Here is a 144179-nt window from a genome sequence, read left to right as displayed (position 1 = left end):
GAATCAAGCACAGACAAGCCTTCTTTCTCATTTTATATATGACAAGGTAAGTAGTGGACAAAGAGATTCCTGGGGGAAACTGGGATGCAAACTATATTAAGAAAATTATGTCCAGAAGTGTTTCCAGTCTTTAGATATCTCTTAAGAAGAAACCGAGAAGAAATGCTTCTCCCTTTGCTGGCATAAGAAGTGGCTCTTGGGCTACCAAGGCTGGTATTAACAAGGGAGCAGAGGAAGACGTCAAGTATTTAGGCTATGAGAAATGGCATCCAAAACCAAAATAAGCCACAGAGAGGGCCTGAAGAGGAGATAAGCAGTAAAGTTTCTTGTTTAGTGAGAGAAAAAAAAATGCATATGATTCTTTACTATTGACAGGAGTTAATGTGAAGGAAGGTCTGAGTCTGGAAACAAGCAAATGGGTCACAGGCCAGAATGGGTAGTAATACTCATTTATTTACTATGTTTCAATTGGTTCACATGAATGTTAAATCAACAAAAAACAAACTCATCCTCACAATACCCCCACTCCCAACCCATCAAGAGGATTTTAATGGCAAAGAGATACTTTTATATCACTTCTATTTGGCTGAAGCATCACTTAAAGTCTATAGGAAGTTTAGACAATTTTCTAGAGCCAAGCTACGTGAAGGTAGCTTCAGTAGGTGGGCCAGCAATGTCCTATGATGAAGAGCACACAATGCTGAAGAGAGGTCTCAGAGAACAAGTGTTGACCTAGGACCATGGACAGCCAGGGACCAAGATCACTGCTGCTGCATCTGCTCAGAATTTGATCTGAAAACAGGCTAGAATATATCTGAGCCAGTAACAGTGGTCAGGAGCAAATATTGACAAAATATTGGACAAAAATTTTGGAAGACAGCGAAATATTCATACCTACAGGAAGAGGAAAAAAGACTACTCTATTCAGTGGGCCACTCAATGGTCCTCAGCTCCTTTAGATGCAGTCATCTAAAATTTGGATGTCCTGTGTATATAAAACATCTATATCCCTCTCTCTTGTTAATGGAAAGAAATAGGCAGCTCCACAGGCAGGCTGACCATCCTATGACACAAACCTGTCCTGTGCTGGGATGAGTCACCTTCTCCAGGGATGGGGAATTGGGTTGGACTGGATGCGTAACTTTTAATCCAATTTATGTAGGGAATAAAATCCCACCAATTGCACTTCTTAATTAGCAAGAGGTACCACACTTGCGTGTTATCAGTCTTCTTCTAGATAAAGCTTTAGAATACCACCCATATGAGGAACATCCCAGTCTCTAGACCACCTGGAACATGTAAAAGACCAACCACCATCTTTAAATCTGAATTTCCCACTTTTCCATTAGTTCACCTAAACTACATCCTTTTAAGAGGCACTTTTAGCACACAGACAGAAGCAGTTGAGTTTATTCCTGCATAATGAGAGATTAGCAGCATCAGACTAATATCTGTGCACAAAACCTATCATCTGAAAGATGCAACGGCAGAAAACTGTGACAGGAGCTGGATTATGCAGTCATAAAAACTCCAGAGATTTGTCAAGGGAATGTAGAAAGCCAAAGTTGTTCCTATTTCTGTTCAATTTAATTTCTTAAGTATGCCTGTTTTTCTTGCTAACATACTATTTTGTCTCATTAAGAAAATATGGAAAGAAGTATGTTATTTTTTCTCTCTCCCCATATGCATATTAATATACAAACACTGTAATACATGTGAGTCTCATTTTCTGTAGCTAGCTGATGCATTTTCACGTCTCGTTAATGGAGCTGTTAAACCCACCTACATTTGAAGTTTCCCAGCACCCCTCCTAATAAATTCTGGTTTTAGTGGCTTAAAATTCTGTCAAAGTGTAACCACTCAGGCTAAAATTTTCCAGACCTGCTATCTGCCTTAGGCTGAAATTTTAAAGAAACCATCTTTCAAAATACATCATCTATTTTTGAGCAACAGATTCAGAGAAAATTCACTGTTTGACTATCTTAAAAAACAAACAAAAAAATCTTAAAGCTGTTTTTTGGAATAACACTGAGAATGTTAGATTTTGTAGTAGAGACCCAATATTTAGCAGGCGGAAGGTGAGATCTGTGGTATGGATGTGTCTCATGTTTTTTCTGTCGCTAAGTGGTAGCTTTTCAAAAGAACCTGAGTTTGACCGTGCTCACACAGGAGCTCAGGCGGTTGGCAGCTGTGCGCTTAGAAATTCCTTCCACACTGGTTGCGTTTTCCTGCCTGCTGCCAGCTCTCGAGGCCAGGAAGTCTCTCTCTTTATCCGTCTTTCTCTCTCAGTCTTTCTTCTGTGAACTCAGTGTCTTCCCCACTGACTGTTAAGCCCAGGTTCTGTGAAGGAGGATGCAGTCCAGTCTGAAGTGGGGAAAAATCAGATCAACAAGAGTTTACAAATTATACGTGGTATCATATACCAGGACAGGGGCCACTTAGAGAAAATGGGGCAGATGTGTCTGGAGTGCCACAGTTCCTAAACCTTGCATTTACCAGCAAACATCTTATACACCCCCACTGGCAAAATGTGTGTTTCAATGTGTGTGTGAGTGCTGCTCAGCAGAAGGGATGAGAACCTCATCCAGTAGTTACAAAATTACCTCAAGAGGTAAGAAAGAGATCTGTGCAGTGGATCTAAAGCTTACCATACTGTGAGGGTGCACATGGGTGTCATCAAGTTGCTACATGATGGAATTTGTGGGGTATTTTTTTCTAGTTTTCTTTATTAAAAACCTAGGAAGTTACACTCTCTTTCTCTCTCGGAACAGACACCTTTCTGAAAGAAGCCTGGCATTGCAACGGCAAGCACTCAAAACTTAGGAAATGCCACGTGGCAAATGCAATGCATCCAAGAGCTTATGCATAGAACAAAATGTCCACTTTCAACTGCCCTTCTTCAAAATAAACATGTAAACCCCATTATGCAAGGCATATATGCACACGTGGTGGACAAGGTTCAACTGTTAAGCAAGTCTGGGTTTTGTCTATTTTGTAAGGTTCCAGACTCTGCTCTTCCTCCTCCATGTCTCACTTTGCCCAAATTTTCAGCAAAAGGCTTTTCTTCAACCTATGATTTTTCTTGAAGTCATGTTTACAATGAAAATCCTTTCCTATAATCTATTCTAAGAAACTCCGTTTAGGTGGTGACATGAATTATTGGGATCAGGCAGTTCAAAGAAGTAGTTGTGGGTTTTGGATCATCTCCTACCTTGCAAAAGAATCCTTAGGAGTTAGTTCTGTCCTGAGAAAATAGACACAGGGCAGGAGAAGCACCCATACAAGAGGTAGTCTTCCCAAAGGAGAGGAAGAAAATGATGTTTAAGTGGAATTAGAGTTGGCTGGTGCAAACCTGTGGATCTGAAAATATCTCCCGACCAAAGAAGTCAAATTTAAGCCAAACAGATAAATGTTTTGTCCTCTGTGCACTGTCTAGATGTAGAAAGTTACTTCATTTCTTCTTGCTTTTCTTTTCATAAAACTGATATACTTGAGCCCTGAGACTTACATACTATAGTCCAATAACAGCCATCACATCCTCTACCTAAGTTATTTATTTCCTTAGCATTTGGGGAGTATACACAACAGTACAAAAAGGTGTTATTTACATACATAAAACAGCAGCATAATCCTTTCATCAGGTTGATTTCTTCCAGAGCCAAGCGATCTGGTCCAAGCCTACACAATGCATTGCCCATAACATCTCTCTCCATCCAAGGGAACACACTAAGACTTTGGGGTACTTAAAGCCAGACAATGTTGGGATATTGAGTATAACTATGCCCATTATCTCTTGGATGTGTTTTTCATTTGATGTCTAACGGGAACAGTCTGGCATGCAATTCGCAAATAAGGGAATGCGAGGACTGTTTCTTCAGTATGAAATCTCCTCATATAATACTCCAAATGAAATATGACAGTACTGTAGGCAAAAGACTATTGTATCTTGTTTGCATATGTTCCCCTGGAGAGTGATGGCACAGTTAGTAGCTAAAGCTTTCATGAGGAAACATAGGCTATAAAAACAAAAGGTCTATCTATTGGAAGCAAAAAAGCACTTAATTCCCTAGGAGCACAATAAAATGACCAAAGCAAGGCACGGTTCCAAGGCAAACAAGGAGCTACATGGGCATTTTTTTCTTCTGGTTTAAAACTCTAATTTTCTCCTCCAAATCTAGCAATTTTTCACCACAATGCCACCTTCCCTTGGCAGTTCTTCCAAATAAAACTTTGTTCTATTGTTGTACCAACACCTCTTCCACTAACGCCTGTGCATATTGTGTTGGGTTACAGCTTTTGAAACAATACTACAATATTTCTGTCATCACCTCCTTTTTTTTTTCTCCTCTCCTCACTTTCAATTGTTTATTCTATCCAATAGAGCTGTAATCAATCCTAGGCAGAGTCAGAAATACAATTAATGTGCTTTTAACAAATAAAACCTTCCCATACCACCTCACAACACCAGCATTTTAACAAGAGCCTTAAGCCTCTTTGAAACTAAAATGACTTCAGTTCATCTCTTAGTGTTTTGCTTTATGCTGTATGCAGAGTGAGTGCCTCAGAATTTCAACAGTAGATATGTCTTTTGGTCCTATTAAACCTGACTGTGTGCCTGACTGTTAAATCTTATCTGCATTTTTTCCATTGCAAGTTGATCCTGAGGTTAGTAGTCATCAATTTGCAGGAGGATTGTTCATCTTGAAAAATAATGAAAGAGACCTCTGTTTGGCATCTGAAGATGACTAGAAGGGACAGACTATGTATTTAGGCTACCTGAAACTTTGCAGTGGCACCTAGTCTGCAGACAGTGACCATTGGGAACCTGGATCTACCTTCCCCAAAAAAGTATCCCCTTGCCACTTGCTGATGACAGTGTAATGACAGGGACACGCAATAAGGGGATTGTGCATGTGTCCACCACTGACACACTCACGTGTGATTGGAGAAGTTCTTACTGTTCGATTTTATTTATTTATTTATTTTAATTGGATGTTTCTTCTAAATACTTATTCTTCTAACCCCTTTCACTGAGGGGAAAAAAATGAACAATGGCATTTTCATTGGCTAAGCTCCTGCGCTGGAGGAAATCCATGGCTGCTTAGCACTTCACTTGTCACCGTGCTATGCACACGCCCCAGCAGCAGCAGGAACAGGCCCGACTTCTTTAAATCTCGTTGGTGTTTCCACACCACCTTTTTCTTGTGAGGGGAACATCCTTCTCTGTTTCACCCACTTCTCTCATTCTCACCCCTTTTTTCCCCTCAAGAGAATGACATTATGACAAATGACACTAAGAACAATGAAAGCATTAGAAGCTTACAAAATAAGAGGAATTACCTAAGCAATCTTATATAGATTATAGTCTTGAAACTGTAAGCACTTAAACGCCTTCCTGACACTACTTGCAGTGAAAGCTCCATGACTTCTGGGAGATGTGTTACGGGGGTTATGCTCTCAAAACACAGCACTTTTTAAAGGTTTTTATGAAATAAGTGCTAATAAAAACAGTGAACAGCTCACTGTCATCGAGAAACCTTTATTTAGCTTTCTGAATAGACAATGACACTAAACATCCTCAGAACACACTCCCAGACTGATCTAAAAGGAGGAAATATTTTGTGCCTTTAATCGTCTGATCTGCAGCCTATGTACAGGGACGACTGATTTATTTTCTGACGTGTGGATGCCTCCGTTGCACCACCATGATGGTGCCAATGTCCCTTTGCTACCACTAGCAATATCATTAGTAATCATGATTTTCCTTGTGTTATCTGTATGTGGTTCTAATCACAGAACAGAAATTCAGGGGAATTCATCTGATCAGACATGGGTATCTACGTACAGGTATACAGGCGACCCTTGCTGTGTTTAGTTGCCTAGGAGAGATGTACCCATCGTCAGTCTTGTAAAATCCTTCTCTTGTGATATAGGTATAAATACTGTCCCTGTTTTCAGTAAAGTTTCTAAAATTCAAATTCAAATGCTATGTTATAGTAGCAAACAGCATTCAAAGAAGGAAAAATGGGAGCAGTAGGGAAAAAAAGACTGGTTACAGGATGCTGCCTGGAATATATTCTGCCTTCGAAACACCCACATTATCTCCCATTAACAGTAATGGAAATTTTGCATGCACATCAAGGTAGGATATATAGCCAAGCCTTTGACTGCTTTGATATATATTTATGAATGTAGCTATACATTTATTCCTTCAACCAATTTAAAAACCTGTGATTCAGAGTTTAAATTTATTCATTAATACCTGCAAATAGAGAAAAACAGCATGGAGCCAACATTAATTTAAAGGAAAACAATCTGATTATATTGTGAAATATGTCAGGCATAAGGAACAAAATGAAGGTTAATTTTTTTCTCTCTTGACCTGACATTAGAGACACTGTCAGAGTGGTTATCCCATTGAGATCAATTGTTTGGAAAAAAAAATTGGAGATTAAAAATTTATGGTACAATTATAGACTAGATCATTAGTGTCAGAAAGGGTACATATTATTTTGCATAGGCAATAAAAAAAATAAATGCCTTAGAATATGGAATTTTAGAACAAGTCTGCAACTGTGAAGAATTTTGATTGAGGCACATTGTATAAGCCAAATATAAGCAAAAGTATATAGATATATTTCTATTCATGTGATTAGATTCATTCGGACTGGATTTCCTAATTAATTTGATATCACATTTTGAATTACTGTGAAATTAGGATGTTTGAGAATCAGGACTCTTTAGATTCATAAAATCATTGAAAACTAATGATGGGCAGTAGATCATGCATCCACCTTCCTTCCCGGATATCAACCTATTTTCTGGTAACTGTTATTTTGTTTTATTTTGATTTATTTTGAATAGTAGACTCATATCTAAATACTCTAAAAAGCCAATTGCTATATTGTATCTAAACCACTAAAACCAAGAATAGTGTGCTTTGTGGAAAACATGTGTTTTACACAAATTGCCTAATCCTGCCTACCTCATCCCACAGAAGAAAGTAGCAAGTTCCAGCCCTCTCCCCATCAGCTTTTGGTATAGGAGGAAAAAAAAAAAAAAAACTCTCCTAGCTCAGCAGCTGTAGAAGTAAAGACTACCTTAAAATCAAGGTCATCTGCAAATGCAGCATATTAGAAATAAATCCACAATAGAAATAAATAACAATATAATAAAAATTCCAGATATATAACCAATTAAAATCTGAATGACTTAAGGTGTTATGGCTTCATTTCAAACCTTACATATATAACTCTACATTTGTGATTTCTTTGCGTTTGAGGAGTTACTATGTATGTTCTCCGAAGTCACTACTTTAAATACAAACTTTAGGCCTTCGCTTGCCAAAAACTTGATTTTTTTAATTGAAAAAGGAGGATTTCTTTCCTGGTACTAACGACTAATCCAGCCTCTAAAAAATATTGCCTGATAAAAAGGCACGTATTAAGAAGTGAATGCTTTGCTTTTCAATCAGAGTTTCTAGAAGGTTAAATTTCATTAAGGCTCGTTCTTTTATTTCACTGTTAATGGCATATCCTCATGTTACCGGCATGCTGTAATGGTGAAACTCTCTGAAAATGATCAACTCTGGTATCATCAAGGAACTCAATGTTTCCTTTTATGTCAGGAAATGATATAATCTCTTTTAGAGCACTCCCATGACAAACTGACCCAATTTAACTATAATTATTGTGCTCTTGAACTTTGGATGGTTTCTGTTGATAGTAAATTTCCATATTTGATAGAGCTAGTGCTATTTTTACTACTAGGCTCACCTAGTAATTCACAGTCCTCCAAATCATCGACAAACTAAAAATTGCCCAAGCTGTGTCATTTGAACCTGTCGTTAAGATTTTAATTCCAGCTTCCCCAAGCATGAGTGGATGAAATCATGATTAGATTATGGGACTGATTATGCTTATTATAAAGATCAGCCTGATTTGACAAGATTTAGCTTAAAGATTCCTTCAAGTTCTGGTTTCTTTGAATCTTGTGCAACTTTTCGGCACAGGTCCTGTGTGACTGTTTTCTTCCATTTCAGTTCATATCTGTTTTTCCCATCTCATTGTAGTTTTGAGTGTGAACACAAAACTTAGCCTGAATCACTTTATTTCATCTGATTTCATAATGAAGTGGAAAATTAGGCACAATTTAATGCAATCCTCCAATCAGACTAATTAATCTAAAAATGAGATCCAAGTTCATGTAAAGGACGATGTGGAACACAAGTCCATATCTGCAAAGACAGTTCAATTTTTCATGAGATGTTGAAGAAACTTCAATTGTTTTGCATAATACTAGATTTTTTTTTTTTTTTTGTCCAGACAAAACCTTCCCATACTCAAATAATTTTGTGTTAAGAGAAAGGGTTTTTTTCAACCTGAAATATATATTCTGTGGGGGTTTTATTAGTAAAATTAGGTCAATTTTGTAATGATTTTTTTTTAATCAAACAGTTGTGTCTTAAAAGTGGAAAACATTTTGTTTTATTTAGTAATTTTTCAGCTGAAAGTGATGAATTCAAAACAAATTTGTGAATTGCTGTAGTTGATCAATACTTCTGTGTGAATAAATGAATGACTGTAAAAGTTCATGCCGGCACTTGAATAACTTTGAAATATGAACAAGAATAAATTAATAAGCTTAAAAAATAAACCTGAAAAAAGCTATGCAATTATTGCTATATGCATATATATCTCACCTTCACTTCATGGCTCAGAAGGGAATCAGATATAATGATACAGGACTATGAAAGTCGGCTCATCCAGTCCTTTCCCTTTCTGCTGGAGAAAGGACCCTGTTGTCAGCAGAGAGTTAAAATACAGATTTCTGGTTTCATTGAGCTATAGCAATGACAACAATAGTTCCATTGTGTTTTAATTTCTGGAAATTGTAACTGGCTGCAAAAATCTAAGCACATAATATGAACATAATATTTAACAGCAGTGTTATCCTACTATGGCCACAAGGTACAATAACTGCAGAATACTCCATGACCAAAACTGATTAAATACACAGTGCATGCTTAACTCTGCTTAGGGCAAAACTGACAGGAAAAATATGTGTCTTTTCCTCAGTTCCTGAGGTGAATCAGGAGAATCAACTGAGAAATCTCTGCCTTCAGGCTTCAGTATGTAGAATACAGTAGTATGGACTAGAGTATGAACAATGAGGGTACATGCTAAAGGAAAGTGGTTATCATTAGGAACAGGCAATTTAGGGCTCTTTGCAGACCTGCTTTGATATCTAATACCCACAAGATTAATTGTGTCAAGTACAATTCATTGACTGGCTCTGCCCAAAGTAAGCCCAAATCAGAAAACACTGGAAAAGAAGCAAATCAAATTCCTGTTAAAGTAACACAGAAACTTCTGCACACAGGTCTCCTTTCCTTGTGCCCTTCTAAGGGAGGACACTGAAGTATACACATCAGAAGAAAGCATAGTAAGATAGATATCTATCTAAAAGAATCAATATATCTAAGTGTTGTCCACTGCTAAATGAGAGAGTTTCTAGCAATAAAGACCTATAGCATAAAGTGTAGGACATAGAATCTTTACTCATAAAACAAAGAGCATTTATAGATTTTAAATTGAAAATGCAACTGCTATTCATGAGAACCTTCTCAATAAGTTTCCCTCAAAGGAAGAGATATGGGGCAAATGAGTAATTAATTGAAAACCACCATGATTACCTCAGCAGAGCCCTGGAAACTGTTCACTTCATAAAAGCTAGTACTGTTTCCTTTCTGGGAGGTCCTAAACAATCTTATTTATTGTAAGGCTGTAATTTTTCAGACCCTTGAGTTTGTAAGTTGTAGCAGACAAGAGTCCAGTGTACAGGTCTCAGCTGATTTTCTTTCAGTTCCACCCAAAACTTCAGTGAGCAAGACAGAAAACTTCCTCTCTTTCAGACACACAGATGCCACCCTGAATATGGCTAATTTGATGTGAACCTTATGGCTCTCAATTACACAGTAATAAAAAAAAGAACGTAAAGTGAAGAATATTGACATTTCTGACCTAAATCCAAGCTAGGTCCCCAAACAGTTGGTCACCTGAAACAATACCATCTGAGTGGACTTAATAGATTCAATGGCAATTAGAATAATTTTCTTTTCCTCTTTAGGCTTTAAATTCTTTGCAGGCCCTCCTTTTCTCACTGGTTTTTGACATTAGCACTAATGTAATTACTTCAACAGCTGACATGCTTGAGTAGTAAAGAGTTGAGTAGGTACTGTGTATAATTAGACGAGGAATGAGTTTGACCTTGCTGACATAGAAAAAAAGCCAGGAGAGCCATGGGTGGATGCATATAATAAACTAAATTTTTAGAGGGAATATGATGATTCTTTAGTATAGCAGTACAGAACTAGTTAAAATGAAGGTATGTGTTACTGAATGATATGGCAGAGGTCAAGACAAGCCAGCTACCATGGAATTCCCAAAAAACAGACATCAAAATACCAAGCCAAATTATTCAGTGAAATCACTTCTGCATCCTGGCTGCCTGTGTCAACTAAGCAATTAAAAATGTAAATAAAAAGAGAACTTGCTCCTCAGCAGGTCTTAAGGGCGAAAAACACCTGTTCAACAAGCTTACAAGAGAGAAATTACAGCTAATAGGGAAGTTTTAAAATAATTTATAAAGAATTAATCAGTAAGTCAAGCTGCTTTTTTCCTAGAAATCAGCACTTCTCCTGATTCAAGGAATTTACATGCAGAGCCAGTCTTCTCAATAGCTCGGTACCATGCCTCATTTGTTCAGTTGCAGACTGTGAGGTCCTGGTTTGTATTCTCCAAAACATGCATGCAGAAGCACAAACACATTGCACATGCCAAATGGGCAGTTACAAGTGCAATCACTCATTGGCACCAAGTTGGTCACACTGAGCATAGAACGAATCACAGTTTCTCTGTGTAATTACTTTGGAGTACTCACAAGTACACACTAAAAACTGCTTTGAATCTCCTTTGCTTCACAGGTGCATAAAATCTACTATTAAGGTACAATGATACCTTCTCTCCACTAGTCATCTAAATGATTGCATGGGAAAGTTGGTGTCATATTTAAGAGAGTCATACAGCAATAAGCAGACAAATACAGTGTGAAATCTTGTCCTCCAACATAAAGGCTAGACAATAGTTCACAACACAATATCAGTTTCATTTCTAAGAAATTCATATTAACATTTTCTTGATTTGAAGGTGCAGCAGTTCACACTCCATGAGTTCCACTTAAGGAGAATTTTGATTTAACAGAAGTTTCCAACTGAAACTCAGTCAAAACTTACAGTGTTCATCTATGGTCTCTCTTCAGGCTACTGTTATGAAATGACCAGCTACACTCAAAAAGATATGGGAAGCTGAATAAAACTTTCCAGGAGCTAGATCTAAGTATCTCAATTCTCGAATACCTCAGCCAAGTACTAACAGGGTTTTAACATGCATGGCAAATTATTATCACTGTTATAATGACAGGTACATTCAAACCTAAGAGGAACAATGGAAATGAATAAACATCAAATTGGAAACTATTTACAAAGACAGAAGGAAAACAGACAATTTTAGATATTCAATCAAGATGGCAGAAGAAATTTTTTTTATTGGAAAATAGAGAGGGAGAAGTGAAGAACAATCTATCAGGGCTCCCTTGCATTGCAATTTTTGCTTGAATGGGATGATGAGCTGCAAATTTAGGATTGCATATGCACCAAGTTACATTCAGACTTGTTGCCTTGCTTTCTCCAAAAAGATGTTGAAACACATATTGTTATCCGTGACCTAGGACAGCAGTGATCTGAAAAATAGATAGAGCAATAAATCAGACATGAGGAAGCAAATAATCTCATCCTGACTTTTCTATAGGAGTCAACAGACAACACAAGTCTCATGGTGATTCTGAAGGTTGTGGGGCTCTTAAAGGAAAAACCTTTGTCTCCAGGAAAGCTTGCTATCAGACCTTACAATCCTATGGTCCATCAGAGAAGCAGATAATGTCATAAAAGCCCATATTCATCTGTCTCTGGTGCCACAAGACCAGGCAAAAAATTGTCTCTATGAAGGGCAAAAAGAAATCTGTATAAAAATGGGCATGCTGGTAAAGCTGTATATACAGTTAAATCATACCAGCCACCCAAAAGCCATTTTTACCATAGCCATAGGAGTATGTAGATTTGAGAAAAGCCAGGAGGAGGACACCATGTGCTCCCATATAGGGGCCCTTCCTTGCTGTCTTCTTTTCCTGATGGCTGATACAAAGTAGAAACAGCTTCAGTCTGCCCCTGCCACCTTGGCATTTAGGGAAGTGAAGCTTTGACCTGAATTTGTTCTGATGCTTTTGCCTTGTACATGGGGAAAGCTCACAGTTAAAGTTCAATACCTTCTCTTCATCAGTCTTTTAAACTGCCACATTGTTTAGTCCTGGATTTTTGTCTGAGATATGGCTTTTTTCCTAATAATCCTGTCGAGCCAGAACCCCAGAAGCCTATTCATGGCCAGCACCATGCAGGACAATGGAAGAAAGAGGCCTCGTTTTTAGCTGAGTGCTGGGCCATGTACCCAAACGAGGAGGGAAGTCAGCTCTGCGATCCTGTGCAGGGTCCTATCATTAGCTCTCTCCCAATGCAGGATGTGCTGATCCTTTTTCAGTAAAGCAGACTAGCTAATACTATAGGTGAAGTCTAGTCCAGTTATGCTCACACTCTCAAATAACTCAGGCCACCGTCCTGTGTCCCAATCTCCTCACTATCCGTGTTTCATAAATGTCATAAAAATTACTTATTCCCAGAATTTATTTTGGAATTAAACAACTAATTCCCTCCAGAACAAAACAAAAAACAAACAAAATTTGGTGGGTACTTCTTAAGGTACTTATCCCAAGGTAAAGGCAGAGTTACTACCTTAAAGAGTTTCCCTTTTATCCATACTTACTTAATCACTGCTGTGAAACTCCTTTGACTTTGCTGGTGTTATCTCAGAAATTATGCAGGTGTAAATGAACAAAGATTCTGGCCCAGAAGCTTTTTACTTCCCGTGGTTTGGAAAAATTACAACAGGGAGCAGCTGGGAATAGAGGCCAGCTGGGAATAGAGGCCTGAGGAATGCTACCCATTTTGTACCTTTTCCTTTTTAGGTTCAACCAGGGAAACAAAAACCTCGAGATTTACAGGAGATATTATAAAAGCAGCAGACTTCAAGAAAACACCTATTTTCACTCTTTACATCTCTCCTGCATCACTTATCACCAGAAAGGATTAGACAGAAACTCTACCATGAAACTCTACCATGGCTAAGATTTAAAAGCTAGCTTCCTGAAAAAACTGATGTAAATTACTAAAAATTAGTGACAGGAACATGTCACGATTACATACAGGTATCATCATCTTATTTCAGGTATTGAGAATTCATTGAAAAACATAGACTTTTCCAGGGTGACAGAGGCATACCCAGGGAGCACTATGAGGTACATAGACCTGAAGAAGAAGAGTTAGATTTAACAAAAAAATCACGCATGGCTTTGAGAGAAAAAAAGAAGCTTTGGTTTTTGGTCTGCTGGAAGCCTTTGGGTGGGATTGGATCTAATTTCCCTTTAAATCTGGCTTCACAACTTCCTTCTGTCAAGGTATAGAAAACCTCTTCCCTATCCCAGGAATATTACTGAATATCTACCTTTTGCCCTAATACTGTTTTGTTCTTTAACCAGGAATACTAATTAGAAAAACACAAATACACATGGCTATGTTTAAAAATGTAGTAAAAGACATGAATGACACATATGCATTTTTATGAATTTGTTAAGAAAAGAAAGAAAAGGTTGCTCTCTCTTCAACTCCTAGAGAGAAGATTCGGGACTTGTGCTTCAAGTGCTGCTCAGCCACTACTGAGACTGGCCTTCAGAGGATTCTTTTTGACCTTGTAACTTCTCGTCTTGACCCATTATGACACCCCTCATCATTGTCACCATCAGAACAAGAAGTTATGTCATTATCTGTAACCATAGCAGCAGCAGCAGGGGAAAGCAATTGAATTTTCTGGATGAAATGTATCCATCATCAGTTAGTGCTAAGTGCTAAAATATTGCCATAAAGAAAAGCTTGGGAAAGGAGGACAGATTTGTATTTTTCATAGTTGCCACAGCTTCTAAGAGGTGTCTGTCTTCCAAAAACACAATAGTAGGGAAAGAAATAAAGTTGTTAGCTATTTACCACTTCAATGACTTGAACAGTATGTAAAAATAAGGCTGCTGATGAAGTCCCGGTGAATTTTTAAAGTTTTTGTGGTTTCATTTCAGAATTAGGATTTTACATTTCTCTGTTCTTCTATTATTTCACTGTCTTTAAAACACAGTTCTGCCACAGATAAAAAGCTGGTATTGTTATCATGGTGGGGTTTTTTAATGGATAGCTGGAAGAAGGGACACATTCAACTGTGAAAATTTTCCAAAATTAGGAAATAGAATAGTTACAATTAGCTGGTCACTAGTTGCTCTTTTTATTTGCCAGGCAATGTTGTAGGTAGCCATAATTACACACATTGAAATGCTTATGTAGTCAACAGTTTCTCACAGAAAGCCTAAAATATTCACTAATTTTTGAAACTCATTTCTCCTGCATTATCATCAACGATCTATCATTTTCCTCCAGGAGTGACAGAAGGCTTCGCTAATCAGGCAAAAAGGGATATTATCAAATTGCTTTAGGAAAAAAAAAATCATAGATAAAGAAGGTAACAGAAGATTAACCATTTCAATTAACCATTAACCAAGATCATAATTTATTAGTCACATATGGCTCTTGTATTGCACTGATAGGGCCTTCCTAGAGAGATGCAAGGCGTGCCTGTTCAGTCACGCTACACTTATATCAGCAGATCAACCTGAAAAAGAAGCTCTGCATCTTCTTTCTAATATCATACCTTTAGAGAGATCCATTTCTTCTCTCCGATATACCTATGCAGCTTTTGTTGAAAGCAGTCCTTGTATTTTATCATTATTATTTCTCAGAGCCTTCTCAGGCATCCACAAAAATATCCGCTGTAAGAGCAGCTGCATTGGGACAGACCATCAGTCCATCTAGACATTGGGTTTCTGACAGAGGACACTGCTAGGGAGGAAAGTATGAACTGGACAATCGTATAGTGAGATATCATAATGGATGCTTAATAATAATAACGATAGGAAAGCTCTCATTTGGCCCTGATATCTTTCCTCCAGATCTGGCCTGGTATGGATGATGTACTCACATCAGAGTCATAATTTTGTCCCTGTTTTATGTACCATTATATATGTAATTAGTCCAGTTAAGTGCATTCAGAGTATAAAGTATATAACTCATCCATGCAGGAAATCCTTATGACATTGCCACATTGTGTGTCCACCACCCACTTCACAGTGGAACACAACCATCTCTTCCCAAAATGTCATTTTGCGGTTCTCAAAAGGAGGAGATTTTGACTTCCATTAGCCTGGTTTGCATTTACATCGTGTGTGGCCTTATTTCAAATTGAAAACATATGACACAGCTATTCCATGGCTGAGGACATTTCAGCCTGTGTCTATGTTATGGCCCTTTCCTCAAAGTTCAAATATAAACTCACAACTAATCTGCCAACCTTTCACCATAGCAGAGGCAGTGTTTTATCTACACTGCTCTTCCTGTTCCAGCTAGTAAAATAATGTTACTTATTTACATCAGAACAAATATCGGTACTGAGGTTACAGTTACCTCATAGACATTCACATGCCTAGGACTTTATGTCACTAGAATCAGAAGTGACAGCTGAGTCTGGATAAAGTGCTGACAGTCACCCAAAGTAACTAAAGCCCATGAGAGCCACAGAATATAAGTGGAGGGAGACAACAGCAGAATATATGAAGATAACCAACAGATATTTCACACAGTGTATGCCTTCAGTTTTCTTCAAGCTGTGATAGACTTGACACTCAAACTCTAGCTGCCCTGTTAACAAAAGGCTGATCAGACTGGGCTCAGTGTTCTCTGGCTTCCTGTTGCCTCTGTTACTGCTGCATTTAGAAAGGAGCTGTCCAGCAAAAACATAAACCAGTAACAAAAATAATCAAATAAACATCAAAGGAGCTCAGAGAGAGCATTAAGTCACCAGCAGTCAATGTCAGGCAGAGCCAAGTGAGCATAAGATTATTGCTTCTCCTGGAGAGGTATCTGTGTCATTAACATACATGCTAATGATAAGCTAATGGCATCCTCCCTCTCCACTCAGAAAACTCATATGAGTGATTTCTTTTTCATATTGACAAGTGTACCAGAGATTTTTAATTCACATCAAAAGTTATTTGTTGTCTGAGTGACGATGAAAGTAGCTGCAAGGTTAGAGACTCACTGAGGCGCATCTGCAAATACTGCACAGCTTTTATGTTACTCACAGGGTTCTAATCGCACTTTCAGTTTCTTAAAAAGAAAAGCAAGATCAAGAGCTTCAGTATATGTCTATATTGAAGGTTTGATCCAAGTCCCATTACAGTCAAGAGGGATGGAATACATCTCACTACAGTGTGGACTTCTGTGTATGATCTAGTGCTCCATTTATAGCCAGCAGAGAGATGGTCAATAAAATCAAAGGAGTTTAAGGCGTAAATCCTCTCATCCTAAAGCAGACATCAGCTTTTGGTCAGATCAATTGGACTATAAACTCTATTGACTGTATTGACCCAATCTCCATTGACTGTAATAGGATAACTAGCTCAGATACAGACCTACATTGTGGATATCAAAAGCTGGATAGGATATTTTCCACCAGGAGACTTTTTGTCATCTACAATGTGCACTGACAGAAACTCTGTCTGGGAAAAAAGACTGGCAAAAAGATTCAGGAATAAGTCAAAGAAAAAGCAATATTATGATAAACACATATACCTTAGTAATTGTTGTCTGCTCTTGAACACATTTTTTTATTTGAATTGTCTTTGATTTTATTAGTCCTTCTTCGATGGGATTTGTGGCCAAGGATGATGGGAAGAAGTATTCTAAGAGGTGAATCTGATGTCAGGAGAAGATTTCTAAGATACAGGATCAAAGGCAGAGGGATCATAGTCAGAGATAGAGACCAATCTGCAAGTCCCTAAAGGATTACAGACCATGTTAACCCAGCTAAAACAGTATGGGAAGTACTGAAAATGAACATCAATATGACCTCCTGTTGCTGATTTTTTTTTTTTTCTCCATTAACACTACAGTTATTCCCTACTCTTCATTTGATTAATCACAAAGGACAATATTTTCTGGTCAGGATCTGGGACGTACTTCTACTCTATGTTTTTATGATATTTACACAGCAGTTGAAATTAAAGAAGATTGTCATTAGAGTTGCATTCCAGCATTCCATCAGATAAACAACAATTCATCTGGGTTAACTAAGTTCCCCTTGATAAAGGGGTCAATGTCTGAGGCATAATCTGCTGACAAATTCATAGCCACAGACTTCAAGAGGAATACGTTAGTAATTAACTTCAACTTGCTTCTATGATTGAAATATAAGAGCTTGGCTTTGGTTTTGATTTTTAGGTCAGTCACCTAAATTTCAGTGGCCTCTGAAAGAGGTGAACATTCAGAAGGTGCAATAGCACTGCAATGCTTTCTTTGGAGTATGAACAGTTGTTTCATGACTATTACGCAACCAACTGTACAGATTCCTCAAACTGCTAGCACAGTCTGTCTGAAAAGATATTCACCAAGTCTAACTGGGAAAAAAAGACAACTAAGCAGTCATGGAATTCAAAGCATGTCCATCATGTACCTGAAAATAGGTTGCATAATTCCCCTGAATGTTCATTCATTTAACATTCAAACAAACAGTACCACAAGACTTTACTCATAGTTTAACCGGTTCTTAATACGGCAAAAGGATGAGCAATGTGTTCCACTTTCAGTGGAGAGGCAGAAAGAAAACATGCATGCATACGCATGCACAGATATAGACACTTACATACATTTTTCCCGGAAATTACCTCATTTAGATTGAGAGTGAGCACCTGAGCTATACCGTAAAAGCATAGTTAGGGATTTCCACATTCCTCTGAAGTGTCACAATATTTTTCTGGTTGTCTATACTAGAGCGAAGAATCATCCTTGAGAATAAGAGGAAGCACAGTTTTGGGGATGGATTAGTATTAAATTCCATGCTGATAAAAAATGCATTCGTTGTACAGTTGCAGAAGCCTGTATGTTTTCTGAGAGCAGGAAATCTGACTTCCTTTCAGTGCTGATTTCTCAACCCACAAGCAGTTTCCTTAGCAAAAATAGTGCATCACCAAACTCATATTATGCTCTGCTCTAAGCGTAGATCAGAATAGACAGAAGGATAACTTTGTAGTTGGAGTCCACTTGATCCTGTACATTGGCAGCTGATGGCTCTCAGCGCTTTGCAGGAGGCATTCAGCACCTTCCCAGCCTGGACAGTTAACAGTTTAATTTCCATATGGAAATCTGCCAGTCATTTGCAACTAGCAGGAAAGGTGACTATATGGATTGTGTACTTAAGCTGGCATCTGGAGCCCAGTTGGCTCCTAAGGTTTTCTTATACCCAGTTTCATGCCTGGCCTGAAAGAGATTCAAGAAAGTCAAGTGAAAATGCTAAAATTACAGAGGAAGTCATTGGATCAGACAGGATTAGGAAGGCTTAGGACCCGTTTGACTCCTGTTATTGCCTAGTAGCTTGACTTGAGGACGGTTTCAAAGCTTTGCAAAAATCTGGCTTCTGTATCGTTCCTGGATTGTTTCTAGCAACAAATATTACCAGCTCACCATGATCTTTCCTCTTGGCAATATTCCGCTAAATGACTGTCTGCTCTCAGCTTCACTGACATAAACCCAGGGCAATGCGACTGAACTCAGGGGGGGGAATTATGTCTTCAGTTCTTTTTCTTCAACTCCATTGACTGCAGGGGGCTTCGTGTCTGTAAGTCAGGGCACATACTCCTCACTCATTTCAGATTTACACGAGTATCACTGAATTCAAATTTGGCCCATAGTCGTGCTATCACCCAGAAACCATCCTAGCTAGAGAAATTAGATTAGATTGTCGGTATCATATTGAAACGACTTCACACAATTTTCCCTCTTTGATAAATCTTTTCTTCATATCGGTGACTTATTTTCTTCTGATGTGTGGATTGGTGAAGACATTTAATGAGAAGTTAATACAGTGAACATTTTTTAGTAAAATATGGATGACTGAGAAATGTGAAATTCTCAGGACAAAACCTAAAAGTAGAGCCTTTAACCTACTTGGCACCTAAGCAGGTACATAAGTACTCTGTTAAATCAGGAACCCTGCATGGAAAACAGCAGTCACAATGATTCCAATACAAATACAAATAGAAAACAGACCAGGGAGTGCTGTGCAAGGAAACCTGCAGACAGGGGAACGGGAGGCAATTCTCTTCCCTTTGAAGGGAAAGGCAATTTATAAGTAATCCTGTCTCTTAAATTCAGTGCCAGATTTCCCACAGACTTCAAGGCAAGCAGGGCTTTTGCCCCACTCTTTAATGATCACAAATTGTCCAGAACTTCATTTTTCATGATGTCATCAGAGATATTAACAATAACATCAAAAGACTTTGAATGTTCTTCTTTAAACATGCATAAGCAAATAGTAACTTGCTGGAGATAGGAGAATTAGCAGCTAGTCTGCTCATCAGGTAGTCTTTTTCTGTCACATAAAGAAACTGTCACAAATCAGTTGCTGTATTGAAAACAGGTGAAGATGCATACCAAACAACATGGAAATCCCCCACACGCATTATTCCCTTTGCTTTGTTTTGAGCGAGCCTCAGCAAGTTATCCACTCTACTCTGAAGGTTTTTGTGAAAATCACACAGTTTATCACATCGAAGGGAAAACCCATCATTGTATGATGGGTTTTGCTGCTGCAATTCATCTGCCTGCATCTTTGATCTGTTACTCTGTTTAATTTTCCTGTCGTGATCTTGCCAGGAATGTACTTGCACTGTTCAGAAATAGGTTTCTCCTGGCCTTTTAGAAACATGTGACTCATTTCCCTTCCACGGTGACATCTCTTATCAAAAGTGTAAGCAGAAATAAACCAGTAATCTTGGACCATCAGTGATTTGCATATCTCTGTTAATCATTTAGCCCTGAAAGTCTGTGCCAAAATATTCAGGCTCAGCTTTCAAAAGGGGCTGATTGTTGGATGCTCTCATCGACTTCAGTGGGATTCGTTGATTTCACCAGCTTTCAAAATTAAGCCAACTTTGGGAACTGGATTACTGACAGAGGAGCCTAAGTTTGGGTTCCAATTTTTAAAGTTCTGTTCTTCATTAATTTTATAGGGGAAAAAAAACCCTGAGAATAAAACAAAAAAAAAAAAAAAAAGGGGGGTGGGAGGAGGGAACAATAACAGTACATTTTGCCCAAGGAAAATTATCTGTAGCCATATCAGTAAGGCAGTGAGAGACATTGTCAACAGACCACTAAGCTAACCTAGTATAATTTCAGCTTAGCTGATTGGCATTTAATAGCTTTGATGATCATTTGCTGAAAGCTTACTACATTATTTGTGTGCCATGCTTTCTTGTACACAAGGACCATGACTATTTCTCAGGTTCAGCCTCAAAGAGGAAAAAAAAAAAAAAAGGAGCACAATTCTCTGTGAGAGGCTTAGCATAGTAAAGGTGATCTGTGATGCTCTGGTCCCAAGCAATGCCAACAACCCTACATCCCTGCAGCGGACAAGGAGACACAAGGAGATTCTGGAAAAAGCTGTACTAGAGAGAATAGAATAATGCGATGCATCAACTGCAGAGCTGTTTTTATCCTAAGTAAGATGCCTTCACAAAGTCCTTTGCTCTCCAACATTCCTACTGTACTCATCATCACCATATATCTGTTTTCCCTTCCAAGCATAAGAAAATCCACAAAGAGACAAAATAATGCCAAACTTCTTAGGTTAATTTTCCTACACACATAAAAGTGGAATGAGTAAGATATCATTTGGGCTGGAAACTAGGCCAAAAAAAAAAAAAAAAAAAAAATTCAGGCCCAGCGGTTCTCCACATCTCACATTCCCTTACTGGAAGGCTTTGATCAGAGTACACAACACCTGTGTCCACCTTGTTCTCCACACGTGATGGCAGCTCAGCCTGTCCCTGGCTATGCTCCTGTTGGCTACCACGTGTGATCTGTGATTTCTCTAAAATGACAGAGATGAAGTAGAGCTGATGAGAACTGTGCTGCCTTGTCTTTGCTTTATTCATGGATAATGTATGATGCAGCTTTGTGGGGGTCTTGTCCTCTCCATCTTTCTCCTGGGGGTCCTTTGGTCATACCAGTCAAATTATGCCAATCATTTAAAGAGAAGATAAAGGCATCTCTATAACGGCAGGGTAAGGGATGGATGGTGTGCCCTCCAGCTATTTTGCCCAGCCTCAGATGTTTTTCCCCCCCACAGCCTTGTTTGTCGTGGTGAGGTGGAATACACTTTGATTTTCCATCCTTTCTGAATTCATTATCATCCAAAGTCAGTGACATTGGTACAAATTAACACCTGGCCTCTGTTTCTGACTAAGAGAAAATGTACCAGGTGGGCACTTAGGAAAATCAATTCCCATGATAAAGCCAAGGATATTAAAAAGAGAGAGAGAGAAAGAAACACACAAAGATTATAGACCGCTGCTCTCCCACAGAAGCAGACAGAGTGGCAGCCAGCCATTGTTCCGAAAGGCAGCATCAGCACCAAGAATCAGATGACTAAGCTCCTGATAATGAATGAAATATTTTTACTATGCTGAAAAAATTTTGGCACTGCAGGAGGACTCAGGATAAAGGAAGCAATTTGAAGGTCCTTTCTGAAGGACACCATCAGATACCCTTCTGCTACAGGAAATCCCAGTACCACAAAGAGCAGAGATGGTTGTGGGTTGTAGCAGGGGTAGAGGGATGCAGTCTTTAATTGGTGTGGACTTGATAAGAACAAATGAGAGTCACATTCTCTGCTAAATTCCACCAGTTTCGTTGCTAGGGTCATGATGCAGTGTTGGTCAGGGTTACAGCCGGCTCTGAAAAAGCAGGAGAGCCTGCATACCCCTGTGCCTTGCAAGAGAGCTAACAGCTGCAGCATCTTGAAATGTTACCTTCCCGGATGCTCATTATCACCTCTGCTGAAAAGTGTGGAGCCTGGGAAGGAACATGGCTGTCTGTATCTCAGCTGCTCTCATTCACACTTTGGTGGCTTAACACAAACCCACTTTCACCGCAGAGCGGGTCCATGGTAAAATCTCAAAGCAGGATTCACCAGGCTTCATCTCTTCACTTGACTGGAGCCCCTTGCCATCAGAGCTGCGTGCTGGTATCCCCTCCAGAAGCAACCTGGGTGTCTCTGCATTGCACTGATGTGTTGTTCATATTTTCTTTATGGGTGCCAAAAATACCTCATCGCTTGCACGGTGATCCGGTGCTAGGCAATAAGAAGATGCTTACGAAGTGAAGAGATTTGAGAAGAGAGTTGAGAACAATAATTCAGTGTTATGTCTGACAGTGTCAGTGCTGTCCATCTGTACAAGAATCATGGGAAGATGCATCATTTCACCCTTACGAAAAGAAAGAGCTAGAAATATATGAAAATTAAAAGGTAAAGACATCCATTTATAAAGTAATGCAAATATATGTATATTATATTTAAGAAATTAAGGCTGTAAATACTCTATGATAAGAAAGTGCTAGAAAATGAGAAGGCTTTAAAATGTGAACTGAGCTTTAGCATGGTCCTTTTTCTTCTGGAGCTTCTGAACTAGAACTCTTTCATTAAAATACACAAAATTTCCCACTTGATCTCATATATTTCAATTCATGGGCTACAAAGATTGCAATACTACTGCAAATGATAGTTTCTTTAAAAACTTAGATGCATCCTCTGACAAAAACAGATGTAGGAAATACATATATATATATGTATATATATATATGTATGTATATATATATATATATATATATATATATTTAAAACAAACCCTCCATTCAGTACAGCCAAGCATGTGGACAGGTTAGGTATCTACTTGGGATTCTGGAGGTAACAGAATAATTAGGACTAATTCCACCCATATGATTCCGCTGCAAGGAGGCATAATTCCTTCTGAAAATCAAGCTTTATCTGGATGGAGGCTCTGATCCCAGGTTTGATCTTGCACTTGTAATCCAAGATATCTGCCATGCTGATCTTGTGAAATTATTTTAAATGGTGTAAATAAAGTTAGGATCAGATCCAGACGTCAAAATTGGTGCTGGTTTCCTAGTAATTCTATTTTCTTTTTCTCTGAAGACCAGGCAATTCCAAACAGAATTAAGTTTCTTGCATTAAATATCAGACCCAAAGTCCAAGGCTTCAGTGGGGATGCGGCATCTACAAAGCCTTCATTAACTGTGCTGTGAAGCTTTGAAGCTCCGCTGTGCAACTATTAGCTGATCTTATTTAACAAACAGTGATGGAGGCCTGTGTGTTGTTTGTGACTGAGCAGGTGATGATTTTCTCTCCACTGCCACCAGTCAAGGACTTTCCACTACCTGGATCCAGGCTCCTGTGCTGGGGTCAGGGTGTGAGAGCTCAGAGGTCCAGGCAGTAGCGGGGGAAAAGGGAAACGTTATCTCCATTGATTTCTAGTTCAAAGAAAGCTTTTTGCTTTCACACTTTGAAAAACACAGACTATCAGATCATCTCACAGCCAGGCTAAGAGTGAGGTTTGTTTTGTTTCATGGCTAAGCAGGCTAACCTGATTGCTATGTTTAGTGCTTGTAGGAATAGAAACTGCTCAGATGGCTATTCCCACTCTGTAATCTCTAAATTCCCTTCCAAAGACTAGTAATATTAATGAGATTGTTTTCACTGACTCACAGACTTGAAAATAAGATGTTGGGTCTAGTTTTTTCTTAGACATAAAGGCAGCTGTGCCCATGAGACTTCTGTAGGGTAGTACAGAGTTCTATGAAGGATAGTAAATGATTTTACTTACTCTCAAATTAAATGTTATGTTTTAGAGATCAGCTCTTAAAAGAGCACCCAATAGCACATGTGGGTGGGATTTGGGTTGTGAAGCCCCGTCTTCTGGTGATGATCACTTAATGAGCAGATGGTAACAAATGATTATGTCTATTTGTGCAAAAAGTGAGGTCAGGCCCCAGGAAGCATAACACTGGTACCACAAGTAAAATGAGGATCAGGTATAGCTGTGGATGACTTCACGGGGGGAAGCAGAAGGACACATGGGATGCAAGTTATGGGAGGTTAGGGGATCATTGTTTTTATCAGGAGCATTAGATTATGTAAAGCAAGAGAAGCTCATAGTAAATTCGAATACACAGAGTGGTAAATGGACTACTATAGTGCAAAAAGGCCATCCAGTTCTGTTATGTGTTCAACTGTAGGTTGGCAGAGGAAGCATTCCACCTTCAGCACATTTTATGTCCCTTCTTTTTTGCAGAAAAATGTGGTTTCAATTTGCTTAAAGGAATCTTATTTTATAACATATCTCTATTGTTTAATACATAGTAATAATTGAATTACAATGGAAGAACTGAGTATCCGATTTTTTTTTTTTTTTAAACATCCAAGTAGTCCTGTGGGAAACAAAAAAAGAGCATAAGAAGGGTCCTTGAAGGCTACAAAATTATGGCACTGGAAGAAACTGTTCAGTGTTGTCCTCTCCTTTAAGCCTGATCTCCAAAGAGAATTAACACATGCTACAGACCTCACTAAAGATCTTTAGTGTAAATGTGACCGCAAATCCATTTGACAGTGGAGGTCTGCTCTTGCAGTCCTTGCAGCGTGATCAACATGGATGCTGCCACACCATCTCTGTGCAGTCACTGACAGTAGGAGGATTTGCATCAGTTATGGACTTACTCCCTAAAGATTCCCAAAGACTCAGGATCCACAGAGCTCATCCAACCCCAGTGAAGTCCACCAAGTGTGGCATAAGCTCCACCCTAAAAGAATCCTAAATGAAACACGAATAACGGCCAGGATATGTAATCACATTGAGAAACTGTTTGGAAAGAGACACATTTTCTGATTGCTGTGTAAATGGTCCCAAGACTTGCATAAAAGCACTAGCTAACATGACTACACAAAGTCTTTACTAGCAAAGGCAAATAAGATAAGGATTTTCTGTTCTGTTGCGATTGACTCTTTGAAGCGGTGGCGGTCTAGACAAATGAAGTTGCTTAACCTCCTGTTAAAGATGAAATAAATATGCCTAGAACGAAAACACATAAAGTTGCTACGTTTTAACTAAAAAAAAAAAAAAAAAAAAAAAAAAAAGGAGAGTGAGAGGGAGAGAGAGAGCCATCTTCACATACAACTCAGAAGGCTATTTTTTTTTTCAGTCTGTTATCTGGCAGCTGATTTTAGAGATTACAATCATTGCAAGGAAACAACCAACCTGTCTTGAAAGGTAAGAGAGCAAAAGAAATAAAAGACTAACATTTTAAAGTGAAGCTAGGCCTTCTGCACTCATATGAGTGAATTATCAAGCAATACTTGCCTCTGAAAACATGCCAGCCTGCATTATGGCTGCTTATCTAGCTGAAATAGTGCACTGTTATTATCCTTTAACGGTGAGAATACTTTTTCATAACCAGAAGGCACCTCATAAAATCATCAGGGAGCAAATTTACCAAGTCAAAGGGAATTCTCTCTGCATACCACATACTGCCGTTGGGTAACCCACTGGTATAGGATGCTCAGTGCAAGGCTCTGCATGGTCCAAGAGGGGTTTGGCAGATGCATGGAGGAGAGGCCTCTGCTAGTGATAAAAGATGATTATCTGGAGGACCCTCTGCTCAGAAAGTTCCTGAGCTGCTCATTGCCAGAAGTGAGTACGTCAGGGAAGGCATCGTGTTGTATATGAACCATTTCCTTCCATCCTTTCCTAAAATGTCTTCCATTGGCACATGTCAGAGTCATTGGACTAGATTAAGTTTGCCTCATGTGGTTCAGCAGCTGTGCTGCTCTGTTCTTGGATGCTGCTCCTCGTCTTTCAATTGGTGAAGACAACTGTTTTGAAATGCAGCTCAGTTCAGGGCCTGCCTCTTTTGTACTGATGTAGTCACAGAAGAGCTCCAACTCTCTGGTCCTAATCCACTTGATTAAGTGCGTTGATTTGTCATACCCATTAACTTCACAGTTTCCCTACAGGATGGACTTAGTTGCAGCCTCTCAGTGTAACAGATTTTCCCCTTACTACAGAGGAAGGAAAAGAAAATATGTGGAAAGGGAGAAAGGGAACAGAGTAAAATATGAGAAGCAAGGGAAGGAGGGAATGATGCAAGCAGAGATGGGTAGAATTATGAAGTAGGCTGGTCTTGGTCTCCTCCTCAAAAATATTCTTTAAATGCCAGTGATGTTATAAACTTGCTGATTGACAGTTGTGAGGCAGATTGTTCTTGTCAGTCTTGACTTTGGACCACAGGGCTGAGATATTATTTATATTGGGTACAGGATCTTAGATGACCCCAGGGAAAACAAAAAGTTACATAACTTCTTGCCTCATCTTCAAATATGGCCACTGCCCTGGGGGTATTTGCATCCCAAAGTCAGGCCTGATGTTCAGCAGTTATCCTAAACTCGCCCAGATCCAGATGGTGACATCTCGAACTACAGAGGCCTTGCCAGCATCTTGCTCCCATGGGTGCCGTTAGCATTTCTTGTGATGCAGTGGAACTGCTCAAACTGTGCGAAAAATGTGTGTGTCCTCCTGGGCACACAAGGAGATTTGCAGGATGGTTCCAGGGGACTCTCAGAGCCTGACTGATTTAGCTGGTATCCTCTCTGCACAGAAGGCAGGTTACCAGACGAAGAGAAATCTAAATCCAGCCTCTGTCACACATCCTGCTTCACAGGTCTACGGTGATTTTTGTGGATAGATGAGAGGAAGGGGGGAAAGTCCAGGTATAAAAAACTAGATTAAATATGGAATGAGGATATTCACTGCTGGAGCCTGAAGTCTCATCCCTGATATTCTCAAGGTCACAGACTCCCCGAGAGCTCAGGGTGAACCTCACCTTGGTACTAGTATTGCTGTGTTGCTGTTGAAAGTAGATGTATTGCCCACAGTGCCAAGGCTGTTTTCTCGTATGATCTGACACAACCTACACTCTTACTGAAGTTTCCGAGAAAACAAACTACTATCAGTTCCCAAGCGTTGGCAACCTTATGTTAGTCCCTCCCCCGCCCCATACACCACCCCCAGTCCCTCACCTCCAAATCAGAGTATTTTCTGTTTTAGTTTCTTTTGGAATTTTTGTATGTTGCTTAGTGAACACTGAATATGACAAAGAATCACACACCAATACAGGACACAGATCCAGTCAAGCTGGCATTCAAACTATGCCTGGCAGTAAAGTAGACTAGAGGTGTTTCTGCTATACATGGATATGGGGGATATGGAGCCAATGACATGAAATGATGCAACTCCTAGTTTAGATGTTCTGTGTTTTGCGTGGAGCAAAACAAAACCTTTATTCAATAAATGTCATGAAATCACTGAAATAGCTGGGGCAGGAACTTGTGTTTTCTAGTTAGCACTTCAGCAGACCCATCTCCTAGGCTGCATGGGAATTTTAAAAGAGTTTCACTCTCACATTTTGTTTCCTCAAAACTAAATGAAGGCTGGATTTCCAAGCCACAATGAAACTGCTTGTAGCAGGGGACCAATCCACACTACTCATGATAAGTTCACTGAAGCCGACATCTGCAACTTCCCCACACAAGTTCCGTTTCAAGTCATAGACTCTTACAAAGATTCACAACTTGGAGTTTTGTCCAGGTCTTCTCTAGGTGGAAAAGCCTGCCAGTTTTTTCTTACCCATTTATGAAACCCCCCCAAAAAAACTCCATTAACAGTTACATCTTCCACTTTTACAGTTTTAGAACAAACCATGTTTATTTATGAATCAGAAGGTAATAAATATCCTGCTTTTTATGTATGTGCCATTCAAGCTTCCCTGGTCACTCTGCACCTGAAATCTCAGAATTTCCTAGTTCTGGATCGAACTGGGAAGGCAATCAAGGAAGCTGGTACCGTCTCTCAAAAAGTCAGTGCATCCTGTGGCAGAGAGGTGCAAATAAGCTTAAACTTTATCTTTGCTGTTAAGTACAGAGGAAGAGTTTGGACTTTTGGGTCCCCCTAAAGAAGCTGAGGCAAAATGAAGCTTTTGGTTCAAGCTGCACAGGCTCCCAGTACCATAGTGCCAGGGTTTTTCCTCTGCTCCTTGACCACAGGTTACATGTAGATGGCTGATAAAATTGTTCTTTGATACTTTGATCTTGAACACGGACAAAAATGATGCCACTGTGCAGCAAAAGTGCATAATAGAAGGCAGTAATATGAGTGTCTCATCTAACACTGGAGACTTCATAGTTTTTCTTCATGCCTCCTCCATGCGTCGTTCAAGCTCGAGGTATACAAGCACTTCAGCTGGATCCGAAAGGAATGGGAGAAAGGAATATAAAAAGAAGGGACTAATGAAATTCCCTTTTCTTCCTTCTTGTTCAGAGGACTACCTCATCTGTGGTTTTCCTGACAACCATTATTCCCTTGAGCGAATGGAGAGAAAGTTAGTAACCCTTCCATTTCCATACTTCTCTGGGGTTCCTGATACATCTCAGTATCTAAATTATCTTAAATCTGTAACACACAGACATCAAAATTGTAATACCATACTGGTTTTGACAAATATCTGTGACAACAACCTGATTACTTGACCTATGTGCCCAGTTTGTGCTTTTGTGAAGTGGTAAGAGTGGCTGAGACAACTTGACTCAAGTCTCATCTGCACTAGCACTGTATCATCTCCCCTACATGTTCTTCCATCCTGGTGGTCCAGAACACTGTGATCCTGGAGAGCTTTCAGCAAGGAAGAATAAGTGTCAAGAAATAACGTACACCAACAGAACTGCAGTCTGTACACCTCAGCCTCCTTATTTAGCATTTTCTCTTTTTTGAACTGCTTCTTCCATCTTTCCCCAATTCCCTATTCCTATTGTTGAGTGGGCTTGGGTATTTCAGCTTCTGTCCCCTGAATAATCTTCCTTTCCCTGTTTCCTCATATATTATACTTGCCAATTCTTTCTGCAAGAGTCCTTGTGCAGAAGGTTGATACTCTCCTTCTAAACTAATTACCACACATGCACACATACAAACTCCCAGTGCCGCCTCTGGTCCTTGACCAAACCATCTCTTCATTCTTCTCTGCAGTCCATCTTCTGCATTATCTCCATAATTTCTCTCCTTGCAATTTTTCCCCTTCATTACCATTCTCATTCTTTCTCCTTGCCTCAGATATCTCCTGGAGGTAACTGGGTAACAGAAAGAACGTGCTCCCATGTCTTCCTGTGTATTTCTCTGTAAGATGAATAGAAGTCTTCTGTGCCTGATACAGCTGCCCTTCCCTTAGCGGAATGAGTCACCATGCACTCTGCCTCAAGAGGACTTCAGACCATGCTCATTCTTGGGGTTTGTTTGGTGTGAGAGAGCCACAAAGAGACGTGTATTCCAAAGCTCCATCAGCAGCTGCTATAACCTACTTGCCATAAAGAAGCTATGCCTACTGGGGACTGGAAGCAGGTTAGGTAGGCAGTGAATTTGCTGTTGGTGTAGAAGTGGACCCTGCTAGCTTTATATCATTTTAGAGCTCTCCTCCAGCACGCAGAATTCTCTGTGTGGGTGTTGCAGTCAATTGATAGCTTTGTTTCCTGGAGGAGCTAGATCCAGGAGAGACTCTGCCCTTTATAATCTGTCTTTGTTCATTTCCCAAAATTTGGAATAATTAGGCTAGGCTAATAAAAATGCATTATATTGTGCGCAAGGAAATACCATGTCCCAGCTCTCCCCCCCCCAAAAAAAATCTATTTCCCCCCTCCCTACTCCTTTTCTTCTCTCCCCTCCTTTTCTTTGCAGCTAGTCCTGAGAGAAGTACCCACTGATTATGGAACAGCATCCTGATTTTCTGCCAAAATCCTTGTTTCTGTTTTAGTTGATCCTACTTTGCTGTGGCAAGTTTTTCTTCAGCTGCAGCTTGTGAGCTATGAATTCTTTTTTGCCAAGTGCAGAGTTCATACTTTCCTTTGATTTACTGGCAGTAAAATATTGTCTGATCAGATGTCTTAGTACAATGGTATTCACATCCAAGGATGACATTTTTACCTTTCAAAGACAAACAGAGCTTCACTCAAAGATAAAAAGGCAGAGAGCTGAAGAATGTAAACAGAGTTTAGATTCTCTTATCATCGTTAAAGAAGAAAAAAATACCCCAAACTATTTTAAACAGAGGCCCTATATAAGGAAGTCTGCAAAACCACTTCCCATTTCATAGGACAGGATATGCTGAAGAAATGATATAGCTTGGCACAAATAACAAAGATAATTTCAACTTTATTTAAATACTACAAGGACATTTAAAGACATTTCAGGATATAAATCCCATTTTGATTACATTCTTCAGCTTTACTTTAATGTTCATTTTTTTCTGGGTAGAAGGGGAAACTAGGAGGATAGTCAAAACTTGTGGTTTGTAAAAATTATGAGCATACCGTAAGCAGGTCTGGAAATTAAAACCTCACATTTCTTTCCTATGTGAGCCTAGTGGAGGAAGTCAGCATATAATCTTCTCCCCATGGCTTTGCTAGAACCCTTTTTATTGCTTATGGCTGACCTGGAAGATGAGAGGTAATTTAGACTCTAATTGTCTCAATAAGAGCCAAGCCAAGGAAACAAAACTGTATTACAACAAACAGACTACAGCCACTGAATCCATCCTCTGTCGGACTCATCACCCTGGGGACACTGATGGATGGGTCAGAATTCAAATGTTGTAGGCTGGGATCACTGATGAAAACTGTTCCTGCTGGCTGCTAAACAAATGGGCACCCGCAAATGTACACAAACCCATACACACATCCTCAGCTGATGGAAATCAGTGCTTCTCCACAGGAGTCAATAAAGAGATACCACTATTCACCAGCTTAGAATACAGCCTATAAGATTTTCAACTTGGGCTAAGCTCAGGATTCACAAGTGTTGAATCCATGAGCAAAGCATGAAGTCCCTCAGGACTTTGCCTTTTTGTAAGTGCCAGAAAAAAACACAAAAGTGCCAGGTAAACCTTTCCACCAGTCCAGAGCATCATGTTTTGCATACATGATACATTCACAAGAGAAATAAAACAACTTGAGAGACTTATAAGAATTTAATTAGGAGTGCAATCCTATAGAGATCTTGCTCTTAAACCAGCTACCTTAGCTGGATGAGTAATGATATTAAAAGGCAGTAGGTCTGTCCCACAGGAGGAAAGTAGGAATTTTGTACTGTTGAGGGGAAAAAAGTAAGAAAAAAAGATCAAAAATCTGTTTTCCATTCAGAAATGGTTCTGCAATGTGCCACAAAGAACTGTGCAGGGTTTAGTTCATCCTCCTATACCGAGTTTAATTCTGCTCCTAAAATGAAAACTCTACAAGTCATTGTGTTAAGCGACAAAGGGGGAGGAGTGACAAAAATCTCAAGGGAAAGAGAATACACATACAAGTCACAGGCCCAGAATGGACCTTACACTCCCAGTCTGCACAATGGGAAGAACAATTCTAGTTAGGAAAAATCCCAGCTGGGTGTACACACCTGATACACTTTGTTTAGATAAACCAACACGACTCTTCATTTTTCTTCTATGCCAAAGCACAGACTAACAATGCAAAACAAACAACATCTCTTCTATGTCCTAGAAGATGATCATAGATGTCTCACTAAGTTCTGCTAGCCCCTGAAAATCAGAATGGGTATCATCCACAGTGTCCACACACAGAATACTAATTAATTGCATCAGTTCTGGAAGTAAGAGCTGCATATTTTAAAGTGTTATTCCTTGTTAACACACAGACAATGTAGAAACAATAAATAAAAACATTCCACAGAAATATTAGTAAGGCTCAGCCACAGTGGGAGACATTGGCTTGTGCATCACGCTCTATGATCTGCCTTAAAATAGTCCAATGATTTCAACAGATGCAGTGAGGCTGTTCCTCTGAGCTATGCAATGCAATGACTGCAGGGCACTATATATGCACTATAGCTTAAGCAGTGCAGATTCAGGTGAGATTTTCAAAGGTATCTAAGACATGAATGGGAGTTAAGAATCCAAATCTTCTGGGTAACTTTGAGAGTCTCCTGATGTGGGATTGTGCCAGTTTGTGGCCAAGGGCACAAAGAGGGAAAGGCTCCTTGAAAATATCTTCCTCAACCTTGTGTGAGGCTGGGCACAATCCACCTCTAAATTATCTAAGGAAAGCAGTTCTGATCTGAGGAGAGAAAAGGACATTTGCCAGAGAAATGTTTTCAGGACATAGTTAACAATAGAAACTAGAAAGGTCATCATAGGGCATCAAATAGTGTTTGTTCCTGTGCCTTTCACTGAGCAAGCTTAAAATAAGGCTGGTTTCATATAAGTAATAACTCAGCCAATTAAAAAAGAAAACTAAGCAGAGGCCCAGTTCACTGCCACCTTATAATGTGAGGGAACTAATGCAGAGATCTTATTGCAGTTCAGTGATAGCATCTTTGCTTCTTATGAAGCCAGCCAGTTAATAGAAACAACTGCCAAAAATAAGTCCTGTCTCTCCTAGGCAAGGACACAACAGCCATATCTGGGACAATGGAGGCGGGCTGGAGAGTCTGAAAAGTGAAAGGAAGAGAGCGATAATCAAAACAAGCTTGTTTTGTTCTCACCACTGGGTGTGTCCTCGTTTTAAGGGAGGAAGTAACTCAGTTTAACATCCCAATCAGCTGAAAAACCTCAGTTTTACCGTAATTGCAGTTCAGTTTTTCATAACCCTTTGCTCTTCCCTTACACCGTCTTGCATTTTCATAATGGACCAGCAGTCTCACTTCAGTGATGGTCAGACTGGTTAATTTGATGACCAAGGGCCTCTTCCTTGCGAAACAACTGCTGTAAAGAGGCTGTTCTTGAATATATGCCCTTACACTTTCTTCCCTTTACTCCTCAGACACTGAATGAAGATGTACGTGAAGCAGAAGCTACCTCTGGGTGTTTTGAGCAGCAAAGGAGCATTATAAAACAATCCAGGAAGATGTATTATTACTCAGGATTAAAAAAAAAAAAAAAAAAAAAAAAAAAAAAGCCAGAGAATCCTCTTTCCTCATTCCCAGAGCTTTTTAACCCAGTCCAAGCACTGCTGTCCAGGAAGCACTGCCACAACTACTGTGGTGATCTTTCTTCATATCCCTCACATTCTCAAAGACAGCCAGCAGTTTGCCATAAATTCGCCACAGGAAAAGTGAGGGAAGTTCAGTTTGAGATATACAAGCTTGGATGGAGCCTATGGTGGTGAAGATTCACCAGAGACTGTCCAGAACAAAAGGAAGGTCAATGTACATTGTCCTTTACTCAGTTATTTCTTCCCAAGGATTTTCGGAGATTGAGTACCAGCAGGTTAAAGAAAGAAAGAAAATGTAACCATGTAGTGCTGATGACACAGAGTGTGAGGTTTGAGAGTTACTTGTTTGCTAATGTAAAGAAATGATAAGAAAATAGGCCTGTGGCATGGGCAGGAAAGCCCATTGTTGGTAAATGAATTATGTATGAGGGATCCTATAGAACTCAACCCTTTAGTCAGCCAATAGTTCAAACTAAATTAGCTATCCAAGTGAAACTTCTGGAGAACATTCACATGTGGCAACCTGAAGAATTTCAGGGACAATTAATTATTATTTTCTCAAGACAATGGCATATATTTGGAAACTACATCCAGAAGTTGCAGCTTTCTTCTTCTACAATGTATTCTTAGCTTTCCACTATTGTCGGTTGTTAAAAATAAGATAGTACATTATGAAGCTGGGCATAGAGCTACGAGGCCTTTCTTTCCCTTTGCTTTCCCAGAATGAAAAAAAAAGTCATTGCACTGAGATGTGATATGTCGTTTGGTCCACTGCTGACCAGCAGATGTGACGGTGGTACTCCTGAAAACAGTACCGCATCATCCAACAGCTATATGTGTAGCACGGAAGGCAGTACCAAACCCTGAAGCCTCAGAGATTTAAAACACCTAACAAATAAACAGTCAGCTGGAGATTTGCTTTCTGCCAGATGCTTTTTCTAGGCAGCCTCAGAGGTACTGTATGTATACCAATTATTTTGCGCAGGTGCTTTGCCTTAAAACAGGATGTGGGGTGAGCTGTGAATATCATCCAAAATGGCTCTTTCTTTGGGTGGTACCAAGAATATAAACTCTTTAGCTACTTGACTATTTAACCTGTGTGGTTTCCTGAAGACTGCTTTTCTGTGACTTCTCAGAAGAGCGTGCAGGTTGTAAGACAGCTTTGCTGGCGGACGTGGAATCATCCCCTGTTTAAGTCCACGGATGATGATCAGGGTCTACAACACACTTAGCAAGGCAGAGTCCTGCTCTTTTGCCGCTTCCGTAACTCAGCAGCTTATTTATCTTGACTGTGGTGCTGAGCTGCAGGATGGATACGTTCCCAATTCCAGTCACCTTTTCTCTCCCAGTTACGGTTTCATAATGATGGGTTCCTATTTTTCACTATGAATTGGAGCTCAAACATTATTTCTCCTCCCAACTCAAGCACTGCAAGACCTCTAACATTAGTGAAGTAATAATCAAAAAGAAGATCCGGGGTAGACTTTATATTCACAGGATCATTTACTGTTATCAGGAAGGCGCAGTCTGAATGACAGAATTTAATATTTCTTTTTGCTAGTGTATTTGGTTTAAAATTTTCTAACAGTTGTACAGTAATCTCTGCCATAAAAATGCAAACCACTGATATTTTGATGTTCTACAACAGGGAATGAAGCCAAACATATCAGCCCTGAGCTGTCTGCTTTTCTGTCCTTAGACTGAACTCACTGAAGCAAAAAGTCTCTTCTAGAGCATCTGAAGCATCATGTCTCTAACCTGAAAGGAATACTTAATAATAATAGCAACCTTTGTATAGCTTTTACTGAGAACTGATAGACAAGTGGGTACTAGGGCTGTGAAAATTCATCCTGCTTCCCTTCATTCCTCCCCTTTATATTTTGTCTGGAAGATATAATGAACATAACTGATACCTCTAACATTTATCAGAATGAATAGTGTGATCTTTTCCCTATTCTTGGTGGCTAGACATCTCCATTTCATCACATGCACAGATATATTTAATATTCATGTGTTACCCCATGCCACAGGCTGCTTGTGGAGTGAGTTTCACAACTGTCATTTAAGCTCATAGAAAATGCTCACATTGCAATGTCAGGCTTTAAGAAGATAGCTACTGAAGACTGTATTGCTGTTTCCTATTTTTGCCACATTCTACTCTAATCCCGAGTGTGAATGCAACAGCTCTGAAGAGAATCGGCTCACAAAATACATGCTTTTGATAGCTGGGCAACTTTGGGGTTCTCAGGTCTCAACAGTTTTATAGTTTGAAGAATGGGACTAACAGCTCAAGTTGCAAGGCAAGCGATTATCTGCCCACACTTCGAAAGGGTGTGACATTTGGCAGTTTCTCAGCTATCTGTGCAGAAAAAAAGCTTGTCTCACTTTTGCTCATCACAGTCCTATAATACAACTCACATGCAAAATCAGGAGTTTGTAAACTATTTTGTAAACACTGCGGTGTTCGTAACCACCAAGTAGATCCCAGAGAATTGTTTCTATTGTTGTTTGCCATCAAGGTAAACAGCATTGCTAATAGCAACGCTGTGAAAAATCAATACATTGACAGAGCAATTTTCATTGTGGAGTACTTTACGACCCAGAAATTCAGTTGTGGAACGCCTGATATGTCATTACCCAGGTTTCTGCCAGGAGTGTGGCACACAACCAATCTGAAGGGAAACGTTTCTATCAGCAACTAATAAGGAGACTTAGAGAGTGGTAAATTCCACACGTTGCCCAGCAACTTTCCCAGACAGCAGAAATGCCAGAATTTTCTCGCAAACAGTGTTGTGGAACTTTTAATGACCACAGCTGTGAAGGCCTTGGGCTTCTGTTTCACAGAAGACATGACACCTTCAAAATAGTCCCTCTAAATGCCCAGATGAGACCCTAGTTCTGAGAAAGGATGAGATGCATTTTATCACTGACATTGCTTCCAGCAGTACTTAAACACCTTCCGCTGCCTATCTGTCACCCAGAAATGACCTCCATCTCATGAGTTCAAATGCAGTGCAAAGTCTCTAAGTGGTGCACCAGTTCACAGAACGGAGTACATGAATTCAGTTTTCTTAACGTCTGCGTCAAGAAGTATTGGAGTCTGACACACAACTCACAGAAATCAATGGAGATCTCGATGGGATTGGACTGAGCCATAAGCAAGGAGAGGCCCTTCATATTGTGCAATTTTATTGATTCTTATCGGATAGTGCTCATTCATTTTAAATGGCAACAGCTCTCAACACATGACTATTTACACAGTTCTTGTATCAACAAATATTTTCCCCAAAGTGTTGCAGTAATTAACATATAAATAAACCATGTATTTTCAAAGCTGGTGACATGTGTTAGCAAGTGTTTGCCAACACAAAGCTTAGCGCAGCAAATACAGGGAGATTCCATTTCTTCATCTTTTTACATAGGATGTTGCTAAGACAGGTCATTAACAAGTTGCAGAATCTCCAGTTGTGGTCCATATGGCAAGAACTAACAGCTACCAACCACATCCATCTCACTAGCTGAACTAGTGAATTTGCAAGGATTTTCAAGAATGAAGGCTACAAGGTGGAGGAAAGCGATACTGAGATATGTCCATAGCTGATATAATTTGGCATGGTTCAATCAACCAGACCCAGCCCTTGGTATTGATTCTTCCATTCTCTCCAGCTTTACTTCAGGGGATTTAATCCTCAATTTTAGTATTGTGCCTGCGAAGATCTACATCTGTGTCATGCCAGATTAATGCAGATCACGTCACTGAGCTGAAAGCTAGAGGTGTCCAATATGTAGTACACTAAATCATCCCTGTAAAGAATTGCTGCAACACATTAAAATATTACAGACTTCAGCCTTTTGCATATGAAAATATTTAATGAGATAAGTTAATATAATAGAGTAATAATTTACACTAGATAGATAGACAGATTCCTGCTATCCCTGTATGGTAACAGGCAGGGAGAAGAGCACTTGATTTGCAAATCTACCAGTGGAGGAGTGGACAACACTATAGTGGATTTAAATAATTAATTACTTAATTTTTGGCAGATGTTCTCTTCCTTCAGAAATACTTAGAAATATTCCTCAGATCCTAGGAGATTCAATGGACAACAGACTGAAAACCACTGGAATAGCAGCTGCAAGGAGACTTCCCTGAGAAGAAAGTCCTCATGTTTCTGCTCTGCTGGCCTGAGAGAGAGAAATCCAGTTCAAGTGAATGGAAAGAATTCAGACAATCCCCAAAGAGCAGAGAGAGCTGAGGGTGACATGTGCAGTCACATCTGTGCAGAAGAAGCCCCTGCTGCCCTCAGTGCCTTCTCCCCAGCACTGGCCCCAGCTGATGAACACTTCGCATCTACCAAAGGTTGCCCCTGCCCATCCTCATAAAACAAACTTCCAACAGTGAAATTCTTAACATCTTACATTTTTTAAAAAAAAGGAGAACCCACATTAATTCAGGTTTGAGCTTTAGCCAATCTATGCACCTAATTCTCAACAGAATTACATCCACACTACCTACTATGGTCTGAGTCCAGGCTTGCTTTAAACATGCCAGGTCTGACATCAATGCACATGAAACCTGAGCTGGTTCCTTTCATACCAATCCTCCGCAGCCTCAGGCACCTGACATCTGAGGGAGCTGGTGTGGGAATGAGAATTGCTGGACCAGTTTCCCTACAGCCTCTCACCTTGCACACTTGCTTCAGTAGAGCTGAGTGTTGACTGAACCCACCGTTCTGATCTGTGATGGCCACTTGCAGAAGCAACAGCTGAATATACCAAATTATCAGACACTAAAAAATAATGAGCCTAAAGTAAAATGTAGATAGAATTATGGTGCTGACACAATGAAACCCTGCCTAATCACTTCTTTGCTCGAGGAGTCACAGAAACATATGCTTTTGACAGCAGATTACTTAGGACACCCAAAGGGGGACTGTCCACAGATGCTACCATCTTGTTCTAGCTGGATGCTCTACTGAAAGTCTAAGCTCAGTCTGCATTCACAAACTGGGTATTGCTGGGGGCACTGATTTAGCAGAGTTCTTCAGACATACCGATAGCATTGAGTTTAGCCCCCAGACTGAATCTAGAGTGTAGAACCCCTTCTTCAAAAACAAAAATCCAGAAATGCTAGTAGAAGCCATCTTTTATTCTTTAGTAGTTAAAGGCTTTTTAAGAAAGAGAGGATTCAGCCCTTGTTATGAATTGTGTCTAATGTCTCCTCATACAGAGTGGTTGAGTCATTTCAGCAGCATGGACCAGAACCTTCCATCTTCACCTGACAAAAACAATGCTGTTATCTCTTGGTTACAGTGACAGCTTCACTTGTTCCAGCTTTCCCTCTGGCCTTTTGAATCTTGCCCTTATTTCCCCACAGTGGTCCTACTGCAATGATGGCAAGTGGGAATATCCTGGTGTCTAGGACATGCCCCCAGAACAGCAGGCTGAGGAGAACTGAATCCAGGTCTCCTAGTGTCTGAGCACTGAAAAACATAAAAGGCAGCTATGCCTCCCCAACACTCAGCAGCTGCCTTTTAAAAGGGGAAAGTGAATCACTTCCTTGCTACTCAGTGTGATAAGTTCGATGTTTAGGAAATGGCTTTGGACTATGAATCACAAAATCTCGGCGATGGAAACTCTGAGCTGCAGAGGTAACATCTCAGACTCTTCTCTCAAGTATGTCCTATGGAAACAGCTCATGTAGGTGCTCCTCTGCTCTGTGCTGTGAATTCAGTCTTTACAAACATCACTCCTTCAAACTGCTGCACGCAGAATGTGGAGTGGTACCCAACTCCTCCTGAGGACCTCCTGGGCTTATGCATTTAAAACCCACCCTAAGATCAGTGTCAGACACTGCAGAGGATATGCAGTAATTTAGGAGTCAGAAAACTGGACATAGAAGAGCAATGTAGCACAGCCAACAGCAAAGAGAAATAAGTGTTACTGACTGACAGACTTGTCACACAGCCAGGTATAATAAGGTTCTAGCTCCATGTAAGTTTTGTGAATGTTTATTTACTTTCTATTACCCTCAATTTTGATATTCTAGGGAATGTTTTGGATGACAAAATGTCTTAGAGAACATTTTTGCCAACTAATAGAACAGATTAAATTGACTGGACAAATAAACTTGAATACTGAGAGTGAGAGAAAACATAAATAGGCAAGACAGAGAACTGGTGGGAGGCAGAACAGAGAGACAAGGGAGGGAAATGACATGCCAAGGTCACAGAGCAAGACAGTAGCTGAGCCAGAAATAGGCTTCACTGTAATAACAGCAAAGGACCAGCTTGCTAATTTTTTGGTTTTTTTTTTTCTTTGGTTTTTTTTTTTGGTTTTAACAAGTTACATCCTGTTTATTAAGCTTAAACAGATTTTTTTATTATTATTATTTATTCAGCTGACTGCAATAGCAGTTGTAAATATGACTCAGGTTTCTCCTGAGTTCCTGAATATTCATCTGTCTCAACTCCTTCTAAATTATCTGGTGGGAGCTACCCTTTTACAAAGGAAAAGCATCTGGCAAGAAGTCTGCTGCCTCTGAGCCAGCAAAAATCCACTAGGTGCCCATAGAGATCCGCTAGCTTCAGGGCTTGCACCATACAGCCTGCTACAGGAGACAGAAGAACATCGTGTCCTCACAGACTATTGGGAAAAACTTATGAGAGTTTGGGCTGGGAGCTGGAGCTGGTCCAATCTGTGCTGATACAGCTAAACTCCCTCGAAAAGCCCGAGCACAAGGTAGGGCCTCGGGAGCACTCTGATGGGTCCAGGGCCGGGATGCTGCGAGGCAGAGACAGCCTGTCCCCAAGCCAGCAATGTTGGAGCCTGATGGGAAAGAAAAAGCCAAAATAGCAATTAGCTCAAATATAGTTTACTTCGAAACTCTTATTTGCGGATGCTCTGAGTAATACTGTGATCCAGCAGCCAGGTTCTCTCTCACTTCCGCAGGGGAGCAGAGAAAGAGAGAAAATCTACATCTAAGGATACTTCTGATGAACAGGAGAATGGGAGCTAGTTGTGAGGACATCTGTTCTAGCCCACAAATCCAGGGAAGTATAGCTACAGGGATTTATGCTTATTTGCTCAGGCTTCCCTCTTCTCTAATAGCTAAACATGCTATCCTTGCTTCAGGAACCACTGCTTTGAGGGAATAGGCTCAGCTAGCAAAGCCTGCACAGGAGCAGCAAAGAGTGACTTCTTCTTCACTCCAGTGTGTATTTACTTAAAGTGCCAAACTCAGGATAAATGGCAGTCTTTCCATTTCAGATAGTTATATCTACTGATGCTTCTTTGGCACAGCAACATACAGTTTAAATGTCTAAGCTTAAGGTTAAGAAATAGACAACAGAACAAACAGATTTAACAAATGTCTCACTCACATCACTATTTCACTGGAAACAGATTTTACTATCCATTGATCTGCCACTTAGACATATTAGTAATTCTAGCAAGACAGAAATGACCTGCAGGTTAGAAAGGAGATCACTCGTGAAGCCATTTTCTTTAAAGGACATGACTGAATCAGCCTTGGAAAGAGTTTTGTCTTACTCTTTTGAAAAATTCAGTATCTGACCAAAAAAAAAAAAAAGAAAAAAGACAAAACTGGCCATCAGTCTCCACTGTTACTTTTAAAATTATTTCTTTAGGACTTACAGTGAGACTGGGATCTATCCAATTCATTTCTTCTGTTTTAAAAGATATGGGTATGTGACTGTTTACCGTGCTCACCAGCAGAAATTTTCGTTCTTGTTGTGCTAGTCAGACTGGGTGCATGCTCTGCTTGATACTACCTATCGGCTTTGTGGGTTCAGCTCTGCCTGCATTACTTTGGATGTCACCATTCTTTTTAGCAGACTCACCTGAAACAATAGATCCAAATGGCCATAAATCATGGGAAATTTTGGATTTAGATCTGAACTCGATGTCACAGAGGCATCTGTTGAAGATGGGCAGGCAGACTTTCTTTCATCCAAAAAACTCTTGTGGCTATGTGAGCTCCTGTATCAAGGTTCCAAAGACCAATTTTTTATGTTGTTTCAGTAGAACATAGAGGTTTTTCAATATATGTGAAAAGTATCATATTGCTTGCATTTAATTGCTGAACTATGTGTTTGGGGGTCTAATTTCACATACTCCCACACTAGAAAATGTACTGTATAATCTCTCTTCATCTCAGATTCTCCATCAATCAACTGGGAATAATAGCAGCTGGTTTAGGAGTACTGTGAGCTTTAATTAATATCTGTACAGCATGTTGAGATCCTTGGAGAAAAAGATGCTATAGAACATCAAAGAATAAACAATGACATTCTTTGTAGTATCTCTTGGAGTCAGGATACTTTAACATTAAGCTTCAGACCTATAAGAGATGCAGAAGGAGTCTTTTTGCAGCTCTAAGTAAAATCAAAGCTGATCTCTGCCAAAAAAGTAATTGAAAAGAAATTCACAAGCACATATTTCCTATAATGTCAATGTCTGAGAAAAAATTTCTGTATGCTTTCCCACTCCCTGTCCCATCACTAATCCCACCATTGTTGAAATATTTAGCCCTGGACTACAACAGTGATCCTCATTAGCTCCTTAATTGCCAAGGAGTGGTGTTTGAGGTCCTCACACAAATATCAGCACAGGCAATACTCATCTGATAAATCTCAGCCGCTTTCTGTGTGTCCAGGAGACCTGCCTGCTGTCCTTGCAGAATATGCCCTTTGGCAGAACCCAAAGAGCTTCGGAGCTGAGCAGTCACACTACAGTGACCTCCCAAATTACATTATGGTCACTGATGCTGACCTCCCTCTTCACCTTGCTACTCCTTCTTGCTGCAGTAAGCTCTTTCCTAGTGAAATGTGGAAGAAAAATTCTGGGTTTTTGATGATGCTGAAGGCCTGGGAAGGTACTGGAAAACCCTAAATACTCTTGATGATCAATTCTTACTGCCAAGTGGGTGAGTTACCCACCTCAAATGAAAGGTAACCTAAAGTTGCAACTTCCTTCTTCCACCCATCCCTCTTCAGCTGTGTAAACACAAGTGGTAAGAGACAATGTCATTTATCTCGGGAGAGAGGTTTTTTTGTTTGAGAACTGGGGAGTAGGCAGAAATTCCAAGTGAGAACCCAAATTAATTCTACATTGAAAGCAAACCCATAGATTAAGTATCATATGTACAAAGAAATAACAGCAGGGTGTGTATATAGAGTTACTGCTGCCTCCATAAACAACTGAGAGAGGTAAAATGCCAGAGTTTTCAAGATCTGTGTGTTTTGTATGTACAAACTTTCACTTATAAGCAGTTTCCATTATGCAGTTGATCCCACTACCTCAGACATTGAGCCTAAGCAACTCAGAAATGCCAGGCGTGCTCTGTCCAGAAAATCTGGAGAGGGAAGTGATTCTGCAGCCCAGATTCAGTAACTGACTGTTTCTTTTTGGGGAGTAGGGTTGGGTATCTGCTGTTGATAGCTGAGATATTGGTTCTGTAAGAAGCAAAGATGTTTGTGGTTCCTTGTGAAAGAGCACAGTGGAAATTGGCCTAATGCCCTAGGAGAATGCAATTTATTTTTTTCTAAATATTTATAGGGCTAATTCCTAACTAGCTTTTTCTATTTCTAGTAAGGCCTCATTTCTAGCAAGGTGTAAAAGACCCAGCACCTCAGAAGTTTTCCTATACCTCTGTAATTTGGGAAATCCATGCATGGCAAGTATTTCTTCTTCTTCATAAATGAAGCTACATTTCAAAGATCGTTTGAATATTCACTAAGCTGCCTTACAAGTTTTCAAGGCTTCCAGAACTTAATTCAGTCCTTTTTACAACCTCCCAAATGTTTAAGAGAAATCACATGTTTTATGATCGCTAAAAGTGTTGTTACCCTTTGAGGTCTGTAGCTGAGACAGCAAATTACGGTGTGTTTTTTTTTTTCTTTTTTTTCCTGCCTCCTGTATTTAGTAGTTGCAGAGAGAGGGAAAGGCAGCCACTAAGCCAAAAAGAACACTGAAGGTCACACAAGATTAGCACAGAACACTTTTGAGTCTGCAGGTTAGACTCTGGGCTGGTGCAAAAAAGCAAATTTTGACTAGCCACGGAAATGCAATTAGAGTTTGGAAGGTAGCAAAAGACTCCAAGCAGTGTACAAAATACACCTGGCACATGTATGAGTATTTTTCAAGAGAATAAAACTTGCCTGTCTAGAGCTGGAATTTCTGAGGAGAGGGGAAATCTAGATTGCTTGTGAGGAGTGAAGAGATATGGTGTTAGGAGGAATGGAGGATCAGTCACCGACAAGAGTTAAAGGAATGGGGAATAGCATGGAACAGGCTTCTGTTTTCCAGTATTTCACCCAAAGGAATGGTTCTAAGTCTACACCCTTCTTGTCTCTCCCTCTTTTCACTGTATCATCGGCTCTTTCCATTGTCAAGTCTTAAAGTGAGCATCATGTTTCCCCTGCCTAGGTTGCCTCTGTGAGACAGGGCTGCACTTGTTCCTCACCCCTAAACTGTCTCTGTTTTGCTCTCCATCAGCTGTTCCTTGATTTTAGTGGAGAGCATGAAAACAGTGGAAGGAGAAAGTGGGTTCCCTCATTTTCCTGTCTGTAACAATTGGAAGAGTGCTGATTTCCAACACTGTGACTATTATTAGCTGTTATCTGCACTGTGGTTGTGCCTCCATGGTGCAGAATCAGTCTCCTAATGACTATATGAAAGGTGCATGAAAGAGCCTGGCCTTGTGATCAAGATAGAGGATGCTAGAGCCTGAGTGGGCCTGAAAGGAGCCTGTGGGTTAAAACAGTCATTAGATGTCAGGATTGAGAGGAGGAAGGGAGGAGCATCACTTTTAGTAGGCAGGACATCACACACAAGTGACAGCAGAAATAAAGTCTACGTTACTCTGTTCTTTTAACTAATCTTAGTCCATATTGTCCTCCATAACCTCTGAATACTTACTAGTACTCTATTATTTAATAAAAGGAGCACTCAAGGAAGGTATATCCATTGCAGACAGTTCTGTGGATTGCTGTTTTCTACAGGAAATGATTATCCCACATTTGAGCTTTGAGATGTGATGCTGAGGGACTGTCTCAAACAGAAGTGTCAATAGAAGAAATTTTAGGGCAAGTGAAAAAAGTAGAAGTAACCATTCTCTGAAATTGGACACTATTCATTCATTCATTCAGAAATTCAAAGGAATTCAGAAATTCAAAGGAATTCAGATGTGAAATTGCTGAGCTGTAAACTGTGGTGTGTTTCCTTTTGCATAAATGAGCCTTGATGCCAAAGTTATGAGAGATGGCAAATGTGACACTCACCTTTAAAAACGGTTCACGGATAAGCTCGACATGATTCACAGGCACACCAGAAGAAACTACAAGGGAGAGCTGAATTAATAGACATGTGGGTAGGACAGAACAACCAAGCATAGGGAAAAAGGTAGTCCAGTTAAGATAATAAAATTTGATTTTAGAAAAGCTTTTCCTGAGGTCCTTCATTAGAGGGTCTTAAAAGAAGTAAATCTTCACAGGACATGGGAACAAGCCATCCTAGAAATTTGAATCTATTTAAAAGATGGGAAGCCAAAGTTAGTAATAAATGTTAAATTTATACAACTGAAGGAATTTACCAGTAGAAACCCATAGAGATCTATGCTGTTAAAATACATAAAAGGCAATAGGAAAAGAGAGTGAAGGGCAATTTGGCAAAGTCTGCAAATGATGCAAACTTAGTCAGGTTACTAAAATCTAAAAGTAACTGGGAAAGTTATAGGAAGATCTTGTAAGACTGAGTGGGAAATAAAATGGCAGGTGGATTTCAAATGCCACATAATACAGATATGGAAAACAATTCTAATTACATCTACATAATGAGGGTTTATAACTTAACTTTTCTCGCTCATAAAGTTCTTGGAATCACTGAATATAATTCCTAGTAAAACATCCCTCCAGTGCTCAAGGGCAGTCAAAATGCAAGCAGAAAGCTGCCAAAAGGATAAAGACAAACCATAAAACATCTATATGCTCTATACAAATTCATAGGATATAACTTGATGAAAAGCCTTTGAACCCAGCGTCTAGTTTTGATGACCCCATGCTTTTCTTATTTACAGCCATTGTGAGAGCTAGACTATTAAGGTAGATGGACTTTTGTTTTGACCCTGAGGGGTGTCTCTTATGTTAAGCAACATGACCAGCACCTGTTTCACATTTGTTCAAACTCCATATCCCAACGAATATTACAGTTTAGGGTAAGACAACAGTTGGACAGATATTGACAGGCAGGACTGACTGCAACGGTTTTTGTAAAATGAGTGATTTTTGAGTATCCTCCCAGTATAACACAAGTAACCTGGTGTTCAAAGGATAGGTTTTTCACTAGTATTGTAAATTAGACCCCTTACTGGGTCCCTCAGGCTGGACAAGCACAGCCGCTGATTATTTCTGAGCACTTCAGTTGCTAGATACATTATTAGTGACAATACAATCTCTTAAATTGCTTTCTAGACCCCTTAATTTTAGAATATTCTGTTTTCTTCCCTATTGCTGAAAGACATTTCTAATCAATATCCCAGCTTGTTGGATTTTTTTTTCTTCTTCTATTCTGCTTTACTGGCAGGATTTAGAAAATGCAGCTCTGCTCACATCATGATTTGCAAGTACATTGGCCATCCTTACCCTCACCATGTCAAAGGCAGCTCGTTGGCATTTCTAAGACTGTTAGTATTTTATTCTCCATTTCATAACAATGCAAGCATGGCCCTGGACCCAAATACAGCATGTTCTTCAAGAGATGCTGGATCCTGTGTTCCTGGGAGAAACAACTCACTGCCAGTCTGAAGGCTGTCTGGGTGGGAATATCAGGAGCAATGAGCACAGCATGGTTGTGTGCACTCTGAAGGCCTCTCCCTCGCCGCTGTGAGGTGGACACACAATGTCATACAGATTGAGTTCTTCTCTTTCTTAGATCTCTTCCCCCTTTCCCACACAAAGGAACCTGGATATAGTGGAATAATCACAGTAGTTGTGGCCAAGGGGTGTAAGACATGCAATGAAGCCATGCGTCACGCGAGCGGAGGCCGCATTTCCAGGGTGTCGGTGAGACAGGGGAGCACTGACAGCAGAGTCGGTGCACGCACAGACACATGCTGGAGGAAGAGGAAGCTCATAGGCAAAGGCATGCTCACACTGTTATGGCTATTGAACTCTCAGGGCTTCTCCAATCGCCTTCAGCAAGCACCAGCCTCAACTCCTCAGAGGAGTCTGAAGGTTGCTTTGATTAAGTCAGCACTTCTTTTGTTTGGATGGAAGACGAGCTGAGCTTTTGGGAATTGCTCTTCTTGTTTGTCTCCAAGAGAAGCATGGCCATTAAATCCCTGTTTTGTAGGAGGCAGGTATAACTTTTAAATATCTGCTATTACTTTTCAGAATAAAATACTGTCACCGCTATAGTGTGAGCAGTGGAGAGAGCTTAGCTTCTATTTTAAAGCAGACTGTGAACAGCAGCTCTGCTGTGCACTGCACTCAGCTCATTGCATCTTCCACTAAACATCTTTCTCTTGGGGCTCATTGGCGCAACATCGGCTCCATGCCACGCTGGCTGATGCCGAAGGCTCCCTGGCACTGTCTGGAGCACTTTAGCTGAAGGTGCAGGCCCGCTTGACCAGCGCTACTGTGTCAACCCCGTTCTCCTCGTCTCCAAAGCTGAAACGCTCTCATAAAAATGCCATTGCAGCAACTACACACAGACAACTCTGCCCCTCCCTTGTCAGTCACATCCTTTTGCGGGCTGTCTCTGCATTTTTTATCTCCAGTGCAAGTTGGGGGGAAAGAAATAATACATAGCTCAGCTGTTTCTGTCTGTAGGCATTGAAGCTGGTAAGACTCAGCTGTATAAATCTTCCCAGCTGTGAGAACCTCAGTGCTTTTATTCCCATGATAAAGCCTTTGGCTCTAAATGCGTTTCAGGGATATTCAAAGTGGAAATCTTTCTCTCCATCTAGGGAATTGCTTGGTGTCGACTGACAAGGAAATGGGAGGTCAATAGCATTAAAAAAAAAAAAAAAAAAAAAAAAAAGCAGAGTTATAGAATTAACTTTGTAACAAACCTCCCTGTATGTATTAGGAATAGGGGAGCAGAGACAACACATGGGGGAGGGGAGATTTTACTTACCCAGAATGTTTTATTGTAAAAATCATGCAGCCATCCCGAAGGTGCTGTGCTGCTAAGATCTGGCATTTTTGTCCTCCAGCAGAAAGGGAAGCACCAGTACTTTCCCTTATAGTAACCTCTGCTGATTAATCAGTGTAGTGACATTGAAGCCAGTTCCACTGGGAAATAATTGCTGTTGCTCTCAGACACAATATGGAAATAAGATGCCATGATGACAGCAACTGTTTTGAAGGGCTGGCAAGAAAATCCAGATCAAAGATCAATGTCTTGCGGGCAAAGTGTTCATTTACAGTCAAGGAGAGAAGAGTTTATGCATAGAGCTTTCTCCTAAAACTGATAGGATTTGGACAACAGATGGACGCACTTAAATAAAGATCTGGATAAAAGGAAATTTTCATGCTGCAGCTTGGTTTAAAAACCAGGACTTAGTCCTGCAGGTGAATATTGGTGTCTCCAAATCTGAAGGGTATTTCCAAACTGAGTTGCTGAGACAGGTAGAGTAGCTTCACAGCTACAGTGCTGAGATTTGACTTTCCTTCCCAGTTCTGCCAAGGACTTCCTGTTAGTGACCTTGGAGGTGATCCCATGTTGCTTTTTGTGTCTCATTTTCTCTCTTTTTTACATTGCTCTAAAAAGAGCCATTTCTACCTGCAAGTGTGTTGTAAAGATATCAAAATGCCTCATGCTTGGATACTGTTGTAATAAGCTGATATAGGCTGGAGATGTGTTTGTTGTTCAAACTCAGTTCATTAAAGAAAGATATCCTATTTTTATATAACTCCTTTTATTTTATTTTTATTTATTTATTTTTTTAATGTGTCCCAGTTGAGCTCTATTTGTGGGGCCAATATATACCAGTTTGTACCTGAAAGCAGTCCTGGATCATCCTACTAAATTCTTTTCTTGGATTCCCCGTAACAGAGTCAAATTTCTGCCTTTTCTCCCCTGCAGTAAGGAGCATTGACTTAATGGGTTGAATGCCCTGCTGGAATCAGTGTCCTCAGCAGAGAAGGTTTAAACTGTGTGTGAAGCTAAAAGGAATCCCTTCTTCAGAGGCAGGAAGTGCACCATGGTATGGTCTACAGACGAGTTTGATCTTCTCCTAAAACTGAGACATTCCCAAGCCTATAGTATTCCAAAGAGCTGGCTAATTTTTAAAATAATAATAATAATAAAAAATCTGTAACCTTGCTTTAAAGAGTGATATATTGTCAGTGTTATCAATATCTTAATGCTATTTCTCATCTGGGAATAAATACATGATTTTAAATAATACACAGAGCTATCAATGAGGCAGAAGCAAATACAGCACCTACCATTTCCCCTGACTGCCATATTTCTAGCAGGTAAATGAAAAGCAAACCAAAACAAATCGCTGTGGTCATGAAAACGTATGGCACTGAAAGCAAGGAACTGCACCACACAGTTTACATGGGAAACAGAATCTGATTTCCATCAGCATAATGAGAATTTGTTCCCATGCTGTTCTGATAATGCAGGCCTCAGCCAGAAAGATAAATACGCTGGTATCTGGGGATAAATTCAATTATTTTATATTGCCACTGGACTTCTATAATCTAGGAATGCTGTCTGCCTGTGAACAGGACATGGATGGCCCACTGATGCCTGAAGTAAATTACTCTAGATAAGCAGTGCCTCTCAGGATCCTGCTGAAAGAAGGAAAAACAAGGGCATTCTCCTAAAAAGACTCAACAGTGAAGTCAAATGGTATGCGGGCATTAAAACTCTGGAGTAAGACCCGTGGTACTGACCTCAGCTGCCCAGGTACGAAGATGAAGGAACAGAGGTAAGGGATGAATATGTCTGGGTAGGAAATACTAATTAATGCCTTGAATTAGAATCTATGCTTCACCACTGCTAGAGTCTATGCTTCACTACCATGTGTCTAAGACATTTATATAAAAAGATACTGGTCTCAGGAACTGCTGGGTACCCTCTCACAACATTGTCTTCAAGTAACATGGCACATGAACTGAAAGACTTGGTGCAGAGTCCTGCCATGAAGATGAATAGATGAAGATGACAGTGAGGTGACTGGGAGTAGTCAGCATGGATTTACAAAGGGAGAATCATGCTTAACCAACCTGATAGACTTCTGTGATGAGATGACTGGCTTGGTGGATGAGGGAAGAGCATTGGATGTTGTTTACTTTGACCTGGCTTTTGACACCATCTCCCATAACATCCTCATAGATAAGCTGATGGAGTATGGGCTAGACAAGTGGTCAGTAAGGTGGATTTAAAACTGCCTGAACTGCTGGGCCCAGAGGTTTGTCATCAGCAGCACAAAGTCCAGCTGGAGACCAGGCACTAATGGTGTCACCCGGGGTCAATACTGGGTCCAGGACTTTTTAACATCTTCTTTAATAATGACAGGACTGAATGCACCCTCAGCAAGTTTGTAGATGACACAAAACTGAGAGGAATGGCTGATACACCAGAAGGCTGTGATGCCATTCAGAGGGACCTTGGCAGGCTGGAGAGACGGGCAGAGAGGAACCTCATGAAGTTCAATGAAGGTAAGCACAAAGTCCAGCATCTGGAGAGGAATAACCCCATGCACTGGTACAGCTGGGGGCAGACCTGCTAGAGAGCAGCTTTCCAGAGAAGCACTCTGGAGGTCCTGGTGGACAACAGGTTGAACATGGGCCAGCAATGCGTGCTCATGGCAAAGAAGGCCAGTGGGTATCATGGGCTGCATGGAGGATCGCCAGCAGGTGGAGGGGGCTAATCCTCCCCCTTTCCTCAGCCCTGATGTGGCCGCATCTGGAGTACTGCATCCAGTTCTGGGCTCCCCAGTACAAGAAAGACATGGACATACTAGACTGAGTGCAGCAAAGGGTCACAGAGGAACTGGAGCAACTGTCATGTGAGAAGTGGCTGAGATAGTTAGGACTGTTCATCCTGGATCAGAGAAGGCTCAGGGGGATCTAATCAATGCTTACATAATCATCTGGGAGCACTGGAAGAAGGAATTTTACTCACCATAGGCAGGGTCGAGGAGTTCAGTTTAGAAAGGGCTATTTTCCATCTTCTGAACAAAGATAAAATCGAAAAAGCAATAGAATTCTGTACTAAGACCTGAAAAGCTGTTGGCTCTAGTCCATATTCTGCAAGAGCTTCCTATGGAAGCTACAAACCACCCCACTTCTCAGTGCTATGTACCCAGCCCTTTGCCTGACTTGCTCTTTAGGACTTGTTAGCTCAAATCCTCAAAGTTATTATTACACATCACACCTATTGATGTAATTTGTAGAAATTGATTTAAGTGGAATGGCACTTGACTTCTTTTGGAGATGGAAGCTAAGCCCTTTGGGGGAAAAAAAAGCTCTTTTGGTGGAGTAAAGAGTATCTACCAGAATGAGGTTTTGCCTAGTGTTAATGTAATACTGAATGATAATCTTTTCATTATATTTTTAATGGATGATGTGTTTCATTCATTAATTCAAGTAGTACTTCCTATGCCCACCTCCTCTTTTTCTAGCTGTTATAGATGATAACCATTGATCACTACGAATCATGTGACAGTGCACATTTTAGCCAGCTCTGAGAAAGCAGCACATTAAAACCAGCAGAAAGTAAATTATTGACCTAGAGGGCAAAAATCACAACTGCAATATTTCACAGGTTTTATAAAAAAATTAATTAATATGACTGCCATGCACCCAGGACAAGAAAATGGGAAATATGCCAAAATAGTTCCCAATATAGCTCTTTTTGAAAATGCAAACATCTTTTCTTTTGCTTGTTTAGTGTCTAACTTCACCCTTATATCATTCTAATTATTGTTAGTGTCCAACACTACATATGGGTGACACTTTCCTTACTTCACACTTTGTAGCCACCCTGACACTGATTCCTGCATAGAGTGCCTAGGCAGCACCTTTCCTCTAACTATTACATCAAATGTGACAATTTAGGGTTACTAACTCGAGCGTACAAACTTTGTTATTCCCCACTAAACTCTGGCACATCCCACGGAACAGCAGACTAAATCTTACGCTAGTAAAGATCCATCTCTTTCATAGGTCCTAACCAGTAGACTGGCTAGATGGACCTCCACTCTGCCACAGTATGACCATTCCTACACTTGTTAAAGAAATAGGATACAAGATGAAGTATTGTGAGAAAAAGAGGAAGAAAAAGAAGCTGAAAGAGCAAAATTAACTCAAATTCAATGAACATTAGCTGGAGAGAGATGACATACAAATGAGATGAGATTGCTAAGAGGAAGGACTCTCCTCAAGCTCAGGTACCAGTGTTAGACCAGAAGACCTATGTGCAGTGCCTGTCTGTGTCCCAGATTTCCTGTATATGAGACTGGAAGACTCACTTACATTTTCTGTATGTCAGTTTGCCATCTAGACAATGACGTTTTGCTTTTCATTTAGGCCTATAGCTCTTCAGGACAAGATTTTTCTCTTCTTGTCCATACATGCAACATCAATCTCTGTAGGTATATTGTGTAGGAATATAAATCGCACGATGCTTCTTTGTAGCTACAGTATTTCTTCATTTGTGGCCTAGCACTCAAGTACCATGTCAAGAATCATCTTTGATAGGCATTAGATAAACAGATGTATAAACCCCTCTAAATATGCAGTAAGTGATTTTGGTTGATTACAATCCAAAGCTGGAGCATTATTACATGGTGAATGGGAAGTTCAGGAGTTATTCCTATATTCCAGCTGTCAGAGAGTGCCCTTATTCCAACCTCGTGTGATTGGGAATTCCTTCTTTAGAAACACTGCCATGTGTTTATTTGCTCTTATTTCTAGCAGGACTAGTCCTGCTGACTAGTAAGAGCTAGAAATCAGCTGCATCCCTTTTTTTTCCCCACAGCCTTATGCTGATTTACACAAAAGAAATCCCACAAAGAGAGAGAGCTGTAAAAAGGATATTACACCCCAAGCAAGATTCCTATTTGCAGAAGATAAATGTTAAGATAAGGACTGTCTAAAGGAATGGATTTTAGCTCTGGGAGCTGGATGCATCATTTTGGCTTGACTTTTGGGAAAACAGAAGCCACAGTAAAACCAAACCAGTGACAGAAAGCTAGAGTGGGTATTTGTGTTTCTGTGCATCTTCAAATGCAATATCTAGTCCTCAAGTCTAAAGTTTTAAAAGAATAAACTTCCTTTGCTTTTGCTATCAAGTTTGTCCAGTGATAAAAGTTCAGAAGGGCTGACAGCAGCATACTTCCATTCCTCAGTGACTGATGATCCTAAAACAGGGGAGCATTCACTTAAGTGCGTGATTCTTGCAGTCACACAGCACATGGTACCCCTGAAGAGGACAAGATGTTCTCTGAGTATCAGCAAGCCCTTTTCTGCTAAGCGAGGAGGGCCATCTTGAAAGTTAGCAGCAATGAGGTACTTACTCCTGGAGAGACAAATCTCCCAGTGACAAGTTTTAATCAATTTCAGAAGGATGCAGCTGGATACTAGAGACCATGACACCAACTACTTAATCCTTCTGTTTCTTCTTAGTTTGTACTAGGTAAAGCAGCAGATGGGTTCCCTACTGCCTCCTGTGTGTAGCTGCCATATAACTCATTTGTAGATCCTTTTACATGGAAAAGTTTCTGTATTTGCCACCCATAAGGGAGGCATCTGATATTTTACTTGTTCAATTGATGTGTACTAGCCCTTTCATTTTTTATGGAATAGGTCCAGATTCAACCTGAAACTCGACCTACATCAGGATGCATGACTCCATTGTCACTCCTCCATGATCTGGATAAAGGAACTAGAAAGCCCCATTAACAGACTGTGTAACTCACAGTCCCCTCACTTCCACAAAGTAAGATAATGACTTCAGACTGGGCACTGCAGGCCATGGACACAAGATCTGTCATGCAAAATGGTCCCAGTAAAAAAACAAAAACAAACAAACAAACAAACAAACAAACAAAATCAGTCCGCAATGCAAGCATTAGAATGAATGCAGTCCTTTGCTACCAGTGGCAAACATATCCCTAGACAAACTAGTGCAGAATTTGTCATGCCCTTACATACCTCTCTCCTTATGCTTGTTTTTCTTGGTTTTAGGCTTCTAACTTGTGTTTAGCTGCCTGGATGCACATCTGTATCTCAGGCTTTGCCTGTTCTGTGCATTGGGCCATAACTTGTGGCTCAGCTCCTCTGGCGTGTAACCATCTGTGAGGGTAGATGATGTAAGATCATGCGTGAATTTGGGAAAAGAGAGGAGGGAGAAAAGAGAATTGGACTCGTTTCTCTCATATCCTAGAACAGTGTAATGCACATTGTCAGGTCCAGACTGCCTGTCTAGCACAAAGGTGCTGGAGTGTGTTTAATGCCCTCACTGAAGCCTGCCAATTCAGGTTAACCCCTGCTGTTGTTGTTCAGTTCTCACCTTAGGTGAAATTTTCAGAAGCAACTAAGTGAATTAGGACCCTGCTTCTCAGCTGTAATTTAAGCATATAGGAGTTTAGCTTTCAGTGGAAGTCAGAGGCAGCCAGGAGCCGAAATGACCATTGGGAAATTGATTTAGGTTTCAGGGTCACTTATGCACTTTTGAAAGTGTTCCCCTTATTTTTTAATTGAATGGGGTACTGAGAAGAGCCTGAGGGAAGAATGAGGAGGATTTAACCCATAGATCTATGCTAAGTGCCAAATGTTTGGGTCATTTTCTCCAAGAAAGATTACATTTTTAGATCAAGATACACTGACCAACCTCAAAAAAGTTTGCTTACGGGTGAAGAGCAGCAGCAGTTGTGAGGATAAAATTCCTAACTCTTTATGCAATAGATCCAGGGCACAGTGAACTAACTGCCATTTCTCCAGGCTTTACATACATATGCACTTAAACCAGCCTTCTGGGATATAGGAGTGTCTGTCCTGGAAGTTCGCCTGAAGTTTAAAGCACTAAAATAGCATTTCAGACATAGCTGAAGACATTTGATTTCAGAAAATTTGTAAACTTACGATTAACTACTGTTCGCCCAGGGCTTCAGCAGCACCATATCCTACCAGCTTCATGCCTCCCACTGCACAATATCCTTCTTTCTTTAGCGGGAAGTGGAGTGTTGTCAGACCCACTGAGGAGTGCTCAAAACTTTTCTGGGTCAAACCAGTAGTACATTTGAGTTTTGTCCTTTTGCTTCTTACAGATCTAATTTTAACCCTTAAGGAGCACCTGTCTCGGCAATGATAGGCGACAGAGAGGAAGACGTATGCCTAGTATACCCCAATGGCCCATATCTTTAGAAAGCTGGTATATATGACTGTGTGGTGTATATGTACAGACTCCTGTCACCTAAGTTGATCCCTGTTTTGTTCTGACCCTTATTTCCTGGCAGTGGCAGCAATGGGGGAAACCTCCCTAAAGCGCAGACTACCAAGGAGGTCATGGGCCATTGTTGACTGTGAGCCTCTAGTAGGTCACAGTTAAGAGATGGCAGTAATTATGTCTGATTGCTCTAATTTTTGCTCAGTTCCTGCCTGAATCAGCTCAAAATCCAGAAAGTATCAAGGTGGTTTATACCTCTGTCTTGGATCCATTCCTTCTTGGGTTATACGTTGTTTGGTGCAAGAAGTTACTCTAACTGATTAATCTTGTCAACAAGAAGGTAGTAAGTGTTTATTCTCCTGTTTCTCTGGATGGGTAAAGTGAATCACAGACTTTAAGTGACTTGCCTCAGGTACTCACAACAACCCACATTAGTCTTAGATTGGAACTGACACGCCAGATTCTGACTGTAGGGCACAGGATTCACCCTCACGGCTCCAACTGTCATGTCCGAGACAAATATGCACTGCAAAGGATAAAGACAAAATTAAAACAAATTCTAGTCCTAATACTGTGAAATCTGATTATTGCAGAATGGGCAACTCTGAGCTGATATTTGATAGTGGTGATGATCACATTTAACCCCGTTAGTCATTCCTGATTTGCTTAGCATGTGCATCATGCTGGACAAAAGATATTCAAAGAGACACAGTCAATATGCCGGGTGTGCCCTTGGTTCTTTCAGATCACAATGACCTAAAATGCTAATATCCAGTTTTGATCCAAGTTTTTAATTTGCTTTACAGAGATCAGAAGCAAGGAGAACTTCTAATTCCGGCCCTAAGGGAAACAAAAGAATTATGGTCATCCTGCTGATATAATACACATTATTTTGTATATCACAGTCTATCCAGCAGCACCATTAATAGCTCATTGATCCTCTGTGCGTAAAAGGTTGCAGCAGTGTTGTTTACCAGCATCTGTTAAGCAGAACAATAATAACTCAGTTCTGATTGGGAGAACATGGACCACTTCCCATGCTGACGTTATGCCTTGTCACTGCTCTTTTTCAGCTGGGTTAGTATGCTATGATCTGTCATTAAGCACCTGTTCTTCGAGCAGTTTCCTTACATGTTTTCTGTCTTAGTGTCTTACTCTCTCTCTCTCCTCTCAGTGAAAACATAGTTCTAACAGTGACTTCAGAAAGCCTCACAGCTATTTTACTTATGCAGAAGTAAAGCCATGCTGCTAATTCACAATGGAACCAACTCAGCTTTTCTTTATGGTGCTGCCATAGTCTGGATCTGTAAAACACCCAGCTTTACAAAGTTTGAGCAGCCAGCATCTGTCATGTTATTTTATTTGCCCTCTTTGGAATTTTGGTTTTATGTGAAACTGGGAATTTTGCTCTTGAACAATGCTGCAGGAGAGAAAGGGAGAGCAATTTAAGAAAGAAAAAAGCCCGATGGTCAATAAGTAATGAAAAACATCAATGCTACCAGTGATGCAGCTGAAAAGACGTCATGAATCAATGAGTCAGCTGGACAAAGGCATGTTGAGAGCTAGGAGTCAGGGAAACATGTAGACATTTGGCAGATCTAATGAGCTCTAATAACAGTTATATTTAGCGCTGCTGCGTGATATGAGGGATGAATCTCATAGTCACATTAACCCTTTGACAATGGCAAGCATATTGCCAGCCACCTTCCTAAACACTGACTGAGACAGTAAGTAGGAAAATTCCCATTTTCTCATGGGAGAGATTAATGCAAATAGGAAGCTAAAGCAGACACTTTTCTATCCCTCTCTCCTTGTATTTGGGGGACTGACACCCACATGCAAACCTGTAGCAAACTACTCGGTACAGACTATCCAAGCAGTCTCAGAAAATGTGTATTACCTCTACCATGGTTTTACTCCTCTTAGCAGAGCAGATAGGATGGGCTTCTTTTCTACTGTCATATGGAAAGCCCAAACCCAAAGCTGACAGTATAGATTTTGTAGAAGTAGGCCAGCATCAGTCACTATGAATGCACTGAAAGATGTATAAGAGAGGAACAGAATTATCAAAATCAGGCATTTTCTTATCATCTCCACTAATGGCCAAGACAGTACACATGCCCAGAGCAAGTCTATATGGGACAGTCTTGCACAACAGACAGAAAAATGAACTATACTGTGCTATAAAGGAGTCAGGAGATTAAGCCTACTCATAACACATCTGAGAGGTAGGAGACCAAATATTTCATCTGCCTTAAGAGACTTAATTCTGTATCTTCCACAGTGAGAAAACCTTCTGAGCTAGGGTTAGCTGTCCGTAGGACTACTCACTGAGTGTATGTCAGTATGTATTGGATTTGTACCAGGTGACCAGTAGTGAAGGGATTAGAACAAGATTTCTTCTTTTTTTTTTTTTTAAAAAAAAAAAGAATTTAATTTCTGGGGTTATCTCTCTTTACTACTGAGTTTCAGAAAGAATTAAAAAATGAAACAACAGAATTTTTCTGTTTTTTTATATCTGGAAGTCTCGTTCCAGCTTGCTTCAGTGTTATGTCTGGAATGCTTGGAAGGTCTACAGAGGGTCACCAAGCAAATATCTAACTAAATGCCACCTTTGGGGGAGATGGCACCCTGTTTTAGAGAGGCTAACACGATACCATCCTAATGCAGAAAAGAGGTTAGCTTCAGTATTGATACTTCTGCTAACCATTCAATTTTTGTCTCCCCAGGATAGGAAGAAGATATGACAGACATTAGGCAAAAAAAGAAAACAGAAATTTTAGGGTAAATAGAACTGAATGGAAATTGAAGTTAAGCTCAATTTCACCAATATTCTCTGAAAGTGTATTTTCAGTTGCCCCTGTTTTAGTTGAGTGAGAGCAAAGTTGGTTTTCAAGGTAAAACACTGAATTAGGATTTGGGTGTGAGTCCATCCATAAGTGCAATCTTCTTATGATCTTGGCTACTCACCCATTGTGTAGTTCATGTCCTCACCTGTAAAATGGGGCTCACATTGCTTTTTTACTGATTCACTGGTTTCCCATGAGGTAGTCACCCAATGTGGTCCTCCCTCGAAAGGGAAGGGAGCCGAGGCCTGAGACCCCTAACCATTGTCACTATGTTGTTTCTACTGATATGAGTGGTGTGTTAGCATGGGAGGGTCAGGATCTTAGGCCTGGTTTCTGGATATTACACTAAAAAACTCTAGTAGTAACAGTAATACTGCATTTGAAATATACATTAGCTTTTGTTAACTCCATCTAACAATCCTATGGTGATCAGAAAAAAAATACATTTGTAGGTCAGCAACCAGCAACCTAAAATTTCAGACATTTGCAGTGCGTTACTTGTGAGCAATCTGTAGACTGAGAATGATGCAATTCATTAGAAATTGCATTTGCAGACAAATTTACACAACAGAAAGAACTGACATGCCCTGAAGGAGTCATTGCAAATGATTTATCCAGTTTAAGTCAAAATAGAGCATGAAAGGTCCTTCCTCCCACAGCTTGCAGAGCAATTTATAGCTGATAAAAATGGTAGCATTCAGTCAGTCAATCTCTATCAAACCCAAACAAATTTATTACAGTCACTCAGAGTTTAATACTTCCTTTTCACAGAGCAAAACCACAAAATATGTGTAAGTTAGGTTAGTGGCATGTGTCAATGGCCAAGAAAGAAAGTTTTTGAGATGGAAGGAATACCACACAACAAACCTTCTGTGCATTTAGCTGCACATCAAAAATAAGCAGATTCTAACTGCGATGTTTCTTGTTGCAGTTCTCTGGAAAGACAGTAGTATATCCTGAAACTTTTCAGAATACAGAAGGAAGGCATACCTGACTAATCCCTTTTCATTGTTGCTTTATAAGTCAAACAACAAAGTTAGGTAGATTTGTGAAGGGGAAACAGAAACCTCACTGTTAATATTTGGAAGCACCATATTTTGGAAAAAAATCAGAACAGAAGTCACAGTTGATAGTTATCTGTCCCTAAACCTTTCCCTGATGATCTATATATTTTAATAAAAAACTGCAAACTCAAAAATACTTGTCTTAAAGGCTTGCAAAGTCTCCAGCAGATGGTGTTTTATTTATGCATCACCATTGGGCCCCATTTGCTAAAGCTGGCATCTATTTATTCCTCTGCCCCAAAATATTATTATTATAATTTGTATATTTAAGTGCCAGATTTTCTGATTTGGCTGAACTGTTCTCATCACAGGAACAGGCAAAACTGGCTTTAAGCCACTTATATCTTCCCCTGGAGTCTGGAGGCAGCCAGATGTCAGTCCAGTACCTTGCATAAATTAGAGCAGCCTCAGGAAGGTTCCTGCTTCTGTCCTGTTATCCACACACAAAAAGGGCTTCTCTAGTGCCCAAGAATGGCCGAGACATCAAAATGCTCCAATTATGTTTCTTTTGCTCCTGATATTTCCTTTCCATTAGGGGAATGAATAGCATGATGCAATGCCTTATGTCACGCAGAGATTTCATTTATATAAGGAAAGCTTAACGGGCAAGAGCTATCAGTCCGTGGCTCCCCGCATTGTAGGACTGGGACAAAGACACTGTAGCATGACTAAGGTTTTTATTACCAAGCATCTGATTTGTCTTTCTCCTTGGTACCAAATAATACAGGGGGAGACGCTCTGCTTACTAAAATATACAGGATGCTTTCTACGACATCAATGAGACATCATTTCACCAAATTTACTTTACAGTCAAGTAGGTAATTTAGGGCACAGTCTACTGCTACCTGTTCTAGGCACCTAAATTATGCCAACAAATTGCAGATGGAAAATTGTATACATAATTTTACAGATTTATAAAATAGATTTTGAGTTAAAACCAGGCTGAAAAATTGTATGTAATATGCGTATATGCATGCAGATAAGGGATGTAAATTCTGACTGGTTTTCAAGGGAGCATCAGTAAAACATTGCCAAAGGGAGAGAGCAAAGTTACTGTGTCTGTGTTATAATCAGTCTCAGACATTATTTCATGACCAAGGTAATTTTTCTGTCCCTATGGCAATATTTTACACAAAGAATGCTAAAGAAAACCTTCACTATTTGTTTCATTACACTTCTCAGAGTAAATCTTCACTGGAGAGCCTCTGAAACAGAAAGAGAATGCTGAATTGAAGGGGTTGTGGTGCAGGAGAGTTAATGTCTGAGTCACCAGGAAATGGCAATTACAGCTGCTATATAATCACCACTCATGTAAAGAGAATCAAGAAGAGGAGGAAACAGGTGTGTGTGTGTGCGCGCACACGCGTGCACGTGTCCTTGCGCATGAGGATTTGTCTTTAGCACAGAAAGAGTATTTTCTTCCATGCTCATATCTTTCTGTTTTCTTGAAACATCTTCACATAACAGGTGGCTTGTATTTTGTATGCCTCATCTTTATTGTGCCCCATTCCTTTGATCTATATTTTTACAGGGATCTTTCTTACAATCTTCTCTTTTATTACAGAGTCCTGAGCACACCCATTTTATGTTATGAATGAAATTCAATTTTTTGGAATGAAAAAAATAGGATATAAACATATCTTAATGACTGCATCAATATGCATAGCAGGGCTGAATGAAGATCACAAAGATAACTTTAAATCTGACATGTTCTGAGTGTTGAACACTTGCCTTGGAAATACATCCAGATTCTTTTCACATAGTTCCTGAGCATGTCTTTTTCCAACTTGTTAAAATATCAAATGGGGGGAAAAAACCCAGACTTCCCATTACATAGTGCGATGCTGACACCCACACAAGTCATTGGGGGGCTAGAAACTTGAATCTGCCTCCGCCACTAAGCTTAAAGGGGTATCTGATAGTAGTAGCAGGTTGTCATCCTCCCTGTGAACAGCTCTGAGGGAGAACTGGACAGCTGTACAGTGGGTTTCACAGACTTTTGCTGACAGCAGACTCAGGAAACCTGGGTTTCATTTCAGGATCTGTCAAGGAATGTAATCCAGTGAGTGCAGACTTTTCCGAAGGGTAAACCTTTCTGTATTTTCCCCCAGACCTTCTCTTGTGCTTGTTCAATCATGATTCCTCACCCTATTGCACCCAGTCACCTCTTCTCAGGTTTCTCACTAAAGTCCCAAACTCCTCACCCCATGAGTCCTAATTTTACCTGGGGCTCCCTTGCTTTTTCTGTCCTGCTACCTGTCATCTCCTATTCTTCATCTGATGAGTCTTTCTCCCCCATCCTAATCTCCATCCGCCTCCTCACTGCCCATCCATGGCCCCTCCGCTTGCTGGCTCCCCCTCCCAGCTCCGTTTCATGCAGCTTTTGGAGCCTGCATGTCCCTGGGTCTGGGGACAGGCAGTGCTCCCCTGGGCTGGCACCAAGAACTGCTGGTGGACACCTTTCCCTGCACAGCAAGGGTGGGCAGCCTTTCCCCTCGTCTGCCCAGCAGAGTGCCCCCATGGTGGGAGCCCTTCAGCCAGGCAGGGGATGGTGCACATGTCCTGCCAGCAATTTGAAATAAGTCCTTTCTCCTGTTGCTCAAATATAGATATGGCCATCCAAGAAATCAAATGACAGGGAAGTGAATATTGACCAGCTTTGAGAACTAACTCACGTTCCTCTCCTTCTTAGCACAGTCTCTTTACCCTCCTGCCATGTTACCTCTCCCTCTGATCTCTCCTACATCCCTATTTACTCCTTTTATACCTACAATGTGCCTGTCCTATCAGCCAGTCTCACCACCATCCCCAGACCCAGTATCCTCGATCCACCTCGTTTCTCTCTGTGGTCCTCTCCCATCTCCTACTCTGAGCCTAAGTAATGTCCTATCTAAAGTCAAATCTCCTACCTTCCTCCTCCATGTCCAGATCAAGGACCAGCACAGCCTGGAATAGCCCAGAGTTTCATCATTAAGCCAGCCTGGGGGAGTGCATATTCAGTAAAAGCAAAATCCTCAGAGAATTTGTAGGAGAAAACCAGCAATGCCCTCAGAGAAGGAACATAAACCATTTAATCAAAGGCCACATGTAGGCAGCTTTTCCAGGCACAGGCAAAGGCTGTCCATAAAAAAGTCCTAAGTGCTTCTAAAATTCAATTCCCTAGCAAACTTCCCCAGAAGTTTCCAGAAGCAGGTTCTCCTTTTTTTTTTTTTTTTTTTTTTTTTTTTTAAACCCAGGCCAAAACAAACCAAACAAGAAAACCTCTATACAGTATTTTTTTCCTAACTTCGTTCATGAAAATAGCAGACCCATTTTACCTGAGGAAAAAATATGTTAGTTTGAAGCAGGAGCAGAACAAGGAATATTAAATGCCATATCATTAATTAGAAAAATTATGAGCAGTTGAAAACAAGCCTTTCTAACAGGTTGCATCAAACTGGTTTTTAATAATTTACTCCATATTCAGTGGTTGAGGGAGTCAAGTGAGTGTCTGGGAGTTAAGTCTTTGGTACAGCGTGGGACACATAGCACCTATTGTCTTTCTTGAAAATCACACACACTGTCTGTAATATGTCAAAAACACAAGTGTGAAGAGTTTAAGTGAGGTAATAGTTTACCCAATACTACTCTTGTGTAAGATACTTTCATCAGCAGCTTGAGATAAATTCATAACACACACACACAAAAAATCCTGAACCTTTTCCAGATGTAGATTTTCAACTCATGTATTTTCTTTTCTTCTTTTTTTCTATTTTGAAATGAGAAGATTAATCTGGATTTATTTTTGCCAGAGTTAGGGTTTATTAGAGTTTTTATTCTTGGCATTGTAATTAGGTGTTGCAAAATTTTAAGCTTTTTTTTTTTTTAATGGGTAGTCATTTTGTGTCTGAAACCCTGTATTTAGAACTCCTTTCTACAGTCAGGTTTTCAGACTTCTTTTCCCCCTTTTTTATGGATATCTGAGACCAGAAAGGGAAAAGATGTTAATTGGAGATGTTAGTATTCTCACTGAGGAACAGATGGCAGGATGTGCTGCTCTTTTAGTGGTGACTGAGGCAGGTTTTAGGATAATCTTTTCATTGAAGTGACTAGAAATCATATAAACACAGCTCTGCTGCTTCTGTTGCTTAGCCTGGCTGTCTCAGGACGTAGTCACACATCCTCTTTCAGCTCCAACTGTTCCAGCTGAGGAGTTTACTCCCCACAGCTGCTCATCATCACTTCCATGCTGGAAGTTACTACCCCGCCAGATCTGCTGGTGCAGCTGCTCATGTGAGCAGCTCCCAGCTTGCTTTAACCAGGTTAACTAACCCGGAGTAAATGCTAGGCTGGTTTGTCCAGACTGCCAGGGGGCAGCTGAGCTGGCGGATCAGAGGGGAAATATGCTCAAGGCTGATGAGCGGGAAGGTTGCACCCAAGAGGAAGAGGGCTCAGTGACCTCTTTGGGAAGCACATCTGGAGTGGAATCAAGCAGCATGTCCAGCCTTCAGGAACAACAGCCCTTTGCCATTGCAGTGTGAATGCAGAATATCATGGTGTTTCTGTTTAATTCCTGTCTTGGAAAACATCTCAAATGCACCAGCTAGTCTCAAAGCTCTTGTTTGAATGAGGTTGGAGCTGTCTGCACCTCTAGCAGGTTAATCACATCTCCAGAGCAGCAAAGGCCATAGTCTTGAGAATATTTTCCTTTTTGAAATGATCAGCACTGTGAGTGGAGAAACAATGAAAAGGTAATATTGGCAAAGAAGACCCATATCTACTGGATGATTTGACCAGGAAAACATTTTTCAGTTCCACCAAGAAAAGAGAGACACTTCAAGAAGAAAAATATCTCATGTCAGGATGTAACTCTCCTCTCTTCTCCTCTCCTCACCTTACCCCAAGCAAAATTCCCCAGAGAATTCAAATTCCACCTTTGTTCATTTTAGAAATACTGAAGAGTTTCTACAACAGAGACCTGAAATTATTTCTGAAGTGTGGAAGGCTCCACAGTCAGGTAAGTGTCAATGGAGCCCGGAAGCCATAGTTATACCCTTGGTGTTCCATGAAGGAGTCGGGGACCACAGAGCAGAGAATGAATATCTTATAGGAGAAGAGAAGAAAAAAAAAAAAGCCTACAGAAGATTTCAGTTCTGCAGACAGCAAACTGTCTGAGGCATACCCTGTTCCTAGCTGCAGTTATTTGGCCAGTACCAACAGCCATGTGCATAGTATAACATTGCTACTCCTCATTTTGTCCCCTGTCATCTCTTCTTTACTTTCTCCTCCCCTAAAGTAGAGGGATGGATTAGATGACTCTAGATTTCTCTAATTCTATCATAGTACCTTGAACCTTCCTGACTAAAGCACTTATCAGTATAAAATCAGTGATTTAGAACAAGAAATTTTCTGAACAAGAAGTACCATTATAAGATCTAACCTGCCTAAGCCAAAGGTATGTTGCACACAAATGTATTCCTCAGCTTAACAGAGAAACAGAACAAGAAAAAAAAATATGAAGAATTGAATGTGTTGACCAGCAGTAATACTACCTGTGGTGACAGTTCTGTGCATTGACTGTCCTTTGCCATTGTTAGTCCTGAAGATTTGGAAAGCTCATAAATAAACCTGCCTTCCATATGGTTCTCAGAGGACATTATTTGACTTTTCCTTGATGTTGGGGTGACCTGAGGCATGTGGGGTGAGGGGGAAACTTGTGCATTTTTCTGCCTATTGCAAAGAGTCAAACAGGGTAATGCTGTTCTTGCTTCCTCAAGCAAGCAGAAAAAGGTCTTGTCCTTAAGCATTTTCACAAGCTTGTTAGTGGTAGGAGAATAAAAGGCAAGTTTGTTCATACTAGCTATTGCACAATATTTTCCTACTCATTTATGATGCTCTGGGAACAGTATCAGTAGAAGGTACACAAGTTAATAGAAATCATACGCCCTTCAAGCTTATCAATGTGTACTTGGATCTGTATCATTAGGGCTTCACAGCCTTTGTAGTTTTGGTGATAGTGAGTAACAACCTGTATTTATATTATGGACTGATATATGTGTTGTTCACATAACTTTTCACACACTTGGATCAGTATAACATAATACCTACTGCTGTGATAACAGTGCTGATAAATTAATGTGTTCTTCTAAAACAGCCCCCAAAACATCGGATTGTTTATAGCTTTAATACCTTTTTTTTTTTTTTTTAACTATATTAAGTCTGTGTATCACTCTGTTCCCCCAAAATTCTCATGCACATATTTACAGATTTGGTTCCCTAGTGAATTTAGTTAGTTTCTGTGGAACAAACTGGCTGTGAAGGCTAAATCTGGTCACAACCCAGAGGACCCTATTCCAGCCCAAGCTTATTTAGGAAGGGAAGAGCAATTTGTTTTCAGTGACTTCACTCACCCTTACTGCAATGTTTCCAGTAAACTCAGGCGTTGTTCTTCTCATGTGAGCTCAGCATGTCATTCCTAATGTGCTTCTGACAGAGATTTCAGATTAGTTACTGAAACAAGTATTTCACTTTAAATGCTCTTTACCTCTCATGTGATTATGCTGAATCACCGTGAAATGAAAAAAAATCTGATGAGTTATCCATATAAATACTGAAAGACATTAGATCATCACAATTGCTGCTGTTAAAGCAAATGTAAATACCTGATTATTAGCCCGTAGAACCAAAATGCTGCCAAATAGTTTTTGGTCACTCTGTTTATACAGTGACAGATTCTCATGTTAGTCATATCCTTCTGAACAAATGTTTTGGATGGTCTCTCGAATCAATGTCCACAAGGAAATAGAAGGAGGCAGCCAAACTCTCTTGAATGTCTGCCATTGACAAAGGTTAAGCATTTACAGTCACTCTCCGCCTAAGTATGCTAAGGAAACGTTCAGGGGTGAAAAACAGAAGGCGAGGATGTTCTGTACTCCCAGCAACAATGCAACAAGGGCAACAGAAGCAACTCCAAAATAGCCACTCACTGGGCCAGATCCTGTTCCCATTAACATCAGTGGTAAAACTCCCTTTTGGTCTAAAGGGATTTGGATGGGGCAACTGGTCCTTAAACTGACTAAGGAAAAAATAGTGAGGTCTTGACTCCTCTCTTGTTTCTTAAACTTCTTATTCATGGAGACTCCCTTTGGCACTGAGTAAAACTGAGTCAGGATGTACGCATGTACCTTAGCTGACCTGTTAGGAAGACTAATGTATGTAATGTCCACTTTATGTGAACTTAAAAAACTAAACCCCTTTCCCATATATATGTATATATATGTGTGTATGTATGTATATGTATGTATATATTTGTGTCTCTGTGTGTGTGCATATATACAGATAGATAGATAGATAGACATTAGACATGCACAAAATTCAAGTCTATTCTGTCCCAAACAGCTTCACTGAAAAAGTAGTGTACAGCAATGGAGAAATCTGGTTTGAGTGAAAACAGTAATAGACCCAGGATGAAATTCAAGCTTAGTGTAGTTTTGGTATTGCTGTTTTCTCATCACCCAAACGTAAGGCCATATATCTCAGGATGACTTTATGGTTGCTGCCCTAGCCCTTAGGCATTACCCCTCACATTGGCCTTACATAAGGGCTAAAGCAGATGAATGTACATAATTCACTGACACAGTGGTCAGGACCTGGCATCTCCATAGTGTGTCTAACACATACTGCAGGTACCCCAAGGAATGGGCAGCCAAGAACAACTGCTTGAAGACACACAGGAGGCACAGGTCATATCCTTCCTTCTCACCACAGCCAAAGGCAAATTATCCTGTATTTTCATCCCTTTATCTCTCTGTGGATAAGTAGAAGAGACAGAAAGACACAAACGAGCTACTTCACCATTCCTTGTCTTACAGCACTGAAGATCCAAGGACAATTTACTTTGGGGCTTTGTTTTTCAGGTTAAAAACAACTCTGAAAGGAAACAATGCTTCCATAGAAATGCAACCATAAACCCATCACAGGAGAGACCTATATATATCTAGAATTTATACCCTCACCTGCTTTCACCCTTTAGCGTTCCACTTTCCTTAGTCTTTAATGGACAAGGGAAGATTTGTGCAGTCAATTGCATAAACTGAAAATAGAGATTTTATTCCTGAAGTCAGACAGTGTCTACAGAATGAAAAAGTACTTTCTCAACCTCTGCTTTGCAGTCCTTAAAACAAACAAACAAACAAACAAAAAAATCATTGAGAATATAGTGGTATTAAGCAGGTTCAAAGATGATTTGATGATTTTACATTGCTTTAGCCTTCTGGGGGTTTTGAGATCATTTAGCTGTTATAAACTGGGATGTGCTCCAGCTTCCACTGAAGTCAATGGCAAGACCTAGTGAACACCAGTGGAAGGGAAGCTGGACCTATACCCTAGATGCAGTAAGGTATGTAAAGACAGGCCTTACCCATGTAGGCCGTGCTGTACCATAGAAGAAGTGAGGGCAGGAACCAGACAAAGGCTCATGGTGGGAGCATGTTGAATTGGTGCTATGCAACCAAAAGTCTCCTGTTCACTCACTCAGTTCTGGTGTATCAGTGGCATCTGCTTTTGGAAAGAGATTATGGGATGGAGTGCATTAGCATGTCCAGGCCACATATTGGCCCAGACATCAATAACCTTTCATTCCATGAATATCTCAATAAAAGACAGATTGATGGTAAACTACGTGGGGCTCTCTGAGTCGGAAGCTCCTTGTGATTGCACATCCAAACCTGCCAAAATCCATGTCTTGCACTGTAACCTTGGAGTCCGCCACTCCATTTTTGCTTTTATCCTCCTCAAGAGAGAAGCAGCTACAAGCAGTTCCCATGCTTCTCCAAGCACAGGAACTCATCCAAGAAGGAAGGGAAATTTCTGCCTGGCCCTGGCCTTTATCCTTTACACAGGACTTTCGGCATTTGCAGTGGCATACAAAGCAATTTCCCTGGAGGCAGGAACAAAGCCAGGAGGAATCTGGGCCACAGTCTTATCTCTTACATCAGGAAGCCTTCCCTCACCAAGGCTGACATGTGGCTTTGGAGACTTTTGCCCATATCCCGGTGTAACGGGCCAGGTGCTCTTCTGCTTTGCTGCATTTATAAGTCCATTTGAACCATTGACGACATTAGCAAACAATAGGTTGCACTGATGGGAGGAGAGTCGGGTACATATTGTCTAAATCGGTATCTATTGTGAGAGAGGCTTCCAGGAACAGCCTGAGGTATGCACTCAGACCAACAGAGGCATATTTTCAGACTATGCTTCACTTCTTACTATGAGATAAGGGATCGTGCCTATTTAAATGCATTGGTATAACTACCAAAACATTTTGTACTCTATTAAGGACCAATAGCCTAGATGGGTCAACATTTTCACTATAAACATTTCCATTGCAGGAATTTGTACCCAAGCCATTGAAATTATTCTAAACATGGCATTCAGATTATTCTTCTCTTGGGGCTAAATCTAAGGGGTTTTAAATACATTTAAAAAAGAATACATTCTGCAGGTTGTTGATTTAAAAAATTTTTAGAACAAAGGGACAAAGATTTGGAAGTCTTCCAGAGGAAGAGGTAATTTGATGATTCTCTATATAAATCTAACATTTCTTCATCTTTTATAAATGGAATTTTGCAGGCCATTAGTCTCTTAATGTAGTATATCTATTAGTTGTGGGGATTTTGTGTGCGTATGTGTGTGTGTGCACGTGCATGTGCCAGAAAAAAAAGCATTAAAATGGTTGAGATACAAAGAAAATTGACTGCTGCACAGTCACCACTTTTCATAAAGATTTTTACTACACCCTTGGTATTATGGATCTATAATATGCAAATGTGTAGAATCATTAATATGCATTTGCTGCATACACCCTCCTTAACAGAGTATGTTATGGGAATACAAATTAAAAACAATACACTCGACTCAGCTAAATTTTAATGGTCCATTGTAAGAGTGATCCCTCATTGGGAGGTACCTAAGCCCTTTGTCTTGGGTGCTTTACTTCCCTTCCCACATCCATTTTGTTTATTTTTTCTTCTTTAATTGGTACTGCCATATTTGAATTATTTAAACCTCAGCAAAAACTAAAGTAATATTCAGGTTTCTCAGTGTTACCCTCAGTGGAGGTATCTGGCACAACAAGAGGAAACGGCGATCTAGAAACAAGTTCAGCCAAGAATCCCCATGGTGCAATATGCTGTGCAGCCCAGTCTGCTGGGTAAATGCATCCTGACATTACTTTGGCTGGTATTTACTGCTGATGCTAACTTAGGCATTACCTAACTGAGGTGAGTCATCTGCATATATCCCCTGACACATCTCTCGCCTCATGTTCCCCTCCTGGCTGCTTCTGATACCTTCCTTTCATCCAGCAAAACCTTCATGCAGCAGCTCTGCGGAAAGGATCTGACTTCATCTAGCAAATCAGACCAAGAGCTGTCACTGGGAACCTGAAGGTATTGACTCATGTATACCGACAGCTTAAACTTTGACAGCAGATGCAATTTCTGGTCCCAGGCTTTCCCTTCTGCTCCTTTACCAGAGCTGGCACAGGTGCAACAAGGACAGACCTAAACATGAAGCATTTTCTAACCCACTACAAATTACAGCCCAGTGTTTTAAAGTAAACCAGGGTCGATTCAGGCATGCCCTAGCATGCTGAGCTTTCAGCTGAAGCACTTCAGGAGACAGTTCACAGGCAACTCAAGGACACGGCTGGCATCTAGGGACAGTAACTCCACCAGCCATCCCAAATGAAACTACCCCTCCTCATTAGTCTGTGTGAGCAGTCAAACCTAATAATGAGCTTTCTGTTCCTATCGATGCTCTTTACCTGTGCCGTATGGCAGGCTGTAAACTCCGTAGATCAGATACACCACCAGCCATCAGACAGAGGGAGTGATGTGGATAGGTAGGGAAGGTAATCCCTTCAGCTGCCCCAGTTAAATCTTACAAAGAATTGGGTTAAAGCCTTTAGTGGTCACTAAGTGTTTAACATACTGCCGGTTTATCTTGATGTATTTAAAGATAACCTACCGCCCTCTATGCAAACATATAAGCTTATATGAGCTAAAATATGTATAATATTAAAACACACAAATATCTCTGTAGTTTCCTTTGAATTTATTATTCAGTGATGAATGGCAGTGTTATTTTCTTTTACTTGGCAATGACTGTCCCAGAGGTTAATCCTTTCAAAATGCAATGGGGAGAAAAATAACACAGTAAGATGCACTCTGCTGTGCTAATTGTGCTTCCCAATATGGCATGAGGACATTTGTCGCTCAGCCTGCTTATTCAGTGCTGCATATTCAAGCTGTTTCAGCAGGTCTAGCTACTCTTGTGGGAAATTAAGCTGCAATCAGATTCTGCAGTCATCCAGGTCTAGACTGTGATATTGATCACAGAACAGACAAACTGAAGGAACAAGGTTGGAATGGCCTCTTTGTACACAAGTGCAGTTACTCGACAGAAAATGACCTTTTACAGATGCAGACCTGCTATGTGAGGCATAATGTGGCTGGCATTAAAAGCTGTGGAGGCGCTGGGAAGCCATTGTATAGAGAAGATTCTGTTTGCAGAATCTTTCTACATCTTTCTCACGACACCTTTTCCCTGTCAGCCTTGATCAAGAATCTGCATTACACCAAAGTTTAGAGCAATAATCATCAGGATGTCTTCTGGATTTACAATCAGCTAATTGCAATGTCTTTCGTACGAATTTTACCACAGATGTGAATGCAAGATAAAGCATGCTAACCTGCTGCAGAGGTTCCAGAATCCTACATACAGTTGTTTAATTCCTGAAGACTTTGGTAATTCTCAGCTCCTGTCTATAATAGGAATCTAAAAGCAGAAATCCCCAGGAGACTGAGACAGCTTCCCATCCACGTGCCAGCTTTTCAGGTGAAGCCCCTATCAGTTTTGTACTTCATCAATACTTGATAACTATAGAACATAGGCTGTTGAAGTTCTTTGTGGTTTTGAACTAATTTTATCTCACATATAACTGAGATCATGACTACTGAAAATGGAATGGGACGGCGTAATGGAAACAAACTTTTCCTCTCTCAGATTCAACTAACTGCCAATTAAATGTGAAATGTGATATTGATAATGTTCTCAGGACTTCTGTGTTCCAGACCAGAGATAAGTGTAAGGGGTGATATGTAATGTGAACTGATCTCAACCCATATAAAAATAATTCTGACTAGGCTGGTAAAATGCTATATATAAAAATAAATATCTTGAACACAGAGGTATAAAACACAGATTTAAATTCCAGCAGTCAGGAGATGACAGTGATAGAGATGAAAGTTATGAACTAAGATACAATTAGTTCACAATGATAAGTTCATAACAAAAAATACAAAATCAGTTACTAAATACTTTATTCTTAATTAATATTTAGAATGTGCATTATACAGGCAACTCAGAAGCACACTGACACATTCAGTGAATCAACACAGTCATTAAGAATATGGTGAGGACCACTATAAATAAAAAAAGAAAGAACTCTTACTGAGGATAATCATGGCTGTGGGTTTTAACAAACCTCAGAAAACATAACTTTACCCAAAACACATGTGATGTTATCTTACAAATTTGCCTGAGATCACAACATCCATCACACAGGGTTTTCCTTCATGAAAAGGGGCTTTAAGAAAGTATGACTAAAATTCACATACCTGCTAAAACAAACTACCTATATATAACATAAGCACCCTTCCTTTCATTTGTTGTCTGATATAGCTTGATAAACTCCAAAGAGATGACACAATTCTTGAGTCATTTAAAAGAGATTCAAAGAGATTTTAAACCCACTGACATCCTGGTCTTACCCAGAATATGTTATCTATTACTTCTTTCCCTGTGGAGAAACGGGTGTGAAGAAAATCCTTAAGTAATTCTTTAGCAAAGACTGGAAAGCTCCTTGAAAGTGATTCCCTATTTCAGGTCCCTGCAGCATCGGTCAGCAATGGTTCACCCTGTCTTCTACGTGTTGCTGGAATTACTAAGGGACAGTCTCTGAATGCCAGAGACTTTCTTCATAGCAACATCCTTTGGGTTAGCTATGACAAGAGTTGCTGGCTTAATGTCTGCACAACTCTCTAGATTATAAAAAAATGGCTTTGTGTAAAAGTCCTTCATAGAACCTAATAGGTGCCAAAGAAGATCTTTGCCCCCCTCAAGAAAAAAGTTAATGAGTTCTCTATCAGAGTTTGTTAGAGGGGAGAAGCAGCGTATAAGTTTGAGAACCACCTGCTTCCTCCCATGTCTGAGCAAAGATTTAAAAGATCATATGAGTATCACCACACTTCTCAGATTTAAAAAAAGCAAGATGAACAGTATCGGATGGAAGACCTAAGGGGCCAGGAAATTTGCTGCAATAACTATCCAAATGTCAGTGCAACCCCTGGTTCTTACAGCAAAATAGACTTTTAGCAGGAAGATATTTTCCTTAGATAGCTGAAAAGCCATGTCTGAGCTGAAGGAGAGAGGCTCACAGCAGTCAACTGGATATCAAGCATGCTCCAGTACAAAGCTGCTTCATCTTACTGCTGCGGAATAAAGCAGACTCAAGCCCACAGCTGATGAGACAGTCCTAACTGACCATTCGGTCTGCCACCCCTACGAGGAGGATGGCAAGTTACTGTGCCCCTGGCTAAGGGCGAGACCTTCGCTGAAGTTTCAGCATCTCCGCACAGACCTCCCACTCAAAAGATGGTGAAAGATCACATGGAAAACCATGCACAGGGTGGCTTGGTCTGGCCAGGCTGAATTAGCTCTGACGTACCAGTCTCCAACTACTTGCTACAACTAGCACGTCCAGCTCCTCTACAGCTGCTGCTGCTGCCTCCACAGCAAGGAGCCCTGTGCTGCACAGCTCTTCCCATCCATCTCCCCAGGCTCAGGTCTGGAAATGCTTGGACTCCCTGCCCATGTTTTCTGCCCTCTCTCCCTCCCCAAACCAGATGATGCACCACCAACTTCCTCAGGCGATTCCTCATTAATGTGGAAGCCAGCTGGTTCAGGTCCTGCCTGGATAGTTTATCTGGCACCCTGATGAGATCAGTGGAGGAACATAAATACAACAGAAACCATTGCCATCAAAATAAACTGCTTCCTCAGAGTAAGAAAATAACTACTTTACAGCAAAAATGTAATATTCCAGTTCCTCCTTCCATGTCCATTAATCGCAGTCAGGGAATTTCTCAACATCCAGAATAAAGCCAATAGATAAGACACAGTACTAGTGAGCTCAAGCAAAGGGCAAGAGGAAAATCAGTTCAAGTTCAAACAATGAAAGTTTTTCAATTTTTTTTTAGTTGAACTGTTGATATTTTATTTGTGTTTAAATGAAAATATATTGAGCCAAATAAATGTACAGGCACAAAGCTTCAGGAATGATAGGCTCAGTATATATAGTGTCTTCCATCCACGGATCTCTGGATGCTTTAGAAAAGATTGATTAAATACCAACACATCTGAGGATGTTATACTCATCGGACAAAAGGAGAAACAGAAAAAAATGACATATTTTTCCTAAGAAGTCTGTATGAAAGTCTGAGCCTAACCCCAGAAATCTTGTCCGCTGCTTGTAAGGGATGTTATCCTCACTCCTGATGACTCTGAAGGTTTTAAGAAGTTTCTTTTGATAAAATTAACCATACACAGACATACCTATGAAAAGATATGTTAAATCATGTATTTGCTTCTTCAGGAAACTAATGCTTTGACTGATCTAAACAATTGTTCTGTAAAAAATCTTAAAATAGGTTTATTTTATTAGCTTCTTTCTTTTTGAAACAGAAACAGAGAAGAGAATATCTCTTTTCATAAACTGGCAGCCACTGCAATCCCCATGTCTTCAACCCAGCCAAGTTTTCCATTTCTGTAAATTAGTAAAGCGGCACCTGAGCATGCTCCCTCATTTTTCACATATCCCTGTTAAATAGTGACTGCATCGATGAATTTATAATATCTGCACTGCTTGTGGATGAAGCCTCTCCCATCCTTACACAGAGTGTTTCTCTGGCAGAAGCTCGTATTGGATCCCAGGACCTGGGGCATGCAGCACCCTGTGGAAACCGTGAGAAAGTATGGACTTCCAAAACTCTTTGAAATATTTATTATAGGAAGAAATTTGTTATTCCAAGTGAAATTGTATTTGTTGAAAAAGCTCAAAGTTTAATGAGTCTGTGTTCAGGCAACTTGACAGGCGGTGAGGGCATTTGTCCTGTCATCTCAAGGGAGCCCTGCTCTCCAGAAATTTATCTAGAATACCACAGTGGATGAATCATTGTTCTGGTAAAAGCGTTCCTGTGTGTACTATTAAGAAAGAAAATGGAACTCAGCGTGAATTTAGCAGATCTTTAACTGCAGTTGAGTAATGTGGCCGAGTCCCAAACTTCAGCAACACACGTTACTCTGCCCTCCCGCTACTCCTAAACAAAGTGTTTCCTTGCTGCTTTCCAGACAGCCATTCCCTTCCCTTTCTAATCCCAGGAAGTTGCTGCCCACCCTTAAAAGCTGAAAGATATGTTTTAATCAAGTGGAGAGCTGAACAGTAGCATAATTTTACTCAAAGCACACAGCAAGCCATATTTTAGAGCTATTTGGGGAAGAAACTAACCACAGCTTGGCAATCCCCTGGACCCCCCCACCCCTCCTTGCAGAGTTCAGGCTGGGTGGTCATTCGAGCTGGGGACAACATAGTCAATTCAGACAGATAGCCACTGAGCCAGCCCGGTACACTTAGGGAATTAAGTTCTGCCAATATCCTGGACGTCAAAAAAGGAGATGTACGCCTTCAATTCCCTGCATCTCTGAGCAGCCTAGACCTGAAGGAAGAAAAAAGATTTTTTCCTCTTCCATGGCTCATCGGGAGTAAAAAAAAAAAAAAAAAAAAAAAAAAAGAAAGAAAGAAAAAACAGTAGAGCAGCAGGAAAATACACTTCAGGCTGCAAAAACCTTTTTCTGCCAAAATGTGTGTGTTGACTATGTCAATGCAAACTATTTTGACATTTTAAAACTCTTCCCAAGTTTTTTGGCTCAATATTGTTTGTGAAAATCAACCTATATTCACAAGCAGCTGAAGAATTCCGTTTTTTCAGTTAATTTGCTGTTCTTCATTACCATCTCTACTTGCTCTAATCCCTAGTGTGTATTTTTTCAGGCAGTACTCAGGCATGTATTCCCTGGAGACTGTGTGCCGTGGTTCGTGGTATGTTCATTGCTGCCTGCTCAGAGGGAGCTGGGGCACACCGCTTTTACACCCCTCAATTGCAATTTTAGAAGATGGAGAATTGGTCTTTGATCCCTTTAAGACCTTAGTGAGACCTGGGGAATTTGATGAAGGGGGCGATAATCACCAGGGGCCTGCTGAAGACTCTAAGGCAAAGCAAGATGAGCTCCCATGGCTGCAGCAGGTAAGGAGTAGAAAAGGAGCAGGAAGAAACAGCTTTGTGGCAAAGCGAGAACATGAAAAGCCGAAAAAACGTTTTAGCCAATGCTCAGGGCTAAAGTTTACCACTAATATCACATCCAGCTTTAATGCTTTGTTCTGGAGTAGATTCAGAACTGTAAGCAAAGCTTTCACCCTGAGTTTGAAGAACATGAAGACATCAGAAGGCACATTGCTTACTACATATCATTTCACTTATTTCCTTCCTTTTCATCTTCCTTAAGTGACAGATACATTATCTTCAACTTCATCAGCCTCCTCCAGATGACCTCCACCCACAAGTCAGGGGAAGGAACAGAAATATCTAAAAAATTCAGATACGTATTACAGCCACTGTCCAGCAAAGACACAGAGGGAGATGGGACAAAGTCCCCATCATACTTTGTCCTCTCATGCATGTCATCTCAAGGTCAACAACTCCCACTTCTTGCTAACTATAGCCACTGAAATTAAAATTAGTAGGCTTTGGGTCCCTTTAAATATCACAGAAGGAGGCCCAAACCTCTTTAACCATAAAGATAACATCTGCCTCGAAAATGAAAAGCTAGACAAAAAAAAAAAAAAAGAAAAAGAAGCAGACAAAAACAGTTGCCTAAAGAATGTAAAATGATGAGCTACTTACTATATACAGAAGACATTCATGTATCAGAAAATCCTGCAACAGAAATAAAAAACTGAAAATGCAGGATATTTGATATCTGCATTCTCTGTCTCCACAGAGGTTCTGTAAAATATGCGTACATATATATCTGTAATGTATCCAGAAATGTCACAGTTTTGCCAGGGTCACTTGAAAAGTTGGCAAAAAGAGGTCACACTTCCAATCAGATTAATATGCTAACGTGCCCAGCAGTAGATTATGTTAATTTTGACAGTAATTTTTAATATTTGTAATGCAATACATTACTCGATAGGATTGCTAAGCCTTCTCAGAGTTTATTAGTCTGCCTTTATAAACCAAATGTCAGCTTTATCAAAGCCAGACATTAATTGTTAGTGATGGGTGAACCTCAAAAGGTTCAGAGGTTTGGACTAGTTTGACTAGACAGGCATAAGACCAGCTGCTTTTGCAGATCATTTGGATGGCAGATTTGGACTCCTGTTTCTGCAAATGCTGTACACTTATTGAAATTCAGGCACCCAGACCCACTGAGTTCAAGGAGACTGCTGAAGTGCTTTCAGCTCAGCAAATGTGGAGCTGCCCAGCCTCAGGCCTATAACATCAGTGTAAGACTGCAACACTGCAAACTTCTCAAAGGATTGAAGAAAAGTGACTGTGGTTCACTGCAATGGATATAATAGAATACTATGCTGTAATAAGAAAACTTGCATCCTATAAGGTGTCAGGAAAAGGTGTCTAGAAAAGAAAAAAAGGAAAAATGAGAGGAGAGCAGAGAAAAGCAAACTGCAAGATACTGAGGTATTACATTGATGAGGAAGAGTCATATGAATATCTCAGAATAGGTCTTTATAGGTCTGTATGAACTGAATGACATATTAGAAGCCAGAAATGCATGCGCCTGAACCCAGAGCAACATGTTTACAAGTGCTGTGCTTGAGTTAGGAAGCCCAGACTCTTACAGGGCTTATTGGCTCAAGTAGAGTGACTTATTGCTAGAGCAGAACATGCCAACATGGCTATATGGCTTTTGGGTTGAAGCTCCTATTAAAGGAGTGCGTCTACATACATTTGTGAAGACGGGTCTATGGGAGCACTTGTATGAGGGGCTGAAGTTTTGGCCTGAAAGTATGGTTACTTGCAAAAAATGGGAAAGTTCAGTTTGTTTCTGTGCTTCTGAGGGGAGTTTTACTATAAGACAGAGAGAAACTGGGAAAACCTGTGAACAAATATGATTTCATCAGCTTATGTTTTCAGTGCCCCAAAACAGTAGTTCTTCTTCACAGCAGAGTTTTAGGGCTATTTCTTTTTTTCCTTTTCTTCTTTTGTTTTTTAACCTGAAGTTTTCTACTTAAATATCTCCACTATCACCTGTGGGACTCATAGCTGATGATGACAAAAATGCTAGCACAGGTTTATTTGGGTAGAGGAGTGCTCTGGATTGTAAAGAGTGAAGTACTCACTTATACTCTCTTAGCACTCTCTAATTCTCAGTCCTATATCCATAGATAGGTAGAAGTCTTTGCTAACAGCAGGGTGTGACGGATTCTGGATACTGTGTTTTTTGAATGATGTGCTACTTTCACAGCGGCCAGGGCAATGTTAGCTGCCACTGATTCATGTGCTAATAGACTTAAGCCATTCAGAGCCCTTAGGGTTGTCAAAAAGGTCCTCTAAGATGTCTCTTTGCTAGCACTTTCTCAAGCATGTTATCATGAGTAAACCCATGCACATTAGCTAAGGTTTAGTAGACCCTTTGGGATCAGAAGATGTTTTGCAACAGAAGGTCATCTTTCAGACCAGAGGGTATATTACCACAAACAACAACAAAAAAACACCTAAAGCAACTAAATCATGCTCAATTACAGAGATGCAGTATTGCATACCCTAGTCCTGTTCCTTTTAAAAAACAAACAAAAACAAACAAGCAAACAACAGAATGAACCCCCTTTGGCTATTCCCCCAACCTGGATGCCTGGGAACACTCAATGGTTTTTGCTGATGAAGTTCTTTCAGAAGGCCCACGCACCACTTCCAGGCATGCACACTGCCACCCCAACCTTGATGTTAATGAGCAACCTAAACCCAGCTCCTTCCCAGCTGATTTTGGGCATGCTGCCACATCTGAAAACCATAAAAATTCAATTGCCGTTGGTTCTCAGAGCACACATTAACAGAACAGCCTCTGCAAAGAGCAGAAGTGAGGGACAACTGCTGTCCTTCTATGAGGTATCTCAGTGCTTAGAGCCAGAGCTGTCAGAGATCCTACTTCAGTTCTCTTCTCTGCCTAAAGGGATTCAGATTAACACCACTCACCTTCCCATCATGACCTGTTGAGTACCATGCCTAACTTTGTGCATGTGTGGCCCACCCTGTTCCCCTCTCATCTGGAGAATCTTTAAGTACAGTATGCAGAGCTTGCAGAAAGGGGAGTGAAGGTTTCCCCACGTAGTCACTTCTGCATTGGTTGTTAAGGTAATCTGCAGGAGAGGTGGTTTCAAATCCCCAGCAGAAAAAGAGCTGAATCTCCTTTTCTTGTCAGAGCACTCATTTTCAGTCTTGCCATTGTACATAGAGAAAGGAATGTGGTCATCTACTGCTGCATCTGTCAACTGTAGCTTGGGAAAGAAGGACTGGCTCCATCTCCATTGTGAAAAGAAACAGGCACCTTCCTCCAGGAGATGGTTTCAAGCTGTGAATCTTGAGTGAAAGGAGGTGCTCGTGACCTTACAGTTTCCTATGGGGAGGCCCTTTCTCAGCACAACGACCTTTGAGAAAGCTCCTCAGGCTCCTCTAGCTTTCCTCCTTCATTGTGTAGGGTACTTTCAGTCAAGGACTCACAGTGAAAACCAGCCACCAGAAAACTGATGGCTGTGACAGTGTGTGTAAAGCTCCACAGTAGATCTGGGCCTCAGTAACCTTTTCAGACTTGTCAGTAAATTGGAGGCAAAGAGGAAATCTGAACTTAGTTCTCCCAAATCCCAGACTAACCACTACATTGATTTTGCAGGTGCATGCCAAGATCAGGAGCAGGTCTTCCTGCATCTGCTCACTCTGGAGTTTCCACATTTTCCCAATAAATGTGTGGAACTGGCCAACAGTGAAGAAAGCACAGGTTTCAATGAACTTTACTTTCAATCCAGTACACCTATTTCTGTGTTCTCAAGCGAACAAAAGGGCAGATGTTGTAAGCAACTGTGTTAAAAGCAGACTCAGCTGCTAGCATCATTACAGTAGAAACAGCAGCGGTAAGTGCAAGAGTATATGACATTATAACCATAATGAAAGCAGCAGTCAATGGAGGAGCAGATGTGATTGTAATCATATCAGAGACAGAGACAGACAGAGCGGAGGCAGATGGAGCTCTAATTGAACCAAAGGCAGCTACAAAATGGAAGCTGCTGCTTCAAAGCTGACAAGGCAGGTGCTGCTGTGACCAGAGCAGGTCTGCAGCAGTACATGCAGCAGCAGCAGAAGCTGCAGCTATCACAGAGGAACTGGGTACACACTTGGCAGTTGGGTCGCTGGAGTTTAAGATGCCTCTGTAGGTGCTCTCTGCTTTTTGAATTCCCAGTAGTTACCTCTTGCTGAATGGGGCAAGTATTTTAGCTTTATGCAATAATTCCCTCGGAAAGCTTATTACAAAATAATCACATTAGGTCACTGAATGATTTGACTCTGCTGTTTTAAGGTCAGAAGTCACCTCCATGGCTGTCTGCTCTGACTCCTGACTACTCCAGTTACTGAATTTCACCCAGTCATTTCCCAGCAAAAGCCCATAGTTCTCTGTTCACTTATCAACAGAAGTCAACAGAGATCTCTTTTCAGGGACTTCTTTGGGACTCTGGCAGCAAAGACCAACAGCATCTTGGACTATATGAACAGGAACACAGCCAGCAGACCAAGGGAAATGGTCATCTGCCTCTACTCTGTACTTGTTAGACTACATCTAGAAAATTATATCCAGTTTTGTTTTGGACCCTCCAATGGAAGAAAAACATCAATAAACTGGAAGGTGTTAAGCAGAGGGAAACCCAGATGGTCATAGGCTGTAGCACTTGCCCTGGAAGGAGAAGCTGAGGGATCAGGGCTTGTACTGCCTGGAGAAGAGACAGTTTTGGGGCAGCTGACAACAGCCTGCAAGTACCTGCAAGGAGATTATAAAGAAGACAAGCCCAGGGTCTTCAGAACACTTCAAGGTGGGAGGAAAGAGGCAAAGGTCCTCAATAGAAGCAAGAGGTTCATCCTGGATATTAGGGGGGAAAAAAAAACAAAAAAAAATCCCCCATGAGGACAGTCAAGCAGTGGAGCAGCTTGCCCAGGGGGGCTGTGCAGTCTCCATCCTTGGAGATTTTCCAGATCCAACTGAATGAAACCTTGAGCAATCTAGTCTGATATTACAACTGATCCTGCTCAAAGCAGGAGGATGGGCTAGAGACCTCCTGAGGCCCCTTCCAACCTGAATCTTTCTGTGATTCTGTGATTTGAATTCCCAGGTATATTTTGCCCTTTTTACTGCAAACAAAGTTTGGAGATAAGTGGTACTTTAAGTCAATCAGGTAAATTTGCATCTAAAAAAGTTTAAGGAGCAACTGCACTGGCTTGAGTCTTCACAGCCAGTATGGGAGGTGGGAGAAGGAAAGGTGGTGGTGGTGTGTGGGGGAGAAATAGCATACAAAGATGTGATGAGTGCACTGGGAAGTGAGGTGTGAGAGATGCAGAACCCCTGGAGATGAAGAGGCTCTCAGAGGCTGTTCAATGAGAAGATGAAGAAAAGACAAGAGAAGAGGGTCTGTGACAATCCAAACTCCACAACTTATACTGTTCTCCAATAGGAGCTAATTTATTTCTCTGTGAACATACACTCCTCTCAACTGAACAGGAAGGTCACAGTCACACCCTCTCAAACCGTCTCTGTGCATGGGGTTGCTCCAAAGATTCCCCCTGCTGAACAGTTCAGTCCCTGCCCTTGGTCCTCTCTCTGTCACAGGATGGTCCTCCACTTGTGTCCAGACAGGGATTTTTACTGTTTTTTCAGAGAAGCGGTAGAAATCATGCAAACCTTTCTCAAACAAAACACCACATTCTGATAGTTTTGGACATTTCAAGCAAAAAGATAATATTGAAAGCCTCTAGTTTTATCACAAGATAGTTATTAATATTGTTCTACATCCCTGCTTGGAAGCCATGCGTTTATATAAGAATCTGGGCTTCCCCAAAAACCCAAAATTTTCTGCAGAAGACAAGCTTGAAAACTGAAACCCAGTGATTTGTGAAATTGGAAGGTAAATGGAAAAATAATGCTTCCGATGAGCTTTGAGATCTTGGTGAAGAAAGAGTTACAAAGACGTGAAAAGGGCTTGCAATCTCCTTAGGAAGGAGATTCTCAGGTATCTCTGAAAAAAACGTTGATGTTTTCATTCACCATCTATTAGAACTATTAGAACATTTCTTAAAGTCATTTATAAGTAGTTATAGACAAACATTTCTGAATATACATGCAGATGATGAAGACGGGATCTTAACCCCTAAGAAATAACTCAAGAATCCTCTTAGTTATACCACAATAATTGATATGACAAGTTCCAAATCTTTTCCTTTCCCTCTTTTTTTCTCCATTTCTAACTGTAATTTTTATTCAAATGAAATCTTAAATATTCTGCCCTGACCTTTGCTGGAAGGAATTTAATTACCTGCAGAGTTTACATAAATTATATGGCCTGTTTGTCTAAGATTAATCCTATATAGAGATCAATAGAGCCATGGAACATCAGGATAAAATGGCTTCTTGCAAATGCCACCAAAGGTCACAAAAATCTTTCTGGAAAGAGGGGGTGAGAGACACGGTGTGACACATTCCTGTCGTCAGTCCAGTGTATGTCACTGCTGCTGCCTCTGTAACCACTCAGGGATGATTTATCAGCTGTTAGAGGACATTTGGTACAACGCACTATAAGAACCAGCTGAGTAAAATTAATTGAATGCAGTGATGAATGCAATTCATCATTCCCCAAAAAGGCTCAAAAAGTGTGAGAAGCATGATACATTGACCACAGCACAGATAAACTACTTTTCATAGCAGTCCTTGGAAACAACCTAGCGCTGCCACAAATGTTATGCCAGTTTCTGCACAGAGGAGACAGCTCTTACTCTACGTTCACAAAATGGAGAGGACATGTAGAGTATGTCTAGCCATGAGATTCCTTATGTAAGAAATATCTGAGGCTTGGCAGAGGTCTTTTCTCTGTGTCCTATCTACATATTTACTGACAAATTTGAGATAATAATTGCATTAGTCTAACAGAACTAGTATGGTGAAAGCACAATATGGTGAACTCTTCCAGACTCGCTGAGGCTAAATGGAGTGTCAGGAAATGTTTTTCCCATGTTAAAAAATAGTCAGGTTGAAAGAAAAGAAAGGAGAGAAACTGCCAATATTCTGACTATTAGGGCAATAATGTGAAAAGTCTAGAAAGACTTTACTATGCCTGATTCAAGCCATAAACTCCAATCTCAGTTTTCCACAAAGAGAACTTCTGATTTTGATAGTGAACGGTCATATTCAGACCCTCACCAGGTGCAGAACCTTTTGCTAACATTGCTGATGTGAGGGCAGACTTTCACAAATGTTCACCATCCAGCAGCTCCCACTGTGACCGATTTTGAAAGAGACCAGCACTCAGCATGCACAGTTCTTACGACTTCTAGCCAATTAGCTCAGTGCCAAAATAGGAACCGAGCTTTCATGAAAATCAGATCCTCACTGTGGTGGCTAGAATTTTTTTGAGAATATGCCCCAGGTGGGCAGAACAATTTTAACTTTACTTTGAGAGCCACAGGTTGCATTTGCTGTCTCTGAAAGACAGGGAAAAAAGCAGACAAGCTGGTACCCTGATTTGCAGAAATGCGATGGAGGTCTCTGGTGAGAACCATGTTTTGGGTCGCAGTATGTACTTCTTTCTCAGCTCTACTTGGGATAAACTTACATTGTCCAAATGTTCAGGAGGAACTTACCAGTTTTATCTCTAGGGTATAATTTGTTGGGACTGTAATGAATGCAGATTATAAACCAACCAGGAAAGTTCATTTTATTACATTTATGCATGACAGCACAAGAGCGCTTGACTAGAGACTTCTGTTACACAAAGCAGTACGGCACGTAATTTTACACATAGGAAGACGACTTGAAGCTATACAATCTGGAACTTCATTCAGAATAAGGCTGGATTCAGGCCCTTGATTTGATCCACTATGGAGGCTCAGAAGTTGAATTTGAAGTGGGATAAAACTTGGATGTTTAAAGTGGTCCCAAAAGCCCAGCAGTGTTTTGATGTGGAGTTATGCTCTGAACAACATTAGCAATATTAACAATCTTTTAATTACTGCGCGAGCCTCTTTCAGCAAGCCTGGAGTCAGAACACCATGCTGAGGGAGTATTCAAACAGAAATGATACACTCAGGGTACTAAAATGTCCATTGTTTCTATGTGTTATAATAAAGCCTGGAAACCGCAGATGAGATCAGGAGCGTATTTTGTGGGATGCTGCACAAACAAACAGGATAAGACAGACCTTCCTTAGCTCACAGACTAAATGAGAAGAATGGGAAAACAGAGACAGTGAGGGGAAAAGGACTTCCACCCATTCCTCATTTCAGCAGAAGGGCAGGAGCTGAACCTGAGTCTGGCTTCCCGTTCATGGCTCCATCAAATACGCAGTATTGCCAGCAAGTATTATATACAGCTCAACTGAATTGAGAGAAAATATGTAATATTTTAGTTTCCAGTCCTAATGTGAGTCTTTTGTGGGCAGTCCCCCTTTTCTGACTTGGAGACTATCGATTTCAGAAGAGACCTTCATAATCACACGTGGCCTCAGTGTGTGGCTTTGCATGGTACAAACCAGTGCAAGGATGCATCCAGCACCTTGTGTATAGACACCTGGAGATTGTCTACTAAGGGTCTGTAAACTATGAGAGAACGCTCATTGTTGGTATAAAAATGCAGTTTAAATAATTAACTCCTACTGCCAATCCTCTCACTGGCAAGCCTGTGATAGGTTGCTAACGCCTGGGCTTTGCAAGTGCAAATGCCTACCTTCTTTCTGCATTTACAGTGCTTGAGAACCACAAAAGGTGGCAATTGTATTAATAACACACCAACTTGGCACAGCCTGAGGCACGGGCTTCCAGCAGCCAGAGGCGAAGTGCCCTTCTGCCTGTGGGCCTGTGTTAGAGCAGCACGCGTGGTCACTGCTGCACCACAGGCATGCCTGCACTGTCCCTCTCGTGTCCAAAGGTAGTGTGACTACGTCTGAAGAACTCCTTTCCATTGAATCCAGAGAGTCTTTTGGCTGTATTTGTTCCTTTACAGGATGGGGGTGTGCAGCAAGACATCTCAGTGTCATTAAGGAAACATCTTTGCTTTTATAGCAGTTAGCTATAAAGCTATGCAGTTAGACATTTTCTTCAAGATTTATACTTCTGTTTCATCTGCTCCAGTAAACCAAATTTGAGTCTCTGCATGTCTCTCTCTTTCTCTTTTTTTTTTTTTTTTTTTTTTTGACTATCTAAGTTAACTGTAACAGACCAACACTAGGGAGCCAAGTGTCCTATTACTTTTGGCTTTAGTGGCATAGCAGTGTAATTCAGGAGGAGATATCTACAGACCTTTGATTCCCCTAGGCACTATGCTATATGCTTGCTAATATGAAAGAACCAGAAATGGTCCTCAGAACCATGTTAAATGTTGGTCCCAATACAACTTTTAATTAAAAGCTTGATTATACAGTTACATGACTGTCTATAAGGAAGAGGTAAGAGAGGGGTGTTTGTTCATTCCTCTTGTAGGCCAGAAAACCAACACTAAAGATCCTAAAGCAGTTTATAAACTGTGAGATTCATATTCCAGATGAATGAACCCACTAGAAAATGACAGAAAAAAAAAATCATTCAGATTATCTCAGCAGGACCCCTTAAGGTACAATCAAAATCTTCTTGATTAATATATAATGATTAGAAAACTAAAATCCTTTTAAAAAGTACAATGAATAGTTACAGACATTATCATTCTTGGCAGAGTTAATAACAAAATCTGTGGTTGTTAAACATAAAGAGCATTTTACCACATCTAGCCTTAACTCTGACCACAAATTCTCATCATTTCATCTCCAATAATTTAAAAAACATTAGTCCAATGCAAAACCTTTTTGGTTTTCTCCTTCTATTGATCTTCCCAAGATATGTGCTTATTAGTATCTAGATTCTTTTATACACCTTTCCTCAACATGAAATTCTTAGCTATGAAGGGACTGTGTCACTTCTCCCCTTCTTTTCCATGCCCTTCATGCAATCCCAGCTGGTAACTGAGCAGCGCAAATGCATATGTACAGAGCTGAAACAAATCAGCACTGATGCCACTGCTGAGAACTGAGTGACCTTTGGCAGAGGAGCTCTGCTTCCAAGGACCAGCAGGCAATGAGGATTAATTTTATGGTCTGGACAGAGTCCTGAATTCCAGGGATGGAAGCTGAATGCCTGTAACAAGCTATTTACAGTTGCAGTTCTGTTATTTTTATTGGTCTTCAAGGACCCAGAGACAATGTTGCACATTTTGGGCACCATCTCCTAATGCATTGTCTATTCACTGCCTCCATAAATACATGCTGCTTTTTGGACAGTATCCTCCATACTTCTTTCAAAGCAGGGAGCCCTTGTGCTAGGAATATAAAGGCAGAGAGTTAAGGAGACAGTGTCTCAGACAGCTCCCAGATGGAGTGGTTCCACCAATGTTACCAGAAGAGAAGGAAAGATTGGAAAGTACAGGAAGAACCACAACAATTTTAATGATGTTTACGTGTTTGACAAACTTCCGAAAGAGGAAAGTCCTATCTGAACTTGGAGGACAAAATATCCTCATGCAATCTCTTCAAGCTCTTGTTGTAATCGAAGCCTTTCCTCAATGCTGGTCTCTGGTACCTGAATACCAAAGATCTACTATTCAACATATTTTATCTTAGAATGCAGTCTTCATCCAATATACAAGGCACAGGCAAATCGTTATGGGCTACATCAGGTATGTTGTGTACGATGTGTGAGTCATGTTTCCGGTACTCCCAGCCTGAGGACTGAAGAGTAAGGGACTGCAGAGACACTGGCTATCCCGGGAGCATGGCCTCAGCTGGCATTATAAACCTTAACCCTGCCAGGCACCATCTTCCATCATTCAGTTTCAATTCCTCCCTAAGTTTGTAGAATATTGCAAATGTAAGGAGTACGGATTTATCATGCGTGAAGCTGGGATCCTGCATATACCAGGACTCTCTTGGCTCTGCTGCATTTCAGGCTTTGGTCCATATTCTGCTCTTTAAAACACTTTACATGAGCCAGATCCATAGACTGACAATGACTGATTAAAACAGTATTAACACATGATTAAAATCAAAATAAACAAGAAGCACTACAGCAAGCACTTGCAGAGAAATTACAAATCAAATTATAAAGTAAACTCAGAATATTCTTTCACTCCTTACAATGAAATGAGTGTCAACATTAAGCAAGAACTGAATGAGGAGTGTTTCATACACTTGTAATCAGACAACCATACGCTGGTACAAATTTTTGTGTCATTTGTTACATTGACGGCATCAGTATAATATCTTCTCCAAAAATTACAGAAGTGAAAGGAAGAAACCTGATGGGAAGAGGTTAGACCTCAGTCAGTAGTGTTGCAGGGGAACAGACATATAATCCCATAGTCAATTATTAACCAAGGTCAATATTTATGGCACAAGGAACAATTTTAAGCGTACATTATTCATGTAGAGACTTGTAATGAGCACTTCATGCTTGAACAAAGAAAGTATATACTGGGACAATTTTAATAAGAAAGCTGCCTGTCATAGGAAACAGGATATATCTCCTCGGAAATGGCCTATGTGTCTGTCTGTCTCTCATCCCTTTTCTGACTGAATCAGTCAATATTTCCCTCCATTACAATTTATGGTCAGAAATATACTTTAGCTGGAAGTTGACAAGAATGGAAAGAGATGTTTTAAACTTCAGTTTGGAAGCTCCTATTAATGCAAACTGAATCCAGTTTATGGATTTTTCTAGGAAAATGGTAATTTAACCTAAATTATGCAAGAAACTCCAACTATCTAGTCCATATGCCGAAGCAGGCAGAGGCCGCTGCTGGGAGGATTTTCATTCCTAGATATGGTGCAGTATCTGAACCACACTTCCATTTGCCTTGCGAATCCTTCCTCCTTACAGAGTGTGTATCAAGGCTAAGGATATGAAATAAACTCTTGAACTAGGAAATGATAGGTTTGCTGTGACAGCTTCTGAAGAAACAAATGGCTGGGTTATATGACTGTAACTGAGCCTTTGCATTTGGGATTTGGCTTCTATTCTGCACACTCATACAGCATCAGTCATTCACTGAGAATCTGGTCTTTATACTGTTGCTCTGACACACAGAAGGGGTATCATGATATGCTGAGTCAGTTTTCAAAGGAATTTCAGCATATAAAGATGCTGAATCACTTCTAATAAGATTTCCAAATATGCTTAAGCACACAACTTCCGAAAGGCACCCCTGAAAATCTCATAAAGCATCTATCTGCACCTTGAAGTGCTTGAAAATCTTCTAACTGAAAGCAAGTAAATTCCTTGCACTCTTGCCTGAGATTTTCAACAGGAGCTGAAGAGCTCTAAGCATCCCGGACTCCTCAGCTGCTGTGTTCCCTTGAAAATCTCAGCCTAAGACCTTATCCAATGCTGACAACATCAAAGCGAGGAAACAGAGAGGAAGCTCAGTAAAGTGATTTAGAAGTTGGTACTAACAAGCACTCTAAATCAGTCCAAATAATGTCTCATGCTGGGTGATGTCTGCTATTGATCAAAGCGACAGGACAAGTCAAGTCAAGGAAACATGATGTGGAAACTAATAAAGCAGCATGGTGGAAAGTATCAAGATTTTTCTTAGCTTGAATGGCTAAAGTACACTGCTGGCCAAAAGGTGATCATCTGCTGGATAGTCCCTAGACATAGAGAAGAGAGTGTCCACTTTATGGTGAGTAAGAAGTATTTGTGTTCTTAACATTAAAAATATACTTAACTAATACCTTTCTTACAGATGATAGATATCATCGATAACAGGGTAGAGGGGCACTTTTTAAGGACCTGTCAAAACCATTGGTCCCTCTGTGTAAAAGTTATGCACAAATACTTGCTCCCAGTTCACAGACCTGCTGATGGAGTTGGGTAGGATTGTATCTCAGAGAGAGAAGTAGAAGGTAGAGAAGGTCGGGGGATCTGCTTCCTGGCCAGGTACTTCTCAAAAAAAACCTGACTACAGAGACATTCTTCTTACCTGGAGGAAGCTTTTCTCCTAGGGTGATTAAAGACACCTTAAGACTCAAGAGAGAGTAGACAATTGTTGCTTGTTGGGTGGTGTTGCGTTATTTCTTTTTTCTTTTGGAAATAAAAGTCTGCTCAAGAAACGTCTTACTGGCATGTTTTCTGAAGGCCACCCACACAACCCTGAAACGTAAAGCTTTGTTACTTAACATCAAGGTAACATGTCTCCCAAGCAAAGAGGAGGAAGGGATTATGTTGCACAGTTGCAAACATCTGCAGAGAAGGAAGCACATATGGAAACTTGCACATTTTATAGAAGGAGCTCAGGAGAGGGGGAAAGAAAAGCTCTTTGCTCCTTAGGAAAAAGGATGTTCATTCTCCAGGGGGAGATGAGGAAGGGGATGTGAGGTCATGACTGAGAAAGGTGAGGTGAACTAGGGCTGAATGTCACCTGATATGAACTGGCAAAGGAAGGCAGGGTGCCCCTAGAGGGTATGGCTGTTTCCTCACAACACGGCCGGACTGCAGGCTGTCCTGGATATACCACCCCTTGTAAATGGGGTTTAGACTGAGCAACGCTATTTTGCATCAAAAAGTACACAGGGAGCCACTGTGTGTAAGGAGAAAACCGTGGCCCCACTGCCTTACTTCAGTCTGTTCTCCCTGGATGGGGCCTGTAGTAGAATAGATCAATTCTCACTCTTAACTTTTTATTTTTGTACCTTAATGTAATACGTGAATGAAAAAATAGCAACTTAAAAACTGTAATTGAACCTATAGCTAATGCAGGCCACTCCATTGCAGCTGTAAGAAAAAGTACACTGATCCAGCTGGGCTGCTGTGGAATAACTCAAGACAGCTGGAAACATGGTAAAAGAAACATAGTCCTCCACAGCTGGGACTCTTTATGAAAAAAATATCATGTGACGATCTCAGAGAATTGCTATCATGGAGGGGAGAATCTTTGGGAACAAGGGAAAGATAGTCTTTGGAAGGCGCAAAATTCTCACATTCAGCCAGAGAAAGTAGTTGCGTGAGCAACGAAGCTAATGTAGCCTGGTTTTCTATGGATTTGTGCCTGTGGTTAGATTCTTAGTTGTCTGATATGAAACAGATGCCAACTGAAGCTTTTATCAAAGCTAGGGAATTAAAAATCTCTCTCTCCCAGAAGGATTCTTTTCTGAGTCTTTCCCTGAGTGAAGAGATTAACAGACTCTCTGTCTCTCTCCCACCTGCCTGCCCGCCTGAGATTTACAGGAATTTGCCGTTGATGACACAGCTACTGCTTTATGTGATCAAAATGAAAGTAGTCAGTGAATTACATGGAGTAAAAATACACACACGCATGCGGAGCGTGATCCACTTTTGTAGCTAACGAGGAATATGCCAACTATGTAATATATAACCTCCTTGGTCCAGTGTATGCCTGGTTTGGAAGTCTTTCATTACATGAGGAATGGGAGAAGAATGACAGAGATATGCAGTAAGGGCACTGAGGGCTTAAAGCTGGCAAAAATGAACCTGCTATTTTCAGCTACTCTAAAGAGCTCTGGATAAAAACAATCCTGCAGGCTGCCTGCCTGACCTATGTAACAGGAGTTTCACTGGCTTGCATCAGCCAGCCCCTGGCTCTTCTTCTGCTAACCAGGCCAGCATTATTGTATTACCTTTAATGGAGCTCCTTGTGTCATGCCAGCCTTCCTTCCGTTTTCTGATGCATGTGCTTTCCCTCCCTCCCATCACCTCTCCCCAATCTCAGCTGGTCTATGCATACGTGCTCCTCTTTCCCCTCTACCAGACACCACTGCAGTGCAGTGCTTATGATTACAAATCATCTCATTAAAGCCAGACAGCCACTCAGCTGGATGCAAATTACTGACCTCCTCAATTTATGAATGTCAGACTTTTCAGGGTGGGGAAGGGAGGGGGTAGTAGGGTGGAAAGCGTTCGATTAAATGGTATCCATCAACCCTATCACATTTATAAGCTAATAAAAAGGTTAAAATGAAGTTCTTTCGGACTGGCTGGATCAGCAGTACCAGCTGGTTATATGAAATGTTAATAGAAACAAGACATGTCTCTGAGTTAGACTCTGTTAGGTGAAAGGATGATACCATTATTGATATGTTACTGCCCTGTCCATTCTTCTAAGTGGCATCTTTGGTTTCCTTCTGGCTGCAATAGTTCTTCTATGTACATGATAAGATGAAGCTAAAACACAGGAGATTCTACTACTGAGAAGACAAGGCCCAGATTTTACAGAGGATCAAAAAGATAATCTCTACTTGCCAGGTGACACCCTACTATTCTGACCCTTTTCTATCATCTCTGAACTTTCTTCTCTTCCTGTGAGTCAAACACATAGCTTTTGCTTGAACTGGGAGGGGGAGTTGTGCCAGGAAAAGTCCTGAATCTGAACCATGAATCCTGGAGCAAAAACTGCATGCCGTGTTGAAGAGTTCAAACTGCAAAAACACTGCTTGGCAGCATGGCAGAAGAGCTTGTCTCAAACACAGTCTGGATGATGAAAGTTGTCACACTGGGGTTGTTGTTCAGTTCAGCAAGTTCTTAGAGTTATTCTGAACTGGGAATCAATGCATGCTAAAAAATCTGCCACTTGCTAGGAAATCTAAACAACCTTAACATTCACATATCAGGGTGATTAGCACAGTAGATCCAGACAGACAGGAAACCAACAGAGAAACCAAACAATAAACAGGCCTGCATTAATCTCAAAGATCTACAGATGGTCCTTTCAGGTTGCATGAGCAGTATGCCATTAGAGGGAAGGAAGGTGTACCAAATGATGTCCATCCTGTGGATGAACAGACCATTTCCATCCAGGTTAATATCAATTAAAGACTTCTCACAAACGCTAAGAAACATTTTCATCTAGCCTGGGCCAACCAGCTGGACTTCCAGGATCTCTTTATTTATTGAGGAGCACAGCCTGTAAAAGAGATGAAAACACTTAATGCGGGAGAGTTTTTTGAGATGCTGTGAGCAAGAGTTTCATGAAGACAAAAGTTACATCATAAAATTTTTGTTCTTCTACATGTCTCTCCTCTCAAGCTATTGGCCAGTCACAAGCTTTTAGAAACAGAATAAATGCACTGGAACATATCCTTTGGCAGAGCAAGGCAGATGTAATGATAAATTAGCTGGCGAGTGTAAGACTACCTACTGTGCAGAGAACAGGTTGTCAAACAGATTCATTTATGGCTGTGAGAGTGATCAGTTAGATTCTGAATCGTTAGTGGAAATAATTGTATCACATATAAACAGCACACTACTTACAAAGGACAGATATGCTGTTGACTAGAGAGCAAAAGCATGACTTGTCATCCAAGGACCATATACACAATAAATTTGGAGCTTAAAATCAAATCCTTTAAACTTTCCCAAAAGAATTCAGTTCTGAGCCAAACCAAGCATAAGCAATGTCAGTCAAAAAGGTAACAGTAGCAATCAAAGGCTGGTAAGCAGTTTATAGTGATATATTTATATTTTCCTCTCACTCAGAGGGGTCACAAGTCCAAATGAGTCTTCAAAAAACAGTAGATATTGCACATACAGACATCTATTTGCCAAGTGTCATGCTGCATAATTGCTCACAGCCAAACAATAACCATTACTACAGTGAACAGATGTAAGCAAGAATAACAGCAAAGGAGTGCTGCTTAAGAAAAGTTTTGCAATGATATTTAAAATGTTTCAAAATACAGTAATACAGGCAGGAGATCTCTCCAAGCAACAGTAAGCCAACCCATATCTTCACAATATATTAGTCCCACCATTCACCAGGACTTTTGGCATTTTAAACCATCTTTCAGGAGCAGAGTGATGGATCTGGTACCACTGCAAAGATGAACACGGGTTTATTAGGACGTAAACATCTCTTGACCTGGGTGGATGGTGGATGACAGTTAACAAGACAGTCTGCACTGTTTTACCACTGCCCGCATTTTGGCCTCGCTTGGTGTGCTGGCCTCAAGGCAAATAGCTGGTTGCAACATTTTTCTGTCAAAAGTCAGTTGGAGTTGCTAAAGGTGATGTGGGAATACTTTAGAGAAATACTGATTTTTCACTGACCAGCATCTTTTCCTGCTTCAAAGAACTGAACTACAAGAGAAATGAGATGGATTGAGCAACAAAGTCAATAGCTAGAAACAAGGGCTCATGACTTTCACTTGTGCTCCACGGCAGGAACCTGCACAGGGGCAGCAGACTTGCAAAGTACCATGGGCAGAGCTCAGTGCCACATGCCCATGTGCAGAGCTGCCCATTTCCCTCCCAGTTTGGGAGGGAACAAGAAATGGGTAGGGAACCATAGATTTGGTGGAACATAAATATTCTGGTGTTCAGCACTGCTGGGACACCTGAACCTGAGTCTCTGGAGAAGAGCTAGGAATCTATTTATCTAGATTAAACACAGGAATCCTATGCTCCCTTTTAGTCCCTTGAAATCTTTTCACTAAGAAATAACTGTTACGAAGTACTTTGAGAATTAGACATGTCCAGTACACCTTCTGTGAAGAACTGTCCGCTTGAGGCTTGTGGAAGAGTTTGAAGAGTTTCTCTCCTCTTTGGACTTAGCAAGCTGATTTCCAGAACAGAAAATTAGGGTAAAAAAATAATGCCAGTAATCACATGAATAAAAGTCTACAGTCATTTAGCAAGTGCTGTTCTATTGTTCTCCAAGGATGGCCAAAAGAAGTCAGATTCCACCTAAGCTACTATCTGACCTCATCAACAGAATATCTGCATTATATCCAGTGAGCGTATTGAGGAAAATCTATCAAACTGACAATGACGAACACCAAAGTCTCTCTCTTCTCTCCCCCTTCCTAGGAGACTATAGCCAGCCTTGCTTGTGCATTCTCTTTGTCCCAGGGGTTCTTGAATCCTCTGCTACAGTTGTACAGCTTCAACAAGAGCTCTGGAGGGTAAACCAAATCCAGTTTGGTAATTAGTGGTAATTAAAGGTCCCCCTGAGAGGAGGTAATTGAACCTGGGACTTGAACACTTACATCCTTCAACAGCTAGATACTGGACAAAGGGTGACAGGATAAAGAAAAAGGCCATGAAGTGACAATGACAACACAGTCACCATTTCAGAAGAAACAAGACTTGTTGAGTTCTTGAAAGAACAATTGCAAGCACATACCTTTGGGGGCAGTGTCCCAGCCATGAATCTGGAACAAGGAGTCTGGAGACATATGTCTTGCCCCTGCCCACTCAGGCTCTACATTTCCCTCCTGTTATCTCTAGGCTGCATAGTGTGGCTCCCTGCTTGGCCTACAACCAGTTTTGTATCCCACTTTAAGTACCTAATCTCCCTTTAAGCTATATAGGGAGCCACAGTATTTACCAAGGGTACTGTATTGGGCAGACAAGATGTTTAGATGTTCATCGGACCTAGTCCTTTCCAGGCTCCTACAAGTAGTCTCTGATAGAAAAGCAAAAGCTATGGCCTACACAGAGCACAAACTTCAACCACTGGATCATAGGTATGTATGTATATTTTTATGCAAGAAAGAAGATGACTGAGAACCAGTTTTTCCACTTCAGGGATGAGTGGTCAAAGGTTAATTTCTCTCTTATTTATAAGCTCTCTTATTTATTTCTCTCTTACTGCTATTATTTTAATTCTGCCAACCAGTTGTTCTGGGTGTGAGGGAGTGTTGCTCAAAAATGCTGTCCTAATATAAGATGCAGTATCTGATTGAACGACTTTGCAAAAGAAGAAAAGTTTGGTAATGTCACACAGTGTTCATTTTGGGCCAAAATCTTTGGTGCTTTATCAGTCATTTATCATTTGTTGCCAAGGTGATTCGCCCACTGAAGCCAGTGAACTAGAAAAGAACATGGTCTCCGTGAGCATTTAGACTATATTTAGCCAAGGACAGTCAAAATAAAGGAGGAGAAAAAAAAATACACTTTTTTTTCAAATGCTTGAAATGAACATGCCAGTGAAGAGGTTGAGGTATAGACTTTTGTGGATACCGATCCACAAGGCTTTTCCAGACTGTATCGATTGCCAGTGTTTTGAGTGAGCGCAGGAGAAATGCACCGATCTGCTGAAGGGTGGCTGGAGCCACCATATCACACTGATCATCTGCACATGGAATCCTACCCTAATTTGGATCTGAGCCCAGCTCTGGATCTTTTGCCAAGTGTACTTCATCTGAGAAGTTACCACAAATGTTCACCTGGTGGGATAGGCTATTTTTGTCTATGCCTTCACTTAGCTGTACAGCATGTGCTTGGCTGATGCAAAACTTGCTGCAAACTCTGCCCGGGGTAAAGAAAGCATTGTTTCTACATCAGACTTTCCCTTTCTCCCTTTCTTTTCTATTCACTCTCCTCTTACTGCTTGTGCTGTGCTCATTCTCCCTTTTTCTCCTGGGTGATCTAATGTTTCTGAGTTTGTTTGTGCCTTCATCAGGAGCTTTCTCTCTCTCTTTCATTTCATCAGCTGGCTTTGTCCATGATGCTGGGTGATACAACAGGTGACAGCAGAGCATTTACTAGCAGTTGCATCAGAAAAGGCTCATGACACCTGCTGCTCTGTAATGAAAAAGAAGAGTGAGCTCACGCAGAAGGTGACTCAGCAGTGCTTCTTTGCTGCTTGTTGCAAACCAGGCAGGCATGCTTTTATCAGTCCAAAGGCATACTCCCCTACAGCCTTCTAGTATAAGAGGATTTAAAGAATCTTTGCATGAGCCAAATGACAGAAGCAGCATCAGCTTATGTGGACTCAGGGTATTTCTGTCTGCACATGTTTTTATTACCCAATGTTTGATGAGTCTTGCAGTTTCTCTTCTAGCCAAGGCAGAATTTGAAAGAGCCTGAAATGTCTGATTCATTCATTATTCATCTTCTCAATTAAGCAATATCTAGAACAGGTGGGGAGGAGGAGGATAACAACGGCCAGCTACATTTTCCAACTGCAATTGCTACCCACTTGTTTGGGATTTACAGACAACGCAGACAGCAGTTAACCTCCTTAACATTTCTACTGATCTTGGTACAAAAAACAATGAAGAAATCAGCACACTGCTGCACTTCACAGAGCTTGCATGAACGAAATATGGCATGAGGTTATATTATCTTTTATCCTAGAGCTTTATATTACATTAGCCTTAGTCTTTTTTTCTGAGTTCACTGGGGACTGTTCACCAATCAGTACAACAATCTCCAGAGCACATTATCTATTCTGGTCACAGAACATGTTATCCTTACTCCCAACTCTCAAGCATTTCCTTTCCCAGTGTTGTAGAGGATCCTCTCAGAGAATGGGGACAGTCCTGGCATGTTGCTTCACATATCAATTGAAAGTTGCCATCCTAAATGGGAGTGCTTCCTTCTGCATCCCAACACTGCAGCTTCTTCTTCTTTATCATGAGCCCACCTACCAGATGAGCACTGGGTCTTAGCAATCTGGCTCACAGAGCAAGACAGAGATATGCATCCATCTGAGATACAGGTGTAAGAAAGCAGGAGGTGGAGGTCAATCTTTTTGCACAGTTGATCTCTAACGCCATAAGCAGAAAAGGCCGATGGACCTGCAAATTCATGAATCAAATGCTAGCCTGTTATGTGGAGAAACATCTGCCTTATATATGTGAAAGCACATCTGCTTCCATATCCTGTCCACTTCTGTATGGACGAGACAGCAACAATTCTGCCACATCTTAGTCTTCATGCATAGGAGATGAATGTGACCGTCCTATGTTATTCTTTACTATCACTTACTCCTTAATGCATCATTGTCCAAATTAGTAAAAGAACATTGAATTAGAACTATTTAAAGCCTGGACTTCTGCAGCTGTAACATAGAGCCCTGGGTTAATAATAGCTGGTTTCTCAGAGAAGCCCAATTTGTAGGATATCCACACCTTGCACATTAACCAAACAGAATCAGAATGACAAGTCAAGACAAAAAATTTCCCACCTTCCTTATGGTTCCATGATTAATATTACTGCTATTGTGAAAAGACTGTGAAGAAAGTGAGTAAAAGAAGAAAAAGTTAATGCCTTTCAGCCATGTCTTGTTTGTTTTCTCTTTATTGTGTATTGTATTAATGAGGAGGATAATCGTTATTTAATATCCTCTTCCAAAAAAGGCACTCAACCAAGGCACATGAGGGCTTGAAATAATTAGGACGATATAATTGGGTACATTATAGAGGGCATGAAATTAACTGTAGTTAAATTAACTCTTCTTTCTCAAATGAGCATAAAGAAGAAATCACCATGAACACATCTTTCTCATACTAATTGGAAGCAGAGGAATATAGAATTTTATCTGCCTGAGTTTTAACTCTGAACCACAGCTGTGCTTGTGCAGTCATATGTACACCGCCTATAATTGTGGTCAATGCTCGTTTCAGTCTCCTGGAGTCTCTTCTGCCTTTAGGCAACGTTGACAGTGTAGCTCCGTGCTTCGTGCTATGATCCCATCTAGGTCAACAACTGGATAAGAGACTTCCAAGAACATTTAAATATACCCTTGATTAATTAGACCAGCACTGGATCAATGTTCCGTTTTTGTGAGGGGGAACATTAAAGACCATTTTTCACAGGAGATATAAAAACAGTGAGCTTTGGTCTTCCGTTCCTTCACTGCTTAATTTACCCTATTCTTATTATCATCCTCACTGCTGTAAAAAAAAATTTAAAAAGCATATATGAAGCATGAATAAATGGAGAAAAAGTAATCACACACAAAAATGGGTAAAAGACCTGAGAGAGGTCACATATTTTTTTCCAAATATAATAAAATTCAGTTAGCCTCTATTTAATCAACAACATGGAAAAATTACCTTACTCAGGCCAGTATCCATGCCTCAGTTTCTTCATCATAATGTGTAGTTTTTCCTAGCTTTTAGAGCGATTTGATGCTACTGTCTGAGTCCTGAGGGCACTGCCAACCCATGCCCACCCCCCAGGCCTCCCACTCCCCCCCCAGTCCCATCCCCCATTTCAGCCCATCCCAGGGCCATCAGTCCTGCCCCACGATGCTGCAGTGGTGCCGGGCTTCAGCCCCAGCCCTGCTGCTGCCAGGACCCCCCTGCCACCAGCCCCGGGAGCCCCCAGCCCACGCCGCACCCTGACAGGTGCCTTCCAGCCAAAGCAGAAGCCTCTTCACTGCACGATATGCACAAACCCACTCATAACTGTTCTGCTCCCTCCAGAAGCCACAGTTTAATATTGCACGCGATGAGGCCTTTTTCAATCCAAAAAACGGAGATTTGGCAGATGCAAAAATTACAAATGTAGGTTTAATTGCTTTAAGTCTTTCAGTTACAAAAGAGAACAGAAAAGTACTTAAAATGGTTGAAAGCATCTGTCAAATTTTCATAATGAAATGTTTTAACTTTATATTTCAAAATTTTTTTCTTTTTACTAAAATTCTTATTTAATTTTGAAACAAAATTGTAGTTTTTTAACATTTTAAAGGAAAAGCTTTGTGGAAAAAAAATTGATCTGGCATTTCACAGAATCTGTTCAAAGTGCAGTGATACATTTCATATTGTTGTAGGTTTGTGCAAATGTGTGTGAGTGCGAGAGTCAATGCATGATGAATTTTATTTCAGTCTAGCTAGAGAACCTCAAAATCCATCATTCATACAACTCTGTTTGGTAGCCCTCAGTCAGGTCTCCTCTTTTTATGCAGATGAGAACAGATATTTCTGGATGTCTGTTCCACAGTGCTGGGGAGGAAGGATGGGTCCAAACCAGAAATGAATATTCAGTTCAAGTGGGATACCTTCTATGCTCCTCTTACCTACTGCATCGCCCTTACACTGCCACCTTCTCAGCGCCCTCCCAGAACTTAAGCTTACGTTTCTCAAACTCACTGAGTCTTGTGCACGGAGTCTGACTTCCCTCTCATTTTTTTCTCAGTAAGGGCTGCATTTCATATACTTGAGCAGATCAGCGCTCTCTCTCCTGCCTGCTCAGTGGCTCCACATGGCAGATGAAGCTGGTTGAAATGCTGGAGACAATTCAACCCAAAAGCACCTTCCCTGTCTGCAGCCCACTTCCATGGCCTTTCCCTATCCCATGACCCTGTAAGGCATTGGGAAGGACAATACTTGGGACTGAGGATGAGAAAAGGGGAGCACGAACTTGTCTGAATCCTTAGCTCTATATACTTGTTTCTCCTCAGTTCATCTACTTACTCCAACCCAGGCACTCTGTAGAAAACTCTTCCCTTCAAACCTTGTGTTATGGATGACCTTTTTTACCTAAAAATAACAGGGTTGCATCCTGGAGCCTCCTGTGTCCAGATGAATATGGAATTGTATCTCAACAATGTCTTTTCTGGACAGGAAAGCAGAGGTACGCTGAGCCCACAACAGTCCCCTGGGCGTCTGAACAACTTGTAGGAGTTGGGGAAAGACCTGTTTGTGGAGCTAATGTTCACAAAGAAGACTTCAACAGGCCTGAGATGGCATTTTATACTTTTCTACCATGCAAAATTTCGAGCCAGTCCACATTAACTTTATTATTACAGAGCACTAGAGCTAGTCTAAATACTGTGAGACATTACAATTCACAATTTAAAATTTAAAACTGAAGGTTAATTTATTATACAGATTGGGAGCTGAAAGCAGCTGCTTTGTATGAAAACACTTATTGGCTCATTTGGAATTAGTCTGCTTGGGAACAAGATGCTGTGGTTGTCCAGGAAGGCTCAAAATGTAAGCCAGAGCAAACTGCTGAAGCTCAACCATCCTGGACTCATCCCTAATCCAACAGGAATTTAACACTTGGTGGTACAGTGGTAGAGTCTGTAAACAGATGGGACTGTCTTTGGTGAGGGAGCGGTCAATGTGGTGGAGGTGCAGAATGTCCCACCCTGACCAGGTGCCAATTTTCACCCTACTTAGTGAGGCAGTGTTGGTGGTGGATGAGGCACAGGGCTGGGAATCAGGGAACCTAGTCTCAAACCTTGTTTCTACTACAGACCTGCAGCACCATCTCAGGTAATCACTTTATTCGCACACACATTTCAGAGGAGGGAGATGAAGATGGTATTAGTTCTTCCATTTCTCCCTACTCCCACTCCACCTCCCAGGTAGCATCAGCATCCCGCAAGATGTGGGGATGTGCAGATTTTATCTTTTTCTCTTTCTTATTTAAATTAGGGCTGCATTCTCATTCTCTGAACCTCTGTTCCTCCTCATCCTTCTTACTGAAGGTAGATGTTCCTGGAGATACTAGTTAGGAAGGTCATTGTACTGAAGAAGTGCCTAAAAGGCACTCAGGGCCCTTACTCCTGGGTGTCATTACTAAAAATGGCTTAAAGTCAACAAACAGCAACCAGTAAACAGTGGGACTTAGATGAAACTTTAATGATTCTGGGCCATTGCCCTTGTATTCAAATTACCTCACATTTGGGTTAAAAGAGAAGGGCATACAGAGAAGGTGGAAGGAGAAGATAGCAGTAAACCACATACATATGCCAGAGGTTAGATTTAAGTGAGTTAGTCTGTCTTATTTTCAAGTCATTCAGATTTCTTTTCTGTGAATAAGTGATTAAGTGAATAAGCGTGAATAAGATACGGCCAGATCTTCAACTAGTGTAAACTGGTCAGTCTCCTGAAAACAGTGCAGCACCACCAGCTTTCATCAGATGAAAACCTGTGGCTAATTTTGAAAGGGGCTCAGTACTGCAGCCGTGTGCAGGGAGGAGAACTAGTGAACTGGAACTGGTCTGCGGGATCCTCGGCTAAGGTATTGAGGCTGGCTGGCTGAAATCAGTCTCCATGTTCAGGCCTTGGTATCTGGAAAAATGGGATGGCTTTCTAAAATGCTAGGCAATGAGACAGACCAATCAACCTGTAAAGGAGACAAACAAGAGGTAGAGTCACGGGGAAGCATTAGAGGAAAAGATTAATTCAGGGGCAGGAGATAAAGGAGGACCATGGAAATTATTGCAATTAGAGCATGGGAAAGGGAAACAGAGGAAATCTTGAAAAGTGAAGAAATGGAGGCCCAGAATTAGGAACCTGGTGATCCTCAAAAGCAGCTGAGCTTGACAGAGGAAGAAGGAAGAAAGGAGGGCAACATGTGCAATTTGTTGGTTTCAGTTTGCTTTTTGAAATAGTAATTATGCAAGTGTTTCAGTATCCAGTCCTGCCGTGTGAAGGGATAACAGCAGATAATGTTCAGCTCATCTGCTACTGTTCTTCCCTGCCTTTTAAGAAGAGACACTGTACATTACCTCATAGAGTTGAAATGAAAAATATTTCCTTTGTGTTTGTTTTTTTTCAAAAGGTAGGTGGAGACAGAAGGGGAATGTATTACTATAACATAGCCTCAGCCACTGAGACAGATGATACCAAGCATTCCTTTTTTTCCTGCCTTGTTAGCTGGCTGCAGTACGAATGCTATAAATATTTCAAGTCTCCTCCCCTCAGAAATGAAATTCTGATTACTTCACATCTTGAAGGTGCTCCCTGTTTGCTTATTCTAAGCCAAAGACATCAACATTCATGAAAGTGCCTGGCAGTGGTAGATCTGAGATGCACATGCCAGCATTACAGTTCCCAGTCAACTAAGGACACTGAAACCAGACTAAAAATTCAATCCCTCCCAAGAAACTGGACTGCGGATATCTCAGACAGTTGAAAATAACCTACAGCCTGACATATATATATACATACGTATATATATACGTATGTATGTATACACACACACAAATCCATTTTACAATGCCCGAACACAAAGCCACTTCAAAGCTTTTAATCTCTTCCACAAGACTATATAATGCTTGATTTGAAGATCTGTAGGATTATCTAAGTACAGTTATCTCTCCTAGAAGTCAGAGATGTACCATATATAACCAGAATGTTGCTGAGTGTCTCCAGTGATAAGATCGATGCCACACTGACTCTCATTTTACAGAACACTGACTTGGCTTTGAGGATCACAGTCTTTCAAAATGGCATCCATGATTTCATCTGCATGAGTTGTATTTAGACAAGAGTCTTTGAAAATCAAAAGATCTATTGTGTCTGGAGATGAAAATACCTTCATCTTTCATGTACTTGTACTTAAACTTTTTCTTAATTTTTGTTTTATCAAATTCATGGTTGGTGTGAATGATTTCCTCTTTATCCTGCATCATGACCATTTAGACTGAATGGGAAGACAAAGACAAAATGATGAATTGTAATATGAGAAGTAAGTAATCCCAGAAAACCCTCCCTGCTACAATTTATAGCAGTATAGTTTGCCCCTAGGGGAGCTACCACTACTCTCAGTAGATCCAAATTCTCCATCATGAGTCACTGATAAACTTTATGCTACCTCCTTCTTTTCATATTTCAGTCTCAGAGTACATTACAATGAAAGTAAGCCTTGTCATTCCTTTTTTTCTGAGAGACAACTCAAAGCACAGGGCTAAGAAATGACAAATGAGAAGTCATCAAGAAGGAAAGAGAACCAGCAGAACTGAAGCCTTCAAATCTCATTTCAGTATCAGTGAAGGCATATTTAGCCTTGTGGAAAGAGGCTATAGTCAGGAAAGCTATTACAGTATGTAGATTATAATTCCTCACATTCCAACATCAGGCCTCAGAACAGCATCATGTCTGCTGCAAAAAGAACCACAGCTGACAAGCAAAACTATTACTTGTCATGAATAATTTGAGTGCTATGAAGCTGCACAGAGCACAACTGCTCATGGATTAGAGAAGCCCCATGGCTTTGCAATGAAGATGGGGAAAAGCATTGGGAGGCAGGAGTCCTTGTTTCATTCTTCACCTCACCCATACTAAGCAGGTGACACACTGATGCCTGATTCAAAGACCAAACCCTCCTTCCTTCTCCCAAGGAAGAACTTTGAAAAGCTCAATTGGAGTTGAAAAATGTATTAATTATTTTTATTTAAACAAGAGCATCCATTTTCCTGCTCTTTAAAGTTTATAGATAACATAAAGGCAACAGTTACATCCCTATGAGCAGCCTCTCCCCCACTCAAATATAAAAAATGCTTTAACACATCATATGCCACAATGTAAAAGTATCTAACTGGCTTTGCTCCCAAGTCCATGGTCTGGAGTCTGCCCCTCTGGAAAAGCAGGGCGAGTTCTCAAGACAAGTCTGACACTGCACGTGATCCAGTCTACAGGTATAAAGCCTCCAGGCACTACCAAAGCACAAATCAGTAAATAATATAAGTCCTGTGGAAAACTCCTATTAATTTCTAATAATCCCATTAAATTTCCTATTAATTAATTGGATGTGGCTTTATGGGACATATATGCGCTCACCATCTTTCATGACACTGAAATCAGTCAAAAATGCTGCTTTTCGGACTCCCACCACAGATACTGGGAGAAGAAACCCCAAGCTCAAAATCCAAATAGAAGATCAGGGAAAGAAAGACCCTCAAACATTTGGGCTATATTTTGATTATTATATGAGATTCCCAAACTTTATAACATCACAAAAGAAATTCATATTTCTATAGAACAAAAAGCATCCATGGACAGCTTTCCATAGAGGATGACAGACTGATGTGTAACCCGTATATTTACATTTCATGGGAGTTGAAAGCACATTCATCTAAGTCATTTCTGTTATGTTCTCTGAAAGCTTTTGAAAATTGCCAGGCTAGGTTTTTGTGTTTGATCTTTCAGCATTATTGGAAGTTGTATAAACAGGAAGCGATGAATACTTTCAGCGTCAATTAGGATAATTCTAAACAAACATGCTGTCATGGCCCTGTCAGTTCCCTGTGGTGGGCATGTTCATGGTGGTTCCCTGTGGTGGACAGGTGTTAAGACCAGAGTAAAATCACTTATTGTGGAAATGGCAGTCCCAGTGTTCTTCCGCTCAGTATCTACATCTCTGTCTATATAGTAACCTAAACATGTCCATAGCATGAATTTAAGTATTCAACGGTGCAGTCTGCACAGATTAATTGTTAGCACATTCTCTGGGGTGGTGGGAAGAGCGTTTTAGCCATGTGGATGCAATTCATACTGTGGCACTTGCCCTTAGGGCCAGGGAACAGGTCTTGACCTGCTTTGTTTAGTAGTATGGATCTAGTTGATGGCTCTTGTTCTGCTACCAGTCACCATAGGACCACCACATAGAACGGCTGGGCTGTAGCCACACCATACTGAGCTTCAGCAGTTCCCTAGCACTGCATATTAAACACTGAGCAGGACAGGTTCAGGTATTGGGTTGGAATAGAAGTTGGTGGTTGTGGTTGATGTCAGGGTTGCTCCCTGACATCAGGAGCCACATTCATTAGAGGATACATTTTAAAACTTTCTCGAAGCAGTGAAGTTATTTAAGCATTCTGGTGGCCAGTCTACCAAATACAAATGCATAAATTAGGTATCAAAAGACCCAGGGAGGCAATCTCTGGTTCACTTTTGCACAGAGGCTGCAAACCCCTCTCTAATCATTAATTCCTTCCATTGTTTCAGACTAGAAATATGTTCAGTATTTCAGTCCCGAAGTTGGGAAATTTCCCACTGCATTCAATGAGCTTTTGATTAGACTATTCTTTTAAGCTGTTCAGATCCTGTACATTTACTATGACTGCAAATATGTAACACTGGCTTCTTGACATTTCTCTGGAGGAGAAACTTTCCTTTCTTGGCAATAATTCTAAATGTCAGACTGAGGGCTTCCTATACCCTCCCCCAGCAGGGCTTTACAAATTCGTTGAACATGATTATATCAATAATTTCCATGGCATAGTTCTCAGCTGCAAAGGGGACTTCATAAGTGATTGGCTTCCAAGAAAACCAAGAGGCTTTCCAAGCTAAATAGATGACTGGAAGAAAGCTCCACTTACTCTATGTGGGTGCTTCCTGAAAGGATTTGGGTGGACAGGAAGAGGCAGAGTGCATTTTCTCCTAGCCATAAATTCTGTACAGACAGGATTCTTCTTTCATACCCTTTGCAATATACAGGTTAGCAGGACACAAGGGATTGTCTTGTTAGCAAGGGACCACAGTGATCTAGGTTTGCATTCACCCTGGGCGACAGACTTTCTCTGTGATCGTGGGCAAGTCACTAAGGGTTTATCTCATTCTACACAGCGCTGTACAAAGCTAGGCCTGGAATGTGAGTAACGCCATTTAGTGCAATGCTTTTCTCTGGTGAGGCAATACCTCAGCTTCACCTCAAATTGAAAATTCAAAAGCAGAGAGCTTTTTCTAAGCAGTTTCTATCTCTGTTTTCATCTACTCTGAACCTGCCGAGGCAAGAGTGTGGAACATGCTGTGCAACCAGGTCACAGGGAGAGAAGGCATGAAGAGATCGACTGGAAAGGAATCGATTTTTATTTCCTTACAACAAATAACTTTATAGCTATAAATTCATGGTACTTAATTTAATTCTAAAAAATGAAGCAATATATAATCCGTGGAAATGTCTGTGTAGTGCATCACCCAGGAGACACACACAAGCTATGCCCACGCTCTGAGGCAACCAGAACCACCTGAAATGTGGTTATTGCAACATTGGACCCTGCTTAACGCACTCCACCTTTCAAGGGAACTAACTAGCTCAAGCTCAGTACAGAGATAATTGTGTGCATCTTGTTGCCCAGAGCCTCAGTAATGCCAGACTGTATCTGCTCAGAGCACAGGCAAAACAAGTCTGCATCTGGCGACAGTCTGTCATGTATACCTGCCCACAGTAATGCCATAGCTTGGGTATTGCAAATGCTGGGACCACTGTGAGGGATACCCTTCATTAGGAACAATATACAAGAGACTGATTAATAGTTTAGATGAAAATATTTCCTGTAGAAAAACACCCTGAGGGAAAAAAAGGAGGAGGGGGAGAATCACCCCCTTTTTTCTTCTATGCTGTATTCCTTACAGTATAAAGAATGTCACCAACTGAAAGGAGAAGTTATATAAGAAATTTCTAACACCTTAAACTTACTTTCTGGAACAGCCCAAGATTTCAAAAGCAGTTGCTTTGAATACTTCCCTTACAGGATAGTCTAATATTCTTTATGTATGCACATGTATGTATGTGTGTGTGTGTTGTACACACCTTTCCAAGCAACCATTTGTTTAACAGGATGTAAAACATGGATATATTGGCAGTTAATTTGGCAACTAGAAAATGTGTACCAAGTTTCCCAAGGCGGGGAACAGGGGAATAAAAGTTTATCAGTCTATTGCAGCCTCACACAGTCCTTCCAGAGGCAGTGTGCATGATTCAGAAAGTGTTTGTATGCATCTGTGGTCAAATCTGAACTTGTTGCAACTTAAAACCCTTGTAGCTCTCAGAGCTCATCTGCTCAGTCTAATTTCCCATCAGTAATTCTTTGCTCAGAATTCTATGATAATTTCGCAGTAAAAGTCTATATTACAGGATTTGCACTTTAAAAGTGCACCAGTACAGACCACAGGTTTTATTTGGATTTGATGTTTGTGTTTATTTATTTGGCTGCTTGAAAATAGCATCAAAATAAAGAATTGTTAGAAGCTGGAGATGAGGGGAAAAGGCTCTTATCTGAATGACCTAGATTTAAAATGATAGAAGAACTGGTCCATCCTAGAATGACAGAGGTGATTTCCCTTTAAAGCACTGGACCAAATACTAAGCAATCTGTGTTTGTTTTTCCTGGCTCCCTGTGAAAACTTAAGCAGGAGCCACTTGAGCCAACAACTTACCAACACAAACATCCTTGCATGCATACTTGTATGATTTCTATCTTTGAATTCAATGGATAGTCATGGGAATTAACTGTTTGCTGGATCAGCACCTTCACTGCTTTGGTTTATTTCTTACACGTTTCACTAGCATGGTAGAAACACTGACACCAGCCGTCCAAGGTGTCATAGTGCCATACAAATACAATACAAAAAATAGTTTCTCTGTGTCCCAAAGGCATTACAGTCTATTTCTAAACTGCTGATTTTCCAGTTTTCTGCCATTTAAATGAACATGCAAAACTTTATTGATTTTTCTCCTTGATTATACACTAGCTTTGTTTTGTTCTGCTTGGAGAACAGAAAGCCACACTGTTTACCTTGTGTAGCTTCTTCGTGAAGACATGATCATGGCTTTTGTAGGCAGTATCGCAGCAGTTCCCAAGGGAATGTTTGTACACATAATAGTATTTATCTGTAATCCCCAGAGCAATTTTTATCAGATCAATACCAAGCATTTCCATTAGATCTCTGACATAATGTGATCTATAGCATTACACAATTCTACCTAAGGAGTTCTTTTTCTCCTTTAGTTTTAATGAAACAGCATGTTTGCATTCCAAACTGTATAATCTTATTACAATGAGAAGAGATTTATGCATCAAAATCCCATTAGTGTGACTGAGAGAAACACAACTGAATGATCATGTATCAATCATTACTGTAATTGTTATTATTATTCAGGCTGATTTATAGAGTGCTATTACTTTTGTGTAGAATCTTAATAATCAGTCAGGTGTGCCAGACAAGTAAGAGGACTCCAACCTTGATGACTTTAGAGGTTAGTGGACAAATTCTGCTACCACAGACATTAAAAGATATGGGGTGTGTGTGTATGAATAAAAGTGGTTGATACTGTATTTTAACTGTGGACCAAATCCTGTAGTGTCTACTTATTATTTACAATGATGTTAACACTACCAACCCCATATTGAGTTGCGGGCTCCCAGTAACAAGCTGTGTGAGAGCACTTAACGGTAGACACTTGAGCCCCCCAAAGTTTAAATAGAAATAGAAAAATCACAAAATAGCATTATTTAACCCTTTTAGCACAGGGGGAACAGCTCAGCTCAGGATCACAGAGGGATTTTGTGGTAGGACTAGTAATTTAGCTCACTTCAGTCATTTCCTTAACTACCTGAACTACCTTAATCAGGCAAAATTCCTGTGTCTGGGAGAAGAAGATTAGCAAAATTTGACCTAATATCTTAAAATGTGCTGAGGACAGAATGATGCTGAAGCAACCAATGGACAGGATTTTCAGAGATGAGACTTCCTGCCTGCAAAGAAAGAAAGTGAATGCATGGTGCTGCCTGTAATTGCCAGTGTTATTGCAATTGTTGCAGCAAACTTGACACACAATAGAGTTGTACAACTATGCTAGATAAAGAAAAATCCCCTATGATGTATAATCAGAAAAAATAGATTAAATAGCATCCAGTCCCAATCCTGATATTGATTCTCTAGTAGTTCCATTAACATGATACTTCACATAAACACTCTATCATTCTGAGCATTTTGGGAGTGTAAATAATTACACGGCTGTAATCCTAGTTGACAAATCTCACATCTCTCCTACATGGCCATGAGTCAGTACATATCAATCAAAGCTGATGTGTATTTTGACATGGGAGGCTCTTAGCCACAGCACATCTTCCTTGTGTTTACCACCACCACATTCTGAAACATGATAACAGCCATTTGAATCAATCCTGAGATTCAGGCTTGGGGCATGAATCATAGCATTCTTTCATGCTGCCACACAGTTTCTGAAATACATCAACAATCCGTGTCTGAACATGGGGAGAGTTGTTCTGAAGAAGGAAATAATTGATTGCCTGGTTCTATCATGGCTGTAAACCAACTTGTAATTTTTTTTTACACATTAGCTTTCTCTCACCTCATGGCACAATAAAAATGATATAGTCTGCATTTAAGAGTTATAAAGGCCTGAAAAGTACGAACAGAAAGAGGAAAAGAAAAGCCAAAGCTCAGGAAAAATGTGGTCTCTCTGACTCTACCAGTGACTTCATGTGCGACTGCAGAGAAAGCTTGGTCTCTTAAGATGGAAAATAGCATTATCTACCACTTACTTCAGAGATTTGCAAGTGAAGAGAATGATCGCAGAACTGCTGAATTCGATGGGTCATCCAAAAATCTATGGTCTGTCTATCTACTAAATAGGTCTTGAGTAATTTGTACAAAATGTTCTTCCATGGCAGTAGAATTCTTTGGTTTAAACCAGTTAAATTATATGGGATTGTTCCAAGTGGGATACCCTCTGGAGTTTATAAATGCTTCCCAGATGTGTAATGGTAAATGAAAGATAGATCAGCTCATAGGTTTTTTTCTTTTTTTCTTTCCCTTTTTTTTTTTTTTTTTTTTTTAATGAATAAGCACAGGAAAACTGGAAACAAAGGCCTGGATTTTGAAGCAGACTCGCACTCTGCCAAGAGCTGAGGCATCAGTCCCAGCAGCATTCCTAACTACTCACTAGCTAGGACTGTCCCATAACATAGAGAAGATATGGTTTGAACCATTCCTAGACATAAGTCTATTTGAGCCAAATGATAGATTTGTCTTCCACCTTACATTGGGCAGCTCACGCTTACTGGGATGACTCTCTCACAGTTCTAGCAGTTGAATCTGCCTAGTTTTATGTAAAATACTTGAGTCTTGCACTTCAAAGCCCAATGAGAAACATCCCTTTAGCCTGGTGGTTAGGACAGGGACAGGAAACCTCAGTTTGAATTTCCTTCATAAAATTGAGCAGAGAAGAGATTTAAAACCAAGTCTACATCTCATACATGAAACCCAACAACTGGATGTTGGAATATAATGTGGACCACATTTCCAGCTTGACCTAGCAAATTAAAGAGCTTTGGATAAAATGCAGAGGAAGGCAGGGATCAGGACTGAGGACTACTTCATTGAAGGGATGTCTTTCTCTAGCCTCATCCTTTTTTGCACAACTCCAACAGGAGAGATGAAAAAGGGCCCTATTCCATCACTCTCATGGCAAGTCAAATCAACTGATTTGAACCTCAGCAAGATGATCATGGTCTCCCATGACCTGGATGGATTTTCCATTAGAGAAATGCATAAAAGATGGATGACGACAGCATCCCTTCCTCTTCGTCCAGCTGTGTTTCTCAGGGGAGGGGGGCATGGCTGCTGTGCTTGAGGCTGATGCTGCTGGTGGGTGATAGCTGTTGTCAGAGCACCCCTAATGGATTCCCCACCTCCAGGGATTCGAGGGAGTCTGAGTTTTGCTCTGCACATCCCTGAATTGGCAGTTGAGCACAGGAAGGAACCAGGCACTTATTTGTTCAGACCATGATGCTGTGAGTCTACTTAGGTTTCAGCAACTGACGAACTAAGAGAAAAAAAAAAATGGAGGTATTGATTGATTTTAGGTGCTTTGGAGGTTAGCTGATCCTGGAGAGGAGGCTATCTGAATTGTTCTCTTGTATTTAAACATTTAATCCTGCAATGTGAATCCTAGTCTGTATCCTCATAACTTTTTTTTTCTATTTTACCTACAGAAATTCAAAAAACTACTAGATACAAGTAAGGTAAAAACACATTAGATTTTTTTATTTTTAGTTGTCAGAAAATCTTTACCTGAAATACAGTGGAATCTACTTAAATCAATACATGTTAAGGGAATACACCTATTACAAGACAAAAGGAAAATTACAAGAATAATTCAACTTTGTAAAAGGAATAAAACCGTTTGAAGAATTTCACTTTAAGCCAATAATCACAATGGTGGTTATAGCCATATGAAACCCTTCTGAACTAATAATTCTTAATGATCAAAAAAAAAGTTAAAATATACTTTCTGTGAACAAAGGTTAAGCACTCAGCCAATTTTAAATGTGTTCTTGATTGCTGGAAATCAATGTATACCTTCGGGCAAATATTGTATATAAACATACATTAAAGCAATGACTAACATAACATTATAATTTGAAAGTGCCCAGTAGGTATGTCTTATCTACAATGTTATTGTACTGAAAAATCACAGGCACTATGTGTTGACTAGGCATTGACTGTTGAGTAGCAGAATTGCTCAACACAGAGGTGTTAAACACAGTTCAAACCCTGAGGGCTTTGAGCAAAAATTGCCATTGAAGTCAGCAAGAAAAGATAGTGTGTGTGGAGGGGACAGTTCTCCATCTCTCCAGCTTCAGTGTACACACACACAAAGAGACTGAACCGCATTTCCTTCATCCTCAAACAACTCCACAGGCTCCAAATAATGCTTGGCTCAACTACATTTTACCTTCCTGATTTTCAAAGCTTTTAACAATATTACTCTCCTTTTCAGCTGTGCACACATTCAGCTTCCTGAACAGCAAAGGTTCTGAAGGACAAGAAAGGCACATTTTCTCTTAGGAGCAACTTGAGACAAGAGAACTGGATAGACCCAGGGAAATCACTGTGCTTCTCTGCTTCTCAGATCCAGTCTGCGCCTGCAGTTCTCTTTGATATGAATGAGCTTTGTAGGAGTCATCCTAAGTTACTCCAACAATTAAAATCCCAATTAAAACTATCATCGTGAGGTAGAATATCAGACACTTTTTTTACTTTTTTTACTTTCTCTCCTAATACTGTTCCTGGAGTGGCTGGAAAGAAAAATGTCCCTCCATGTCTTCAGAGAGATTAAACTATGGGCTGGTTTAGTTGCTACAGTCACATTCAGTAAGAATTCATACTTCAGGAGCTTGCAAAACATTAGTGTGCCTTCTAAGGTCGAGTATGTTGTGCCAGTGGGGCAAATGGTTTCAGAACCATGGGGAAAAACAAACAAACAAAAAGATAAATTTGATGTCTGATATTAGGAAGAAGAAATTCCTATTTGAGTTAAAAAGTAGCACTTGTGCTTTTATAGAGGAAAAAAAGGAGGCTTGAGAGTGATTTTTGTTGTTTCTGAAGTGGGGGAAATGCTTGTGGCACTTTAATACTTCTCCCACTTGACTAGCTCATGAGCATGGGCCATTTGTTACATCAGTGAATAAAGCAGGCTCTGAAACTCAGGACTCCTCTGGGAAAAGAATTATGACAGGACCTACTGCTAGTATTGTTCTGGCCATATCAAACAAGTTTTAGAATTGGAGACCATCCCTTCATACAGGAAATTGATTTATTTTTAAACATATCTTTAAGAATCAGAAAAAGTCACAAAACAAATGCTGCTTCTGGCCTTGATTTTCTATCACTAAATCCAATTTTACAGGCAACAAGATGCTACTCAGTTAAGTACTTGGGCAATGAAATTAGACAAGTTTTTCCCTGGTAGCACTGGGAGCAATGAAATCAGTTTATTGCATTTCTGCAGGTGCTGGTGTATGCTTTTATAAACATGTAATGAATACATGCATGAATACATCTCACAAGACCACCACTAAAGGAACTAAGTGATACAAACACTTTCCCACCACTGAAATTAAATCAGAGTACTGGAATGTACCTACCATCAGGCTGTATAAAGAATCCTGCACAACAGCATATAGGTAGGAAGTAAAGGAATAGGGTCCCATTATACCAGCACGAGGCATTTAATTATCTGTCTAATAAAGTAAGACCCTTGGTCAAAAAGTCTCGTCTCAAAGAATGATGCCTTCTGCGGCTTTCAGTGGGGCAAGCTGGCAACAGTGTCTGACAGTCTGGCCATTTGCCAAATTCAGAACTGGTTTGAAAATGGTGAAAAATACATTCCCTTCTACTGACCTGAAATCTCATATTGCCAAACTCCCCTAGACCTTCTAGTACCTATTCCACCACTGTGCAAGTCAGTTTCAATGGATACAATTTAAATATCAAGGCTTCAAAAAGGGGTGTAGGCAGCAGCGGACTGGAAACATCTCTGTCTTCTACAGTCTCTTGGATTATCTGCTGTCTTCTCAAGATAGAAGTTACATATTTTGCACTCTACACATTGGTAGAGTAGGGGTGAGGGACTTTTAAGAGTTTGACCATCAGGAAGTCTGAAGTCAGCCGAAATGAATCACACTTACACCTACCTCTGTTTTTTGCCCTGAGAGCATCTAACTTTCCAAACTTTCAGCACCGAGAACTTGGAAAGCATGCAACTAAATAGTCTCGAGGGAGAGGAGAGGTATTTTGATTTGTTTATAAAAACTGTCAAGCACCACCCACACTCTGTCCTCAAGTGACCTAGTTATATTGTGCTGCGTGAAGATGAAGCACTGAGATATCTACCAGTACACACAGTGCAAAATGTGTTTTATGCTCCAGCAGGATATATGAGCAAACAGCACAGAATAACAATAATAAACACACTACCCACAATAAGACCCTTAAAGTCCTCTTTCCCTGAGCAGAGTTAAGACTTGTTTAATGTTCTAAACTATTTGCACAATGGGTTTTTGGTTTCAGGTTTTTTGACTTTTCTTTAAGGCTTATTCTGGCTAAGATGGGAAACAGAAGTGCCAAAAATTATACAACACTCAGTTACAAAGGGGTAACAGTGGGCTAAAGATAGATCAGAATGTGAAATAGGGACATAGGCTGTTCTCTGGGTATTTCTGGCAACAGTGAGAAATGGAAATGCCAGGAGCTTTTTGCCTGGCTGGGCAGGCTTGGATGATTCAGGTCAACACTGAAGAAGGAACAGGGGCAGGATGGTGCACCACAACCCAGGACACTTGGGCTTCACTCTTAGCTGTTGCACTGACTTGCTGAGTGATCACAAACCGGACACTTTAAGGCTGGACTTTTTCCACCTTACTGCAGCCATTTGAAAGTTCATTGTCTTGTCAAAGGTAGGTGCAGAGACTTCATTTATAATCAGCTGAGAGAGTTAAACACCTTCAGAGGTGAGGTCTTCCTCACACAGCATAGGTGTGTGAGATAGATGGGGTCCACTGGCCAGTGTCCTATCACTCTCTGGCAACTACAGTTCCTAAAGTTTTTGTGAGAGAAATTTAATTTTCTCCTTCTTCCTTTTTTCTTCTGATTACAGACAATTAGTGTGTATGCCAAGGATGTTCCTGCTTGATGTATTTGTAGCATAACTTCACACAGGGCTGGGTGCCTACTGGAATGCAAATGTTTAAAAGCATCAGATCCTTCTCTTTTTTTCTCCAGAATAATACTAAAATTCTAATTCCTCTGCTGTCTTTCCCATCTCCAGTCTGCACATTTTTTTCTTGTGCTTTCATGAAAGCAACATATTCTACTGTCTCACTGCAAGCAGTACGAGAGTTAAACCAGCCTCCCAAGAATGTGGTGTAAAGCAAAAAAAGCAGGAGATGCGAAACTATCTTCAGGCCTGTGCGACAATTACTTCCATTCACAGTCACAGCAGAGGCAAGATGAGACCAGCTGATAACAGAGTTAAAGAAGCTGCCTGAAACAGGGAACAAGGAAAAACATATGTAGGCATCAAATTCCAGGTAAGAAAATTCTATTACATTAGTTGGCCAAAAATCGATTAGGAAAATTTTGTTGGAGCTTGCCAATGGGCTGAGCAAATGGCGCACCAGAAAGGTAAACATTTTACACAACACTGACAGTCCAGAACTGAAGAAAAGAAGCTTAATAAGTCAGGAGTAGAGCAGGTCACAGAACAGTGATTAATGGATGGTGGAATTTCAAATACAATCATACACCTGCACAACATGGCCTGGAAAGATGGATTGCCAAATGGTCTGTGAGAAATTAGAGCAGAGGAAAAATATGTTTCAATGTGACACATTCATTCCAAAGGAGGAGAAAGTGATTTCTGAATTTCTTCTATTGGAGGGGAGGGGGGGGACTGTTCCTTAGGGGAAAAATGAGCTATCAGCAATTTAATAACACTTTCATTTGTCCCTGTTACACTGGCTTGGGTCTCACTTCCATTCTCTTCCAACACTATCTTCTTCCCAGCTTCCTTGTTTGTCTGTGAATGATGAAAAATCCTTGACTTAAAATCTTTAGTAACAAGAATTTAATAACAAGAATGGGTGAAACTTAAGTTACACATGGAAAAGTGAAAGATTTTTCTTCTGTTTAGAAAATTCATTTTAAAAGCAACTAGAGACATGGCTTGCATATAGTCCTGTGAACAGCATTACCCTTATACAAATTCTAAGACAACTTAGGCTAATAAGCCTTAGTCTTAATTAGAACGCTATAGTGATAAACATGACATTTCAGATGGGCTTATTACCAAATTTCACAGCTTATTTTCTGAAAAATGGCATTTGTGAAGAGCGTTTAAATAGCAAATCCACATAGTAATCTTGTTTTTTTCCAACACAAATAGGAGAATAGTCCACAAAACTTGGGAAAACATGGTATTATCTGTATATTCTCAGTCAAATAGAAGGACTCTCAGTCTATGCTCTTCTAAGACAATTGTACTAAAGCGATAGAGGATCAAACCTGACTCCTCGTGTCAAGAGATGGAATCAGAATCTCAGATTTTTTTCTAAAGAAAACTCTCTCAGTGATTATACTTGTAGCCATTATACTCAGAAAGAAAAGGAAGGAAGCTGTTAATGAAGAAATTTTGTCTGCCAAAACCAGGAGACATCTAAAATTATGTGCCTGGGAGGTGTGAACATCTGCTTTTAATTCTGTAACTTGTTCTCACCTGTTGTGAATAACAATAATATCAAAGCACTTTGCGTTTGTATGTGTGTGCATGTACCTCACCTATACAATGGGAAGGGTGAAGGCTGAGATCACTTATGACTGCACAAGGCCCTTCTTAAAGAAGGCCCTTGACTGTCTGAAGGCAAGCAAAAGGGGAAAAAAATTCAGTGGTTGTGGGAAGGGGACCAATCCCACATACACAGCAGGCAAAGTAGAGAGCACAAGAAACATCTGGGCTGAAACAAGAGAAACCAGCTGTGGACTTGTCAAGAGTCTTTGAATGCCCTAATGTGATTCTGTACATGCTATCTATTTTGGCAATGCTTGGAGGGATTTAAGCGAGTTGGAAGCCTTCTGTGAGATCCCTGCACAGGCCTATGTGTCTCTCTCTGACTAGCACATGGAAAAATCCCAGGAGAGATTTTTTCCCATTCAGAAAAATATTGCACACATTCTCAAAACTGAGGAAGTCAGGAAGTGTGTGAACCGCAGTTTCCCACAAGACCCTCACCATGTAACACAACTAATGAGTGCAGACACTAGTAGCTTTTCCCTTTCCCCCCATAAGCCAGCTAGAAAGAGGATATGAGCCTACGCTTTTTTTCTTGGTCCCAGTGCTATTGCGGGCAGGAGCTTGCTGGTGCTTCACCTTACCACATACCTGCTCACATCACCTTTGGAGCCACTCAGTCTTATTCTATCTGTAGTCAGGAGCAGCTTGACTCGTGCTGACCCATGCTCCTTCCTTGCCAATAAGCTCAGGTCACTATGTTGTGTATGTTCTGACCAACTATGTCACCAAGTTGCAGTTTTTCTTTCCACACTGGGGAACAAGAACTGCTGTGCTTGTAGTGAGACTTCAGAAACTTGCAGCACCAAAAGGACAGAGGGCTTTGGACATTGTGTGTTTAGGAAGAACAGCTGTGGGATGTGACGGGGGAAGGGGCAACAGAGAAATGGAGCTGAAGGGGCTCAGCATCTTGCAAAAATCTGTTTTCCTACAGATTTAAACAACTAAATGTGGCTATCTAAGATTGAAAATATTGCCCTGTGCAAGTAGAAGAATTTAATGCTCCATCTCACTGCTTGTGCAAATAGTCTAAGTCACACAGAGTATTTGCAATGCTGCTGTTTTTGTTTGGTTGGGTTTTTTTGTCTCCCTTTTTAACAATCCATTTTACAGGCTATTTCAGGAGATGCCTGTGAGCACACCACAGAGGTGTTATATCAAAACAAAATACATCTGATTAATTATGTAACAAGGGAGGTGTTTGCACAGCTACTACCATTCATTTTTCATGTGACAATGCAGGCTTTAAGCATTAGTAACCACCAGTCTCACACTGTTGGATGGATACGGTTGCCCTCCACAAGTTCTTTTCTTTCCATATCATACAAATGTCAGTGTGTTGTCAGGAATGTCCCAAGTTCCACCCCTAATCTTTCCTTTGTGTCTATTCCAGTGACTTGTGTGCTATTTCAAATAAGGATATGGATTTTATCAATGGTATTAAACTGTGGTTCAAGAAGATTTAGTCAAAGCATTTTAAAATATTGCTAAATTATTACATTAGGGAACAAATTCCCTTTTCTCTTATGTTCATCAGATTCATTCCCCATTAATGAATACAGAGAAGAGTGAATCTCCAAAGAATTTAGATTCGAGTTTTAAAGGAGGTTTAACGTTTGGATTTGGCTATAACTTCAATTTCCTTTCATGAATATTTTATTTAAATCCTGTATTAATCACAGAGTCACAAAGATAGCCTGCCTCCTGCTTCTGCTTGCTCTCATTGTCTGTCACAGAAGCACTTTCTCTCAACCTTAAATATCTCTAATTAAAAATTTCCCTGAAGCCAACTGATACCTGTGTGATTAATGGGCTGGCTAATAAATAAAACGCACCATGCTACTTTAAGATCATTGTACCATAAAAGCACGGAAAGGGTGCCAGTGGCCTCATCATTTTGAAAGACATTTATTAAAGCAACAATACAGAGGTCCTAGGGGTTCTGAAGTGCTCCACATCGTTAATAAACAGATAAAGCATCCACTGAGAAACCTGCTTCAGACACATTCATTATTCTAACCGAGGGAGCTATACAAACAGGAATTGTTTCTCCAACAGATAAACACCCATCTCCTCCTTTGCATAAGCATGTGAACAATAATGAAGTGATGGATATCCCTGGGATGAAGCATTTAATTCCTGGATTGCAGGTTCAAATGCAACCCAGGTTACTGAACATGGTTCCCATCTGATAAGCTCTCCTTTGGACCTCAGATTAAGTACTTTTGGTACAGGTTCCAGGGATCCTGCACCCATATCCAAAACCAGAGCAGCTTCCAGAGACAAGGGTGTGAGGACTTCACTATAGTCTCATCTGTGCTTTGGGGAAAAACTCTTACAGTGAAAGGACCTTGGAGCAGGTAACTGCACTGATGTTGCTTTAGTCTGAGAGCCAAAGTGGTGCACTGCACTTTCCCTGCTGGAGGTACTATCCACCCTATGCTAGTAGATATTGCAGCACTCTGATGACTTATCTTGGGTTAGTCCATAATATGGCGATATGATCTACTCTAGAGTAGGTCAGAGAGAAGTGACATAACCCTTTGCCATCCCTCTGCCACTCTGTGAAAAAGTGTGATGTGATAAGCCGGGTGTAATGTAACTCTCAGGCATGCTGACCCAGCCACCGTGCAGGGCAGGCAGAGGGGGCAGAACCAGGGTTATGTCTCCTATCTAGACTTTCCCATGCAGTCCCTGCAAAGAAGGAAGCAGTTCTGTGAAGCCAAATGCAACCACACAATCATGCTTTGAAAGAAAGTACAACTCAGTGCTGAACTAAAGTTTGGTATAGCTGATGCCTGCTATACCAGTGCAAGATCAGCAGTTTGCTAAAAATAATGGGCAACAACCTTTGCATCTCACCTATTTCCAAGACAACCAGTCAGGCCCTGTTTCTACCACATTTAAGCACATTACACACATCCGTGTGTAATGTGATATGAGTCTGGCTCCATAACCCAGATGCTTAGCACTATGAATCCAGTGCTGAGATGATATGTTATTTATGCATATTTTACCTTTCCATTTCCCCATTCACATCAGTGTGAGCACAGGTTAATAGGTATGTTTCTTGCTGTTTGTGTGGCCCAAGTCTTGTACAAGAATTGCTTAACGCAGTAATATGTACCATGAGAGCACGCCTGTGTTACATATCCACAGGAAAGCCATCAAAATCTCATACTGCTCCCTTATCAAGGCTGTATTCACCTTTTTCCTTTTTCCTGCACCCAAAGGTAGGCAGTGAGATAGGCAGGGAAGATCCTCAAGCTCCAGCAGTGCTCTGTGGTTTGGTACTGATTAGTCAATAAAAAGAAGGGAATCTGGAGTCAGCTCTGCTATTTAAATGGCATTCTGCTTCCTCTGCCATGTATCAACTCAGTATCAACTGAGCATGACAACAGTCAGTCAAGTAGCTTATTGAAAAAATGCAGCATCCCAGAACCCAAACCAGTAAAACCAGTTTCCATTACCTTGGCCATTCTTGACAACAAAATCCTTGGGGACAGTTTTGGTTAGAAGACAACTGCTTTCGGTAATTCTCATATTAACCTGCAGGAAGAGGTCAGGCAGTATCACTGGTTGTTTCTGCTTTGTCCTAGCCTTCAAAGTGACTATCAATCATCTTCAAAGTAGCAAAAGGTTAATGAAGATCCATCTGGACACATGTGCAGATGATATGCCAGTTCACTACCAGTGCCAAAACCAGGCATTGCCCTTGTATATGCCCATGCAAGGGATCCCACTACTACTCTTTATCTAAATACAATTCATTCTTTTATTCCCAGTAGTTCATTCTTTTATTCCTTGTTTACTCCACCCTCCTGAAGTATTTTTTTTTTTCCAAAAATTGGAAGTCTCTTAGTGGGGTCAAAATGAGTGGTCAAATTCAGCCATGGCCAAATACAAGAGAATTCACAGTGGACCAAATCAAGTCCTATCCAACAAGTAAAATTAACCTTAATATAGATTCAGCCATGCCTACTCAAGATCTAGGAAATTTGTCTCAAGGTGCCTACAGCATAAGCATCCATATCTGAGACAGCTGTCTAGGTCTCTGTGTAGCCAATGAAGACGTAGTCAATAGAGTCAGTGGTGTTTGGGAAAAAAACATCCCACTGAATCAAAGCGTCCACTTTTGGTTGAGATGAATGCAGCACTGCACTGGCTGAATCTCCACTGGCTGCAAGGGGAGATTGGTGTGAGCTGCTGCAATGTAGATGCCTGTGTGTTCAGCACACATAGTCAGTTAGATGAATCTCACCCCAGAGTATCCATTAATTTAACCGTCCCACTGAAAGGACTAGCAATAATCTCAGTCAGGCTCGTAGAGTATAGATCACTGAGTTGATTTAAAATCTAACATGTTTACTCAGTCCGAAGCTGGTCAAAACTATAATAAAAATAACTCCCACCTGTTTGCGCTTGTGTAGGAGGCCGTATAAAGCCTCCTGTGGCATATAAGTTGCATGCATTTTTACTGACCTCATCTCAGTTGCATCACCAAGACTTCCAAAGTCAGCCACATTTCACTAGCTTGACACACATAATTGCATGAGACGCATCTGTAAATACAAGTCATTTACACTGCATAAACATACGCATGAAATGAAGACCATTTGACATTCATATAGCAGATTTATGTCCTCTCAGTGGTTCGTGTGGAGCTAATAATATGATATAATGACACCTGCACACAGTGCCTGGATAGCTGTAGCTAAGTGAGGTTTTCCTCAGCCCCTTAGAGAGGTTATGGCAATGTCGGCTTGGCAGGAGGGAAAAGAGAGAGTGTTATGTATTTGGGCTTATCGTTAGGACCACTGACATCTGTGGAGCATTTGGAGTGGTCAGCGGCGAAAACATTAAAAAAAAAATGTTTTTAAGTTTTTAAAGTTAAAAAGTACTAAGAGACTCTCTAAGTTTCCAGACATGATCTTAACAAATAATATGAGATAAGCCTTTTTCTCCATGGAGAGTTCATTAACTCCACTTTATGGAAAGCATCCTTTTTTTTCTGAACTCTGCCCTGGTGTAGCAGGTGTTCCTACCCAGGTGCCCTGGGTAGCCCTGGTGTTCCAGTGATACCCAAATGCACTCCAGCCCACAACCCCCTACTGAGGGATGACTCTGTATTGCACCTTCAGATTCAAATTCATTCCTCAATCTCAAATTATTCGTTGTTCAGAATAAGAGGGTTGGATGTAATATTTCAGTACCAGTTCAACTCAGCAGATGATTACACATTAGTTCATGAAACTCAGAGACAGAAAACATGCCTTGTAAAGTTTGCTAAGACCAAGCAAATCAGTAACCAAGTACATAATACTAAGGATACCAAGTCACCAGAGAGGACTTGGAAAAAAAATTTAAAGAATGAAAGCAGTAATAGGACGCTTCAAAATTCCCTTTGCATTTTTAATTTTTCTACAGGAGTAGAAAATGATCTGGAGCAGCCAGAGCACAAAATTTCAGAAATGCTTTAAACCATCTTCACAAAAATAGTTTGTTTCAGGTCAGCCTCTTTCCATCCAAATGCTCCAAAGCTCTCTAACAACATAAACTGGCCACCTGTTGAAGAGAGGGGTGCATGAAACAAGAATGCACTGGCCAACATAAAAACAAGTAGTTCATATGATTATGTCCTAGTTTTTGGAGAGAGGAAAGGTCTTACTATCTAAAAGCTTCATAATACTTGAAAATAATGTTTGTTTCTGAGTTTTTAAATGTTATAATTGATAATATGCATTTTTCATATGGTGAAATCTAAACAAAATCTTTATCCATCCAGAATTTTGGGGGGTTACCTCGTCTTTTTTTTTTTTTTTTTTTTTCCAAATCACAAGGTAAACAGAGCTCATAACCTGCAAATCATCTCCCCCAAAGGACTGAGTTTTCTCATCCCCTCAATTCCCAGTGCTAGAATATGAGAATCTGGTCTGCTTTGCAATGTGTAATGGCATACAGTTTCAGCTTAAGAGTTGGGCAAGAAAACTACTATTACCAAGTCAGTGTAAAATTTTCAATATTTCTACAAGGAGAAAATCATCAGTCATCTCTAACACATCTATACAATAAAGCAAGTCATAGCACTAGGTGACTGCAAAATGTACAAGACATTCCATCCAGAGGATGGAATAAAAATATATACATGATAAGAGAAAATCTACATGGTTACAAGTTAAAAAAAAAAAAATCTTGCTCTTCTCCAGATCACATGCCTTCTTATATTGCTGCTCCACTGCTTATAGAAATTATGAAAAAAAAAGAAAGAAAGAAAGAAAAAAAGACACTGTTTAGAGTGTGTGCTAGGGAGAAATTATCATTTTATTTTCTGACAAACAGTGCACCAAACACTTCAGACTTCATTATACGAATGAATGACATCATGAGCTTGAATCAGATACCACCAGGAGCGCAGTAGTGTTTTTTATGATTCCTCTGTAGTAATTGATAAATAGAAAACATTTATATTGGAGTCACACTGTATTTTTTGTAATACTTTACACATCTTCTGGAGCAAGGCACTCAAAAGCTACTCATACATGTCGTGTCTGGCTGGCTATTCCACAAAGTATTTTAGCTCTAATCCGTGCATCAATGTTACTACAGTTTTTGAAATAGAAATCTCCTAATCCTGGCATCTGAGACAGTACTTCATTAAGATGATAAAAGCGTGGGTTCATTTTCATTTTACTCTGTTTACAAGTGTCGATTCCTTTGTGGATTTCTCAAGAGGTTAGTTGTAGAGCACGGCAGGAATTAGTTTTCCTCCCTTGCAGAAATGTTAGTGATTTCAATTCCTTCTCTTTCTCTTTCTCCATACCTTTAATTGGGATGAACCAGCGACCTTTTAAGGGTGCTATACAGAAATCCAGAGAAACTGTCCTCATAGTAAACAATAACTTGAACAGAAACGAGTACTTAAACACTTTTTTTGCTCATTATAAACCACTTCAGGATGGGTTTTGCTCAATCTTTTCTGTTGAAGATGTAATAATTAATTCAATTAATAATTGTAACAATATAATTGCAATAATTAAGTCAATTTTCTGACTTTGCGCTGACTCATTCCTTCCTCTCATAGATCGGTGGAGGTGCGATGCTTCAGCACAGGGATCATAACAAACAGTTGGTACAGGGGAGGAAAAAAAAGTTCCGTGTTGCAGTAGTGAATTGCCTCTATAACCCAGGGGCTCCAGTACAACTGGGAATAATGAAAAACCAGGCTCGGGGAAGGCAGGGGGGACAGTTATAAGTGGAAAAAGCAGCCAGGCGCAACTCAGAATAGCCACCAGCTAGGATTTGAAAAATCAGTCCCAATCACCTATATCCCTGGAGAATGCTGTATATACTGAACAAATGATTTTTCCAGGGAAGACCACCCTTCAGTCTGGGTCTCCCACTTTCCCTTCCTTAGGCCCTAAAATATCATTCTGGACCTGAGACACTTTCTCTGATAAACCTTTTTTTTTCAAAACACTATTTGCCTTAATGTTTTGCCCTAATAAATGTGTATTACCAAACTGACATTTCCCAGTGGAAACCTAATTTGTCAGACAACTTCCAGCAAGCTCTAGTTAGCTGCAAACATGCCACATCCAGCTGGATTCAGAAGCTGCCATTCATGGTATGATACCAACAGTGCTCAAAGAAACAAATGAATACAGAATTGCAGGTCTAACTCTGACCATTTTCTCTGACCACCACCATAAACTTGTTTTCTCACTGTGCCAGCAGTCAGACATGCTGTAGGTGGTCAGAGCTGACTGCTAACCACCCCTGCTAGTTTTTATGTCTATGTGCAATTGTGTTAGGTTTAGTAGAAGAGAACAGTCTCACACAGGAAGACTTCAAAAGAAGGACACAACAGAAAATTTCTCACTATTCGCTCATTACAGACAATGCTTAAATGAATGCAGAGTGGGTGGGTGACCAAGTGACCTACATTTATTGCCCTTTCCATTTGGAGTTAATTGAGGGGTTTCAATCAGATATCTGCATCTGGAAATTCTTTGCATTCCTGTAAAGGCAGCAGCAGCGTTAGCCCCTCACTGGATGGGAGGGCAGGATATTACGGCTGTGTCCAGTCTCTGGCATATGCGGACTCCACATCACCCTGTTCATGGTCCCCTGAATGTCAACACTAAGGTGATGGTTGGGCTGTACCACAGCTTATTTCTGCCTAAAGATCCATACTCCTTCCCATGATACCTCAAATTTAAGGAAAATCCAGACATACAATGCTGTGCATCTGGCTCTCATTCCAGTTTGGTGTCAGGTCCCATAGTCTATATATAATATTAAAACATGACTATTCCTCCTGTCTTTATCAGTGTTCACATTGCTGTTTGGACATATCTGCCAGCCCAAGTCTGACTGCCTGTGCTCTTCAACCTGTTTAACAGCAGCCAGTTAAGAAGCCGACAGCATAGGAGGTGGTGAGATAATGTCACAAAATGGCAGAGAAGAGAGCTATCAACCCTATCTCTTGAAGCAAGAGACATGGTACAATAGGAGGAGAAAAGGTATAGCCTAGGCTATAGGGCAGAGGAGACAAGGGCGGCTCTAGAGGTGACAACCAGTACTGGTGACTACACTTAGATTGTGTTGAACTGTGTGTGGTGGGGGAAAAAAAAAAACAATGAAATTTTCTCTTCCCCTGAAGGGTTTATAATCTAAAGAGACAAACAGACATTATCCTAACTTATGGATAGGGAAATATGAGTTATAATTATCATGAAATGATGTAATTCACTACCTTTAGCAAAGGAAAGAGAGGAAACAGAAAACTGAAAGCAATGTATTTCAAGAGGGCAGACTTCAATAAATACTGTAAATTGGTGGGCGAGATCTCCTCGGAAACAAGTTGAAGCGACAAAGGAGTTCAGAAAAGTTGGCAATTCTTTAAAGAAATGACAGTGAGGGTACAATCAGAAGCCATGCCAACATAAAGGAAGGATAGGAAGTGCAATAAGAAAATAATTTGGCTAAACCATCAGCTCTTCAGTGACCTGAAGCTAAGTAAAATGTAGAGGAAGTGAAAACTGCATTGAAATACTAACAACAAGGATGAATGAATAGCATAAACATGTGGAGAAAAATTCAGAAAGGCGAAGGTACAAAAAGAGAGGAAATTAGCAAAGCGCGTAAAAGGAAGTGAAAAGCTTTCTGTAAGCACATTTGCAGTAAAAGGAACTCGAAGGAAAAACAGTTGTCTGCTACTAAATGGAGAGAACAAGGTCTTGCCAGATGAGTCCAAGAAAAGTGAAATTTGTAATGCCTTTTCTGTTTCGGACTTTGCTTAAAAGGTCAGCTACTACTATTGATACAATTAAGGGGTGATAACTCAGGTTAGAATGGGGCTAGATCAGATTAGAGAATACTTAGATAAATTAGATGTTTCCAATTCCGTGAGGCAGTGTGAAACTTATCCTAGCATACTTAGAGAACCAGCAGAAATAATCCCACAGCCATTAGTAGATATCTTAAGAGAACTCATGGAAGATATGCAGATTCAGAAGACTGAAAAAGAGCCAGCAGACCACCTATCTGCAAGAATAAGTAAAGGATGAGCCAGACAATTATCAATCTGACAGTTTAACTTGACTCCTGGAAAAATACTAGGACAAATAATCCAACTACTTGTAAGCACCTAGACAATAACAAAGAAAGGAGTAGCAGCCAACTCAGATTTGTCAAGAATAAGTCATGTCAAACCAATCTTATTTCATTCTGCAACAGGGTAACAAGCCTTGTGGGTAGAGCAGGAAAAGTAAATGTCATACATCTTGACTTTAGTGAGGCTTTTGACACTGTCTCACATAATATTCTCATAAGTAAGCTAAGAAAACATGGTCAAGATTAAACTACAGTGAAAGGGCGTGCAAGCTGGCTGGAAATCTGCACTTTAAGAGTGATTTATCAATGTTTCACTGTCAAAATGGTAGGATTGTATCAAGTGGGACCCACAGAGCTCTGTCCTAGGTCTGGTGCTATTCAATATTTTCATGAATGATGAGGAAGAAGGGATAAGAGTCTGTTTACAGATAAAATCAAGCTCAGATTTGCAGTCTGTAAACACACTGAAAGATAGGATTGGAATATTCAAAATTGTGACAAATTAGAACAGTGGTCTGCAAAAAATAAGATACAATCAGTAAGAACAAGTAGAATATTTTCACATAGGTGGGAATAATAATTTGTTCAAATACAGGACAAAGAACATCTGGGTAGGCAAAGAGAGTGACTTGGGAGTTACAGTGAATCACAAACCGAACATGAGTCAACAATGTTATGCTGTCGTGAAAAAGGCAAATATGACACTTGTGAGTATAAACAAAAATGTCATCTGTGAAACACGTGAAGCAGCCCTCCCGTTCTGCTCAGCCCCGGCATACCATGCCCAGCTTTAAGAAGGGCTGATTGCAGATGGTCCAGGAGAACAGCAAGAATGATCCGATGTCAAGAAAAATATGATCCAGTAGGAAAGAACGGGGATTGTCTTGGATCAAAAGATGCCCAAGAGAACACATGACAACAGTCTCAAAGTACATGAGAGAGAAAGTTAATAAGCTCTTCTTATATGATGAGGCTACGATAAAATGTATGCATTTTAACTGTAGCGAGAAATCGGACATTAAAACAAGTTTGACAAACATCTGTCAGAAGCAGTTTAGATAGAGGTGATCCTAACATTGAATAGATGGGTGGTCTGCAGGATTTTAAAATGTGCCTTTTATGCCTCTTGTCCTTCCATGGCACACTGTGGATTTCAGGGACATAGGTCCTAGATGACTAATCAAAATTCACATGGGACATCTAAAATCAAGCAGAAAATTGAAGCCCGACCTTAACAATGCTAGTTCAGGTCTATTAACCCCAGATTACCTTTCTACTCATCTCCTTTCTCTCAAAAAATAGAAAATACGTGCACGGTCTTTATTCAAACAAAAGACGCATTAAAACTTTTCTGTATACTAAACGAAAGAGCATTCAGGTTCATTTGTTTGTTTCTATTATTGCTTTCTCTATTATCTCAGAACAAGTGAAAAGGAGGTGATGCCAAAGCAAAGTTTTCTGGTGCAAAATACTTTACAAACGTAGAAACAAACTGCTGGGCTTCTGCATAATTAAATACTAGCTGATTAAAGGTCACCAACAAAGAGCCTTTGACGCAGGCCTTGAAAAAAATCTCAGCTCCGTCATGTAGCGTATGTTGGTACAGAACAGATAAATGAGGCATCTAGTTTATTATGCCACATTTACACTCCAGTATGGATTATTAGTGACAATATTTCTATTACAGAAATAGCAGATGCCAATTTTTTATTAGAAATGCAGTGAATAGTAATTAATAGCCTCCTTCGCTGTGTTAATAGAACACTCCTACCCAGTAAATATTGCCTAAATAATTAAGTGAAGGTTTTTTTTCTTTCCAATACCCCATGCAATTTGCTTAATTTGATAGATTTTAATTGGAAAAGTAGAGACTCGGTTAATATTTAAAAAACAAACAGTTAATCACATTCATTTACACTGCTTGTGAGTATCAGCTCCATTACAGGAAGCATGCCATTTCTAGAGGGAAGACCAAACTGGGATAGAGGCACAAAAGATAAAGACAGATATCTTTGAAATGTGGACTTTTTAAAAAACATGTAGTTGCCTAGCTCTCTCTGAAATGAATTCAGCTTGCCTGATGCAGTGGGTCTAAAACCTCAAAAAACAACCCATTCCATGCACATACTTTTTGCTCATATATTCCCTGGAAGTAGTGACAATTGAACATCTAACTGATTAGATGCCTTTGGCAATTCCATTATGTATTTAAATAACTTGGTAAAGCTTTCCCGAGTAACTGTTGATTACGCCTTAAGTGGATAAAAGAAATCAGACACAGATTGTGATGTACCTACTTACTGTTTCCATTTACAGGTTTCCTGAATTGTTTAGTACTCTCTTATACTTTTAATCTAAAGTAGTTCAGTTCTAATCTAAAATAGTAGTTATTAGTAGCATCCATTAATCATTTTCTACAAACAATGGTGTCAGGGAAAGGTGTTTTCTGTCCTCTGCAGGTCTGTCATAATGTTTGTAGAAGTAATTCACATGTGCTGTAATTGAATGATGGAAGTATTATAATTCACTTCAAATAAAATCACCATAAGTGAAGGGCTAACTCCTTCCCTCATTTATTCTTGTGTAGGGTCATTATAGTCAGTAGGTTTGCATTATGTAAAAGACAATAAAATTAGACGTAGTTGGTTATTATGAACTCTGGTTTTTAACATTTACCTGATATTTGGATGTGTAAAGCCATTAAAGGTAAGAGGAAATGGGTATTTAAAACCCCCAGATGACTTTGAAAATTTCAGCCAGCTTGTCTGAATTCAACTTAGGGACTGAGTCTATATATGTTCACGCGAATCCTATTAAAGTCAATGGAAGTTGCGAGTATGTCTCTGGGACAGAAGGCGACCCCCTGCTATCTAGTCAGTGCAAATTAACAGCTGGGAGTGGAAGGAATGTAAAAAAGGAAAATCTCTTCACAGGGCCACATTGATATGCAAGGGATTTGCTTGTCAGGGTGAGATGTGTGATATGAAGTGAATGTTTATTGCACGCTGCAGGGGGCTTCCAATAGTAGCCAAAAAGAGATATATGTAGGAGATCTGGATCAGAAGCCGTCTAAAAGCCAAGGCAGAGTGAAAGGTCTTTTGATACAGAATGCCTTTGTCATGCTACATATTCCTTGTTAGGAGAAAAAAAAAAAAAAAGAAAAAAAGAAAAAAAAGAAAAACTGCCAGCACTTACAAATTAAGGAAGAGGAAATTGGGAATCCAGACATTTTACTAGTATTTATAACCTGACTATTTTGCTATATTTTAAAGTGTGCTTATCTGTAGCTGTGGACTGATGCACAAACCCCAATAAAATCCAGCAGCATTCCCACAAGAAGTCAGGGAAAGAGGAGAAATGATTTAGCAAAAAGGCTGTGAATTTCTGTCTGATCAGCCTGGTAAACTGCCATGGTCCTTTTCATGGGCTCAAGCTTAGTTGGTGCAAACACTCACAACCCTTAACAACACTTAACACATCCTTTTACTCAGCTGTCCCCCAGAAGAAAACACTGGGGATTTGCAATCTGTGCTGTGTCTGGAGAGGCATCCTAGAGCGTCTCACTGGGAGAAGCCTGGAGAAGGACATCATCTCCTCAAACAAGGGCTAGAGGGATCTGCTCCGCTCCTAACTTCTCCTAGTCCTGCTGTACTCCATCCACGTGCGTAGTGCAAAGGCTGATGTTGCTTGCTGCTGCCAGCACTACACAAGCCGGCCCTTCAGCGGGGCCAAGTTGTGGGTGGCAGGCCCTCCTTGTGCAGGAGCACAGGAGACGCTAGGTACCAATTACCCAAGGATTCAGTTCAGTGCTACTCTTTCTTTCTTCAGATCAGGCAGGCAGCTGGGCAACCAACACGGGACCGATTTCGTGGGCTGAAATCAGTTATACTACTTGGAATGCAAATGCTTTGATTAGTTAAGCTAGTTACATATGTTGATTGCATAAGTTACATATGTTACAGCACAAATCATATCTGCAATACTAATATGAATGGCAATTTGAATGACCCCCCACAGATGAGGAATTACTTTCTAGATGAAATTTTTTTATATAATGATTGCATCAAAGAACTTTGCACTCTATTCATGGACCATTCGTGAACAGAAAATTGGGAGATTCATCAAACAAACCACTCACCTTGAGTTATTTGCCATGCTCTCTCTAGGAGCAATACTAAATTCAAAACCAACTCTGCTCCCACACATCCCAATACAGTTAGACAGTTGGCCCAAATAGATAAAACAAATCAAAGCTAGCATGGAAAAATGCAAACAAATGCAACTGGGAGAAAATAAACTGTCACATGCAGACACACATGATAGACACAGCGACAAGATTTCTGTGGAATTAGGCCATAGGACAAGTAAGGCTATGAAGCCCATGGCGAACCTGCTATCTTGTAGGAGTTCAAATTCTGATTGACAGGTGGGAATGGCCTAGCTTCGTTCAGCTGATGAGGTTATGCAGCCAGCTGTCCACCCCGTCCCCAGCGCTGAGACATCTGACCTGCTTGTCAATCAGCTTCCAGACTGCTGCAGCTTACAAGGCGGCATTCTGAAGTACACCATCACACTTTGCCTTAAGACCCCTCACTATAAACTACAGCAGATCACTGCCGACTCACAAGCGTCTCAGCCTTGGTGAGTGCGGAGCGGGACATGCTGCTGCAGGCTGTAGCCCTGTCAGCCCTCCTGGGCTATGCCCTGTCCATTCCTGAATCACAGTGCTGTGACGCAGGAAAATCTCAGTGGATCTGGGCCCGTATGTCTTAAAAGATGAAGACTGCATCATCACATAATACCACACAGTGTCAATTAAAGCAGAGCTCAGTTACAGATCAATTAGCAAATTCACAAGGTCACTCATGAAGAGGCATTCAAAGATGTTTGCAAAGCACTTCAAAGATGAATGCATGGGCAAATGCGAAGTGTTGTGTGCCTGCAGCCCAGATGCACATGCGCTTTGCTGCTGCCAATGTAACAAGTCCTGCATTTGAGGACATTACTAGGATTTAACTTTGTTTTTCTTTGCTGCTGAATCACTGTCCTGGCTCCCTTTGAAAAGCGACAGCAATTCTAATCCATTCTTCAAGTACCACCAAACTGCTACACCAGCACCATAGGATATTTCAAAGTCTAAAATAATGCATAGGCTTGCAGCCAGTGGTTAAAGATGGGCCTTAGAAGTACTGCTATAAATATTTGAAAATATTAGAACAGGAAGAAAAAGCCAATCCAAACCGTCAAGAATGCCACTTAGGCAGACCAGCATAGAAGGCCCTGCTTGCATATTACTAAAGAGATTCTCCTCCAAAACAGCACAAGGATGTCCAAACTGCCTGCTGGGAATGTCTCCTCCTAAGTTGAAGCACAGCTGAGGATTATCTGAGAAAGCCAAGGCCAAAACCATCCAAAGGACCCTTGTGCCAAACTAATGGTTTAGATCCTCAGGCTTGGGACCCAGGAAAGTTTTCTGAAATTGTTCAACTTACTAGTATAGGTGGAGATCTAAGCCTTCAGCCTCCAGCTTTTCTATTCATATCCCTGCTCAGCTCTAGCTGGCTGATTGCAGGAAAGATGTACACAGATAGATAGACTGCTTGCCCTTAACGGGCTTATCTTCAAACATATCTATTGAGTATGTCTTGTGCCTATGAGCCCTGCAGCCTCCTGAGTCCTTCTGAGTCCTTCCGGTTAAAGTCTGTCTCTTCAAGTGCAATTATCTACTAGTGCCAATTGGAATTAATAGAGATAGCTATCTAAGTGCCACTAAGGATCAGGACGTACAGGCTGTAGTTTGCTGTCTACTCCTGTGTGGAAACAGATGATTTGACTTTTCTTTAATGCTCTGCCTTTCTCTTCTTTCAAGATAGAAATTCAGCCTGCTTCAGTAAATGCTGGGGCAGGAGCTGTACCAATACATATTATCAACTTAGATTTAATCCTAAATATTTCTCTTCCACTGCACACCGGCATATGGGTTTCCTCCATACGGTCATGCAGGGTAGCATTTTTTCCATAGTCAGTCTCAGTTTGGGTTTGTGCACACACAGGTGGGGAGGGGTGGGTAGAAATGCCTGCCGCTAGCAGGACATTTCTCCACCAGCTTCAATAGTCGCTCAGAGCTGGGGAGCAGAATCTGACAGGCAGGTGACACTGGCCTTCTGCACCAGCTCTCTTTCCTACCTTCCCTTGGCACTGAAGTCAAAATAAAACTTAGCAAGACGTTGCAGATATGTCCCCGGAGCCCTATGACTCAGTGTCAGCACGCTGGGCTTCCACATGAGGAACCATAGCACAAAAATACCTTCCAGGAGGCTTCTGCCTAATGCTGGAAAGCGCTGATGTACTCCGGCTCCAGGGAGAGGTAAAAAGTTGATTGCCACCCACTCAATAACCATTTCCTTGAGTGATCGATGGAGCATCGTCAAAGCCCGGTCTGGTGACAGAAGCCTGTTAGCTGGCAGAGGCAGAGGACAAGCATGGCTCCATGATAGAGGCTTGTGGAGAGGAGAGCAATAAAGAGCATGCACGCAGTAAAAGGACTGAAACAGGCTGACCTCCCAAACGGAGCAGCAGACAGTAGTATCAATGAAAGGGCATTGATTGAATCAAAACACTTCTTTAAACTCGGAGTCCTGATTGCAGCACTTCTATAGCACTGTGTAAAGTTTCTTCCAGTGTGTGCTTGGTGACATCTTGACACACTGATTTTAGTATTGCTCACTCTGTAATCCCCAGGGGAAGATATCTGCACTCTGCAGAGTGCTTTTGAGTCACACCTTCCAAGAAAAAAAAAAAAAAATCCAGTTTCCTCCCTGCCAGGGTCACTGAGTTTCTGATCTCAAAAGCAAAAGCTTTATGGAAAAGGTGAGTGGAAAGAGAAATGAAGGCTTGTGCTGCTCCTTCAGGGTACCAACTGGTACAGCCCGACCAGCGCCAGACTGTCCTCGCAGACACAACCTGCCCTTGCGTTGCTTTGGAGATCGTACAGCGAGCCTTTGCATAGGGTTGTCAACTAAAAGCCAGGTCGTTCTCATATCTGCAAGGAAGGCAGATGCAGCCCTGGTGGGAGCGGGTCATGTAACTGGGGGCAAGGAAGGGGCTGCAGATGGGGAGACGTGCATGTTTCCTGGGTCAGGCACCTTCTCTCCAGCTTCTGTAACCAGTGCACAGGGTTGAAGGGCCAGTGAGAAACTGCAGTATGTGCCTTGGATGCATGAGCTGCCCCTGCTGTATCATCCCCGTGGGATGAAGAGAAGAGAGAGCTGCCAAAGCAAAAATAATCAGGTGTGATAAGGAAGGTGTTTTCCTTCCACTGCCTGCGCTAAGCTGTTTCTCAGCCTGTGAAATGCCGTCACGCAGACCTACACATTTTCAGATGTACAGTCTCTACCTCCTCGTCTCTCTTATGCTGGCACTGAGGTAATGTTTGATCTAGCTCTGGCTGCAGGAACCGGGCCTGTACACACATGCGCGCACATACACACACACACGCACACACACACACACATAGACTGCACAAGCTTACGTGCACAGAGGTGCAGAGCACCTGAAGACATTAACAAGCTCTGCAGCATGCAACGCAAAAGCCAGGAATTCATATCAGAACGGGAGAAGCAGAGCAGGAACTGCGAATGGACAAAGTAAATGACTTGGAGTCTGATTTTCCCCCTGCACCCAAACACAGACCGGATTTTGGTACCGATGCTGAAGTGCAGCCACGTCCCACGTGAAGAGCACTCAGCATCTGGGCCCCCTGGGACCGGCGCCAGCCAAATTCCACCTCATCCCCAGGGCAGCACGTTATTTCATGGCTTGTCTCCTTTTATGTTATCCACTATGCGGAGTGTGAATAATTGGGATGGCTGGAGTTTAAGATTCAGCCTGTATCAATAGCGTGTTCTCCGGGAAAGGAATGTTATCGTTGAGCCTGAACTCAGGCCCTTGAAAACACTTGGCTGGTGGCTTTCTTTCTACATATATTTCATCAAGCAATCAGGCAGCAGAAACAGCCAGCGAAGAAGAAACTGGCTAGGACAGAATTAGGTAAAACTGCATCATCGGGAGCCGTGCGCTTCCCCTCCGGTAGCACGCGGAAGAAGAGAACAGAAACAATTGTGAAACAACCAAATAAAATAAATAGTCCTTGCATCTGTCAATGGTTGGAAAAATTCGATCCAAACTAAGTCTTTAAGGCATACATTTCCTGCATGCAAAAAGTGGAATAAAATACATCCACTGATTGAGTGCCTTCACACAACTATCCAACGGTACTAAGAAGGTACAGACTAATTTACATGTAAAACTTAAAAAATATGCAGCGTATCAGTCCTGTAATTTGCGTTTCTCAAAAGAACTACTTAAATATTTTTATACATCTGCTCCACTGGCCTAGGAGTAACATGAAACTATGCTATGTATAATAATAAACGAAAACTCTGAAGCTTTACCTTCCAGACTTTTACTCAAGGAAGTATTATCCATTAGACCTGGGCAATTTTTTTTCCCCAGATCAGTGGCTAAAATAGTTCCCATTTCAAGCAATTAAAAAAAAGTAAAAGGGAAAAAGATTACTTTACATTCATCAAAAACAGTTCATTTAAACTGAAATATTTTAAGGGATTATTTCTCCTTTCTTAACTCTCTTTAGGGTAAAGTTAATTTCTAAACTGAAAGGCCACTTTCAAAAGTCAAAATGTTTCCTACAGATAACTATCAAAAAGAACTGTTGCAATATTCAAAGAAAATCTTTTGTTGCTTTTTTCTAAATGAAATTATTCTTTAAATTTGACTGAAGTTGGTAAACTGTTCCGTTCTCCTAACCGCTTGTTTAGCAGACCTTCTATTTGTGTGTGTGGGGAAAATCCATTGCCCAGTTCTGATCTTTACTCAATTGACTGGAAAATTGTTCAGAATAAGGGAATAATGGGATGGGCCCAAGCACAACGGACTGAAGAACTTTGTGTCTTCTCTAGCTCTGCAGTGATTCAGTACGTTATCAAAAGAGATTTCTAACACCAGCTTTACACCAATTACCTCCATTGTCTGTGCAGAATCCTTACGGTAAAAGATTAGATTTCTCCATTAAGAATCTCTATTTAAGTATATTTTATTTATATATACTTATATACTTATACATGGATTTTTAAATGAGCTTTATTTCATTTAAAATTCATGTGATAGAAAAGTATTCCAATTATCACCATAATATGTACTCCCAAAGGCACATACATATATCTATATATATAAACCATGCACTTCGTGGTTCATGGAGAACGTTTTACTGCATGTCTTAAATGTACTGAAATTGCTGTAAGGAGATAGCTTTGAAGATTTTTTTTATTATTGATATCCTTGGAAAATTCAGAAAACGCTGAGATATGAAGGATACATCAGAGAATTTCATTATAACTACGTAGCTTCTTTTTTTTTTCTTGGTGCTACATAAAAGGCTTTCTTCAAAAGGTTGCAACATGTTGTACTGCTTAGCTGAACTGAGAGCATATTTTTCTGTCCTTCAAACATAGTCAGCCCAACCTGGGTGCAGAGGGCTCCAAAAGAGATACAGGTTCAGGCAGGTGATGAGGGATGGTGGGTTCTAACAGGTGTACAAATGCCAGCCCAAACACATGCTTCCTAAGCTGGCCGAGATATGGCAAAAACAGTGCAAAACAAATAGTCTGATGACCATCTCGTCTGCTGGTCCTAATTCTGAAAAATGTAGCTAGCTGAGGCAAGGAGAAAGAAAAAAAAATCAGAGAGAAAGCAAAGAAAGTTGAAGAGATTTTATTTCTAAAGTTACACTATGGGCTCCTCTTTATGCATAATATTCAGGAAATTCATTGGAAATTAATACAGATTGAAACTGGCTGGGCACCTGGCCCCTTTTTGCTCCCGATCCAGGGCAGCCCAGCCCAGCCTCCCAAGCAAGAGTAAGGTCAAGGCGGGACAGGGAGGGGGATGCCACCTCTACCGGGGCAGCTCTGCAGACCCCGGCGTGGCGAAGGGGCCCCCATGCCCTTCCCTCCCCAGCCGTTTCTCTGCAAGCCTGCAGCAAAAGGACAGATTTTTCCCTAGGACACTGGAAAATTCCTGCCAAAGCCTCCCAGAAGACCTCTACTCAGACTCATCTCCAGGTTGCTTTTCAACCTTGCTCTGTCACCCGTATCTTTGCGGCCAAGCAAATAAACCCCACAGATTTTCAAGGCTGGAAGGGACCGTGCAGTCTGACACCTTCCCTCAGCTGGGAGATTCAAAAAGGAAGGAAGTGGCGCAGATGAGTGTAAAAAGCAGCGATGCCATGACACACCTGCAGCAAAGCTGACTGTCAGCCTTGCAGAAAACTGCATGCAATGCTTGCAGGAAAACACAAGCTTCTAGCATAAAATGCACTGAAAAATAGCAAACTAAATTCACGCATTGTCATTTTAAACCTGAGCTCTGTGGCAGACTGTGGGGTGGGGAAGGGGAGGTTGCTGGGTTTCTTCCTGGTACCAATACATTAATTCTCCAGGGTAACCTCAAGCTCCAGGGCCAGATCATTAACTGGTATAAATCAGCATTGCTATATTGACTTCACTGGAGCCAGGGTGATTTAGTTTAGGGTCCGGCTCTTCACTGGCACACAGAGACCACAGCAGCACAGAACAATATATGCACCCGTCGCCTTGCCTGCCCTCCATCACGTCACAAAAGCCCCATAAAAATTGAGTTTTGCAAACACCACCACCCTGGGCCAGTCACGCAGGGGAGATAAGGTACTCCTTTCTTAAAAGGTCATGGCCTTCGGGATGCTGCATCTCACTTCTGAAGAGTCATAAAATGAAGACATTCGCTATAGTAATCCCAGGCCCTTTCTGGGGAGGAAGCAATAGTGACTTCTCTGGGAATCTGCGAGGCTGCCTGTGTCTGCGATCTATCCACTTCCCTAAATTAACTCTTGAAAACAGCTTGGGCATTTTAATGATCTGCCTTACTCGACGTTTAAAGAAGCAGGATTAGTATTGCGTGAAGCAGCTTCAGAGCGCTCCTGGGTGGATCTGTCGGTCACAGGATGGCTATGAACCACTAATACAGTGAGACCATTAAAAAGTCTAATATAACCTTTCAGCTTGTCAGATGAGGGCAATGAACACAGCCCCGTGGAACCTCGTTGGGGATGCCGAGTGCCATCCCAGTCGGTCACTCCTTTTCAAGAAAGATGAATTCAAAACGAAATAGGTGCAGAGGAAGGCTACAAAAATGATCAGAGAAATGGAAAGCCTGTTTTATGAGAGGAGACTACATGACTGAGGTTTGTTTAGTTTAGCAGAACGAAGGCTGACATGGAATATGACTGCTCTCTCTAAATATCCCATATTGATAAACACCATGATGGAACTATTTAATTTAAAGGACAATTGCTGGCAAAACAACCGGAGCAAGCTGTCTGTGAACAAACCTAAGCTAGAAAATAGCTTTTTTTCTAACCATCAGAGGAAGGAGGTTCTGAAAACATCAGAAAAGCAATGAGATTTTTATCATGAGATCTAGGCAAGTAATACATGGAAGTTCACAATGTTACATGACCAGGGGAATGAACCGAGTGAACTTTCCCATCCCTATGTCATATAACAGCCAAAGGGAATTTTGCCATGGATTTAATGGGGCTCATCCTGAAATGTTAACCCCATCAGCATGTGCATTTGACCTAATCAATTCCAGCACTTCAAATGATTCACCACAATTCTTCAGACCAGATATGTACTTTAAACTAAACGAAAACATAGCATGTATCTTCAGCAACAGGACTTCAGCTATCTCCAGACCTGGTTGCACAGATCTTAGTGCATAGGATACAGTGCAGTGGCCACAGATACAGTTCATTAATCAATTATGTCTGTTTATTGGAGACCAGGATCTTCCTGCAGCTGCTAAACCCAATGACATGCAATGACAATTATGTAAACTTTCATGGAACTCAAGAAAAGCTATCAGCAGTTTCCAGGCTGTAATTTTTGAGCTGATCTAATCTGATGTATGGTGATTTTTGGAGTCATTTGATAGTGTAGATAGCTAAGTAAAGCCCTCTCCAAACAGCGGTTAAAAAATGGCCCTGTGGTATTTGCTGCTTTTAGAAATGCAGAAACACGGTGCTGCAAAAATCATGCATGGACATAGGAAAGACTACATCTTACAGCAGATCTTGTTCTTAGGTGAATCAAACCTTTTAAAACAAAAATATGTTTTCAGATAAACAACCTATTTCTGTAAAAGGAGTCATCCTCCTACAAAAAAGCGTGAGTCTTCATCAGAAAATACAAATTTTAATAGCCAGAAGGTTTAATTTGACATAGCATTTTTGTCAATGGCATACTTGCTAAATTAGCTCACTTTTCAGCCATAGTCAATGAAAACATTTGTAGGGTTTTGGATATTCAGCGAAAATGTCAAACTTATCCCCCTTCTATTCTGCAAATAAATTCCATACACACATTTTCCAGGGCTATATTTTGAAGTTTGTCTTAACTGGACTTCTATTTCTTGCTTTAACTTAGTCATTTAATCCTCTGAGAATTGTCTGATTCTATAAATTAACTATCTAGATATCTAAACAACCTAAATTTAAACTTCAGAAGAGGACTGCATTTCCAGACCTGCCTCTTAAATACACAAGAAACACACACACACACACACACACACACAACCTATTTCAGAACATGTATATACGGAAAATCTATTTCAGGACCTGAGTTTTACAACTGATACCTAAAGAATGAAAGGGAAATTAGCCTAAAATTTGTAATCATTTATGCTGAACTGTGTAACTTTCTTATGAGTAATGCCACGTCTCAGTTTAGTGGAAAGATGTTTTTACCTGACACTGACCTATTCTACATAAGGACAATTTTACGTAATGGCACATACTTGTTCATACTTCTATGGCCTGATTCCTCTAACGCCAGGGAACCTCATCATCTCTTGTGTATTTATCCCCAGAGCACCCTGAGAGGAAGGGCACCACTAGTTTTCCTGCTTTATAGATAGCAAACTGAAATACCCAGAAAGGGTGTCTCAAGACCATGCAGCCATTCCTGAACAGAATTTAACTCAATTTGCTTCACCTCCATCAGCAGCTTAATCATTAGGACACTTCCTGTCCATTCTCCCACAGAGACAATCTTCCTTAAATTTACTGGAATTCTCTTACAAACCAGTGACCCCAGTCAGACATATAGAGGAAAATACTGGGGTTGTGAAGGCATTTGATTCCACCAGCAGCTGGAGCTGGTACATGTGCCTTATAGCAGTTGGCATCTGGGAATAAAGGAGATAAAGAAAAGGGTCTAACTAAAGAGCAAAATAAAGGAGTTGGCATCTTGCCTGTCCCCCAGTGCCCCTGAATGGACACTGGTGCAAAGCTCTTTTCATGTCTGCAGCTGAAGTAGAAGCAGAGAACATCAAATGTCAGAAGAAAATTTATCCTCACAAGCTTTCCAGCCCTATTTTGCACAACAAAGAGATCTGGCTGGTTCAGATAAGGTTTGGATGAACTTCCCAAGTTTCAGCAGCTAATTGATCTGAGCCAATCCACCCACCACTGAACATCTCCATTCCTAGAATGATGCAAGTCCCTCAATTCAAAAAACATAGCATACTACCTGAGCACCATGGTCCCACTGAGCTCTGCCTGTCCCACTACCAGGGAACTACTGAAGTCCTGATTCTGTGCTCCAGGACTAACAAAACTCCCACAAATTTCAGCAGCAACAGCAACAACCTGTGTAAATATTTACCGGCAATATACAGGTTGTCCTATCCAGCCATTCTCAACAAATGAGATTCCTCTCGCTTTTTAAAATGAAGTTATTCTTTGACTTTGTTCATACAGAAACAAACAAGCCATATGGATGACATCTTTTATTCCAGCTGCCAGAGCGGCATCTCACAGTAATTGACAATGTACATCAGTAGGTCACCATGAAGAACATAAAGGACAATCTGGTCAAAATAGTGACCTTCCTTTCCTTTTCAAACATTGCATGCATTTTCACAGTCACATTCTTGTATCTGTCCACCTGTGTGTTTACCCTTTTTTGATATGCAGACTCAGCAGATCCTGCTCAATGGAGGAGCAAATCCCCACATAGCAAATGTGAGTCTGCAAAGAGTAAGCTCACATTTCTTAGCTATCTCAGCTAGCATCTGTTAACCCATTAGAAGTGTTCCTTCAGCTTTCCTCCATGGTCCATGAGCTGCACGTAGAAAATCATTCCTGTACACCAGTCATCCAGAAACCTCCCAAAAAAGAACCCTGTCATGGTGAAATGTCACTTATTCATCACAGAGATGGACCTGCTTTCAGAAGAGCTGAGCTGCAAAAGACGTGTTGAAGTCTCAGTACATTAAGATTGCTGTTCTCTACCTTCCTAAAAATACAGACAGGGCACAAGTCCAGATGCACGTCCAAAGATTTTTTCCATTGAACTCAAAATTATTTTCCTTTGGTGGAGACCTCTCCTCAGACTTACCCCATCCTATCCATGCTTTTCTCACTTGAAATCTGCCTCCTGCCGGGTGCGACCAACACTGTTAAAAATGTCTCCTCTACATCCGTGAATCTGGAATAGTTCATCATTTCTTCTAACATTTCCAACTCTTCAGATGTTTCACCTTAATATACTACTTCCAGTGTCTACTTCCATCGCTCTTTCACTTTGCTGATAGACTTCAACTAATTTGGTCTGAATAATCATTTAGTCTCATTTATTCCATATATAAATCAGCATCTTGTATTATTCGTTCAAAGAAATTGTAGCCACTGCTTGTATGCAAGATACTACACTTTATTAAGTTGCATCCTATGACATTAGCACAGTTAAACTTGTCACCTAGTTTGTCTCATGACAAACAATTCAGATTTATCTTCTAATGAAATAAAAATTAACAAGATGGGTATGGGTCTTTAGAAATGTGTATTCATATTTACCAAAAAATAAATTGTGCAGCTGAAATAAGACACACAGCTTTATACATTTCAGTAGAACATGACATGACTCAAAGATTATAAGAAATTAACCAGCATTTTTGTAAGACTGATAATTATCATGATACATAACGTATAGAAGAATTCTTCAGACATTATCTGCAGAAGCTATAAATCTGCTCTTGCCACATCAAGGTACTGCTGTAGATCTCTATGCAACCTTAAGAACTGAACCAATATTTATGTTATAAAAATGTTTCTCTGTTTTCTCTACATGCAGATCTAAAATCCTGGCATTTCAGCAGTTTGCAACTAATCAATTAATAGGTCACTCATAGACTGTGATGTAGTCAAATATTAACATGTGAAGAGAGCATCTGACCTCCTCCAGTCACTGGAAAACCTTTGCAGCTGTGACTTCTGTGGGTGGAAAAAATTATTAACCAGCTCAGCTGGGATGTCTATGAGTGAACATCCCACTCTCAACAGTAAAACTTAACTTGCCCTCTGGAATATCACAGCATCAATCTGTCACATATTAGGGATTTCCCTTTAATGCTGTTAACATACCTCAGACTCAAACAAATACCAGTAATTAACAGTCTTGTTTAGGAAAGAGAACCAGCTTACTTAGGGCTTATCTATATATGGAATTGTTTCCATCCTTGTGAGGACAATCCTATTCTTGAACCTATGCTCATCCTTAGCTTGCTTGCTTACTATTTTGTACAGAGAGGTAGGATCATGAATCAGTGTGTGCTCCTGACTCTTTCTCTCAGAGGATGGACTTTGTGGAGAGTTTCTCTGGCTTTATTCCCTCAAGCCACCAGACAGATTGTTTTAAACTGCAACCTTGTCAGTTCCAAAGAAGCTAAACTACTCTGGATCTGAATCTTTCTCAGAAAAAAAAAAAAATTGGAAGGTGTAAGTCATGGTTTGGGCTGCAAAACCTGGTGCCAATGAATTAACGGCAGACAGTCATCCATCTGAGTCAGGTCTAAATAAATTGGCTAGATTGTGTCAGAAGGGTACAGAGCCACCAAAAGTGCTGTCTTTTAGATTAACCATAAGAGCAAAGTTCAGTCCTTACGCCTCCAGGAACATTAAAGTTAGTCCCTCTGTGTGCTCTTTGTGGGCTACTAATTCTAAGTCTCTTAATAAATTCCAGCTTGATGAAAGATGCCAGATTCCTCAGTAGACACTTGCAGGAGAAAGTATTTTTTTGTATTCCAGGAACCTGCAGTCAAAGCTGTTCCCTGCTCTTCACGGGCCTTGTCTTTTTCAATGAAAGAGAGATTTTGGAGGAGGGGTTAAGTGAAATTTCTTGCTGGAAAATTTTGGACATTTTTTTCTTCAGAAAAACTGGGCATATCACTGGTTGAAAAATAATAATAAAGAACCCTGCTTGTGCATGAAAGCTCCTTACCTCAAAGTCTATAAAAATTTCAATGAAAAAAAATCCTTCCGAAACTTCCATTGAAAAATAATTAAAAAAAAAAGGTTGTGTCTGTGGATGGTCTTTGTGCTCTTAAGCAGAGGCCACCTTTCACCTCACAGACCTGCTCCTCCTACTCAGAATTTCTTCCTCAGCTCACCATTTCCACTACAATCACAACTCTGGGAGATACAGCCTGGTGTTTTAACTCCTACAGAGTACCTTTTTTGAGCTGATATAGGCAAGATGGGCTTCAAAATGCCAGCTATGAATTGCTGACCTGCCTGCAGTCTTCTTTCACTTTGTAGGACTGGACTTTTTGTGGAAATGGTGGAAATTTGGGGGGTGGGAAAAAGTAGAAAAGATGCCACAATACTGTAAGGCACGCCTTCTGGAGGCTACAACATTTTTACAATTACATTTGTGAACACTGAGAAGATGTCATTTTTGCAGTGAGAGTTAATAAATCCATTTCCACAGCATTATACCCCTCCAGAGAATTCAAACCCAGTGATCTTCCCAAAGCCATCTAGCTTCCAGAGCTCTTAGAGAAACATGCCTGTCATTATGGCTGTTAAAGAAAGACCACACGATGAATGGGTCAGAAGGGGGAGAGGACACAGTAACATCCTCTCATCTCAGCATTCAAGCAATGAACATGGCCATCAGCAAGTGAGAGGGAAAGCAACAAGCCAAGCAGGACAGCAGAAATCTGCTGGCAACCTCTGCACTGAGGGATGAACCAGATGTCCCCCTGAGTTTTCAGGTCTGATCTGTCCTGGCCTATTCCAACCTCACAGGGGACAACAGCCTCTTTCTATATTTCCCTATCCAGCTATTGGTGGGAAGGAAAATTGGACACAAGGGCCAGAAAGGAGTTGCAGGGTCCCTCTAGACGATTGAGGAAAAGGATCCTAAAGCAAGCTGTAAGTGAGAATAGTGTTAGCCACAGCCTTAGTTATGTGAGTGCTGCCTGGCTGTCACATCTACCTAATTTCTTAACAGCTAAGAGGCCAGTTGTCAGTGCTTAGCTGTAACTTAGTTCCTTGGGTTCGCAGAGTCAATAAATCTTGCTGTGGACAGCAGCAAATGACTTCTTCTGGCTGCACTTTTAACCCTGTACAGGTTAACAGTCCATGGTTGTCGATGGTTGCAAAGGAAGAAGAACTATTAGTCTGCATAACCTCCTTGACAGCTCTAGAAGGTGGCAGGAAGGAGCAAAACTTGGTGATTACTAATTTTTTCCCATTGGAGACAAAGAAAGCAAAGTACAGCCTGAGTTATGATGGTAGAAGCTACTTTTAGAAACCTTTAGGAAGATACGATGCAAGACCTTAGACTAGGAAGTAAATAGGTGTGTTGGCACAAAGATAAAATGGCCTGATTTAATAGACAGCAAGGAAAGAAGCTCTGGGCTTAGCCATTTTTGCGGACAGACCCTCTATCACCATCTTGAATGTTCATAAATCACATGCAATAGTGGTTTCTGCACTCCATTAGTGACTGAGCATAGCTTACAAAAGATACTTCACTTAGGTCCTCAGGACAGATATCTACACATTGTGGAAATGAAAACCAGTTGCTCTTTTACACTAATCAGCTGGGGGACAGCTGGCCTTTGGGTAAAAATGAAAACCTCTCTCACACTAGCAACAGATTTACTTTCTTAAAGTGATTACCTAGCTATAAAATTGTAAGGAAGAAAAGAAAAAAGAGAAAGAGAAAGAAAAAAGAGGAAGAGAAGGGGAAAAGGGAAAAGGAAAAGGAAAGGGAAAAGGAAAGGGAAAAGGAAAAGGAAAGGGAAAAGGAAAGGGAAAAGGAACAGGGAAGAACTCCTTTCAGGATTATTTGGTTTTTTTACAAAGAAAATTACACCCTCCTTGCTCCCTTCCAACAATTGTCTAACTCTCCTCTTTATAAATTAAACCCCATGAAGAAAATCCATTTCCCTTTTCACCATAAAAATGTAGATATGCAAAAGTCCTGACCCTATGATTCAAGGGTCAAATATTATTTCTAAATGTGCGCTTACAGACAGGCAAGTAGACACTGGACAAACACTAAAAGGCTGTGGACTGTGTTCTGGCTGCCTATTACAGTTATTAAGGACATGATTCATTGCTGCCAGACTGTGGCTTTCTGTGCAATAAGGGAGAAGTAGTAGCAACGTCAAAGTCAGGCACTCATAGTAGGCCATCTGCCTAACACACTTGCGACCCTTTAATATGTATGGACGGGGATCTATAACGATGTGCTCTGATCACTCTGTCAAACGTCAGCACCATTCTAGGTACCTGTGTTCGTACGTGGGCCATGCTGGGTAACCAGGGACAGCCCTATCTAGGCAGGCACATGAAGTGAACAAAACTCAAAAGGACACTGCAAACAAGATACAAAGGAAGCCTGACAATACTTTAGAGAAGAATGGCAAAGAAACCACATTTAGTAGATATTTCACCTTCTGCAGCTTAGATGTCATGGAGTGGGCAGTACAATGCAAGTCCACAGTAAAACATGACACTCACCCAGCATCTTTCACGGGTTGGTCTCAAGCTGCTTTGCCAAAGCAAATGGATGTTATTGAGCCCCATTTTGGGCCTGAGGATAAAGAAGCATCACAAAGTCACTGAGGTTACTCAGTGAGATTCAAATCCTGCTCAAAGCATAGCTCCCCGGGGTCCTACTTACCTCTGGGAGGAAGAGCTGTAAACTGGTCTGTTACCAGCCTACAAAGCAGCATTTGAAGCCAGGACTCTGCACTGCTAATCCCACGCTTAATCCACCCGAGCACAGAAGAGTAGCAGGCAATTAGCATTTCTTTGTTTCATGAACTATCCTGCAATGTACAGAGGACTGTCAAAACCACAGGTCTGCGGTAATCCTCTCAATTCAGAGGAGGCATTAACCTTGGAGCAGAGGGAACGAACGGAGGTGTTTTGGCGGGGCAGCTCTTCCAACAGAAGTCAGGGTGCCTTGCTTCCTGAAGAAGCCCAGCCCTGCTCGCTAGCTTAATTGAACAGCTAAAAGTTCATTTATAACTCATTCTTATCAATGGGCTGCGTAAGATCTGTCAAACTTCACACTCCAGATCTGAGACCTGTGAGCTCAACGCCCATCTCCCGAGCTCCACAGCAACTGGCAGAGCAGCGCCACAGCTTCTGTCCTGCTCCAGCATCTGGTCATAGAATCACAAAATGGTTGAATTTGGAAGGGGCCCCTGGAGATCACTAGTCCAATCCCCCTGCTCAAGCTGGATCACCTACAACAGGTTGCCCAGGACGCAGCTACTTCACTGGGCTGGGGATGAAGGACAAGAGAGCCTCCTTAGACAGTGAATTTAGGGACTGTGTTCTTCAGGAATTAACTAGGAGTGCAGACAAAGCCAGATGACAACAGCTGAGAGTGAATCAAATGCTGTGGTGCAAAAAAAGCTGACATGCATCACTGAGGACATACATGGCACAGCCAGGTCACCAGTAAGATAGTGGCAACTTATGACATGGCTGGCAACTATTCTTGCAGATTTGATGCACACTTCCCATTCCTAAGAATGGAGAAATGGCATGGGACTGGACAAGAGCCAGACAAGGCCTTGCATTAAAAGCAGGGTGGGATGGTGGTTATCAGGAGCAGTTGCAGATCTCATGGCTGTCCTAGGGGCTGCAGGCTGCTGGTTGGGTTTGGCCTTGCACAGCTCCGTGCAGCAGCGGCACTATGTAGGAAGACTCCTTGCCAGCAGCCACTCCTGCCAGCATAAAGCCAGAAACTCAGGACAAACCTAATGTCTGGACTGCTCTCTGGA

The sequence above is a fragment of the Dromaius novaehollandiae genome, chromosome 2 (genome assembly GCF_036370855.1).
Source record: "Dromaius novaehollandiae isolate bDroNov1 chromosome 2, bDroNov1.hap1, whole genome shotgun sequence".
NCBI classification, from domain to species: Eukaryota; Metazoa; Chordata; class Aves; order Casuariiformes; family Dromaiidae; genus Dromaius; species Dromaius novaehollandiae.
This window is presented reverse-complemented; position numbering follows the sequence as displayed.